General features: G+C 37.8%; 8 protein-coding genes across 16 annotated transcripts in view; 7 read left to right on the top strand and 1 right to left on the bottom strand.

The window, feature by feature from the left end:
• The window catches only part of LOC139115956 (organic cation transporter protein-like), a 28,985-nt gene extending 25,009 nt beyond the window's left edge, over positions 1–3,976 (top strand). Inside the window, exons 9-10 of the mRNA XM_070678424.1 lie at positions 1–12; positions 1,305–3,976. The exon at positions 1–12 is cut by the window's left edge and continues 198 nt beyond it. Of these exons, the coding sequence (XP_070534525.1) occupies positions 1–12; positions 1,305–1,431 (139 nt within the window). The 3' untranslated portion in view covers positions 1,432–3,976. The remainder of the gene's footprint in view (positions 13–1,304) is intronic.
• Positions 3,977–15,790: 11,814 nt separating this feature from the next.
• LOC139115955 (uncharacterized) lies at positions 15,791–23,155 on the bottom strand. Its single transcript, XM_070678423.1, has 5 exons — positions 23,024–23,155; positions 19,259–21,019; positions 18,519–18,662; positions 17,516–17,661; positions 15,791–16,091 (listed from the first exon to the last, which is right to left on the bottom strand). Exons 2-5 carry the CDS (start codon positions 20,838–20,840, stop codon positions 15,951–15,953), a joined length of 2,013 nt encoding a protein of 670 aa, XP_070534524.1. The 5' UTR covers positions 20,841–21,019; positions 23,024–23,155; the 3' UTR covers positions 15,791–15,950.
• A 45-nt stretch (positions 23,156–23,200) lies between these two features.
• Positions 23,201–50,003, top strand: LOC139115954 (phosphatidylinositol 4-kinase beta-like). Of its 3 annotated transcripts, none has more exons than XM_070678422.1 (14): positions 23,201–23,335; positions 28,366–29,080; positions 31,271–31,388; positions 34,339–34,583; positions 36,003–36,181; positions 36,765–36,855; positions 37,733–37,875; positions 40,884–41,102; positions 41,677–41,829; positions 42,504–42,686; positions 43,525–43,790; positions 44,290–44,422; positions 44,958–45,078; positions 45,747–50,003. In XM_070678422.1, the coding sequence occupies exons 2-14, from the start codon at positions 28,507–28,509 to the stop codon at positions 45,926–45,928; spliced, it is 2,607 nt and encodes an 868-aa protein (XP_070534523.1). In that variant the 5' UTR covers positions 23,201–23,335; positions 28,366–28,506; the 3' UTR covers positions 45,929–50,003. The 3 variants fall into 3 exon arrangements, with proteins under 3 accessions (XP_070534523.1, XP_070534521.1, XP_070534522.1); XM_070678420.1 differs by having other exon boundaries at positions 41,674–41,829; XM_070678421.1 differs by having other exon boundaries at positions 23,215–23,335; positions 28,464–29,080; positions 41,674–41,829.
• A 2,260-nt stretch (positions 50,004–52,263) lies between these two features.
• LOC139115953 (histone-lysine N-methyltransferase EHMT2-like) lies at positions 52,264–57,462 on the top strand. Its single transcript, XM_070678419.1, has 7 exons — positions 52,264–52,642; positions 53,256–53,325; positions 53,639–53,725; positions 54,307–54,529; positions 55,262–55,470; positions 56,348–56,423; positions 57,080–57,462. Exons 1-7 carry the CDS (start codon positions 52,354–52,356, stop codon positions 57,257–57,259), a joined length of 1,134 nt encoding a protein of 377 aa, XP_070534520.1. The 5' UTR covers positions 52,264–52,353; the 3' UTR covers positions 57,260–57,462.
• A 13,053-nt stretch (positions 57,463–70,515) lies between these two features.
• LOC139115952 (monocarboxylate transporter 12-like) lies at positions 70,516–78,476 on the top strand. Of its 4 annotated transcripts, none has more exons than XM_070678414.1 (7): positions 70,517–70,734; positions 72,390–72,633; positions 73,307–73,492; positions 74,626–75,221; positions 75,796–76,000; positions 76,489–76,653; positions 78,068–78,475. In XM_070678414.1, exons 2-7 carry the CDS (start codon positions 72,426–72,428, stop codon positions 78,289–78,291), a joined length of 1,584 nt encoding a protein of 527 aa, XP_070534515.1. In that variant the 5' UTR covers positions 70,517–70,734; positions 72,390–72,425; the 3' UTR covers positions 78,292–78,475. The 4 variants fall into 4 exon arrangements, with proteins under 4 accessions (XP_070534519.1, XP_070534518.1, XP_070534515.1 ...); XM_070678415.1 differs by having other exon boundaries at positions 70,540–70,578; positions 78,068–78,476; XM_070678418.1 differs by lacking the exon at positions 72,390–72,633 and having other exon boundaries at positions 70,516–70,734; positions 78,068–78,476.
• A 5,617-nt stretch (positions 78,477–84,093) lies between these two features.
• Positions 84,094–98,520, top strand: LOC139115951 (monocarboxylate transporter 13-like). Its single transcript, XM_070678413.1, has 7 exons — positions 84,094–84,307; positions 91,062–91,305; positions 92,021–92,206; positions 93,980–94,578; positions 95,170–95,374; positions 95,821–95,985; positions 97,140–98,520. The coding sequence occupies exons 2-7, from the start codon at positions 91,098–91,100 to the stop codon at positions 97,361–97,363; spliced, it is 1,587 nt and encodes a 528-aa protein (XP_070534514.1). The 5' UTR covers positions 84,094–84,307; positions 91,062–91,097; the 3' UTR covers positions 97,364–98,520.
• Positions 98,521–100,670: 2,150 nt separating this feature from the next.
• LOC139115949 (monocarboxylate transporter 12-B-like) lies at positions 100,671–113,612 on the top strand. Of its 2 annotated transcripts, XM_070678411.1 has the most exons (7): positions 100,673–100,885; positions 105,762–106,001; positions 106,776–106,961; positions 109,924–110,519; positions 111,104–111,308; positions 111,775–111,939; positions 112,998–113,607. In XM_070678411.1, exons 2-7 carry the CDS (start codon positions 105,881–105,883, stop codon positions 113,219–113,221), a joined length of 1,497 nt encoding a protein of 498 aa, XP_070534512.1. In that variant the 5' UTR covers positions 100,673–100,885; positions 105,762–105,880; the 3' UTR covers positions 113,222–113,607. The 2 variants fall into 2 exon arrangements, with proteins under 2 accessions (XP_070534513.1, XP_070534512.1); XM_070678412.1 differs by lacking the exon at positions 106,776–106,961 and having other exon boundaries at positions 100,671–100,885; positions 112,998–113,612.
• A 15,446-nt stretch (positions 113,613–129,058) lies between these two features.
• Positions 129,059–141,555, top strand: LOC139115948 (monocarboxylate transporter 12-like). 3 transcript variants are annotated; one of them, XM_070678409.1, is made up of 6 exons: positions 129,065–129,277; positions 129,920–130,105; positions 131,337–131,890; positions 132,070–132,274; positions 139,468–139,632; positions 140,211–141,555. In XM_070678409.1, the coding sequence occupies exons 1-6, from the start codon at positions 129,118–129,120 to the stop codon at positions 140,414–140,416; spliced, it is 1,476 nt and encodes a 491-aa protein (XP_070534510.1). In that variant the 5' UTR covers positions 129,065–129,117; the 3' UTR covers positions 140,417–141,555. The 3 variants fall into 3 exon arrangements, with proteins under 3 accessions (XP_070534509.1, XP_070534510.1, XP_070534511.1); XM_070678408.1 differs by lacking the exons at positions 139,468–139,632; positions 140,211–141,555 and adding an exon at positions 134,416–135,903 and having other exon boundaries at positions 129,059–129,277; XM_070678410.1 differs by lacking the exon at positions 132,070–132,274 and having other exon boundaries at positions 129,066–129,277; positions 131,337–131,444.
• The last annotated feature ends 1,384 nt before the right edge of the window (positions 141,556–142,939 follow it).

Below are 142,939 nucleotides of genomic sequence, written 5' to 3'. Positions count from 1 at the left end.
GACTTTTGGGACGTAAGTTAGCAAAAAAACGCAAACAAACAAACAAACAAACAAAAAAACAAGAAACAAATACAAATAAACCAACAAAGTTTTGTCGTTTGCCGCTTGACCTCTTATTTCGTTCATTTGACGGTAAAGTTTATTAGTTTTGTTTTTCAACTTTTCAAAACTGCCATGGTTTGTCATTCACAATTTGAAGATGTGTATTTGGAAGATGTTTGGAATTTGTGAATATTGTAGAATACACTTAGGCCACCAATAGTTCAGTATTCCTTTAGTGAACCATAGACCTTCGAGGGCCTATCAGCAAACATATTTCATAGAAGGGCCCGTCAGTAGTTTTTAGTTCACATTTGGTATATGGATATATAACCAAAGGGAGCTTATATAGTAAGTCGGTGGCATCTGTATGTATCATAATGATGGATATATGTCCGTCCACTTCCAAAAACTCAAACATCACAGCAACCAGCGTCTTAATATTTGGTGTACAGGTGCACCCAGGGGTGGAAAAGTGAATTGTTCAAATGAACGTGTCAGTGTCAAAATATACAAATGAGGTAAACATAGGAAAAATTCTGCAAATTGCTAAAACTTTCTAACCGTATATCAGATTTGGTTGAAACTTCGTATGCAGGTCCCTTAAGGTGACTTTACTTAGATTTGCTCAAATTGTGGTGAATTTTTTTAAATGTATATGTTGGGGTCAATTTTTCCCATTTTGGTTAAAAATCCTCTTCTCTCAAACTGCTTGTCCCATTGCTTTGAAATTTAGTATTCATGATCTTAGGGCTGGCTCCAGTCAGATTTGTTCAAATTGTGGTGAAATTTTTATATTTGTATTCCTGGGGCAAATTTTCATATTTTTGGTCAAAAAGTCATTTTCTCCCAAAATTCTGGTTGGATTGCTTTAAATCTTTATATGCATGATCCTTGGGTTTGACCTCTGTCATATTTGTGTAAATGGTTGTGAAATTTTCATATCTATATATTTAGGGCAAATTTTCACTTTTTTATATCAAAAACTCATTTTCTCCGATTGACTATTCTGACTGCTTTGAAACTTGGTATGCAGGTACCCAGGGGCATCCTCAGTTGAGTGTCTTCAAAATGTCGTGATTGCACGTGTCATGTTTTAATCATCAAAGTTGTATTGATACAAGAGTTTATTTTAAATTCGTAGTCAGGAAAGCGTACTTGCTCTCCCAAAGAGTTTGCCTTGTAGTTTTTTTCACTAATATACGTTACAGACTACTTAGTGTCACACTTTAACCGCTTGTTTTGTTTTGTTTTGGCTGTACCAGAAAGACCACAAGGGAAAAGCAAGTTGATGGCCATGGAGATGATGACTCACTGCCAGATGACGACAATGATCACGTGGATATATCATCGCCGCATGCCGTGCTCATCTCAAATGACAACATGCAATGACAAAATTCGGACCGATGGTTCCGTACCTTTACATAATGATGCCAATGAAAGCAATGGTTATGAGTCGACGTCTATCCGCGAATGAGCAGGTTTTATTCAAAGAACACTCCAAGGAAACGATATTCACGTCTGCTCACAAATAAATTTCGCGTTCAAAAACTGGTATCTCATCGTGTCAGCATTGGTCTTATGTCTGTCTGTCTGTCTGTTTTGGGAGCTGCTGACCACGACAATAAGCTTACTGGATTTGAAAGCAGAGCTACCTGTTCGTTGTCTGATCAACTCGATTGACCAATTAACTTTATCTTGTAGTGGGCTGAACCTTTTACACATTGTGTCTCCTGCGTCTGACAAAAATGAGGCTGACATTTGTCACTTATTGTTACGCGATTGGAACTATTTTGGGATAATTGAATCTTCATATCTTTTAGATTTCTCAAAAGTGTTAGGTGCTGTATAACTGAATATTGCAATATTACAAATTACTCATAAAACAAGTGTATTACGTAAAAAGAAAAGCAGATGAGCTTACATTTGCAGATCAAACCGACATTAATTCACCATCCATTAGTCCCAATCGTGTTTTGTTCATTAACCTTTTGAGAACCACATTTAATTATCACATTGCTCTTAACTTCATCAAAGTCTAAACTGTAGCGGTTTCGATAATGAGCCTATGCTTTACACTTTTATTGATATGATATGACTGTACTTTAAAGGTGAAGGGCCAGCAGTCCTAACTGTAGATGATTTTTTCATTATTTTTGTTCTTAATGTCATCTACAGTTTCTTGTTCAGGTCACAAAAACAGGTTGAGATACACAGTATTTGTCTTGTCGACACAGCATGTACATGTGTGAATGTTATTGCTATTGTAGACAAGTAAACTTGTCTGGATTAAAATTCAAACGAAAACAATAACAGTGCACTGCACACGACGATAGACGCTGTCTTTGCAAGCTAAATAGCGGGTTATTTTACCATACTTCGGTGGGTGAAAAAGGAACTTGCAATTTACACACAAGCACACAAATTGTGAAAAATCATCAAAAGTTACAACTACCAGCCCTCGAAGATGCTGACATGACTTACTGGTCCCATAGCAATATCCCTGCCAATCAGATCACTGAGAACAAAAATGTGAAGGTATGGGTAGGAAGTAACAAATGTTAACTTTCTTTTTTGAGCATTTCAGTACAAACATTTGTACCATCCCACTCATCAAAATTCCGTTGTTTTGCCCCATCTGTCATGGCAGTGTTGTGAGCTTTATGCAAAGTAAGTGCTTAATTAAGTCTGAAAGACAAGAAGATTTCGAGACAGCAAGTCGTTCGACAAGCGTGTCGTACATTTCTCTTGAGCTTCTTTTCACAGTTTTTGGTCAATTGTCAATACTTTCATGAATGGAGTAAAAATAATTAATAACGACATTATAGGGAAATTGCATCGCGTAATGAAAAACTGTTCCTTTCATTACGCACATCAAAATCGTTGCCATTGTAGATTTTGTAGATTTGGAGTAAATAATGTTTTATGCAAGTGTTTGAAGGTTAATTCTTTGCATATTGGTCAAAAGTGATATCATTTACAATGCGTCTTTGCATGATAATCATTACTTTGTGTGAAGTGTCCGAAGCACTTTTCAAGTTGAGCTGGGTAAGAAGGCAAGAGAATGTGTTTTCCACTTCACAATAATGTAGGATGCGCCTCGGGGACAGATATTTGGTCCTCAAACTTGTACAATACGTTTTTTGTCCACCACTTTGTGTGGCTCATTTTGAAGTTCATGGAGTAAATGAAGTTTCTCCTACGGCTTACTTTTGTGAAAATATCCCCATAGAGTTCTTAAAGGTATACAGTCACCTGTAATCTAAATATGTCCATATATGGTCAAAGGGGCGTTCCTTGGTATTCAATATGCCCATATGAGGGCGCTATTTTTAAAAAGCGGCCACCCGTTTAAAATCTGTGATTGGTTAGATTTTCTCTTTCCATGGTAACTGTGGCAAAATTGGAAGAGGTGACGGTATGCCTTTAAGCATTTTTAATTCAGTTGGTTCTATTTTACTTTAGGCCTAATTGATATTCAACGAAATGTCCTAATTAGGCATATATCTCGATCAAAATTGACGAAACTTGCTTTGTACGTTGGAGCTACTATGGTATAACATTCATGAAAGCTATATTAGCATTTTTACATAATCGTGTTACTTGACCAAAAGCAGCAAACTTGCGGTATCTGTCAATTTACAGACAACTGCAATATATACTGAGAGAGAATCATACATGTAAAAACAAATGAATCACAAGTTTGAGTATATATAAAGTTTTTGGTGTTTTATAATATTACTGAAGACGGTAGATAACTAAAGTGTTTACATATGGATTAACTGGACAACGCCGAAATAAATCAAAAGCAACTCCGAAAATCAAAGCAACTCCCTTTAAAGCTAACGTTTTGTCCTTCCTTACACCTACTGCAGTGGTAAGAGACTGGTCAGTTTCTTCGCCCAGGACGGCGAGGGAGGTGGATTATTTTTTGCCGACGTCAAAAAAGTGGCTGTCTCCCCATACCAACTTTCGAAAACAGAGTGACCTCCACGCAACAAAGGTAAAAGGTGCTATACATATATATATATATATATATATATATATATATATATATATATATATATATATATATATATATATATATATATTGTTACGTGCAGAGAAAACGAACAAAAGGGTGAACTCAGCAGTTTCCGTTTAAACAAAATTTATTACGAAAACAAAACTAATTGCTAAGTCAGGGACAGAGTACAAGCTTTAAAAGTGTACAGACTACTTATCTCAGCTGGGACGGCAAAGCTCCAGTCTCAGAGTTGTAACAGTCAGTTGGATGAATGAACAGTCTTGCAGGCTTGAAGCTGCACAAAGTCCACAGTATAAATCCAGCGTTGGCAGTGAAGGTCTTGAAAAGTCTTGAGAATGACTACCGCTGGAGTTTAGTAACACACAAGAGACACGATCCCAAAAGTCTGACTGGAAGCTGTGCACGTCCCTTTTATAAAGGCATATAAGAACAATCTAGAACTTTTATTGACATGCTAATTACTGTTCTAAAATTATCTCCCTTACACAACTAATCAACTTTCCAGAACATTCCAAACATGACTAATTGAATTCAAGGTTGTGAGGTCATCAAGGGCAGTGACCTTGAGAATGTTCTAGACTAATTGAACTCAGGTCATGATGAGTGTGGGGGAAATGACCTACATAACACACCCCCTCTTCAAAAAAGAAAATTTTTCAAGAAAAATCTTTCTTTTACAAATGTAATCTTGAAAAGGATTTAAGTACTCAAATTTTGTTGTACTCTAAAGTAAAATTTCTTGAAAGTGAACAACAATAAACTCTAAATACGAGAGAGACAGTCTGCAATTAAATTGTCTCTGCCTTTGATATGTCTAATGTCAAGATTAAACTCCTGTAACATTAAACTCCATCTTAGCAATCTCTGATTTTTGCCTTTAAATTTCTGCAGAAAAACAAGAGGGTTGTGATCAATGTAAACCACTATTGGCTGATTTGAAGAAGTAACATAAACTTCAAAATGCTGTAAAGCTAATGTCAAAGATAAACACTCCTTTTCAATTATAGAGTAGTTTCTCTGGGATTTGCTAAATTTGCGTGAAAAATAGCAAACAGGATGATCTATACCATGACTATCCTCTTGCAATAAAACAGCACCAGCAGCCGTATCACTAGCATTTACAGCTAATTTGAATGGCAAAGTGAAATCTGGTGCAGACAACACTGGAGCACTTTGCAGTATGGCTTTAAGTGTATCAAATGCCTGTTGGCATTGCTCTGACCAAACAAACTTTACTTTCTTTTTAAGTAAGTTAGTCAAAGGCTCAGTAATTGTGGAGAAATTTGGACAGAATTTTCTGTAGTAACCAGCCATACCGAGAAAGCGCATCAGTTGTCGTTTGCAGTTTGGTATGGGAAAACTTGAAATGGCACTGATTTTGGCATCAACAGGTTTTACCTCACCCTGTCCTACAGTATGTCCGAGGTAAGTTACCCTAGCCCAACCAACTCAGATTTGGCAAGGTTGACAGTCAACATTGCTTTGCTCAGTCTCTCAAAGAACTTCCGCATGAGCTTGATGTGTTCCTCCCAGGTGTCACTATACAGGACTACGTCGTCAACGTAAGCTGCACACCCGTCTAGCCCGGATATGACGTCGTTGATCATCCGTTGGAACGTTGCCGGAGAGTTCTTCATTCCGAATGGCATCACCTTGTACTGGAACAATCCGTCTGGTGTAACAAAGGCGGATATTTCACGAGCACGATCCGTCAGAGGGACTTGCCAAAATCCCTTCAGTAGGTCAAATTTCGTCACATACTTGGCTTTTCCCACTCGGTCGATGCAGTCATCAATCCTCGGGATTGGGAAAGTGTCTGTCTTTGTTAAAGTGTTGACCTTCCTAAAGTCCGTGCACATACGATAACTGTGGTCTGATTTGGGAACAAGTATGCACGGCGAACTCCAGTTACTTTTACTGGGTTCAATAAAGTCATTGTCCAGCAGGTATTTGACTTCTTCCTGGAGATATTTCGCTTTTGTTGGATTCAGTCTGTATGGATGCTGTTTTACAGGCTTACTGTCCCCAACATCAACGTCGTGATAGATGACGTTTGTCCTCGTTGGAACATCTTGAAACAGGTGTTTATATTCATGGAGCAGTTCTTTCACCTGTGTTGTTGTTCTGGCTGGAGGTGTGCCAACTTTGTAGACTCCAGCTTCTCCAGGATTTCTGAGTTCTGAAGCTTGACCGAGCCCAGCTTTGAGTTTAGAGTATTTTCACTCAAGTCAGTTTCAGTATCACTATCTTCATAATGGTTTGAACTGACTGCACTGACAGGCTGAGTTATAGTAGGATTATCCCTATCCAAATATGGCTTAAGCATATTTATGTGACATAGCTGTTTTTGTTTTCGCCTGTCAGGTGTTATTATGATGTAATTTAAATCACTCAATTTCTTATCAATTAGGTATGGCCCAAAGTAACGAGCATGGAGTGGTTTGCCAGGAATTGGAAGTAGAACAAGAACTTTTGACCTGGTTCAAACTTCCGTTTTGAGGTGCTTTTATCATATTTGGTTTTCATTGACTGCTGAGATGACTCAGATTTTCTCTGGCTAATTCACATGCTTTAGAGAGTTTTGTACGAAAATCTGACACATATTGCAAAATATTCAGACAATCATCATCGTCTGATAGGAATTTCTCTTTAACGAGCTTAAGTGGGCCACGGACTGTATGTCCAAATACAAGCTCAAATGGGCTAAAACCAAGAGACTCTTGAATTGACTCTCTAACAGCAAAGAGCAGAAAATGAATTCCTTCATCCCACTGCTTCTCTGCTCTCTGTGTCAAAACAGTAGGTCCTAATCATGTTTTTCAAAGTTTGATGAAATCGCTCAAGAGCACCCTGACTTTCTGGATGATAGGCGGATGACCTATACTGTTTAATGCCTAGCTGATCCATTACTTGTTGAAAAATACCAGACATAAAGTTGGAGCCTTGATCGGACTGGACACATTTAGGGAGGCAAATAAAGTGAAAAATTTGACTAAAGCTCTCACTATAGTCTTTGTCTTTATATTTCTCAGTGGTATGGCTTCTGGGAACCGAGTTGATGTACACATTATTGTCAGCATGTACTCATTTCCTGATCTTGTTTTTGGTAGGGGCCCAACACAGTCTATTAGAATCCTACTAAATGGTTCTTGAAATGCAGGAATTGGCTGTAAGGGGCCTTTGGAATGGTCTGATTTGGCTTTCCTACCATTTGACATGTGTGACAAGTTTTACAGAAATGTGCTACATCCTGCCTGAGATTAGGCCAATAAAAGTGACTGAGAATTTTATGATAAGTTTTCCTGACTCCTAAGTGACCAGCCCAGGGCGTTTCATGGGCCAGGCGCAATATTTCAGCACGATAGGGCTTTGGAACCACAATTTGATGTTTTATAGCCCAATCGTCATCAACCAAAACATCTGGAGGTCTCCATTTACGCATGAGAATACCAGATTTTGTATAATAGGAAACAGAGCTATCTGAAGTTTTACCTTCATCATCTACCCTGTCAAACAAAGACAAAATATCTGGGTCTTTGTGTTGTTCTGCAATGAGATTTGATCTAGAAAATGTCTGACTTTGGTCAGCAGAAGTTTTACTGGAAGTTTCAAATCCACGAGGGATAACGGAATGATCCGTGTCAAACACCTGACTGAGAAAGGTGTCATTTAAGTCAACATCTGTGACATTATTTTTGAGAGTATTTTGATTCTCGGAAGTTTTCTTTGACATGGCTCGAGTAATGGCCCATGAAGGAAATAAATCGGGTATCTCTTGTTCAATTGGCTCTGGATCCTGATCTAAACTAGGATTATCAGTCACAAGTGGATTAGTAATGACCTTGTCCCCAGCAAGGTCGTTTCCAAGAAGAAGGTGAATCCCTTCAAAAGGCAAAAAAGGCCTAACACCTAAAGCCACAGGTCCAGAAACAAAGTCCGAAGACAAATAGACATTATGGAGAGGAACAGGAATGTAGTCACTACAATCTACCCCCTTAATAAGAACTTTAGAACCTGAAAATGACTTTTCAGAAAACGGCAGGGTATCTGCCAACAAAAGAGACTGGGAAGCCCCGGTATCTCTTAAAATTTTGACAGGGGTAGCGGAAGAAAAATCACTAGAAAGTGATATAAAACCATTATGAATAAATGGCTCGAAAATACCCATAATGCTATCTTGAGAGTAATTGCCCTCGACCTCATTAGTTGGGGATAAGAGGGGTTTAACCTCAGAAAATGTGTTCACACATTATTAGACTCTAATTGAGTTGATGAAGAAATAAAGCGGTGGGCTTAGATCCACTTTGACCACTTTGACCTTCACGTTTTCTTTTCAATTTAAAACAATCTGACATTAAATGGCCGTCTTTCTTGCAATAATTACAAGAAAGTGTACCGAACTGTTTGTCAGAAGGAGATTGAGACTTGGGATCTGATGATGTGGAAGTGTTACTTGAATTTTGTGAACTGTTGTCATTTGATTTTCTACTGTCCTTTGAGAAATTCTTGGATGAAAAGGAGGAGTTAAATTTACCTGCATTGTTTCTGTATGAAAAGGACTGGGATGGTTTGCTGAGAAATGAAGATTTGTGGGTCAATGAATAATCATCGGCCAAACGTGCAGCAACCTCTAATGTATCTGCCTTTTGTTCATTGATAAACGTCTTGATGTCACTCCGGATGCACCTTTTAAATTCCTCAATCAAAACAAGTTGTCGTAATTTGTCATAATTCTGACTGACCTTTTAGAAGAACACCAACGATCAAACGTTGTTCTTTTGTTCGAGCAAATTCGACATAAGTTTGATCTTTCACCTTCTCACAATCCCTAAATTTCTGACGGTAAGCTTCAGGCACCAATTCATAGCCCTTGAGAATAATTCCTTCACAGAATCATAATTTGAAGCCTGCTCTACTGACAACTGAATGTAAATTTCTCTGGCTTTACCCCCCCAAGCACTCTGCAAAAGCATAGACCAGGACTCCTTAGGCCAGTTCAGACTCTGAGCAATTTTCTCAAAATGAAGGAAATATTTATCAACATCCTTTTCTTGGAAAGGGGAACTAACCTGAAATGCTTAGTGATGTCAAACTTGTCTGAAGGGAAGAATTTTCCTGACTGTCCAAGCTCTAAACGTTTTATTTCTACCTGTAATCGCTGTTCTTCTAATCGCAATTCTTTTTCTCTCTGTCTTTCTTCCATTTCTAATCTTTCCTGCCTTTCTTTTCTTTCTGTCTTTCTTCCATTTGCAATTCTTTTTCTTTCATTTCCTTTTCTAATTCCAATTTCTTAAGCTCCAATCTGCCTGTATTTCTAATTCTAATTTTTTGAGTTCGAAGGAGGACTCAGGCTCATAATCTTTTAAGGCAGACTCCTCAAAATGGCCAGAATTAACTAAATGTTTGCAATCTTGAACTGTATTTCCCGCTTGCGCATAGATCTTTTGACATCTACTTTAAGGAAATTTGCCAGTGCTATGAGGTTGTCTTTTCTGAGGGAATTAAATGTGTCCTGATCGAGGTCATCCATAAATTCGTCTGGCTTGAATTCCGCCATGATTGAATTTCGCTGAGTTCACAGTGTAAAGTAGTTTTGAAAAGGTAGGCAAAATGTTGTCAAACGGCTCAAAATATTCGTATCCCGGACGAGCCCCCAATTTGTTACGTGCAGAGAAAACGAACAAAAGGGTGAACTCAGCAGTTTCCGTTTAAACAAAATTTATTACGAAACAAAACTAATTGCTAAGTCAGGGACAGAGTACAAGCTTTAAAAGTGTACAGACTACTTATCTCAGCTGGGACGGCAAAGCTCCAGTCTCAGAGTTGTAACAGTCAGTTGGATGAATGAACAGTCCTTGCAGGCTTGAAGCTGCACAAAGTCCACAGTATAAATCCAGCGTTGGCAGTGAAGGTCTTGAAAAGTCTTGAGAATGACTACCGCTGGAGTTTAGTAACACACAAGAGACACAATCCCAAAAGTCTGACTGGAAGCTGTGCACGTCCCTTTTATAAAGGCATATAAGAACAATCTAGAACTTTTATTGACATGCTAATTACTGTTCTAAAATTATCTCCCTTACACAACTAATCAACTTTCCAGAACATTCCAAACATGACTAATTGAATTCAAGGTTGTGAGGTCATCAAGGGCAGTGACCTTGAGAATGTTCTAGACTAATTGAACTCAGGTCATGATGAGTGTGGGGAAATGACCTACATAACAATATATATATATATAATTATATGCACCTTTTACTTGTGATCTAATGTAATGAAATGTAATTTTACCGGAGCATTACACACTGAAAACGGTACGTTCTGTAAAATGTTGCTCATGTCGCTTATTTTCCAATCAGTCATTGTAACCATAACTATGTTTGTTAGACATTGCCGCTAAAGCATTACAGTTGTACTAAAGCTTATAAAATGCATCACTTACGTTTTGCTCTGTATGATTTCACTTAGATTAAGTTGTACCATAATGCCACGCCGATTGCAGACTTCAGTCTTCATTGTTGATGTTACTCATATTTTGGTACAATGGTACTCTCAATAAAAATGTACAAAACCACCACAGCTAATATCACGAGCCCCCAAACGTAGTTCTAATGTTATTCCACTTTGTAGTTCGCTGAAAAGTATGGTTTCCTAATATGTTAGTGGATATGGTGGTGACTTTCCCTGTACCATGGAGCACAAATGGCATGATTTCACATTCGGCGTGGTTCTTTACATACGCCGAAATATTAAATCTCCACAGTTTTATTGTCAGAAAAGTGTAATTATAATCTTTCTTAATCTGCCTAGAGTAACTGTAACTTTTGACACTTTTCAGATTTTGTGGCACAAGCCAGTGAAGCCAATAAAGTTTGTAGATCTACCTACTAGCCACAGTACTCAACTTGGCTGTGTAATCTGCATTGTCAGTGTTGATGATCAAATTCACTACCAGACTTGGTTGACCGTGACGATAATAAAGCCATGCCGCAAACTACCACGTCGCATCCACAAACAACGCTGGGGCTTATCGCCCTGACCAAATAACTTGTTCATAAGGTCCGTCTTTTACCTTATCAGCTGCTAACGATTTATTTGCATAGGACGATAAGCCCCTGCGCTGTTGATCGGCAGAATAAATTAAATGAAGGGGATTAGGGAGGGTAATTAAGAGATATATACTGTTTTATTTGAGATACTGATCATGAGATAGCGAGTGTTAAAGTAATATTCACACACGCGACTCAGGTAAGGCTTGTACAAGGTCCCTCTATGTGATAGAGGGACCGTTGCTTGTATAGTGAAAAAAGTTAATTACATGACATTTATTAATCATATTCATAACTTCTAGATGAATAATGCCAGCAGTACCCTGTGCATGGAATTTATTTCTCATGGCCGGGCAGCGAACCATTCGCAGCCGATTTGAGGAATTTTAGCAAAAAGTGTGTCACACATAAGTATTATATTCTCTCACCTACAATTAAAATAGGAAATTATAACTTATTCGTAACGCTCCCCGTTATGATTTGAAAACTCCTGGGCCCCCTCCCCATAGTTTTCCCTTCTTCCGAATTCTTCGTCTGGAAATCTCCACACATCCCCTTTCCTCACCACTCCATCCAAAATACAACTTGAAAAATAAACAGAACATCGCCCTAAAAGAACATAAAGACATTTAGAGGGAGAAATTCTCTGAGAAAGCAATAGGTCCACTAAGCAAAGACTTCGTATCAAATGAGCTGTAAGATTGCAGTCTTTACAGATTACATGAAATATCAATCAAGGACTCGGGCTTGAACTATTAAGAGTAATTTGATAATTTAATAATTTAAAGTAAGTGAAATTGATAAACATCAGGCCCCAATTTGTCGTTATGGTATTTTTTCACTTTTGCTGAGTAAAATTGTTAAAAGAGTTGTGTTTTCTGGAATTTCATTTTTAACTATGTTGCTTTGTGAGTACAAGAAAATTTGGCTTCCAATTCATCGATTCTTTGAGGAGATAAGGACATCCCTGTGCTCATGTTCTCCCAAAACAAAACCACACTCTTCAGTGCAGACCACACACTCTCTCCTAATTTCAGTCTCGATTGAACGATACTACATGCAAATGCAGAGAGATTAAGAGAATACACAGCCAAGTCATAGCATCTCTAAATATTTTCAATATTCTTCACCTTCGAGGAGTTAAATCAATTTTATTTTCCAGAAACAAAACAATAACCTCCTGTCCATTGAAATGTGGACAGATCCTTTTGCGATGGACTCAGAGGTTCATCCAAGGTTCTTAACAGCGCCCCCACACGACATCAAAATAATATATTTTTTTTTCTGCAATGTACCCTTTACAGCGCCCTCATAAAACAATAAAACAACGTTAGTGATCATAATTCTATGCTGTTTCAGGGTTGTGTGGAAGTAAACAAAAACTAAAGGCTTGGAAGTAAGGAAAAACCAAAGGCCTCTGTTAGGGTTTCTATCATAACACCACATGATATTTATCGTGGTGATTCCCACGGTGGGATTAACACTCTCTATATTTCAAAAGGCTGTAAAAGCATCTTACGTAAAAATGCACGTCAGTAGGACCTGATAACTTTAATCAGTCTCTGAAATTGGTATCAATAATTTAAGTCTTTTAACTTTTATTTTGCACATTCAGTTTTGACTGTTTGTTTTTGAAAAGGTTAATTGTTTGGTTTTTTTTGCACATTTGCAGTGTGCTACTCATTTCTAATCTTTTTGTCATGAATTTCCTCCTTATTTCAAGCATAATTCACGCTGTTATTTCAACACACAGTAATTTCCTTATCCAGAGATTGAAATCAGAGTCTGAAGAAGAATACATGGACAGTAAAGCTGAAAAAGTGTTTTGTTTTTCACAATCATTTTGTTCCACAATGTCTTAGGCATGTAAGCATTTGTTGCAACGAGAATATTAAGCTAAACATTCAAAAGAAATGCTCAACGAACCTATGTGAATAAGCATAAACTGACTATGCCTTGCTGAAGGCATGGGGTTGTTTGAGTGAAAATCCCTCTTGTGGGTATTTTGTGTCACAAAACCATAGGCTTACACTCAGTTGAAAACAGTGCATGACAAATCTTTGAGTTTCTTCATACAGATTATGTTTATTCTCACTTGGACACACTCAGAGTACAGTGAACACAGATATATTACAGTGATGAAACATTTTTTCCAAAAATAAACACCATATTGCAAATTTGAAAAATATATGAACACATCAACATTTAGACCTCCCATAATGTACTTTGTCAGATAAAACTTTCAAATATACGGAATTTCAAAAATTGTTTGTTGGCACTAGGTGTGTCACTGTCACTCCATTTTGTGGAGTGACTGTGCGTGCATGAAAGGATTTTGTTTCGCAGAATTTTCAAACTTACAAAATACATGGGTCTTCAGCTTCCAAAATAAAAACTCTGTATTTACACTGCAGAGAGGATTTTTTAATCTTTTATAGGAGTATTTCTATAGCAATGTTACAAAATTAAAAAGTACAAACATTTATTGTAATTCATCGTCAGAAATGTACACCACAGAGAGACCCCTTCAAACTGAAATTTGATCTAAATGTTGTTTACCACATGACTGTTTCCGAGTGCATTTTCGGGACATGAGAGTCCATGTTTCACAAGTATAGTCTCTGAAGCTTACTACAGAAGGTTTCAAGTGGAAACTAACTTTGAGCAATAGTGTGCATCCTTTGCAAACTTACATGGTAGAAATACAGAATTTCAAAGAGTACATGTGCCAACAGAAAAGCCTCTAATGGTTTGTAAGGGAATACATAAACTGATATGGTAATTGAAATCTTCAAAATATATGTATGAAAGATGTATATATTACACTCATATGTACACTATCCACATTTGTCTCACAGTGAACAGGCCTCACATGATTCATGTGTGCAATAGCCTCACAATGCTTGACTTGAACAGGAAAATTCAAATTATAAATCCTTCAATGCAATTTCAAGTTCAAGTTAAAAGGCAGTTTCTTTTCTCACAGTACGGTGACACATCATCATATTTGAACATACAAAACCCAGAGTTTCCCTCCATATGGGGCCTTATCTAAATGTGGCAATGGGTCATGTTTTATGAAAATACCAACAATCTGTATTATAGAGCATTTCAAGACATAAATGCCATACAAACATAGACCATATACATGTACGTTGTAATCATAAAACATACAGTCGCTACACTTATATATAAGCATACCAAAAATTTAGATACATACAATGTGGTGATTGGTCGTACTCTGTGAAAATACCAGCATACATAGAACATATACATGTACACTATAATTATGCAGCATACTAGTCTGTGCAATTTAGATACATACCATTGCTTTTATAACTATTTTGCACTCTTGGTTTGAATTTCACACTGGCGGCATTGGTATGCAAATACATGAAAATCACATAAACAGAAAACAGCTCTTGCTTTCATATTAGTTACAGCACTAAGTTGCAATGAAGCAATGTTTGAGTAAGTTTTCTTGGCAGTGCATACAATACATACATGTGACTATGGAAATGGTACACTTGCTGTATTGCACAGTGTACTACCACAACACACGTTTCTAAAGGGGGGACCATTTGATATCCTGGGGGGGGGGGGGGTTTGGAGATTTAACAAAAATTCCATGCTAATGTCTATGAAAAACAATCAGCCAGAGGCGGCTTGACCAAAATGGTGGGAGAGTGGAAAAATGTACAATGGATCAGGTAAGAAAAATAATGCTACCTCATCAATCTTCCAGACATCCACCCCCAAATATCAAACGGTCCATCCCTAACCTCTTGGCGTCTGTGATTTGCGGGGTTGCAGGAAATTTCTGCAATCAGCCCTACACTAATACAGACACTAATACATCAATAAGCACTTTTTTGCATCTCAGTGAAACACATTTAGTAAATATAATTATTGCACGTCACACAACAGTGATAAATGTGGCACATTGTGTGCAAGTTGCATTTGTTTTGCCCCAAGATTATGAAAAAAACAAGTTCCCTTTGTACGCACTCATGGAAATATCTCAGATGCGACACGCATCACAGCGGTGTCAACAGAAAAGACTAAACTGTAATACCATAGCCTATAGAGACACAATAACACACGTCCCGTTTGAAGTACATTATGACTCAAAAATTGCATGAAATTTAGTTGTTAAAACTGCAGCATTATCCACAAGGGCCTTTTAAGATGGGCCGCCTCTGTTTTTCAAGCAAGCTATCGATTGTTTACAAACCATACAAAATAACACATTTTAGCAACATTATGCATTTTTATGGAAATCCCCCCTCCCCCACCACCACCTCCCACTGTTTCGTCAGCTGTTGAGAAAACTGAACAGACTGCATGTACTTCATTAAAACAGGTGACTACTAGCAGCGGTCAAATCTAAGTATTCTTCACATTAAAAGCACATGATGCACCGACTGATAATAGTGCATGACATTAGATCAGTGTTCCAACTATGTCATCTGAAATAATCAAAGAATTGGGACACTTTGCAAAGAATTGCGTAATTTTTCAAACCACAATCTAAACCGCAGGGAAAATGTCTGAGGTTGACAAAATATTTCAGCCGATGTGTTATTCAATGTTGCTTCTCCATTTTACACAGTCAACGGTACAAGCATAATATTGCACAACGGAGCCATAAAATCACTCCACCGCAGAGTGCTAGAATGTGAGAAAGTATCCCTCCACTTTGTTCACCATGGTAACTTACAGTGGAACTGTGTTTCCCAACACAAAGAAATGAGGACTTATAGTATATCACAGAAGGTGAATATTTTCGCAACTGTCAAAGTACTGTTGTGGCTTGCAGCGTGTTGTATTAAGGATCATCAGAGAATAGTGCAGACTTTTGATTTCTGCTGTTTGTTCAGATCCATCCGTAGCTTGGATTCAACTTCTTTTTGCAGTTCAACCTCCTGTTGTAGGTCTCGCTCTCTTTGTTTCATGGCTTCAATCTCTTTTTGGTGGTGCTATAGAGAAAGATAGACAAACAGACAGAGAGGGAGGACAATAAGTTTATGCGGCGGAATGGTGTCATCTCGTTGGAAAAAAATTTAGTCATTGTAAAGTCACCAATTAGGACTGTAATTTGCGAAAAAGGTCAAGACAGAAAGTGAAACAGAATGGGATTATTTGAAGCAAGCTATGGACACAGTAACATGTACTACAGTCCCTCTATCCATGGATAGAGGGACTGTGCATGTACTGTATAGGACGGGGAAAGAAAATGATATTGGAAAGATTTAAACGTTTTGTGCATGACAAAGGCAAAAAGACCCAGACACTGCATGGAAAAATAGACTAGCTGTGCAATCTGTGAGGAAGCTACAAACACCACAAAAAACTTCAGAGATGTGCTAGATCTAGGTGGTGATGACACAGATAACTGCAAAAGGAGTTATATCGGACGCTAATAGTGACAAACCAGCTGATACAATGAGTAGGTAAACAAACGGCAACAGCGTAAATACATAGCAGGGACCACCAGGCTCCATACACTCAAAGTCACATAAAAATTTACAGACTTTTCAGCCATTTTCAGGGACTTTTTTTAGAGCCAAACAACGATTTTGAGATCTCATATTCTGACTATACCAGTATGTATTTTCAATATCATTTTTATGATTTACAACTGATCATTTCATAATTTTAGGAAAACTGCAGATGACTTACAGTATATGTATCAATTTTCTAGCACTCTCCAGGACTAAATTTCATTTTCAATGACCTTCAATGACTTGATAGCAAGCTTTCAAATTCAAGGACTTTGCAGGAGCACATAGCTCCTGATTATGCCACAAAAAGGAAAAGCAAGAGTCAAACTTAATGGTAACAAACACTGGAACTAATGAGAACTTGGAGAGAGATAAGAAGCCTGACAATACTGAGAGAAACACTAATATAGCTGACATAGGAAGTATCTTTTCATTGATCTTGTTACAGTCTGTCTGAAAAGATGGGATGGACTCACAGGTACCCTAAAATTAAAATATACCTTGCGACACATATTTGGATTCTAAAATTTTTGTGATACTTTGCAGAACTGCTCCTTGCCAGGACAAATTTTGAAGCATGTGGAGTACCTGAAATTGTCAACATTCACATTTTTGTGATAATTTGATTATTCCCAATAGAGTAAACACAGGGTAAAGCAGCCATTTTGAATTTCAAATATTCATGAATTTTCGGTGATTCATTTCTCTAATCCCAATACTTGGAATTGCATGGCCACCCTGATTATTATCATTTATTAATGAAAAAATGGTTCAAAGCTTCCCTAAGAATTTTGAGCAAAGTTTCAAACTTCCTATTTCATGGCAAAGATTACCACAACACATTGGGTTGCCAGGACAAGATGGCATCATAGCAATCAAATACATGCATATCAACTCACCAGTCTACACCATTCTTTTATTTCATGGGCTTTCAATGGTCCTTGAACACTGCCATCTCTCCTGAGATATACCTCACCCTTGTCACTTTCATAGAGATTATCAGAAATTCCACCGTTCACTGTGATCTTGATCACTTTTAGCGGACCTGAGTAAAACAATACATGGCAAAACTGATGATGAAACAGAGATCAGTGACTATGGAATTGAAAACTGAAAACCCATGAAGCTAGCTGTAAAAACGTAAACAATTTAGTCAACAGTTCTTTCTGTCAAATGAGCTCCTATCTACAATTTAATGCTGCATTACACTGAATCCATTAGACAAATTGGCATTTGTCTGATGTTTTTGAGACAGATAAGGTAGGTCAATCAGATACACCTGCAGAACACTGGGCCACGTACTCCTTACATTAGAAACATTACAGTCGTCACAAACGTCTTCATTTCTCAAAACTTGTGCTCTATCCTGAAACCATCTTTAGATAAGAAGCTTCTTAACTCTTTGAATTCAAGTCAGCTTAGACCACTTTCCTTTGATGGATATTTAACCATCTTCAGGCTGGGTTGAATTCTGCAGGTATGCTATGGCATGCCATCAAGATGTACCCACGTCCGCTCAAAATATATCTGAAGTTCAAAATCACTGTTAGGTCTTATAATACTCTGCATCTTTGATATTCCAAGATAGGCATAAGTTGATACCAAGGTAGTGAGACTTCACAGTAACCTTGGATACACAATCGTACATGAGTCAAAATAAAATTACTATGAGTAAGGTAGTTGGAGCAGCAAAATTATTATATAAGCTTATTCAATTATACTTATTTGGAAGAAACAGGGTAAAAATTATCAAGGCACTGTTGCAGTAGGGATCATTACAACATGGTGATGACATAGTCAACCATTTTTCACCCTCAATGTCTTGTTCAGAGCCTTGCTGCTATGTCATCTTGATACATGGAAACTTATGGAATGCTATACGCTGATATTGATGCTACTGACCTGATCTCTGATTTCTGACTGGCACAAAGTCAACGGTGTACATCTCCGTGAAGACTTGTGGTTTGAAGTTCCTGATGACACTGTCTATATCTCGTCTTACTCTGTCTTCTCTGATCTGATCACAATGGACTCCTTGAACTGTGCCTAGCAACAGAAAAAACACCGAAAAAATCTTGACAATGTGTGGGAGAACTTGAAATCTAACAACTACAAATATGTAAAAGAAACAGTTGCAGGCAGTTTAGCCTGGCATTGGTTTAAGTCTGTGAATATCGCAGAAAACACCTGAGACAGCCAATCATGTAGACTGAAAGATCAGCTGTTTGACGGCGCTCTCTATGCTCCCATAGAGAGCGCCCTCAAGCGACAGATCTTTCAGTCTACCGATCAGACATCTTCATTATTTTGTCAAAAGTTATTTGACTTCTGGTGAGCATGAGTTAACAGTATTTATACATAGTAAGACACAGCTATTACATCAGAGTAGAGTCTGTGCAGTAAGGTTAAATGTAATCCTGAACTTCGGAGGGACTGTGGACATGCCAGTGACCAACTTACATATTTCTCAATCTGTGATTTTGGTGGAAAATACAAAACATATTCCAGTTGATCATATCAGAAAGTTTGAATTCCATTCTTGAAACTGAACAGCCTTTTCTTCTTGAAATAGAACAATCCAAAGGAAGTAAAAATACTGCACCACACGACATGAAAAGTCAGGCTTATCATAGTAAACATACCATCATCAGCAACACCAATCATCAGAGTTCCTCCTTCACTGTTCAGAAATGCACACACGTATTTCCCGATGTGCTCCTTGAAAATCTTCTTCAAGTATTCCCCACCACCTGCCTTGTACTCCAGATGCCTGCTCTCATTCCCTAACTTTTGTCCCACTGCGAAAGACTTCTCAGTGCTTTTCAATGGTCTTGAGTTGGCTCTCGTTGGCGGTCTCTTGTCTGGCGAGACCGACCTTTTCGGCAACACTTGTTGAGATACATGTATGTTTGGGGCCTCCATACGGGAGAGTTCAAGTTTCTTCAAGCCTACAGGATTTTCTGTCTTAGGGGGTCTGTTTTTCAGTCTTGGCAGTCTGCTAGGAGGTCTGTTTGTAGCCGTCACCACATTAGGTTTGCTTGTATTTGATGTGGCAGAAGCGTGTGAGTTGCTGGGCAAAGACTGGTCATTTTCCAATGTGTATGTTTTGTTCAGAAAAGACTCACTCTCTTCCAATGTAAAAGTGCCAGTGCTGAGTCTGTCATCGCTGTCAGAATCAGAGCTTTGCATATGTCTCTGTTGATTGCTTGCTCTAACTCTCCGTCTCTTCCTTCTCTTCTGCTGTCTTTTCGAACTCTGATCATGGTTTGCTTGGTCCCTGGTCAGTGGTGTAGATACATTTGGTATCTGTACATTGTTGTCTATGGTCTGTGGTATTGTGGCAAGTTGTGTGCTACCAGCGCCACTGGGATCTTCATCATTTTCGGAAATGGCATTTCCTCCTTCTGGTCTGTCCCGGTGTGAGCTTACACCTAATTGTTGACTGCGACTCTCCTGATGAATATCGACCTCAGTGACTTCATTCACCCTGGCATCAACTGTGTTTCCACTTTGAACTTGATTATGACCTGAGGGAGGTGAGCTTCTTGATGGAGCCTGGACTGCCACCTGGCTTGGGGAATTCCTGCTATTTGAGCCTGGTTGATCCCTGGTACTTGCGCCTGGGTGATCTCTGCTACTTGACCCTGATCGATCCCTGCTACTTGATAGACCACCTCTGGCAATTCTCTGACGAGGCTCATATGGGATACTTTGATTAACACGGCTTTCCATCTGAATGCTATGCCCCTGGACTTGCAAAGACAAATCCTGAGTTGTAGAATTTATCTCCGGTAGGTTAGTAGTATGAGCTTGGTTCTCAGTTTGAACATGAGTCAGATTTGGATGGCGGATTTGACCTTGATTTTGATTCTGGTTCTGACCTATGCTATCAATAGTTCCACTCCTCCTGTCATCTAGTTTTCTGTAGAAGTCAACTTTTAGCCTTCTGCCATCTTGAACAAGTTCGTCTACAAGTCTGACTGACTGCCCTGATAATCTATCATAGACATACCTCTGTTGGTCTCGTCTACCCAAGTTGATAAATGCAATGTAGGCTCCACTGTTCTTAGAATACCGCACTTCAAGGTCACTGTTGACGACGGTGACACCGAGAAACAGCAGCAACTGCAGTATCCGGTCTTTAACCTCAATGGGTTCAAGTTCACGGTTGATGTTGCCAAGAAACACAGCATGCTCCCAGTCTGGAGTAGGGTGGCTCGCCATTGCCACGGTGCTGAAGAGATGTGATTGGGTGTCTTAGTTCTTCAACGATGCCTGTTTGGATGACACATCATTTCAAGGCTTCTTTTTACTTCACAACAACCAGTGCTGGTTGACTACATGGCAAGGTAGCTTCTGATACTTGAGGCACAACCAAACTATTTGATCACATGGTTGATAATCTGTATGTTGGAAAAAATATACATGACAAAATACTTTATAATGGGATAAACAATCAATTATTCATCAAGAGAGTATTGCTCTGAAGGTATGAGTCTGAAAAGAAACGTGAGAATTACTGTGCTTTGCATTGAACCTTTGGCAATATGGGAACTAGATTACATGTACTGTCTAAATTGAGGAGTTGCCAACACAGTCAGGCATAATTATTGTCTAGGTTGTAATATCAGTCAATAATGAACAATTTAAATCATCTCTGTGAAAGATGAAATATTGTCTGGAAGGAGGTCATGAGCTGTCAAAACAACACTATACATCCACACACATCCCACTAAGAACACATCATTTCCAAGGGTTGTCTGTGTGAATCTGGTGTTGTTTTGAATGTCTGACCTCCTCCTATGCAATGTTTCAACTTCCCCAGAGTTAATTTCTTTGTGATTGACTGATATTTTACCAAAGACTATAATTATACCTCACTGTGTTGGCGGCAACAAACTCTATTTCGACGGTATGTCTGGTTCCCATATTGCAAACGGTTCAACGCAAACCACTGTAATCTACTTCCCCATGAAACAAGAGTAAGAGTAAGTTAATTTCCATCAGCTACTTTTGAATTTTCCTTACTTTTATGGCCAATGTATTGTTTTGATAAATTTGAAACCAAGGCTTATAAACTACCAGTACATTTGTGATGAGATTACCTTGCATCTACGTGTATCCTAATGATCAAATGTATGACAGTTTCTGGCTCTAAATTATCCATGGCTGATTCTAACATTGATGGTTAATAAGCAGTGCTTAGTGCCAGCAAATAATGTTACCATATACGGTACAAAAACTTGGGGCAAGGGGGTAGGTCTATCACTAAAAGTTTAGTCCTGGGATAATAGACAGTAGATAGGTGATGAAAACTTTGTTTGTAGTGGTTGGTTATTTTCAGCTTTACTGGTTGGTGATAGTTTGGGGCAAAGTGGCATTGTTATGGAACAAAATGGTTTTGGGGCAACATGACTCCAGCTGGGCCGAAGAGGTTTTGGCATGAGGTTGTTTTGACGCAAAGTGGTTTTTGGTGCAAAGTGGGTTGGAACCGGCCTATCTCCGGGGCAACGATAGAGATTGGAGGCATAATCAGATTCTTACATCCATGGGGCAACTAATGTTTAACAACATGCATAGTTTTGAAGAAATATCATGCAGCACAGATTGTGACAGTCTTCTGCAGGATTTTAAAATACAGCGACAGGTGACTATACTCTGACAGTGCTAAGCTCCAGGGCCAGCTTTGCGAATGAGTCTGCTTTACAGACTCTTGTCATTAACATGACCATAGACTAGAGCCATGGTGGAGAAGTTCTCCAAGTATCGGTACCAATATGCAGAGCCTAATGAAGGTAAAGGCATGGAGGTTTCTTTTTTACCATCATGGTACAAGCAAGTTCTACGTCCATCCGAGTGCATGGTCTCATGAACAGAGGAATCCTCCACATGATACAGGCGGTTTATCAAACGGCCCAGCTCTACGTGATGGTGTTGTACGTGTATGGTGAAGTTAGCTACACAAAGGAGGTAGATCTCTTTTTTACCTCCGTTGTACACCATCTTTATACGTCCAACACCCTATGGTCGGCTATGGCCCAGAGCGGCTACACCACCTCTGACAGTAGCCAACATTGCAACACCGGCTTGTGGTCCGATACAAGACGAAGGCCACTGAACGCAATCTTTCTGGGTATAGCGGCCTTCGCTATGTATCGAACAACAAGGGACTGTGCGTAGGGCTATGTATGGCCATATGATTTCAATATTCATATATCAAATCACAGGGTTGTACACAGAGTCTGAGCCCCTGTGCCATCCCCCCTTTTCCCCAATGTCGTACAAAACAGTACATCAATGAAATTCCACCGAGGCGAAACTGTTTTCTAGTACTACAGTTACCACCCACTGATGGTAACTATGGTGAAGAATCGATGCTAGCCTGGTAACAGACAAGTTTCACGTACCTTACTTCTACTGACATCGATCGTGTTGATCAACTAAACATAAAAAAATCTCTTGCCATTCATGTAGTAGCAGTTTTCTGTCATCATGCTCGCCGCTCAGCGATGGGTCCTTACGAAAATAGCAACCTAATATTTACGAGTGCGCCGCCATGGTATTTCAGTGGGTGTGTGATTCTCGTGATTTATCGTGCAGTGCGATACTTCCTTCGTCGACGGTTTCCATCATGGCGAACTTCCACACTGTGCGATAGTGTGTAATCCCCCAAGTTATAGTCGTTTTGGTTGGATGCATGTGCAAGAAATGGACTGAAGGTAAAATTTTAGCTTTTTCCAGTTCTTCACAGTACCAATCCGCTCAATTTTGAGGGGCGGTCACAGCTAATTAGCAACATTTGGGAAAGTTTTCAGGGATCACACGGGCCGATATCAGACACTGTTCGTGTTCTGGTTGCACTGGTCGTAGGTGTGGTAGAAGGATTGCGTATTTTTTGACACTGACGGGGAAAACCACTTGCAAATGCCCAAATCCAGTAAACCTGGACAGTAGATCTGTCAACGGTTTGTTCACGTTTTTAAATAAGTCATACCTCTCGTTACTTTCGTTTGTTTTTTGAAATTAATTTGCGTCTTTCAATAATGTATATCTTTTATACTGTGCACTGCGGCACTGAACCGTTGACAGGGATAGTCCATGGATAGTCGAACCCTTGTCTTGCGACCACAGCGGAGATGACGCAAATACTGTGGGATGTAGAACTGACTACTCACCTTTTTTATAAGTTTCGTTTCGGTTATTTAATCACGGCTTCCACCCACCAATTCGAGTACTCATACATGAGAAAGGCTGTATCAGTGTGTGTGAAGTGACCATTCCGAACGCCCCCCTCCCTTAATTAAAAAAGCCATGATGTGCCAGGTTTATCCCGAAAAATCTCATATGGGGCGCAGCAAATAGTACCCAGCACGAGTTATTTCAGGAGAACAAATAGGTGATGGGTTAACCATGGGTTAACTGATGGATATTCAGCCATTTACCCTTCTATCATTATATGCTAAAAAATACCAAATCATATAGTACAAGACTGTACGGTAACTTGGCTAGTAAAATGAGCCCAACTCTGCCAGTATACCGAGGATAGTTCCCATACTTATCAGGCTGTTTATCTCGATGAGTCAGGGACTGTGTGTGACCTCAACACCGGTGACCCCCTCAAGTTCCTGTCAACACCATGCCTTTAGGTTCTGTTTTAGTCGTGTTTTCAAAGCAAAATGATCAAATGATCACCAGTTAACAGACAAGACTGTCAAATATTGTGCATCATATCATTTACATGATCTTGTTAAGTACATCATGTATTTTTTGCATTTCATTATACCATCATTACTCCTCCATGGTTTGATATGTTAATGTTAGTAAGTTATGAATGCCAGAGTATTAAGGTGTGTAAAATATTTGGCAGCAAATACAAAGACAGTGACAAGTAGTTTTTCATTAGTTTGGAAGATTTTCCAGTGGAAATATAATTTACACTCATTGTGACTTTGGAACTCTTAAAAAATCAGTCAAGAGCTTCAAGTCTGGGCAAGAGTTCTTTTCCTTCAAGAGGAAATGAGTGACAATGTAAATGTACTTCTTTAGCCAAAAGGTCATCTCATTGAGGGTAGGATATTTTATCAATACACTCATTTCCTGGTACCGTGATGCACAATTATCAATAACCATAGCTTGGCAGAGACTAAAGGGAAAAAAAACTTTGAAAGCTTTCATTCACAGAGAACCAAGAGGCAAATCTGAGTCTGAATGACCCACAAACAAAAAGTTTGACAGCTGACAATGGGTGCCATTGTGACTGTCATGAATGAACCTTTGAGTGCAAAACAAAGGTAAAAGGTCAATGTGATGTTACAATTGTGATCAACTGGATGCTATTTGATTAATCAGTGAGGAAAAGTTGAACCTAATTTGCAAGTTACAGAATGATAAACTTTTTTTTTCATAACCATAGATTACATTGAAAAGTAATCAGTGAATTGTTTGATTAAAACTACTGCAACATGGGGATTCCAGAGATTGAAATATGGTAAGGTCGTTTTTCATTTGTAAAGCCCAGAATCCCATATAATTGACAATGACAAACTGGTGCTGAAATAGAAAATGCCAGTAACCTCTCTTTGTATGCCACTGGGGGACACTGGGCTAGTGGACATATTTACATTGCTTTAACAAATACTGTTGCAAAAACCGACGAATCTTTGAGTCAAAAGTCATGGCAAGGTAATTGCCGCTTATTGGCTGAGTTTTTGCTTCCCTTGAGGGCCTTCCTTCTACATGAGGGGACAAAATTTAATAGTCAAATTTAGTAACAGTTATACGTGCATGTGTTCAATGTAAATCATACAAGTTTGTATAACTGTCAGGCTGAGGTAAAAAAAATAACTCCATTGTATCGTTATAGTGTTGGGATTTTGAACAACATAACAATTACCATATTTGGTCAAATGTTCCAAGCTGTTCTGCCTTGTTATTCCATATATATATATATATATATATATATATATATATATATATATATATATATATATATATATATATATATATTATATATATATATATATATATATATAATATATATATATATATATATATATATATGGAGTGCATGGAGGTCACTCTGTTTTCGAAAGTTGGTATGGGGAGACAGCCACTTTTTGACGTCGGCAAAAAAATAATCCCCCCCCCCCCCCCCCTGTAAAATTTTCCAAACAAGAAACTAATGCCATCAAGTGTCAGACACCTGTTATAGTGCATGACAAGCATAAATATATAAACAATATGAGCATCAGTTTGATGACCACATGTGTTGTCTCTGTTGTATTAGTGATGGCCTCCACAAACTAATAAAATGTGATAAATTTTACCCCACTATTGGCAGTACATGTGGAAGACCAAGTGAGTCTCTCAGAAAGTCTTTCATTTTGTTCGGGAAATTTGAAATGGAGTGATCTTCATCAAATAATGTCAGCACAGAGATTTGGTGTTTTTGCCTAATCTTACATTGGTAAGGCTCTTGCATTCTAAATCATACAAGACTGAATAAAATGCTGCTAAAGAAGGTATTAACTCACCGATTGCCAGACGAGACCTTAAAATATTTCAAGGCTAAGCAAGCTAACCGTATCATATTTCTACTTTGTGTTTTGTACTCACACTGATGTCAAATTTTTCCAAGCCAGTCAGATATCTTACATTTCTGTGCATAGAGATGGGTAAATCTCACAAATTCAAACTCTCGCTTGTCAAAGTAACTGTAGCTGGGTGTAGTTAAATTTGACTGCATTTATTTTGGTGTGTTTTCTTAGTGACCTCTGGCAGGTACCAGTATTTATCAGTGGATTGGACACGCTGGTTTTATATCAGTAACCCAACTCAACACGGCAGTCGGTGAAAGGTTTCCAACGTTTTACGTGTGTATAGTGACAAAGGCCATAGTGACATCATCATCAGCTGAATTTAGGTCAACTGAGTTCAGTTATGGTTATGATGATGTCACTCAGGGTCATAATTAGCAAACAATGAATGATTTGGTCACTCCTTAAAACATTCTAATCTCAAATTCTTGATAAGATATGGTAATCTTTGCCAACTATAGCATAGATTAGAATTTGTAATTAACAAATTACCCTTGATGTAACATATCCAAAATGGACAAAAATTTGGCGAGTTAAAAGTTCTTTGACATATCACAATAATTTGTCCCTGCGTGTTACCAAGGTAGCCCAAGAATCAAAACATGATGACGATGAAAGAGTTCAGGAATTTTGCCAAGTTTGATAAGTGATGTTGCTGGTTAATGCTATTCCAGTACAAAGTTCACTTGTCCCATAAAATGCAAATATCAAATGATCTTTTTCCTCCTTTTTTGTCGCAATGATTTCAAATTGCCAGATACATGTGTTGTACCATTAATTGGAAAGCTAATATGGTTGTTCTGTTCAACAAAATAAAACTATCTGAGTACTTCATTCATTCATTCTGTACGTGACTCATTACATTCATAACCAAATGATCTGTAAAGCATAAAGGACGACAGTGTAACAATGCAATGACAGGTAGCAACTGTAATGTCTACCAAAAGTTTGTTGACCCTGTTACCACGCATGACATATCATTGGTCACTGCCTTGTATGTATTACCAACCAGCCCTATTCATGTGGCTATAGTGAGTGTCCTTTATGGGGCCTATGAATATTCCTCATTGTCAAGTTGATTATATGGGCAATGATCACTAATGCAATTTACATAGATACCTTCCATTGATTGTTGGCCGGAATAATAGATATGGTATTTCCATGGTATCTTATATTTCCACGGATGTTTGTTACTGTAAGCTTCTCAGCAATCAGGGTAGACTCTGTGCCACTGCTGGGCAAGTGATTTGAATAATCCAAAGATGTGACAATGTGACCTTTCAAAACTGGGATTGCCATGACCACTTGTTCTGTTTCTGAAAAAAATTCAGAGCTAATGCAACATGTGCAATATTTTTTGACATCCAAGTCACTTTGTCACAAAACATCTAAGCTGCTAACTCTACAACAACAATGGTCAGCCACTGTAACTGAGGTACTGAAAATTTGGTAAAATCTATATTCTCAATTTCAGATCCTGATAATCTCTGAGACCATAGAGGTGAAACTTAAAAGTATGACTACCCTACATGTACTGCTCTTCACAACAGATTGAAAATTAAAACACTAGCCATTAAATGGATGCTCTCAAAACTGAATGATAACATCCAAATATTCCAAAATATACTTATTACCAACAAGTAACCATCCACATTGTCAACTTTGGATTTGTTTGAAGTAAATTTTCAGGGAGAGTGACAGTACCGCTACATGTTATTAAGGTAGCATGCACCTTGGAAGTGTTTTGTTCAAACTCCCCTCAAGGATACTTTCAAGCATTTTCTTTCAAAACCAAGAATGAAAATTAGGGGCTACCGTGCAAATTTTGGAACTAGAGAAACAAATTACTCAATATTTGCCGATATTTGAAATTCAAAATGCCTGTCATCCCTGTGTTAACTCTTTAGAGAAAAAAAATGAAATTTTCGGTTTTTGAAAATCTAAGCTGGTGAAAAGTTTTCTTACACCAAGAGCTTTAAAATCAACCTGGACAAGTGGTAGATCAGACAAAAATTTTAAAAGTGTATCTGTCCCCGAGGTGCGTTCTATAAGGACAAAATAGTGTTCCAAATGTGGATATTTGTTTACAGGAGAGACTAGTGGTAAACTGATATTTCTAATCGAGATATTTCTTGTCTATCTCTGTATTTCAGATGTGGTTGCCTCTCTAGCTGGGAAAACTCCAAGGAGACCTGTGAAGCTTAATCTTTGTATATGTTTATAGACTCTCTGTGCTGTTTTGATCCTGTAGCATGGCACAAGGTCTGTTGGTGGCCTGGGAGTAATAATTTGGAATGGCTGTGAATGGTACCAACGTGGAGGTTGTGGTTGAGTGCATCAACGGGGAAGGTGAGGAGATGAAGGATTCTGTTAAGGATTTAGACGGCGTCGGTCAATGTAGGGACACCCAAGCAATGCAAAATTCAATGCAAAGTAACTGCAATGGCGAGGACGTCAGCCTCGCAGAAAATGACTCGGCGTACGCTACAGACAGTATGCGAGATCTTGATAGCCGGAGCCAAGACTTGTCCTCAACTCTGACGGAAGAATCAGCACAAACTCTAAACAGTTCCGGGGATTTCTCCGAGACAGATGATGCGACGCAGATGAATGGCTTTGTGAGGAGACAGGACCCCTCGAAAATGGACCTCTCGTTGAACCTTCAGAAAATTCATTTGAATGCGAACGGTGGTGCCGGCAATGAACAAGAGTTGTCCAATGAAAGGGCTGTTGGGAAATTCACAGATCAGGCACCCCCACCAAAACAGTCATGGTTACTGCGCTTATTTGAGTCTAAATTATTTGACATTTCCATGGCGATAACCTACTTGTATAAATCTAAAGAACAGGGTGTACAGTCTTATATAGGTAAGTAAGACGCTGCATTCAAGGCGTTATTCCTAAGAAATTCCTCTGTGTGGTTGTGTTTGGTATTGCAAGAGATGGTACATATTATGATGTGTGAGTATTAATCATACATAAATACACACTCACTTTCAGCTAGATTACTACTGTATGTGTGTTCTGTATTCACAGATGATAAAATTACTTCATGGACAAATCACTGGTAATATTGTCTTTTATCCAGTCATTTGTTATGCCAAACATTGAGTTCAGAACAAGCATTGCAAAGATGTCATTGTAGGTTTTAATCCAGGGTATCCAGCTAGTTAAATGTATATCTGGGACAAGTGCAAATAATTAATGTTTATAATTCCAGATCGCTAAATAAGTCGCCTAGTATGTCTGAACAACCCAACTCTTAAATAAGCAGATAAAAATGGTTTGTTTCAATACAGAGGATCTTGTTTTGAACAAAATGTCTGATGATTGCTCATTTAAGCCGTAGGCATTATCTCATAAAACCAATAATATTAGATTACTCTTTGATAATTGAGGAGTTAAATATGATGCACAAATATGACATCATTTGTCAGTGCTGCCAGTGATAGAGACACCTGTTTGATACAAAACCACAAACATGATGACATCATGTGTCAAAATTATCGATACATCAGTTGTACTGCAATGGTACACCACTGGACGGCGGTTGCATGTTTCAGTAGTTTGTATCATTATGATAAAATGTAAGCAAGGTGTGGCAGTAATTTGTCCCTGTTACTGCCCCTTTCAATGTCATATTGCAATCTCATCAAGGCAACCTTGATTACTTTCCACAAATTTTATTTTTGTGACCGTGAGACCTTTCCTCAGCATGACCCATGTTTAATTACATCAAGAGCTAACCTACATGTGTGATTATTTTAGCCCTTGATCAGATCATAGACCCTCGAGGGTCTATGATCAGTACTCTGCAAAAATATTTTTAGTAGGTTACTCCTAAATGGAGTATGATTTATCCTACTTTTGAGAAAACCAGCAGAAAAGAACATAGTTATTTAATGATATGAATAAACCTGCGGTAAGATTATTGTTTGCTTTTTGACTGGAGAGAGCAACATCCAGTAAGTGTGTTGTGTAGGGTCATACAGAAAAAGCTTCATCAAATCCATTGCTTGTAAGTGCTGAGTGACTTCAAGGACTTTTCTGTTTGTGTAAATCCCATCTACAAAATACATTTTACATAACATATTCCGTTCAAACATCTCCTACAGCCAGGTTCTTCTTTGCTTTAGTTTGTCCACGCTACAGGATGTTATGCAAGAACATTTCATTTCTGTGTGAGTCAGGACTTGGTTACCCAGTTGTGAGTTTTCTTCTCTCCGAAGGTTGCTTTGGCAAATATCATATTGACATGCATTTCTTTGTTAGTTGACCATAAGAATATTACAATGAAAAGACAAAAAGTTAATTGTATTTTTTTTCAAGAAGTGAATCAGTTAATATTTGCTTTTCAATGGCAATATTTCTTCATTCCATTTCTGCATAATGGGAAAATTAATAATTATGTATCTACATAGTCCATGTATTGGATCAAAGATGGTTTTGTTATTGGAAAGGAAACTATGAAGTGGGTAGTCTTAAATTTAGCTAGTCATTCATGGCTGTGGGAAGTCTGCCAAACACCTTTGGTTTGCAAAAGCTGGAAAACAACAAGCTAAATTCCACATTATCAAGTGACTGAGTGTGAAAAAATTAAGGCAAGGCCATGCTATATGTGTACTGTAAAATTGATATATATGTATGTATACCATATGGCGGTTTAGAGGTTGCACCGAAACCTGCATACATTAAATAAATGTCAGTATTTATTGACGATGTACACACATGTAAACCATGGAACAATTTCAAGTAATGGACTTTCTCTCACACTGTGGAGAAAATGCCAAAATATGATGAAATGCATTCGCCTCAAAGTAATGGAATACCCTTTTTGTTTTGTTTCCCTTTCAACATATAAAGATAAAATTGTACATTGTTTTTTCATAATCATGTTTTCTGGTTATCTCAAGTCTGAGAGTGGTTTGTTTGTGTTGTACTTAAAATGATCAAAAAAGTAAATGTGTGAATCAATGCAATCTGTGAGGCACCTGTTGAGCTTATCTGCTTTCCTATTTAAAAATAGCATGCTTATTTTTTTTTCTGTTTTGATTTCAGGGAATAAATTTTTTAGTTTTAGTGATGAAGACTTTGATTTTTACCTGCCTCAGATTTTTAACATGTACATACATATGAATGACGTCGCAGATGCCATCCATCCCTTTATCGTGGCCAGGTGAGTTTTTATTTCACATTGGTAATCCAGAAATGTATTAAGGCTCATGAACTATTTAATCACTATGGTAGATTTCTCACCACAAGATATATTTCCATCCAGTTGCACTGTTATTTCCATAACCTTTTTATTGTCATGATTTGGCCCAAACAGGCTGCCATCAATGGGGAGTGTAGACCTGTTTTACAGGAAATTGGGGGGGGGGGGGTGGTGGGAGGGGCTGGTTCAATTATGCAAACAGTGTAACTATATGTGTTGGCATGCCACCTCGAATGATTCAAACAATTTTGTAAAGACTGGATGTATGAAATTATTTGATCTGTCACCTGCAAAACGCCATTTTCACAATTACATTATATTATTTATAAATTTATCGATTGTATCATGCTGCAGTTAAATGTACATAGCATCGTAAAACTTAAAAGATTTTCTACTGAGTATGTAACAAAGGTCAGTTTCCGTGATTCTGCTTTTGTGGTACTTTCATAAACATATATGGTATGTCCACTTTTCTGTATAGACAATCTTGACAATGAGGGCTATATATGGAGAACGACCTAAAACACTGAGAATTACTTCAGATTTATCCATAATGGCAATAAATGCAATAAAAATTCAGGAAGTTTAAAGTCTGAGGAGGTATAGATGAATGATTTTTAAAAATATTCAAATGCTGTAATCTCCTATCATCAAGGCACAGGAAATGCATAGCAAACTTGAATGTTTTCCTCATTAGCTGGAGAAAATAGAAGCCATTTTCCATGTCGAAATAAGGTAATTTTAGCTGAAAGTAATAAAATAATCTCTGGCTTATACATCTCAGGTTTGAAGTGCCACAAAAATGTATACGTTGTAAATAGCTTGCACAAACGAGTGTTGTTTTTACAGTGTGAAATCCAATGAGCGTGAGACATTTTCAACAAAATGTATTTGCCTTTGACATGCTAGATATTTACAACAATACTGCATGTATCCACCTTGAATCTGAAGCTTGTACTTTTCAAAGTTTGAATGCAGATTATTTCATGCATTTGGGGATTAAAATTTGACCTAAATTTTAATGTAAAAAATGAAGTCCATAGAGTGTGGAAACATACCAGTATACAGTAAAAGTGTTCAGACAGAATGCCTCGTTTGAAAATCTCTCATATGCTTTCTGTATTTGTAAAATATTCAGAACAATAGAATCAGATCTTGTATGACAGTCCTTTGAGGTCTTTCTGTGTCACCATCATGTAACAGTGACCTACTAAATTGACCAGATTTAATAGGATTTTGATAGGGTATCTTGATTAACTTCCATATTGGTGAACGTCATCTTCAGCATATTACACTGCCTGAGATTTAGAAAATTATCCCCCAGACAAAAATTGTTATCTTTTAATATCATTGCCTGTACCAAGAACATGAACTGAACTTTTCATCAGTTATGTTAGTTTTGACTTCACACTGACTCACTGGTTGTAGTGGAAAAATACAGTATTTCTGTATCAGACATGGACTGGCTGGTAACTTGCCCTCAATTGGGCAATAGGTCAGGTCAAAGTTCAAAGTACAGCAGCAGTGATACTGCCATTGTGGTCGCATTAATCTAGTGTTGTGGCTTTGTACATTAGAGTATACTGTGCCTACCGAGTAGGTCCTGTGACGTAGTTCATGTCAGATAGATTGTTCTAAATTGTGTTGATTAATCTTTCATGCAAATTCCAGTAGTCTATATCTGTGCTATCAACCGCAATGTACATAAAGGAAATACCCCATTGTTCTCCCTAGTTAGTGACTGTCATCCCTTTAAATTTCATACGGTAACAAAATGTAGCTCATAAAGCTGTTTTTATAAATATTTTAGCCATTTCTGGATATGGTGCACTTATTGTTCTATTGTTCATCTATTCATACCCTGCAAGCCTTTGTTTTACATCAATTCAAAATCCATTGAGACAATTTGCTTTATTGTCTTGCCCCATTTGGAATTTGCCCCGTCAATGTGCCATCATTGCTGAATGGCACAAGTAGAATACAGTAAATGTGGTGTATATATTCTGAACAATTTTGCTGCAAGGCAGTGATGACTCAGTGACATTAGCAAAGACAAAAATCAACAAATGATAATCGTATCGTTGTATGTCTTTGAAAATGTACAAATTAGTAGTATGGAAAAAATAGATGGTGAAGAAAGAATGAAATTGAAATTAAGATGTGTTAGCTCTAGTTGTGTGACCAAGACATGTGAGTTTGTCGGAAGAGTAACACATGCTGCCATAGGTGTGAAGAAATCATTTTCAGATTCCCTAACCATTGCTATCAGGTCAAGATGCTTAGCATCACCATGTTGATGTATGTCCTTGCAAAGAAAGTGTGAGAATTAGGTTTAATTACCTATATGTATCAACTGTTCTTCAAATGATCAAATCTTTTCACATGTTATATCTAGGACAGGTTCTACGGTTATTTCAACCAATTTGATAGTGAAAGACAAACCTTCTTAAAAGATGTTTAAGATACCTATTAAGGTAGAATGCGCCTCGGGGACAGATATTTAGACTCTCAAACTTTTTCTATTCTCTTCTGATCTACCACTTATAGGGTTCATTTTGAAGCTCTTGGTGCAAGAAAACTTTTTACCGTCTTAGTTTTTCCAAGATCGATAATTTAATTTTTCTCCGTAGGGTTTATACTGGGATAGTGGCTATTTTGAATTTCAAATATCAGTAAATCTTGGGTAATTTGTTTCTCTTGTATCAAAATTTGGACAATGACCTCCGTTTTTATTCTTGATTTTGACACAAAATGAGTGAAAGTTTGCTTTAGGAAAGTTTGAGCAAAAGTTTAAGTCTTTCACTTTCGAGGCACATACGACCTTAAGCATAAATAGACACAGGTATAAGAAAAGTTATGTCTTGTGCACCCACTCTGTATGATGTTAGAATTTCTATGTGTTGTATTTCAGGTGTAGAGCTAGTGTAGACTTTTCCCTTCATGCTGCATGGCTGTTGAGTGCATACACCAGCAACGGTGTCACCCCAAAGGGCAGGAAACAGAGCCGGGCTGCCAAACTCAGGAAGATGATCCTGTCGGAGGAGCTGAAACCCAAGTTGAACAAGAAAGAGAATGTCAACCTACCCAGTCCTAGCAGTCCAGTGTCATCACCCACGCGGAAAACGCACCAGAGGTCAAGGTCTGATGCATCAGCAGGTAGAGAAGAATATCATGTTTTCTGTAGTTGACAGTAAGATGTTTCGTACATGTACAGTGTATATGTAAACGTGGATCACGCTAACGTTGAATATGCTTCAGAGACAGATATTTGGACTCTGAAATTTTTCAAAATTTTGCTAGTCTGCATTGTGTGTGGATTTCTTTTGAAGCTTGTGGAACAAATGAAGTTGCCACCATATTATTTTTGTGAAAATTTATCTTTTCTTCATAGAGCTAAGACATGGTATAGCTGCCACATAATACTGTACTCTGCTGGTGACCCCAGTGTTTTCATTCTTGATATTTAAAGAATGGTTTAACAGCTCCCAAGGAAAGTTTGGCAAAAGTTTAAGATTTCTGTTTCAAGGCACATATTAGAGAAATTTCAAATTTTTCGCACTTGTCACTTTATAGAGGGACCCTTAGACAAAATAAAAAGGTTGAAATTTCCTGCCATACATTAACATTCCGTGTCTGTGTTGGAATTTGCCACATCACAGCATAGAGACTCACCGGTAGCCATTCAGAGCACAATACCTGATCTTACAGATTTAATATAGATGTGAAAAAATGCCAGTTGGACTTTTCAACTCAAGTAAGACTTGCATTAGGTTGTTTACACTATACCAAATGTTGGTTCCGTACTAAACTCAATGCCTCACACCAGTAGTGAGCCAGTCTCATGGCTGTCAAAACAGGTGTAACCTCAGCAACAACAAGTTTACTGAAAAGTTTTAATGAAATGAAACACTTCTATTCGAAAGAGTTACATTAGTGTTATGTTAATCAAATTAAGAGAGAGGCAAATGTCAATCATCCAAGTTAGCTCTGGCAAATGAAATAGACACTAAACGTAAACATTCCAGTAGATATTTACTTATTTCAAGACACTTGTTTAGTCAGAGATATAGAAGGGAAGTGTTGCTGTCTCAAACATGTAACAATGGTGATTGGTCAATATGACATTTTATCTACACTGTCTGGAAGTTCAGTGTATTAATTATGAAATATTTTCTAAACCATGACAACAGCAAGATGTTTTAAGTTCTATGACTATCAGTTGTTAGGGAGTTGATCCTTGTAGAAGTGGATTCATGTACTTCATGATAAGGCCACATTTGTTATGATGTTGTTTGGTGATGAAAACAAACAAGTGGTATCAAAGTGGTTTCATAGTATTATCATACACTGATCATGAAGTGTCCCCAACATGTATTGTTGTAGATGTAAACACACCACTTGTGGCATACTTTATATTGTGTATTTATATAAAGTATGTATGATACAGTCATTATAGCAGAATTCCAAATTGCAAAAGTTTGATAGAGCTTTTAAGATGAAATATTTCACATTTTTGATGGCAGTATTTCAGACATGTAATTTACTGTTACTGTTTTCTCGTTTCACGTGATGCAGCGATAACAACCAACAGTAATGGACCACTAACATTAGTCAGGTGTGCCAGTTCGTCAAAGATCAGTATCGGTGATCTGACGTCAGGCAGAGCCTTCAGTTCTGGCTGCACATGCTTTGATAACTCAGCCAGCGTTCTCAACGATCTCGCCGGTAGACCTCAGAGGGAGTGTGTATGTAACGTAAGTAAAGCAAATGAATGAATTATGTTCAAAATACAGATTTTGCCAATGACATTTCAAAAAAAATGCGCAGATTCAAGTTTGAAACAAGGAACAATTAATATATCTGTAACTTCAATACGTGTATTTCAAAATCTAACCATCCCTGTTCAGTGCATTCGTAAGCAGTGAACTGGTGACATCTAATCGAATGGAATTTTTTGCATGACAGTTTGATCTGCTAAGTAAACCAAGTTTACACTTATTTTCAACAAAATTTTACCAGGCAGTTGTGAAGTGAAATCTGATGGGAGGAATAGGTTTGAGATTCAGTTATCATTAACGAACCATCTGTGAGATGAGGGCAGGCCTAACAAGAAATAAGTCACATAGTTATTCCTGACTCAGCTTGTTTCAGTAGGTGCGCATGTAAAATCTTTGCCAGCAATTCAGATAAGACAGTAAGATATGTATAATCATATTCATTTGCAGTAGTAAGCCTAGATGCTTCAACTTGTCAGCATGCTGACTTTAACTTGTCTTCCAGTGCCAATTGAAATGTAACTGATACAAGTAAATTTGACTATTGTCCTTGCCCCCACAGTCACCTCGATTACAGCCTGAGCTAGAATTTGTGACTGCATTGATGGCTATTGGTAAACGATTACAGGGACTTCCTACCAGGGAAGCAAGAAGTAAGTACACTAGCGCTGATTGTCAAACTTTGATGCTGAAAACAGAGACCAAGGCTGTCCACTCAGATTGCTTCTGAACTAGAGTTGATGTACAATTAAGCATTGTTAAACCTTATCCTGCCAAGTTCATATGTCACCATCAGGTCAAGTTTGTTAAGAATCAATGAGGTGTGACATGTCCCATGTGCTGCATTTTAACAAAGACTTGTATTGTATGAAGGCCCCTGAAAGTTGCTGTAAAGACAATTTTCACTCACTTACCCGCTATAAAATTCTATATATATCATGCCAAAGAGGCAAAATGCATGTAGGTTTTGACGCAATACCACTATTACATACTTGCAGATGGGAAAGTGACAGGCCTGGTAGGATAGGAGCTAGTGAATACAATTCCTCTAATTCAGCTTTCACCAATGCATGGTGGTTGTGGCTCTTAACCCTTTGAGCGCCTAAGTCAATATTTGTCACCTTTAGAAAATATACTCCAGTCAATTGTTCTCAGATTTTTGTCAAAATTTTGACAACACATTGGATCCAATAAAATGTAATGTCCATTTTGTCCAAAATTATCAGAAATTTACAGAATAATTCATAAAAATTGGTGAAAATGTTGCACTAACATTTTGGTGGGAACAATTACAGCACTCAAAGGGTTAAAACAAATGGTGCTGTGTCCTCCTGGTTACGCTGCAAGTCATAATCATAGGTATTGGCTTATCAATGGTGTTTAGTTCACTCAATTACTGACAACTTCTGAGATGTTCTGCATTTTTGTCTGTAAAACAAAGAACGCTTCCATAAACATGTATCTTGTTCAGTTTAGACTGGCAGTACTTCATTTTCCAGTGTTGATAACATAGGTATTCTGTGTTTACAGCCAACAGACTATTTGCTGAGCTGGCAATGTTAAACCTGAATCTACCGGCACGCATCTGGTTACCGTTTGACTGTTTACCTGCCAATCACCACATTGTAAGGATAACACCCAATGCAGCAGTTGTCCTCAATTCCAAGGACAAGGTGAGTCAATGGATCCATTGTATCCTACATCGTACATTTGCACCTCAAAGTTTAGAATTTCTCTTCTGGACCAGCATGGTAATCATGTACATATACAAGTACTTGCATGTTCGTTCAATGAGGTATTGAAAGTTTGTTACAAAGTTTCTCCTTTTACGAAAATTTACTGCAAGAGCATAGGGCATGAAACATTCAGAGATGATGTTCAAATTGCTTAGAGATTTTTAATATCACAAGTTTCATGGTACACCATGATGGCAAAATAATTTAAAGGTATTCCTTCCTTTTCATGCTTTCTCACTTTTTGTCCTCTGTCAAAACTTTTAGAAACTAGGCCACAGAAATCAGAGCATGATATATCAACTCATTCAATTCGTAGCATTTTTAGCTCCCATAGCCATATGTATATATGGCAATGGAAGCTATTCTTATAGGCTAGGGAAATGTCTGTATGTATGTATGTCTGTATGTCTGTGTGTCTGTATGTCTGTATGTCTGTCCGTCAACATCAAAAACTCCAAAACCGCTGTACATTTCATCTTGATATTTGGTATGTACATGGATGATGGGCTGTAGATGAGATTTTGTTCAAATGAAGTTGTCATTGCCAAAAATATGCAAATTAAGTGAAAAAATGTAAAAACAGTCAAAATTGAAAAAACTCAATAACCACTGAGCAGATTACATGAAAAATTAGCATGTAAGTACTTTGGGCTGACATGAAATGATTGTGCACATCTTGGGTCAGTATCTTGGACTTGCTATTTTTCATGAATTTTTTTGTGATTTTCTCCCATTTTTGGTCAAAAAATCTCCTGCTCTGAAACCACAAGTCCGATTGATTTGAAACTTGGTATGGAAGTGCATAGGAGTGACCTTTCCCAAATTTGGGCAAATCGTGGTGAAATTTGCATATTTTAGTTTACACGTCCATAGACTCCCATGTATGAGGCAGATCTCCATAGACTCCCATGTATAAGGCCACGAAAAATAAAAATTTAGTTTCTCATCGTATTCATATTGCAAAAAGGATGCAGTGACACAATTTTTAGTCCCCACGGATGAAGTCCAGTGAGCTTATAGATTGGGTCATGTCCGTCTGTTCGTCCATCCGTGAGTCCATCCGTTCACGCAGATATCTCGGATATTTTGACAAAATGTCATGTGACCTTGATGACCTTTGATCTCAAATATACATATTTGTCCATAACTCAGTAACCACAAGTGCTACCACCCTTCATATATGGTATGATGGGACAGCTTATGACACCACATATTGTATTCATTAATTATGCACATATCTAGTTTTGAGCGAGCCAATAGAGCTAGAGGTCTGATTTTGGTATATAGGGATAACTTAGCAAAACAATTTTTTTGACAAAATGTCACGTGACCTCGGTGACCTTTGACCTCAAATATACATATTTGTCCATAACTCAGTAACCACAAGTGCTACAGCCTTCATGTATGGTATGATGGGACACTTATGACGCCACATATTGTACCTCATTAATTATGCACATATATACTTTTGAGCGAGCCAATAGAGCTAGAGATCTGATTATTGGTATATTGGGATAACTTAGCAATACAATTTTTTTGACAAAATGTCACGTGACCTTTGTGACCTTTGACCTCAAATATACATATTTGTCCATAACTCAGTAACCACAAGTGCTACAGCCTTCATGTATGGTATGATGGGACACCTTATGACGCCACATATTGTACCTCATTAATTATGTGCATATCTAATTTTGAGCGAGCCAATAGAGCTAGAGGTCTGATTTTTGGTATATAGGGATAACTTAGCAATACAATTTTTTTGACAAAATGTCACGTGACCTCGGTGACCTTTGACCTCAAATATACATATTTTCCCATAACTCGGTAACCACAAGTGCTACACCCTTCATGTTTGGTATATGCGACACCTTATGACGCCACATACTGTACCTCAATAATTATGCGCATATCTCATTCTGAGCGAGCCAATAGAGCTGGATGTCTGATTTTTGGTATATAGGTATAACGATAGGAGAGAAATTTTTTGACCAAATGTCATGTGACCTCGATGACCTTTTACCTAAAATATATGTTTATGTCAATAAATAAGTAACCACAAGTGCTATGTCCTTTGTATTTAGTAGGATGGGAGACCTTATGACAACACACGCTTTACCTCATTAATTATGTACACATCTAATTCTGGGCAAGCGAATAGAGCTAGAGATCTGATTTTTTGGCATATAGGGATTAATTAGCAATATAATTTTTTTTTCAAAATGTCATGTGACCTCGATGACCTTTGACCTTGATTATACATATATATTCATATTTCAGTAACCACAAGTTCTATACCCTCCAATTTTGATAGGATATTAGATTTTAAGATGTCACATCTTGTATACCTCATTTATAATGCGCATATGTATTTTTTGGCTGGCCAATACTGCTAGAGGTCTGATCTTTTTTCCCGATTTAGAACCATAACTTAGACATGCCTCATGTGTTTCAAATTGGGAACAACGACATAGACCTATGTGCCCATAGATCTCAACATATACACTCCAGTGATACTTCTTAATGACCACATTTTCCTGCCCCATCAAGACTAATACTCCTATTACAAGTGGGGACTATGTCATTGTAAATGACTTGTTGAGTTGATGGTTGTATCACAGTATTCGATATATCTAATTCTGTATTTTTTCCATTTTATACTCTGAATAATTACATTAAACATATTTCACTGTCTCCAGTACATTTCATTTAAGTATTTTCACTTCATGCACTTTATCCCTTTCACACATGTTCAAATATCTGACCAGAGAACAAACACTAAATAGTCCAGGATGGGAGCTACAGTGTCATTGACGCTATTTTTTGTTTATTTTTCATTCGTTTCACAAAATTTTACATTAATTGGAAAGATTTTCAACATCTTCAGTATGTCTTTCACAATCTCTAATTCCCTCACAATTATTGTTATTCATACGTTGTCACAGGCCCCGTACTTAATTTATGTAGAGGTTCTTGATTGTGAAAACAAGCACACATCACCGCTACCAACCAAGCTTTTAGAAAACACCCTGAGGTACACCAGATCAGAAGAGAACCTGCCAGACTGTCATCTGAGTGATACGCCACCGGGCAGGTTCTCTGTCTATTCTAAAAATGACCATGATGATGATTGCTGGTCCCAAGAAGATGACGTCATTCTGCAGGTGAGATGTACAACAATGATAAGTGATATTTACATTCTTAATGTTAAGATGACATTTGAACATATCTGGTGATGAAAAATTGATATACAGTAAGTTTTAAATTTCTTTCATGATCATATACTACTCTTGTGTGAGCATTACTAATGAAATACTCTGAGGTGAGCTATCGTTCATGCATATCTGAAGTGAATTGGTCAAAACCAAGTGGCATACCATCACTGGGTGTCATTTATTGCTATTATATCATAGCAATGTATTGAAATTCTGGCATGGAATGCCAAAAAAAGGATTTTTGCACTTCCCGAGACCTCATTGGTGTCCGTGCCGTGGTATATTGCCAATATATCACTGTTCTTTTCACATCTCAACCAATCAGATTGCTGTATTTGCATCATCAATATACTGGAATGATATATATTAATATATCAGTAAATACAAACAGTAATACAATAATGACACAAGTTTTGCTCAAAGTATCTTCTGTGATAACCCACATATAATAACTTTATATAATCAATCCCAATGTGTTTTCCATGGAATTTCAATGTTAGTTTCTGTATTTTCACTACAGCAGTATCCTCAGTATCAGAAATCGATATCAAGTGACAGCATGTCACAGGTGTCACATGACAGCTCCACCAGTGATAAAGAACCAGTGTACATTGCAGCTGGTGACATCAGGAGACGGTTATCGGAACATCTCCATGAACCCAGCAAATCCTTCAAGGTTTGTGCATTTATGTATTTGTAACTCAGGGATTGAACAGAATGAACATCTCAGAAATTTATAAATATAGATGTTTTCAACTAACTGGGCTCTGGTTTTCTCTTGTCTGTGCCCTCCTAACAATGCCATATCTGGTTAATTTTTGTCACATGATTTCATAAAAGGTTTTTGTGAAATATTTTGTGAAATATAAGTTGTTGTCCTATTATAATCTTGTCTCCTTTTGTAGCTTGATATTTCTAAATATCCAGGTTCAAAGTTTATTTGAGCATTAGTGGAATTTTTTTTTTTCAGAGAGTATTTCTCATCTTCCTTTGTATTTTGTACATCGTTTGTTTCTTTCCTTCAGTTTTGTCTAGGAGATTCCTACCTTTAGTTGCTAACTAATTATAACACTAATGAATGCTGAAATTTCTTTTAAAATTGATAATTTATGTTGAACATGACCAGAGAATGTCCATTTCCTTCATGTAGTCAATAATAAATTTATAACACGAAAGTTGAGATTTTTTGGAAAACTTATAAATTTGTGTAAATCACAACCAGAGAATGTGTTTCAGAAAAAAAAAGAAAGAGACCCACTGATTGGTCTGTTTATTGACATTCTATTGGTATTCTGTAGTCTTAAACCAATCAGGTCACCTGTAAAATGTATCTGTCATTCCGACCCACAGCGAGACCCAGATGACCCATCAGCGGCGGCACTGAAAGAACCGTTCGACGAAAAGAAGAAGCGGATCCAGGAAGCATCTCCCTACGGACATTTACCGAACTGGCATTTGTTGTCAGTAATTATCAAGTGCGGTGACGACCTGAGGCAGGAACTCCTAGCATACCAGATACTCAAACAACTGCAGGTAATTGTAATCAGTTGTCTGGACTCTGCGGCATGACGTCATGTTGAATAGTTTTGTTATCATAACAACACAAGGATATACTCCTCCAAAATATCCAACTAACTAAATGAGAATAATTGTGTTGTCAGGCAGTGAGATTCCTCATTCTGTCTGTTGGATTCTTTATTCAGGTCATCATTGATAAAATAACTTGAAGTGTTGAATGATAAAAGGAAGCTTTTTTACAACACTTTGTGGGTGGATGGTTTTGAGATACTCACCCCATAATTTTGCAGTTCCTTTTCCCAGTGTTAAAGTACTGTTATTTTGTATATTCTATACACATGCAGTAAAACTGGCAGCGATTAGCATTTGTTTTTACATCTGTCAACAGAGATAAACGTTTTTGCAGCAACTATAATTACCTGCCTAGGCAAGTTTAAATTTCAAGGAATTCTTTGTAAAGTACAGGGGCAGTTGGGTTTTAAACATTTTCCTGCCAGGTTTATTTGTCACTTTCAAATCAAATTTGTTGAAAGCTGTTAAACATTAGGTATAAATATCCGTTGTGTATCACATATAACCTGTTTGAAAGGGTTCATGGTCAGAAGAGCTCTAAAATTAAACGTGATTTTCTCTGACATGCCTTCCAAGTTTTGAGATGTGTTGAAGGATGGTGCACTTACTGATTTGACTTGATAGTGATAGTGTGTGGATGTCGCAGCTGTGTGTATCATGATTATCTTTTCAGCGCTTTTGATTTTTTTTTATGTGGAGTTTGACACATGTATACTCAACACTGGTTTGAAAAAGGTTGAACATACTGGTATAATTCACAGCGTATACCTTCCCTTCACAGACTGTATGGCAGCAAGAGCATATCCCCCTATGGGTGTACCCATTCCATATCGTAGTGACGTCCAGCGACAGCGGTATGATTGAACCCATTATCAACGCGGTCTCACTCCACCAGATCAAGAAACACAGCCAGATGTCGCTGCTCAACTATTTCTTCAAAGAGTTTGGGGGAGCCACCACGGAGGAGTTCCTGACAGCGCAGAGAAATTTTGTACAGAGTTGTGCTGCGTATTGCTTGGTCTGTTACTTGTTGCAAGTCAAAGATAGGTGAGTCGTTCTTTTTTTTGTCTTGTCAGTGTTTGTTCAATTCATCCAAATTCTGTTAAACTGAACTCTAATTAGTGCATATAGGTTGCTTCAGCCACACTTCAAAAATGGTTAACCCTGGATAAAAGTCTGGGTAGGGTAGAGTGATAGGACTGAGTCTATATCCTCAAAGTATTCCAGGATAACACTGTGCAAAGTTTAAAATCCATTTTGTCAGATTGTTTGATAATTGTTTCCTGTTTTGGCTAGATGAAGACATCGAGGTTTCCGTATCATTCTTTGTTTTGATATCGTTGCATTTGAGCTACAGTATGTTTTCACATTAATATCAAACAAGTTAAGTTTCCCTGTGTCATTGAAAAAGGCTTCTTTGTTGATAATATTGGTGTATCTATCTTGAATGCAGAATTGTAAATATACAGGAATTTTAGCCATTGGTCATCTAGTATGGCAAAAAATTGATTGTTTATCATTAATAATGTTGTTATTTCCTTTGCAGGCATAATGGTAACATTTTACTGGACTCAGTGGGTCATATTATCCACATAGACTTTGGTTTTATTCTCTCCAATTCACCACGGAACTTGGGTTTTGAAAGCTCTCACTTCAAGCTAACACATGAATTTGTAGAGGTAAGTTGAGATATGTAGATTATTCATAGACCCTCTTAAAGGTGGCAGCTATAATTTGTCCATTCACTGCAATGCATGTACCAAGTGCAGGATGCGTATGTAACTGTCTTGAAGTTCCAAATGAGTGTTGTGCAGCTTTATCAGCCATGTATGTGAATTTCATGACACTGGACCCAAATTGAACTCGGTGTGAAATTTAAAGTTTCACATCTATCTTCCAGAGTTAGATACATGTAGATATTGCATATTATGTCTTTGTAGGTGTATCAGTAAGCTGGAGCAGGCCTGTAAGGTTGTAGTTAAGCCCAATAGCAGATCTATGGGAAATTTTCAGAAAGTAGCTTTTGATCAACAAGGGAATTGAGTGAGGGAGTGAGAGGGGGGTAAAGGAAGTGTTGCTTTTGAAAAATATTTGCATTTACAGTTAGGCATAGCAGCCAGTCATTTTTACTAGCCACCAACCATTATCTGCTACCCTGTCCTAATGAAAGTATACATATACATGGACTGACTAATTCAAACGTCTGTTTTCCAGGTTATGGGAGGTTTGGGCAGTGATATGTTTGAATATTTCAAGATTTTAATGCTTCAAGGTTTCATCGCTGCCAGGAAACACATGGATAAAGTTTTGTCAGTGGTTGAAATCATGCAAACAGGTGAGCTAATGTCAAATACCAAGTATTTACTATCAATGTGTGTTTCCATTATTTGTGTTCTGTTTGTACAATGCAAATTTTTGTCAGATTATGCAATAATAGCAAAAAAGCTGTAGCATTCATCCTAGTATCTAATGTCATTGTTGACAATTGTATTTCAGTCGAGACCAAAATTCATATGACAATTTTTTTTTTCAAAAAATTTTTTTTTTAATTTTTAATTTTTTCAAAAAAAAAAAATTATGTGTCTATGATGGAAAGTAAAATAAAAGGCCAAAGAACTGGCTTACAGAGACTTTTATATTTATTTTTATATTTTATATTTTATTCTCTGACCTGTTCACATCTCCACCCCATTCCCAGTAAATATGTCCACACTTACCATTAGTAACAGTGGGTTTGGGCCAAACCATGTTGGTTAAAAGGTTAAACTTTTTGTCAGGGTTAGATTGTTGGAATATGGGTGTCACCTTTCCCTGGGATTGAGAGTTTCCTCTTTCACCCTATCATCACCATGGTTTGGCCCAAATCCATTGTTTTCAATTGTGATTGTGGACCTTTTTACGGGTATCAGGGTGGACCAAGTATAAAAAGTCACATTATTACTTTTCAAATTCCTTGTGGTAACTACAATGATGCTTACAATTTTTCTTGCGTTCCTTTTACAGCCCAGCTTCCATGCTTTAAGCAAGGTGCCAGTACTGTACGTGCAATGAGGGAAAGATTCCACATGAACCTCACCGAGGAACAACTTCAGCTCATGGTGGAAAACATGGTGGAATCCAGCATGCATTCCCTGACTACCAAAATCTACGACGGATTCCAGTACCTCACCAATGGAATACTCTGAGACTGCCCACCCAACCAACCAACCAACCAGGGATCTTCTTGTAATGGGTGAAACAGAATACATCATTTTGATTCAGTAGAGGTAGTGAAAGTTTAGGCTACCTGGAAGATTTTAATGACAAAAATGGCAACCACAAGAAAACTTGTTTCCTGTAAAATGAGTACGGTGAAAGGAAAGGTGCTATAGAGGGATGAAAGAATGAAAATTCAAAATGCAGATTTACCCAGCCGCAGGTGACCAGATCTTGAAACCGTTCAACCCCAATGTCCCAGTGATGCAGTGCCTCAAACTGAGAGAGACAACTTCTGGGAGTGTGTAAGGGGTTCTGGTACTATGAGCCGTTTTGGTCCAAAGGTATATAATATACAGTAGTAAAGAAAATTAGGGAATCGGGCAAAAAGATTGAAACAGTATTAGGTATAATTTAACCGTAGTCAGAACCAGACTAAAATAGGGGGAATTACAATGTCAATGGTAGATTTGAAATCAAAATTTTTAAAATAAATTCAGAAAAATGGGAAACACTAATTTCGATTTATAAAAATCAATGCAGCATTCTATTGTTAATTTTTGCAGTTTACCAAATCAAACTCTTTTGTATAGTCTATGACATAGTGTATAGTGAGCATAGTTATAGTATGGGCATCTGTTACTGTGTAGTAAGTGGTCAATTTCTTGGTTCTTAGTCGTAATTTTTACGTTCCATCGTTATCATTTACAGTAATTTACATAGCTGTACTCCAAGAGTAGAGCTAACAGTACAAAGGAATAGGTGATCTTTCCAAAGTTTGGGCTCCAATTGTCCTTTAACATCGTGAGAATTTAGCTGTCGTTCTCACCAGCGATGTGCTGAGTGACTTCTGGTTATAGCAAAACACTCAAACCAGTCAACAATGAAAGAAAACCATATATTTATTGTCCATAATGATTTTACTCTATCTTTCCAGTGTGTGTATTGTGATCATTTATCGTCAACTCTTCGCAAAAAAAGGAAATTTCCGATTCAAAATCATATCAGCATTTTACAATTCTCTCTGTGTGCTTTTTATATGCAGATTTAAAGTAAATGTATTTGCATATTTTTATCTGAACACCTGGATTTGTTTCTCATTCGACCTTTCCGTTCTCAGTGTTCAGAAATGGTGTATTCTAGGCTGAGAAAGGAAATAGGTGGAACAGTCTGCAAAGACAATAAGCACTAACATGTGAATGAGGTTTTGTAATTCACTTTTGAAAGAGGCAATGGTTAATGCTATGGAACCTTCCAAAGTGCTGATACACATTTCATGCTCTGTAGCTTTGTAAGCACTCAATTCTAAAAATGTGCAAATTTTTCTCAATGCATCAAATTACTGCTTTTCTGCTAGTGTGCACTGTGTCATTGAGCTTCACGTCACATCAGTATTGTTTGACGTAGCTGTTAGAGATGGGTGTGTACCACCAACACCTCATCCTCAGGCAGATTTTATTAGTTGAACCAAAAAAGCACAACTCACTCAACATGGCTTGTCATCACTGCTGAATGTTGCACACAAAGTTTTCTGTGATGTGGTGATTTGCGATTACATGTGAAACCCAGTTGAACACTGAATGAACACATTCTAAGCATGTTGTAATTCTCTGTGTGCAATCTACGTTATTCCATAGCACCACTCCTCTTGATGTTTTCACAGCACATATATGTTTAAACCTCTGTACCGAACAATATGCACTTAGAGCTATCTTTTTAGGAATCTGGTTGAAGCGCCCTCAAGTGGCAAACCTTTCAGCATATTGTTATTGTTATTCTGTCTGTAATGTACAGTGTACTTTAACCATGAGCTCAAAGTGAAAAGTGCGGAAATGTTATGTTCAAGGGCAAGGCCAGTTGTTGAAGTTAGTGGGATACATACCTGTTGTAATAGTGTGTTACCGACAAAGTACAAAGGCACATTGTATGGCAGGTTGTAGTGTACTAAAGATCAGTTTTGTTACGGCGAGTCTAGGCTGATACGTATCAAATCCCTATGTGCTTTAAATTCTTTTTGTCCATGTCTGTCCTGAAAGATAGTACAGTATGCATGTTTCATTGATGAGGCAAGCTCAACTGGATGACCCAGGCAGTGTATTTGAAAAGAGACACAGAAACAACAAGCCATTGTTTGTTCCTTGTATTAGCATCATGGCCTCAACAAGACTAGGACAGTGGACTGTGTTAGATGGAGCTGTCAAATTCCACCATGTTAGGGTTACCAGGTTAGAGAAAGGTCCCCCTAGAAATGTTTCAGTTAGCTAATTGTAATTGGCTTCTCCATCCCTGTTCTCAAGTTTTTTTGTGACACATGTCACATGATCCAAACATGTACCGTATGGATACTAGACAATGTTTTTAAAGAGAAACCCACCATGTTCCATCATCGTATATGTCAGTTTTTAATTGAGTAATGAAGGGACATGGAACCTGACTGTTGTATTCATTCTGTCAAGAATACGCCCATACATTTTAGAGCTGTTGAAAATCTATTCAACCATATAGGAAGTGTTTTTACAGGAGAAGAATTGCTGGTGTAATTACGCCAGAGTGCAGGTAACATGAAATCAGCTGATCTGTTCGATGTCAGTATAGAGTCAGTACACATTATGGTTATCCAGAATCAGAATAATTGATCCTGTGTTACGTCCTAACACTGCTCAATCATGTGCAATTTTTCACCTCAGTATTGTCACTTTAGTGGTCACATGTCATAACTTCCTGAAAAAAAATGCCAACATCTTATGATTGGTAATTGTCCCCTGCCACCAAATCATAACGTGACCGACTTCCATAATACTTAGTTCATCATTAGTTGCCTTAGGCAAATGAGCACATCAACTTCCTTGCAGAGTAGGAAGACAACTTCATCCTCAACTGCGAACATCCCTCATAATGTACATAAGTTTAAGAAATTGTTTAAATTATACAATGGTTTAGATTCACACTTCAGTTTGGTACGTATGAGCAGGGTTCAACTAAACTCAGTATAGCACGCAAGGGGTAGGCAACAACTGAGTGTGTTAGGTCAGTGTCTTTCTCTACCTATACACCCTTTCGTCATACCTTTAGTATTGCTCTCCATAAACAAATCTGACCTGGCATAGATATCAGAGTTGTGAGCCTTTCACCCTCATTTCCCTGTACAGAGGTCCAACATTACCATGGTGAACAATAGGAATGTACTAAAATTCATGGTGCAATGGGGTAGAGCAGGATAGTGGACGAACAGCCTGATCTGTACCTTTTGTTCTCTTTAAGCTGTGTAAAATGAACCGTATTACATTTTATTGTCCAGGTCAATATGGAAATATTACGGAGACCTGTTTTGAGTTCTTAAAGGGACAAAGTCACTAATTTTTGACATTATTTTGGTCATTTTAGTTTCTTTTGAAAGACTGTTAATGTTGTTCTGCTCACTGAAATATGCTCAATCACCAGGTGTCACAATTCAACTCGCACCCTTTACATCGCCATAACAGGCGAATACTGTTATTATAATTTTTGGTACATACCAAAAATTAAATAATGGAAGTAATATGCATTATGTCCATGTACGGAGCTTTGTCAACCAGAGATTGAGCCAATTTCAGTGAGCAGAAAAACAAATAATTTTTCAAAAGAAACTAAAATGACCAAAATAATGTCAAAAATGAGCGACTATGTCCCTTTAAAATATGTGCAATGCACCAAGTTCAAGTATGTAGCATCATTTCAAGGAATTTCTGAATATTCTATGGTTTTATGATTCATAAACCAATTTCACCTCAATAAGTTATTTTCACGATCAAAATTCCTGTATTAAAAAAAGTCATCAATTTCATGTGTAGTAGCTCTGCAAAGCCAACAAAATATAAAAAGTGTCCCGATCAGCTTCAATATATGCTTTGTGTAAGAATTCCAAACATGTCTCTTTTTTCATAAAATTTACAGTCTTATATAGTAGCACCCATTAACAATGTTATGTACACGTAGTTAGTCAATATATCTGTAGTTTGTATTTGAATTATTTTTGTCAGAACTTTATAGAAAGTTGAAATAAATGTGTATATAGAAATTATACAACTGGCATTTTATGATTACAATTTTGTTCCTTAAATTTTTTATTCCCTTAATATTTAAATTTCTGTTATACTGGTTTTTTTGTATGAAATATATAAGATGACCATGAGTTATTACACTGACATTGGGAATGTTCATATTTGGAAAAAATAAAAAAAGGAGGTGCTCAGTCCATGACATTCAAGAGCTTCAGTTTCCCAGACATGAGTGCTAAAGGCCATAATGTAGTAAGTACCTTGAATTGAAAGATTAATACTTTTGCTCAAACTTCCTGTAAGGAAAGTCCCATAATGTATTCAGCACTTAGGTGCCCTGAATTGAAAGATTAAAATTTTGTTCAAACTTACTGTAAGGAAAGTATAAATCATTCTCTTTTGAAATCAAGAATATAAATCAGGGCCGGGAGCACTAAGTGAAATTTAGTGCCAGAGAAACAAAGTACCAAATATTTTGCCAACTCTTGAAATTGAAATCTGAGCTCGTTAAAACTTTATTTACTTTATGACTGAGCTTAAAAATGAGCCCTACAAGTGGTAGACTCTAGACTGACACTCAGAATTGGTTCCTTAATGGTAAAAAGTAAATGCTGGATATTTTCCTAATGCTGCGAAAGTAGACCAATAAACTTCAGGTATCATATGTAGAACAAACTGTTCAAAGTATATGCACAAGTTTCGGCTCAAGCGTAAGTAAATTTACCGACACAGCAAAAAACTCCCCGGAGAAGAAAGGTAATTAGCAAGGTGCCTGTGAGGGCGCCCTTTGGAGCTTTCTGCATATGATATTAAAATTGCACTTTCCACTCATATAGCAGCTGCCCGTCAGGAAAGGCAGTCATATATGGAGATCTCTCTTACAGGTGGGACAAAATCGCTGCCTTAGATGTTTTTGTCACCAACAAGAAGAATTTGATGAGGTAAATAGTGTGTGGGTATCATGTAATAAGTATCAGTAAATAGGGAAACGGGTATCAAACTATCGTGAATAATTTGATGAGAAACTGACGCAATGTTGACGCGACATTAAACACTGAACTATGCTGCCGCCCTCCCCCCCCCCTCTCTCTCTCTCTCTCTCTGGCGATGTGCACAACTTTATTATACCATCGATTAATCGCCAAGAGGATTAGATTAAGAGCATTAGATGAGGTAAATCCTGGAAGACATTCAGATGATGTTGTCAAACATACAAAGGGACAGAAATGTCAGCAAATAGCAACTCGATGAATTAGAAGACATTCGCAATTTGCAGTTTGTTATTTACTTCACTTCACTGGCCAGTTCTAGTAGCAGAGCAGTACTAGCGCACACTGTGTGACAGAATAAAAGGAAAACTGCTGCATTGTAATTTGCTCATGAAAGAAACGAAAGTCACTCATTTTCAAGTTTTTCGAAAAAGACTTATCCAAGTGACCAGTAGACTTTGCATCATGGGTAAACATGGCGCACTTTCACTGAGTCCCCACGCCTGCTAATTGACCTATGTTAAGTCGAGACTTGTACAACAATTGTTTGATAAACCCTCCCTATTCTGCGCGGATATTTTGTAGTTTTACCGTTTAAGACCCCCAGCCAACAGATCTGACAACCCAAAGTTCTACAGTGAGTGTGTGCATCAGCTTTACCTTGCAAATCACAATTTACAGTGAAACCTTTTAAAAGTTGCAATAGTGGATAGGTGGACCCAATATCTTGATCACACACAATATAATACTTTGTTACATCTACTATGGTTACATCATTAAAAAATGGTAAATTAATAATTCATCTCTCATCTCTTTCAACCAAATTTCTCATTGATACATGCTTTCAATATTGACTTATTACATTAACTACTGAGTCAGTCTTCTTTTTTTACAAATCTGAAAGACCTCATAAAAATGATATCAAGTCAACATTTGGCCAGCGCAATGTCACCATCAAAAACTTATGTCATTCACTATGGAATAAACTAACCAGTTTGATTGTGCTAAGTACCGGTAATTGTCTTACAATCTGGTTGCCTTTATGGTAAGTTTCTTAAGATTGGCTTATAAGAGTTGTCTGTGAAGTGTACATACCATGCATGAAGTTAAACCTATCATGGAAAATGTACCTTAACTGCAGATGAAATGGGCAAGATAAATAGTGAAAACTTCTGAGCAGTGAATTATGTAATATTTATACCATCCCAAAACATTTAGTTTTCCAGCCCAAAATACAATTTAAATTCAGATGTAGAACTTTTCTTTCCAAATTTACTGGAATTTTTCCTTTCATTTTACTCATCATTTCAGTTTCCATTCTCAGCACCTTTCAGGTGCAGCTGAGAGAACTAGATGATTCAAGATCATCCCTGGTGAGTCTGCTTCAAAATGGCAAACATCTGGCAAAAAATGGAGTTGTTCTTCGGCAAGGCTCATTCCAGTAAAACAAAATCAAGCTCATCAGCAAATGCAGAGAAGAACACTAAGCAGGAAGAGCTATTGCACTCGCAGCAAAAAGAAATCGCCACTCCGCAGAAAGTCAACAAAAATGGAAAATCCAAAGGAAAAAGAAAGAAAGATAAGGATGATGTAGATAAAAAGAAAAGAAGGAAGGAAAAAAAGAGTAGACGCTTGGTTTCATTAGAGTCATCAGACTCAAATAGCTCATGTACAGTCTGTATGTATTCATGACTTTTACAAATTGTTGTCATATGTGAATTTATGATTTATGACTTGTGTGTATTGGATAAATAAACAGGTATTTAGCCTGTAATTTCCATCAATGCTTTATCCTCTGATACATTGGTTCAACTTTGGGCCGACTCGCAGCGATTTCGAAGCTGTTATCCAATTGGGTGGCTGAATCTTACCAATATAATGAAAACAATACAAATAGACTCCCTAAGTGGCTGTGAATAGTGACAATTGACCAATCAGATATAACCTTGCAAACACGCTGCGAGTCAGCCGTCAACTTTTGATGACAATTACATCAACCAAGTTTGAAGAAAATAAGGGCACACTTTTAGAACACTGGGTACCATCCTCCTCTATAGTATAAAATCAGTTTATCTCTTCAAATTACTTTACCGTTTTTCTTCACATTTATTGGAGAGCAGACTTTCTGAATGGTAAAATAATTCTCAATTGTAAAGTAAATTTTACTTACCGTTTCATTTTCCCAAGCTGTTTTTGGCTAGCAGAAAAAAAACAACACAAATTATTCTGGGAAACTACAATTGTTTCCAACCATTTGTGAATGAGTTATCTCTTCCTTGATTATATTTCAGCCTTTTCAGACTATCCAGACACACCAATGCCCAAAAATAAAGATGGACACTCTGCTGAACTCAAAGAAAGGTGAGGGAAGTAGAGAGATAAATGAACGTATGTTCACAAAATCATGAAAGTATTTGATAATGTGATATTAATGATTGTTTACTTACCTGTGTTGATTTGTGTTTTTTCATTTCTTTGTTCATTCATATGAATGCAGTCTGTAGCTTTTTCACCTAGCTGTTGAAATTTCAAGAAAATGTCAGTCAAGGCAAACAAAAGTCGTATAAATATTCCTCAAATGTGTGTGAAATAAGCTTTAAGGAAAGAGTTTGCAAGAATGGCGGGATTTTGATTACTGGGCCTTGACATTATAACTTTTCACCACTGAATACAGGCCATCTATGGTAAAAGGAAGACGCAGGCTCTTGGATTCATTTTTGGAAGAGAGCACAGACAAACAAATAGACAGTGTGATCTGCAGGTAAAATTGTGATATTCCCATGCTGCGGAAAGTTGCAAATTTTATGACATTATCGCTGTATGCCAAGCCTTTTCATTTACTGATTTAACTCTGTTATCTTGTTCTCAGTACATACACTGTCAGTCACTTAATAGATGTCATTTATAATTTATCATCGCAAGACTGACTGTACATTTTGGAATTCAGATTGATGCGTTGATATCTTATCTCATGCAATATCATGCAGTTTTTCAAGATTTTCTGGATCTTCTCTGTCAAGTTCAATGCCCTATGAATTGATAAATTGTGCCTGTATGAGTTTTTGAATAGCTAAATACAAGGCATTGTCTATCCTTTTTATTTCTGATTGCATGTCAATATCTTTTCTGTAATCCTGATAATTTTTTTTTGAGCATCAATATATGTTTTGTTTTTCATTTTTTCTGGTGAACTTGGTTGCTCGAGATCTATACTTTGATAACATTGTACTTTTCCAATTGTGTCCCTAGTGCTGTTCATGTCAGAGAATAATTTTGAAAAATTGCGGCTTATCCTAGCTTATGTTGGAGATAATAACATCATATCCTTTTGTGTGATAATAGGGACATATCCCGTGACAGAGAGAGGATCCCTGTCCCTGTTGTGAATAACGTTGACACGACACCAGCACCTGACGACTTTCTGTACATCACTAACTCATGTGAGACCCAGCCTCTGTATGTCGATGCAAACATAACAAACTTAAGTGCCTGTGATTGTGAGGATGAATGTATGACTTCAAGTTGTTCATGTGCAGTCAACAGTGTGCAGTGTTGGTATGGAAAGGTAAGTTTCACAAATTGCATCATGTACTTTGTCTCTCAAAAAGTTTGAAAATTGTATAAATGAGGGCGCTGTGTAGCCAAAAGTGTAGCATGAGATAATATGGTTACTGGGAAAATTTCTAGCAAGCATATTGTTGGTGACCTGTAGACTATTCACAATGTGATCAAGATCCATCTGGGTGTGTAAACATGCATAGCAAGTTTATTTAAACAGCTGTACGATATGGAGGTCAAGTGTGTTCAATGGCTGTAGTCAATCTGTGACACAAACAGTTTCCTTTTTAAGTTTGTTGTGTGTGCAAAGAGGATGTAAATATCTCTCTTTTCAAATGGAATGGCTCTGAGAACCCCAAGAAATATCATTTAGCATTGGCTGCTTTGAAATTTTGATAAAAGTGGTAAATTTCCATAAGTAATTACCCTAATCAAGATGCAATGGTGCGGTATAATGCCAGAGATTCCATAAGATATTTGTTGCCTTTTGTCTAGTGGGAAATTTGTCTGTGTGAGATTGCAGAACAAGTTCATTTACAAACAATCACCAAATAAATGTGACCTCAGGTGTGTTATCAAGGCATTGAGGTTAACATTCTGGCATATTTTAATCTGTAATTTCATCAATGCTGCAAACTTCAAGGTGTTTTGCCCCCTGAAGAGCTGGAAAACAAATACATGATTCCAGCCAACACATATGACACATTCTTTTATTTTCTTTCCTCTGTTGCAATTTGAGGATGGAAGGCTTGTGAGTGATCTCAACATTCTGACTGGGACACCGCTGATCTTTGAATGCAACAGAAGATGTAGATGTTACGTCAGTAAATGTTTCAATCGTGTGGTCCAGAAGGGAATGCAGTACCAATTGCAGATTTACCGGACAGAGAAGACTGGATGGGGAATTCGCAGCATGGAGTTCATACCCAGAGGTTCATTTGTGTGTGAGTAAGTATGCGGAGTGTGACTGTTACATGATCCTCTGAGCAATAAGTGGGATATTCAAATTCAGAAATCAAAATTAGCATATACAAATGACTAAGCTATGTACAGCAAGTATTCAACAATATAGCTCATTAGTCTAGTTAAGATACAAAGCAGATTTAACTTTAACAGTTAAAGGTATACTGTCACCTGTTCCAATTTTGCCACAGTTACCATGGAAAGAGAAAATCTAACCAATCACAGATTTTAAGCGGGTGGCCGTTTTTTAAAAACATCGCCCTCACATGGGCATGTTGAATACTAAGGAACGCCCCTTTGACCATATATGGGCATATTTAGATTACAGGTTACTGTATACCTTTAAAGTATAAATGTATATGGAACATATTTGAACCAAGAAGCACACTTACTCAATATACTATCAACTTAGTTATAATAAACATCAAAGCATGTCACAATGTCTCACTGCTTTGCAAACAAATGCTAAATCACAATTCTAAGAAGTTTTTCAAGTCAAAATGAACTGCAGCATCTTGATGCTATCAAAAGATTAACATGGAAACTTACCAAAAATATATCTCACAATTATATGTGCTGGTTTTGTACTTGTACTGGGGTATGCTTACAAATGACACACCTTCATGAGATTAAGACACTAATTCCTTCAGTCAATAAAATTTGCAACCTTTTTGTATGTTTTCATAAGCATTGCTGTGTTTTAAGGGTCCTGAAATGAGTTCTATACATTAACGTGTACATGTTTGTTTAAAGTATGTGTAATATCAGATATGTGTACAGCGTTTTGCATTTTCAGTCAAAAAGTGGCATGATTTACTTTCAAAGATAATTACTTTCTGTTAATATGTTTGACACAACCCAGGTACGTTGGAGAATTGATAACAGATGAGCAAGCAGATTTGCGTGCCGATACATATCTGTTTGATCTTGAAAACAAGGTATGTCTTGATACTGAATTCCTGGTATTTTGAAGATACAGTATATCAACCGAATGGAAATAAAATTCAGAGTGAGGATTTCATGTCTGGTACCAAAGTCATTTTCTTCCCTTTAAACATCTAAAACTGTTCTGAGTACCAAGTTCTCTATTATTGTATTTCTACATCATGATCTACAGATTTATCCCTTCACCTGCCCAGTTCAAGTGTGTTAAAACTAGTGAAGCACATTATGTCCCATTTGGTGCACCTTAACAAAAAATTGAGCATTTGAAGGCCCCTGAAATCACAGATACATCTGTAAACATGTTTATATGGATTAAAGCTGTTGGAGCATACCAAGCAAAATTGGTGGAAATATGTATGGTTTTGGCTCAATACCGAGTTGAGCAGTTTAGTTGAGTTGGCTGATGGTGAAGTGATACTGTTTAACAGGGAAAGGCTTATAAATATGCATTTCCCATCAGAGTTAGTAAGCATGAACATTGGTTTGTTTATCATTGGGTAATGGCTTGAGCCATATTGCGTATACTCAAAAACGTGATTTCTACAATTTGAATTTTTTCCCCAAAAGTAGACAGTTGCAATTATCTTTCCTTTTGGGGAGACGTAATTGAATGGGTTGACATTCTGTTACTTTGTACATAATCTTTCAGAACTATGATGTGTTTTGCCTTGATGGTCGTTACTATGGTAATGTCAGCCGCTTCATTAACCACTCCTGCCATCCAAACATAGCTCCACTCAGAGTATTTGTTGAACATCAGGATTTGAGATGTCCCCGTGTAGCATTCTTTGCCTGTACAGATATTGCTGCATATGAACAACTGGGGTAAGTCAGGAACACAGTTCTAAACTACTCTTTGTGATACAGTATTTTAATTATCTATAGTAAAATTTGACTGGCAAAAAAAAGACTACCGGTAAAAGAGAATTGTTCATCAGTTCAACTCAACTGACATTTTGTGTTTGGTGATGTATTTACTCTAATTTTCAGTATAATATTTTTATATTTCAGTGTAGTTTGTCTTTTGTCATGACGTCAACACTATTTGGGCAGTGTTGTTTATGATCATTGATGAGTAAGACAGTCAGTTTCACTGGTAGCTTAATCATGTGTGTTTTCCTGATGGATTGTGAACCATTGGTTACCATTTGGTATATTCCTTGCACATTGGAGTTCCCTCTAGTTCTACACTCAAAACAAATGTGACATAGCAGACTTTGATAGCTAGCCAATATGTCTATTTTGCCACCAGAGTAAAAGAGTTGATTGTCACTACTCCGACATCATTTTGGTGAAACTTGCGGAAAGTGTGTGTTTCCTATAATCTTTGATGTCAGCCTTTATGGTACAAAGTTATAGTTCTGTGGATTACTTACTCTTTGTTGAATTTTATTTTTTCTGTTATATATTCCTTGTAAGAGGGTCATGTGCATTGTTAATAAAGTTAACTTTAAAATGTGGTTCTTTGTGTCTGTCCAGTCTGTGGAGTTTTCTCTATTGAGCCATATCAATAGGAAACAAAAGTGAACTTCAAGATGCCATTTCAGTGTTCTCTTTGGTACAATTTCAATTGTACACTTCGTATGGAATCAGAAATTCTTTGATGATTTGAAGCAACAGGCGTTTTGTTTTCCAGGTTCGATTATGGTGAGAACTTCTGGAAGATAAAGAAAAAATACATGACATGTCGCTGCGGGTCAGATCTGTGCAAGTACAAAAGAAGGGGTCGAAACAATCCTGTTGAAGATGATGATGTGGACTCCTCAGACTAACATTTACAACTTTCCATGTCATTCGAGGATGTTGCTGTCAATCGACCACTTTTTTGTTTGCTTCAATGGGCAGATTTCATGTTTAAAGTTATTGTGTTAAAAGTTACAAATGTTAAGTTGTCATTTTACTATTAAGAGGTGTAACAACCATTTATTTTGCATAACAAGGATGTTTTTTAACATTTGTATAGTTGTTTGATATATTTAACAAAAGACAAATCAATATATTTTCTATATATTTTAAGAAGTAATTTATAAGAGTATCAGGATAAAGGTTGGGATTTAGACACTGTATCTTTGTGCCAGTCTGTCACTCCACACCAACTTCCCAAACATTGTAGATAATGTTACATGTATATGCCTAACATAGTGCGTATTTGTCGCATAGTTGCAATGTCCAAAGCTGGAGTTGCTAAGGTCATCCAATAATTAGATCAATTTTAATAACAGGTCAAAACTTACAACACACAAGTTAATGTCAATTCGTTTTGAGATACAATCAAGTGTGGCAGCACAGTGACTATTTTATGTATATTTTCAAGTCTTGTTTGTCTTGTCATTTCATACAGTATGCTTTGTGTTTACAAATCGCATCAGTCATTTTCTCTATGCTAATGTTAGTCAGTTTGTCAGTGTCCAATATGACAATTGTGAAAAGTCACAATTAGCCCTGTAACTCTTGTGATTTAAGCACAAACTGTGTCATTGAAAATGAGTTCCTCAGGTTTAACTATAATTCTAGAATTGATCGTCAACATTTTATTTGAAATTATTTGTTTCCACGAAAGACCTCTTGTTTTCCAGTTTTGATGTATGTTTAATTTTTTAGGACTGCACCTAAAGAGGAGAGAAACTGTGTTCATTTGCATTCAAACTGTTTTTTCCATTTAGAAATTGGATACATTAAAATCAGTCAAAAAATCACATGTTCGTGAAAATCTGTTGTGAAGATTTTGTAATCTTATGGTACTATATAGAGTGGAATGCGATAATTCGAAGGTGCGTTAGGTGTTAACTGGCTTGTTCAGTGAGCCACGTATGCCAGAAAGACCGCGAGGGCGCATCACCATATGATTGGAGATCAAACTGCATATCAAACAAGTGGCTATGAGAGAGTCTTCACTCCTGGTATGTGTGGAAATCTGTTTCACTTCAGGGGCAATATCGTAAAAGCTGACGCACTGGAAACGTAATTCCTCAGTTTAGTGGGACGAGGTAAAATCCAAATTCGTTTTGCGTGCATCAGAATCGCATTAAGGATTCTGCTATAACAAAAATAAAAATTAAAAGTAAAACTGTGAAACTATATGGACTTGACAGATGTTGCAAGGGGGTGGGCTGGTATTTTTTGAAACACCGCTGCAAAAATAGTGACCCTTCAAAAGTTCTTGCTCAAAAATTAGTGACCCTCCCCATTATCCATGCATGAAAATAAGTAACCCCCCTCTTACTCACAGCATTTGTTAAAAATGACATATCATATGATGCAATAATAACAGCCACTTCAGCTTTATTAGGGAGCCATTAGTAATTACAGGGGGTGGGCCGGGGAATTCCATGTACGGCGCCTGTACTGTAAAATGTGACCCTCCCCCTATCCTTGTGTCTAAAATGTGACCCCCCCCCCTTGTCTTGCATTCTAAAATTTGACCCTCCCCAATCACTGCAGTATTCTCCCCCATGTATAACTGAAACAGAATCAGCTAATTTACATAACAATTTTATTGTTATGGAAGTTACGAACAAAAGGGTTGGTGTTTTGGAGGGCTCAGCTCGCAATTTATCACGTAAGCATTTTTGAAGAATCCTGCACTTCTTGGAGGGTCGCCATATTTTGTACAGAAGTCAGCAAGTTGTGGCTGATATAGTGCTTCACCAAAAATATCAAATCATAATACGGGTGCATGGGAGTCTGTCAGGCAAACTATTGACAATTTTCCCCTGCAAAACAAGATATATCTGTACATTTACATGTTTGATAGTATATGTAATGTACCTGCTTGAAGTGGGAAGTAAAACATGCATGTTTGCGCAGGAAATGGATTTGGGAATTTCACCAAAATGTTGATCACTATTCATAGTAGTCTATGCAGAAACTATGAATAATTTTTTGCCAATACAAAAATAGGTATATCTGTGTATTTATGTACGTTTGCTTATTGATATAAATGTATTTAATTAGACGTCAACTAGGGCGGTTTCAAATGGTTTTGTGTGCAAGAAATAGGATTTTCGAATTTCATTAAAATGTTGATTCACTAATACCTAGTAGTCTATGAGAGAACTCTATCAATTTTTGACAATATACGACAAAACTAACAATATATGTGCATTTATAGACATTTGATAATTGAGATACACTTTGCCATCTGTCCCATATATATATTTGTCCCTTGTCTTTCATCAGTTTTAACTGTTCAAGGTGTATAATGTAGGATACCAATGCATCATCTTTGCTTGTAAAGCTTGTCGATAATGTTTATGTATTTGAAAGAATCAGTGTATTTTGTCGGCAAATTTCTATGCAGGAAATAGCAAGTGGACATTCAAAGGTTTGGCCGTAAAATCATCGTCTGTTAAAATTGACCATCCCCAAAATAGGTCTATAAAAGTGACCCTCCCCCTTGGACAGTTTTCTAAAAAGTGACCCTCCAACCAATTCCTCCGACCCACCCCTGTAATTACTGGAGGCTCCCTAATCCTGAAGATTTGGCCTTTGATTGTTATTTTTATTCTGTGTACCAAATGAAATTTCTTTTTTGGATCCCTGAAACATGATATAAAAGCATAGACACTGCCTAAACATGCATATTTGCACAGTCAGCATTGTTATTTTTAAAAGTTGCATTAAATTCCAAACAAGAATCTCTTTGTCAAGCAAAATACACCCACAGGCAGCAAGACATGCAAAAAAGCTGGCAATTTTACAAGAAATTGAAGCAGATACACGACATCAAAATACTCGAAAAATGGCGAAAGATACAGCTGATGTGGTACTCTACTATGACCAAACTTAGTTCCCATTTATAATTCAAATATATGAATATTTTTTCTGTTTATTAGTATTCCATATTCTTCAATACGTGCCCATGCATGTTCAGCTTTGATGCATGAAAAAAGGTGACCTTCCCTTTAGGCTTCAATTGCGCAACATTTTATTACCCTTCAAAAACGCTTGCGCGAAAAAATGGCGACCCATCCAAAAAAAACACCGGCCCTACCCCCCCCCCCCACCATGTAATTTCTGTCCAGTCCCTAACAGTTACGAAGGAACTCGACAGTAGAGAAAGAACGACATTACAGACACAGGAAACGTATTAACGTGCACGTGTTTAGATGTGCAGACTCAACTAAATGCGGTCACTGCTCCAATATAGTGCTATTCCTGACTCTGCCCTTATCGAGACAAAATGGGACGGAAATTACGACAACCTAAAAGAAACAAGTCATCGTTGATGACAGAGTCCCCACTTGTTAATGGGTGCTTTGATTACAGGTCGTCAGAGAGGATAGAGTCCTCTTCATTAGGTCTGTGATAAAAATACTTTTGAATAATTTCGCTTGATACATGTCTGAGTTGTAGTTCAGGACATGAAAAAATCGTAATAAAATGGCCACATGGTGGCCATATTGGATCGAATCACAAAACAAATCAATGTGCATATGTATGACACAGGTCAATGTCCTTGTACCAACTTTGATTAAAATCGTTGAAATATGCCTGAGTTAAGGCTTTGTACATGAAAAAATCATAACAAAATGGCCGCACAGCAGCCATATTGGATCGTATCAAAAAAAAAATTAACATGCATATGTATGACATTGGTCAATCTCCTTGTACCAACTTTGAATAAATTTGCTTGATACATGTCTGAGTTATGGTTCTGGACATGAAAAAGCATAATAAACTGGCCACACGGCGGCCATATTGGATCGTATCACAAAACAAGTCAATGTGCATATGTATGACATTGGTCGATGTCCTTGTACCAAGTTTGAATAAAATTGGTTGAGATATGCCTGAGTTATGGCTCTGTACATGAAAAAATCGTAACAAAATGGCTGCACCGGCGGCCATATTGGATCATATCACAAAACAAATTGATGTGCATAGCTATGACATTGGTCAATGTCCTTGTACCAACTTTGAATAAAATCTGTAGAAACAAGCCTGAGTAATGGCTCTGTACATGAAAAAATCGTAATAAAATGGCCGCCTGGCGGCCATATTGGATCGTATCACAAAACAAATTGACGTGCATATCTATGACATTGGTCGATGTCCTTGTACCAATTTTGAATAAAATCGGTTGAGATATGCCTGAGTTATGGCTCTGTACATGAAAAAATCGTAACAAAATGGCCGCACGGCGGCCATATTTGATCGTATCACAAAAAGAATTGACGTGCATATCTATGACATTGGTCAATGTCCTTGTACCAACTTTGAATAAAATCAGTTGAAACATGCCTGAGTTATGGCTCTGTACATGAAAAAATCGTAATAAAATGGCCGCCTGGCAGCCATATTGGATCGTATCACTAAACAAATCGACGTGCATCTGTATGACATATGAAGTAATCCTTGTACCAAGTTTGAATGAAATCGCTTCAGGCATCTCTGAGATATCTGCGTGAACGGACGGACGGATGCACACACGCACGGACATGACCAAACCTATAAGTCCCCCCGGACGGTGTCCGTGGGGACTAAAAGAAAAAAAAAACTAATTTGAACTCTGACAGAAGAATATAAGCTATTTGGAACGTTAAGCTAAGCTGGGTTTTTATCTATATATTTATATTTAGATTTTGCGCAACGTGTACGCAGAACTCAGGTTGGGATTCTCAACATAGACAAAACAACAGTTTCTTTTTTCTGAAACCATTTTCGCTTTGTAGGGGAGGGATTGACACTTTTGCTCATTGACAAACTTTCCACAGTGATACTTTCAACCATATTCTCACCAATTCAAGAATTAAACATCAGGGGTCACCATGCAAAGTTTGACAAGAGAAAAACAAATCACCCGACATTACCCCTACTTGAAATTCAAAATTCAGCCATCCTGGGGTCAATTGCATGGAGAAAATAAAAAAACTTCATATTGAGACTGTAAGAATTTTTCGCACTCAAAGATCGATCTTCAACATGAGCCTACGCCTCTGCAGTGATAGACAAGGACAGTGTTGAAAAAGTGAGAGTCAGAATTAATATCTGTCCCCGAGGTGTATTCCACAGACCGTTATGTGTGAGTGTTGATGCAAACTTGTTAGAGCTTACCCTCTTTTATTGTGACCAGTTTCAGAACCCTATGCTATTACTATTGTAGAAGTGGTCCATTTTTAGCTCCATGGTTGAAGTCTAAATCTGTACGTGATGTGTAAAATAAAGACATTTCGGCAAGTCGTAGTGCATTAATAACTTTTTGTGTGAAACGCTTTGCCTGAGATGACTACAATACAACACGTCGTCTTCATCGATTTGTAAGCCTACAAAGCGCAGCATCAGTCATGCATGTATGAAGCATGCCATTGTCCCTTGTGGCTGGTCGAGGCCTTGTATTCGGAGTGAACTCGCTGGTGGTGCATTTGCACATGCGTAGAGTGAGCATGATCGACAGCAAGAATACAATTCAATACAATAAAATTGAATATAACCTTTATTGTCCCGATTTGGGCAATTAGAATTGCCAGTGACAAAAACAACTTACAACAAAAACAACAACATTATTATTATTATTATTATTATTATTATTATTATTACAAGTTTAGGGGCTATAAGTATTATATAGAAATCTAATAACAGTTCATTGAAGTTGTGTGGGAATTCTGACAAAGAGGTGTTGTATATTTTAATTTTGTCAATAGGGGCGACTTCCAATTGTTTTACGTGCAGCGCAGAATTGTGCATCATACTGTACGGAGAGAAGGGGATATCGTTAAGCCAAGGGGTAATTAAATGCTTGTCGGAAAAGTGACACCAAGCAGTTTACGCGATACCAGCAGGCCTAGACTTTTAATTTTTGTGCGAACTTTACGGATACACGTTCAATCGGTTCAATTTAATTTTGTTTTTAGTTTTCTTCCATCAAAAGTCACTACTATGAAAAATATTTCCAATGTAAATTAAAAATCTCTCTCTCTCTCTCTCTCTCTCTCTCTCTCTCTCTCTCTCTCTCTCTCTCTCTCTCTCTCTCTCTCTCTCTCTGCAGTGAAATCGCTATGCTGCGACCACCGAACGAATACAGTAGGGGTAATATTAAAAGTTCATTTTATAAATCTAACTTAATTGCTTAAGTTAGGTCTCAGAACCCCCCACCCCAAACCCCAACTCTAATAACTGACCTAAAATTGAAAAACATCTCAGACACGTATCCTGTACTAATTCTTTCATAAACGTACCAATGTACAATGGATTCATTCTGATGTATAATTTCATATTCAGACTTATTTCGTAAGCGTCATATTGGCATTGCAGAATAAACATTGTTTCTGCATTTCGCATGTTTCGCCCTGGCAGTGTAGTCTGGCAGAGACCCTGCGATTCGCGTTCTTCTCTGTCGGAACAAGCGCGCGCCCTTCAGAGACGCAACGCGAATCCCAGAGCATGCGCAATTGAGAGTGCGTGGCGTGACAGTAGAACGTCTCCGATCTCGCGCTATCGTGTCGTTGTGAGCTTTAAAAATGATGGAATTTGACAGAAACTGGAATTACTGCAGAGAATACTTTTCAGGATATCACATGTGAGTGTCTAAGGTACCAAGTAAGGACGTTTAGGAAATCCTTTCAGAAGTTCAAGCCGCCTGTGGCCATTTTGTGGAGTATAAGCTTATAAGCTTACGTAACTCAGCAGCGTATACAGTATTTCTACTGACACTGTACATATTGCCGGAACATATGCTATAGAATTTTGCGTTTAACGTCGTTCAATCATTCAGATGGAAATGCCGCCCTAAACAGGGTGACAGACTTTGGAATGCTAACTCTGTATAACAGTGACGTAATTTAATAAGAAGATATTTGTATTCGAGCACGGCTACACTACAGTCCATGATTCGAGAACTCTCATCATGGACCGTGGTTGTATTCAACAATCGAGAGGGCTAAGGTGAGTCGAACTTTTTCCTATGTCCATGTAGCACTTGTGCAAAAATATGCGAATCCACAGGCCTTTGGCGAATCAATAAATGCGTTTTTCACCAAGCTGAAAGGTTGAAAGATGCGTCCGTCACTTTGGGACGAGCTAGATAAATGCATGCAGTCAAACCCAGCTGCGCACAGAAATTTGCCGTATGATAATATGACTTTGTTCTGGAAATTACGAAGACAACCGGCCGTGCAGTGGAACTTTGCAACAAAGTTTCTATATCTGAACTGGCATACTTGAATGACAGACACAGGAAACGATGGCCAATAAAAACGCATTCTCGTCGCATTTTGATAATAATGTATCAATCACAATGACACAGAAATTATGCCTCCTCCCGAGAGAAGGGCCATGGTTTATTTTTAGCCCTGCTACACTATGTCTTAGTGCTGAAAAGACCATGTTGTTGTCAGGTCGTCATGGCGACTTTTAAAATTTGCATACAACTCTGAGAGTTAAACGGGTTGTTAATAGCTCACAAAACTTTTGAGTCCCACTGTCGTCCATTATACCTGTTTCCTTGGGTATTAAAGGTGTGCAAGTATACACATCAAAAGACTAAAAATTCACTTCATAGGCAGAATCTTGTAAAATAGCCCTTTCTTCTCTAGTTCACGAAAAAAAATAATTATTAATTAATTATTAATATTATAAATTAAAATTAATTAATTTGAGATACTAGTAGAATTAATTTTAGCACATAAAATTAATTTGAAGGCATAAACATAATTCGATGCGTAATGAGTTAGTACTGTACTATATAACACTTATTTGGGATGACTGCATGAAACAAAATTAAAAATACTTCAAAAATTATTTCTGGTCTATGTAAAATTAATTCTAACACACTAAAATTAACGGTAAACATAATTTTGACCAGAATGGCCCCAATATATATTATGTTTACTATTCATCCTAGAATGAAGGCAAAGAATTTACAATTATTTTTATTATAGAACAAATTTCTAAGTCGTTACTTAGAAATCCATAAAATAAATAAAAAACAGTGAATTATGTTTTAGCATAGACCCTCTCGAGGGTCTATGGTTTGAAATAAAAAAAAACTGTGGTTAGGCCAGAGAAAAAAAATCTTGTTCATCGGATTTTTTGGACCAAGTCCCAGGAGCGGCGAGTGAAATTTTTTTAATTTTTTTTTTAGGCCGAAGGTAAACGCGGTTCTCTGGCATTTTTGCACAGATGCAGACAAGGCAAGATAATTGTTTCCCTTTTAACCAGAAATATCTCAGACAAGAAACACTGATACTGGTAACTGAATTCAATACTATATTTCCCAACAATAACATAGGCCATTACATTCACCATTAGTGTTTGCACAACATATTCTGAGTATTTCAACATTCTCTCAGAATAAAACTGAAATGTACAGCAAATCACTGAAATCCAACAATTCAGTATTGTCCTTTAATATTCTCCTGGTGGGACCTAGCATCTGAGTTTTTTTCATTTTACTTTGGCCCCATGTTTTGGCCTTTTTACCACTGTCTTTACACATTTTACACAATGGTCTAACAACACTGTACTGTGATCGGAGTGAAGTTATATAGTCATCATTCAGATCGTACTTTAACATCGACGCAATCGTGTGTTTTGTCATCGCCATAAATTTTTATACTTTCATTGCAATTTTCATTCAATCGGATGCACCCTCCATCTGCTGTCACGATCTTGTTGAACAAATCGCCGAACGTAATATCAGGACAAACACTGAATAGCGTCTTTGGAACTAACAGTTGGCCATCACGTCGAATGTTGGCGATCAAATTAATACTCATGATGTGACATGTACTAACCTTTACAAAACGAGGAAATTTCTGGCCAAATCGACCCACTTTGCGTCGTGATTCGCCAAATCCAGACGTCACAACACAGTCGCTCGTGAGCTATTCAGCTCTGGGACTATTCGCCCCATAGACGAATGTGGGTTTACTCTCGCTTATGTACACTCGTCTATGGGGCGAATAGTCCCAGAGCTGAATAGCTCACGAGCGACTGTTGTCACAACAACGTGTTGGAAGTCCAAACACGTCGGAAGTCTCATTCAAAATCCCGTGCCGGCGCAAACCCGACAAAGTGTAGGGCGCCACCAGCGGCAGTACTAAAAATATTTGTAATGCGGAAGTAAGAATTTGCCGCGATCAAAAAAAAAAAAAAAAAAAAAAAAAATCCAAATATGCCAAAGTAGAAGCGGCGATTCCGATGAACAATTTATTTTTTCTTCCTGGCCTTACCAAAATTTTTTACCAAGGCAACATAAAACAAAAATTAACATGGAGTTCATGCTGTGATAAATACACTTAGGAGAGCATTTGCATAGTAACTGGGATTACTTTTAATGGAATTTGGAAAAAAATTGAAATTTTAAAATGCAAATAGGTTACTATGGAAACAGGGCAGTAAAAATGGATATCATATTTTGTCTTTCTAACCCAAAATAACCCTTTGGTTAATATTTCTGTTGATTACTGGATTTTTACACTGGATATTTGGTCTTCTAACCCAAAATATCCCTTTGATATTACACATTCTATTGATTCCTGGATTTTAGATGGAATCTTTAAAAAAATGGTAATTTTTACTCCTGAATGGTTGCCATGGAAACATCTCACATTACAATGAGTGTGATATTTTTTGGTATGCTAACCAGACATACCCTTATGATCAAATTTTTACATCAATCAATCCTTCTTTAATAGGAATTAGGGAAAAAGTAACATTTTCAATCCCAAAATAGTTACCATGGCAACTCGAAACATTAAAATAAGTCTGGTTTTTGTGTTCTCTGACCCGAACTCCCCCACTAGATAATTTTCATATAAATCAAAGTAACTTTTCATGGAATATTAGAAAAACTGAAATTTTCAACCCCTAAAATGGTTACCATGGAAACATGGGGCAGTGAAATCGATATCATATTTGGTCTTTTCGACCCAAAATACCCTTATGGTGAAAATTTCACGGAAATTGAACCTATTATTATTCGCGTTATTATTTCTATATTATACTTATATTAATTATATTAATTATTAAACTTTATTAAAAGAGGGTAATCGGAGTTACAAATCAAATTGTAATTTCCATCAGAGCCCTCATGAAAAGAGAGGCAAAATACACAAACAAATCATCTAATAAACAAAAACGTATGGAATAGACGAATAGAAGATGTCGAAGACCGCAGAACAATGTACAACCACGAAAACAAATAAGACCGCAGAACAATGTACAAACACGAATTGACAGCTCTTTAAAAATTTTAGCCAAGCAAATAAAAACAACGGGCGCAAAAATAAAATTCCCCAAAGATTGATAAAACGTACTGGAAATAGTGAACTTGCGATACATGAACAGAGAAACGGAACTATTTAACTGTATTTCAAGATCCAATTGCTGTCTTTATAAATATTTTTATTTGATCTTTTGGTCTTTTAAAAACGACGACCAGACGGAAGCGGATCGAACTCATCAGTGACGTAATGGGTGTTTAAATGTAGCATTCAAGATACAATTAGCGGCGTTACGTGTAATGTGTTTCTCAAACAATTCAGAAAGGCTGGTCTGTTGTTCTCTAATAATTTTGCTGCAAAATATTGACTATGTTACATATACGTTTTTGGTCCTTTTCATTCAAGTTACCATACCAGCAAAACAAAGAAATTGTTAAAATACTTTCGATAAATGACCCATAAAACAATCTCATAAAAGAATCTCTCACACAGGGTGATCAGGAAAATCAGTCGAGATTAATCTACTACATCTCTTGCATGAAATATTTCACAGATTTTTATCAAGTCTACCATCGGTCCCCAAAAAGTGACAATACCGCTTTTCCTAGAAATTGTTGTCATGATGATAGTGTATCACTGGAGAACACGGCCGCCAAGCAAGCTCACCCATAGTTCAGTAGTACGCGGTTCGGTCGTATCCCTCAAGCGGCAATCAGTGGTATTGTTGACACTTTCGTTGTTGTCGTCGGTGTGCATCTGGGATATCGTCTTCTGACAACGGTAACGTCAAAACCGTAGACGGTGGTATTCCACTCATCCACCTATGATGGTAATGGTCAAACATCAAATACACATTATGAACACTATATGATGAAATGTATGATGAGATGTTTTGTCAGCAACGTGAAGTGCAGCGCTAAATTAAAAATGGAGATTGTTTGAAGGTAGTGTTTTCTCCAAAACGGAGTTATCATGTTGCATCAGACTTCAGAATTCAACTTGGGGACACATGTTCGGACTTTCAATTTTTCGCACTTTAGACAATGAATGCCAAAGGAACCGCCCGGTAGATGCGTTAAAATAATCTGATTGCTCTATTCATTGATATGGTTGTAACCATCTTAACATTGTCTTTCCCTCTCCTAGATTTTGTAAAGAGGAGTGTTTTTTGGTTTAATTTTCTGCTCTATTTTTTAAAGAACGGTGTGTTTTTGGTAAAAAAAAAGCTATGGAGGGGTATGGAATTTTGCATATATACGCTTTAATAGCCAACATGTGAGTGCCACCGCCTGGAGACTCCGTGCTAGAGCCAATGCCTGCAATGTCCTAGACTAGGTCTGTGATTTTGTAAAAAAATAAAGTCATATCGGCTAGTTATTGCGCATATCGAGTGTTACTTTTCCTGCAAAACGCGCTGGCCTGGATGACGGCAATGCGCGATCGTATTCTGGATTTACCAAGTTGTATAATAAAAAGGACGATCTCTGCGCAAGTGTAGATCGAGTAAACGCGATAGGCAAATAAGTTTCAACGAGAATCTTGACTCCCGAGGCAGCTTTACGACATGTATTACATCACGTTCAAATAATAGGTTTATTCACATACTTGTGTCAAGTCTATTATTGCCCCCCCCCCCCCCGATAGGCCCTGTCATTTCTTTCAGGGGATTGTCTTGCATTCAAGTTGATTGCAAATGATCAATTTGGAGAAAGGGCTGCCATATTACTATTCATAGAACAGACCTGGCCTTTATTAGGAAAAAGAGAAAAACTGACACTGAATTATTTGCATGGCTAAACCACGAAGACTAGAGAGAAAATTATTTGATCCGTACCGAGAGCGGACGGTTAAGTGGGTAAAGCTCCAGTGACTGTCCCTGTAGGAGAGGAAACAATAGCAAGGTCATGTGATAACTCGAATGATGACGTAATAGTTTGTCGTTTCCTATGCCATCAGCTGGATGGAAGCGACGGTTGTAATATGTGTAAGTAATCTCGTCTTTTTTGCTTCATAGGAGTGATGAATGGTTCCTTCACTGAAAGAATACCCATCGATCACTACTCATCAGGCGCCGTGTCTTTCCAGGAGTGAAAAGAAGCTATATTTGGCTGTGAATACAGGCAAATACGCCAGCTAGAATGTAAGTTCCTTCAACAGTGTATGGTTCATTCGCAACGCTCATTGTCTACTTTTCAGGGTCATGTGTCACGTCTATCGATTGGCATCATCACCGTTAGGGATTGTGGATAATTAAAGCATGCGCACGGTAAACGAAACCATGGAGGTAGCAGTACCTCCATGACGAAACTAAGTGCTTTTGGCCTGAACCCCTTAAACGACAGTTCGGAAATGCGAAAATCCAACCGAGTCTCATTCAGTATCATACCTGCAATCGGTAATTACGAGGCTATGAATATATGGTGTTTTCAATCGGTCGGGTTCGATCCCACAACATACAGCATCCAGTCACCTAGTTTAGAAGCAACAGACAGAAATACTCGGCCAAATCACGTCCCTTTGTGGAGGGACCATGGCCAAATCACCATTCATGCATACGCTTCCGCCACACTGGCTTACTCCCTCTAAAATCAATCTTTGTTCAGCGCCAACTCGACAATAAGGAATAACGTAATGTATCCAAAGTGGTTGTTACGTTATTTTACACCATGTACTGCATCACGTAATATGTCAAAAGAATGGTGTAGTCACCATCCCGTGGGTGGAGGGACGGTGGTGTAGTGCAGGTGCCGTACTGGCCTGGTACACGCCAAACAGTATAGTGCGATATTTTCATGATTTTGCGATACAGTAAAACGTGGAGCGAGAAAACATGTACTGCGATTTTTGCGCATGGTAATCGAAATAGGGTACCGGCATAGGGTACCTGCTTTACAATAGGGCTAGATGATGAAGCTTATTTTCGTTCTCATTTGCGGCAACCCTTTAAATACTGCAGTATTTGCACACTAACACTGCAGTGCTTGAGGAAGAAAACCATTGGGCGCTGTCGCCGTCTGTTGAGTAGCCATGACACATGTTCGCACACGTGTGTACACACATGGTGTGTGCGGTCGTTGAACAAAAATCAATCTATTATTCTGCTTAAAGAACGAACTTTACCAACGAACTCACCATGTTTTCCCTAGCATATATGAAACTAGAGATCGGTCTGTTCTACCCAGTTAATTATGGTTTGTACTGTATTTTTGCCACGAACACTGGATCATTACTTGCTTGCTCATTCATACGCAATAGCTTGCGCAGGCGCTATACTAGCGATGACGCCCAGGTGTTCACGGTTCAAAACAGAGGGCCCACACATCTGGTTGTTGTTGTTGTTGTTGTTGTTGTTGATTTTGTTGCTGTTGTTGTTGATGATGTTGTCGTTGTTTGTATTGTTGTTTATGCTAATATTAGTTGTCTTGTTGTGGTTTTATGGTTTCAACAGTAATGTTCTAGATTTCATGAGAAACACTGAGAGCGGGACATATATCATTACATGTATTACTGTCCCCGATCGTGTGACTCGATTACTGTCTCCCAACGCACACTGTCTTCCTAGTGTAAAAAGTAGGATATATATATATATATATATATATATATATATATATATATATATATATATATATATATATATATATATATATATATATATATGTGTGTGTGTGTGTCTGTGTGTCTGTGTTTGTCTGTGTGTGTGTGTGTGTGTGTGTGTGTGTGTGAGTGTGTGTGTGTATGTGTGTATGTATGTATAATGTTTTTCAATTGTCGTTTTTCATGAATTTCTTTCTGTAGATTGCCATTTAACGTAAGAGAGTCGAATACTTTGCAATGACCGCCACGGGTTTGAAAGATGAGGCGTCGAAAAACAAGCCGAAACTCGCTAGAGATTGGCCGAGCCCTCCCGACGGTGGATGGGGATGGTTCATTGTCTTTGCTACCTTTCTAACCACCACTATATCGGCCGGAAATTTGTTTTCATTCAGTGTTTTCTTTGCCGCATATCTGGATGCATACAACGAATCCAAGGCAGCCACAGGTTAGTTGAAATGTTTGGCGCACCTGGAAAATGATGGGCCAGTCGTCACAATCCTCGGTAGAGATCAGTCACGATGCTTGTCCGGTCAGCCTGACCTCATTTTAAAATAATTGAAAGGATGATATACAAACATACCACTTGAATAATGTTAAATTTCTCTTCAGCCGAGCGTCGATCCAGTCTTATGAAATTTGACTTCTCAAAAGAGTTGTCTCAGACTCATATCAATTTTTTTGTGATCAAAAACACAATAGGAACTAATTTGGGATAATGGATCTTCAAACTTTTCAAATTTCTCAAAAGTGTTAGGTGCCCTGTAGCTGAATGTTGGAATATTGCAAATTACTCATAAAAACAAATGTGTAGCTTGAAAAGAAAAGTGGATGAGGTTAAATTTGCAGATAAAATCGACATTACTTCACTATCCAATTATCCCAAATCAGTTCCAATCGTGTTTTAGTGTTCTGACGCAAGTACTTGTTGTCAGGTAGTTGCTATCTGGTAGAGCAGTGCTGGTCGACTTTTACGTTCGCATAACGCTGGGGGAATTCACGGAAACTTTAAATGCGTTTCCCTCAACAGTGTGTGGAAGCTGTACTAAAACCAACCGAAAGATATAAATCAAATTCGTATGATTGTGACGTCACAGTGGCATTTTTTCCTTCTTTTATAGCGTGGATTGGATCTCTGGCCGTTTTCACATTTACCATGCTTGGTCCACTTAGCTTAGCCCTGTCAAGAAAATTCGGACACCGTACTTCTCTCATGGCGGGTGGCATCGTGGCGTCCGTTGGCCACATGTCAAGCTCGTTCACTACAAATATATACCAGTTGTATTTCACGTATGGCATTCTCATAGGTGAGGACTGTATATGTTATAAAGAAAATCATTCTTTGGTTGTGTATTTCATGAATAATAGTAACAATAGACTACAAGTGGTTGCAAAGTTGTATTCTCGTCTAAAGATTGCCTACGAAGGCTATAAAACTGTGGAAAGAAGTCATTAAATATAGTTTCAAATAAATTTATATTTCAGGCATGCATCGGTAGTCCCGCGTCCACAGACTACCAACTTTTCCGTGGGGCTACCAAAGTCCATGAAATGGTAGCCAACTCGGACTACCAAAGCCTGGGACATGAAATTCAGTCAGTACTTGGCGTGGCATGCCCGGTCTTTCACTTTTGGACGAGCTAAATGCAGTCAAACTCAGATGGAAACAGTAAGGCCGGACTCAGTGATTTTGTTTTGCAAATTACAAAGAGACCTTGCGATGGAACTTTGAAAAAAAAGTATGATGGCCAATGAAAACGTATTCCCATTGCATTTTGATCAAACTGTATCAATCACAAACTCCTCCCATGGTATATTTTTAGCCCTGCTGAGGCGGTGGTCACTGCCATGACGACTATCAAAATTGGCATGCAACTCTGAGAATGAAACGGGTTGTCAATACAAACTTTTTAGTGTCACTGTGGTCAATGTACCTGTTTCCTTGGGTAATTAAGTGTGCAAGTATTCACATCAAATGACTAACAAATTCACTTCACGGGCAGAATATTGAAAAAATAGCTTTTTCTTGTCTTGTTAATGAAACAAATCCCTAAACTAAAATATGCATGGGCTACCAGCCATTATCAGTGGACTAACAACTTCAGAAAATGGTAGCCCAAGTGGACTACCAGGGAAAAAGTTAATTTCGAGCCCTGCTGCCCCACCCCGCCCCAGCCAACGTCTTATGGACAAACTCGCTTGCGGCTGTCTCGTTGAGTAGTTCTTTTTCGTGCTATTGCAATTTCCGCTTCAAGTAAAATTACGTATCTTTATATGACGGATGAATACAATTGCTGTTGTAGTCTATAGCTGGCGTACTCGAATGTCACGGTCTCATAGATTAATCATTATAGAATCATAGAATTCCGTACTTGTGTGCATGGAAAAACGAAGAAGGCGATTTTGTTCCTCAATCTGTTTTTTATGTTATTCCCACCAGGTTGTGGTTTCGGCATCACTCACCTCTCCGCAATAGAGATGGTGGGGATATATTTCAGGAAGAAGCTTTCAATTGCCATGGGACTGGCTCTGGCAGGCGGTGGGATGGGCCAGTTTGTCATGTCTATCGGTAGCCAAGCTCTCATAGACACCTACGGGTGGCGAGGACTTCACATGGTCTTATCAGCATTTTGTTTACATATCTGCGTAGCAGGCGCCCTCTTCAGACCGTTACAAGCGAAAAGAGAGTACTCACAGGTGCTGGAGTTCACCGACGAGAATTTACAAATGACGCACGAACAATGTAACGCCAATCAGGATGAGTGCAATGACCAGAACGGAGAAAGTAAATATTCGAAAACAAAACTCACGCCGGACAAGGACAATGGTACATCGAAGTACAAAAAGGTCCTCACCGAAGATAAAAACTCGGTCTCTTCAAGTATCGGAAAACAAGGACGTGCAGTATGCAATAGCATAACTTCATTTTTCAAATCGCTGTATGACTTTTCCCTGTTCAAGGAACCTGTCTTTATAATTCTGTTATTTTTAATGGTTTTTCAAGGGTTCGGAGTGGTGACAGTGACGACTCACATAGTAAGTTTAGTCTTTTTCTAGCTCTGTTTTACCGAGAGCAGTGTTGTTACATTGCGAACTATCGAAAACAAAGTTTTGAATGAGAAGAACATCGCTGTTATTGAACGTCAATACGGTTACGGTCGCGCATTGACTCTCAGCTTTTCACCGGCGTATACATACTTGCTCGTTGATAACATATTTCCTACACTTTGCAAAAGAATCAATGCATTTTTGTCATCACAACTATATCATCAGGCAAAAATCAATGAAAATATGAATAGTACAGTTTCTTGATTGGTCCTTGAATACACTCCACTCGGCAGTTACAAGCTAAAGGTCAGGCTACCGAGATTAACTTGAACCGGCACACGTCAAAAGTTAGCAACAAATTATAAGCTAATGGCTAATTCTTATGATCGGTATACTTTTTGGAGAAATACAGATAAAGGTATTTGTTTTGTCTAAAAATATAAAATTCGTTGAAAAATGAAAACATGGAATTACTTTTGAATAACGATGAAGGAGTTTTCAGGGTACTTAGACCTTCATCGACATGGAATGTACTGTATCTCTCCTTCGAATGTCTTAGCAGGTTAGACGAGCAAGGGACATCGGCATTTCTGCCACAAAAGCAGCCTTCATTCCAGCAGCGATCGGTTTAGGGCAGTTGATCGGACGACCAACGATAGGGGGCATTGGCAATCTACCTAAAGTGAAACCCAATGTCCTGTACGCTTTGTGTTTCGCAATATGCAGTGTTAGCGTAACCCTGTCGCTGTTCTTGAATTATATTGCAGGTAATAAATGTTTAAAACATCTTGTGCTAATTTTGATTTACGATCTCATTATGCTACAAATTATAATTATTACGCAGTTTGCATTCGTCGTTCACCAACGCTACTAAGGGAATATGTATTCCGTATAAATCTCGCCCAGCCGACTGTCCTCATACTTGTTCATGTCCAGCAGGCCAGGGGATGTAAAAAGGTGACCGAGGATGTTTTCTGACAAAATTGAGATAAGTCTACCGGTGAGACGCCCAAGCGTTACCCTTGCTTTTCGGGTAATTAATCGATGTGGTTAAATTTAAAACTGGCATTAACATATTCGATCATCAAGACATGAAAATTATTTTGAAAGTTTAGCGCTACGGACCTGCATTGACACTCAACCTATCATGAATGTACAAGCTCATTTATCCAAGAAAATCTCGCAAGAAACACACAGTAAGCGATGTAATACACGACAGCTGTCTTATCTTTCGCTTTTTTACTTGGCTTGTCAGCTCTCACAGGATTAATGGTCGTTTTTGGTGGCTGTATGGGTGGCTACATGGTCCTCTTAAGTGTCAATATTGCGTATTACCTTGGACGCGCTAGAATCGGATATGCAATGTCGGTAACATTCCAATTTAGTGGAACTACTGCTCTTATCGTCGGGCCCCTCACAGGTGAGACAATTTCCTTATATAATTGTGTTGATCACCAAATAATGAGATATATGTACCGGTAATATCTTTTGGGAAACTGAGATCATGCAGTCGTTACAACACGCGATCATGCAGTCGTTACAATTTTCAGTCACAGCGGAGCGTGCCGTGTATTTAGAAAAGAAGGATCGGCTGTGCTTTCTTGTGCACATCTGGAGTATGATTTAAACAATTAACCCCCCTCCCAGTGTGCAAGTCGCGTTAAAGGGGAAGTTCACCAAGGATGATTTTTACATATGTGCTAGCTTTGTGGTCACTTACTCCGGAAAAGCTATTTTTGCCATTTATAACTCGCAAGATTTTATACAAAACCGATAGAAATAGTACAGGAAGTTGCCCATGTAATTTGAATCATGGGAAAAAGCACCAAGCTTTGAGCTTGCATAATGTGATATGGAAGGGACCATTTTCTCCATGGGTCTGGCATGGTCCACTCACTCATGCTTAAACCAGGCTGTGCGTATTTACATAACTTTTGTTTATACTGAGTATCCTTGCATAAACGATGATTCATTTATAATAAACTGTCCACTGTCAGATTTTGTGTCGCTGTTTACTACTGTGTTACTGTGAGTGGACAATGTGGGGGCCATACCCATCGGGAGATGGTCCCTTCCATATCACATTATGCAAGCTCCAAGCTTGGAGCTTTTTTCCCATGATTAAAATTACATGGGCAACTTCCTGTACTATTTTTCTGGTTTTTGTACAAAATCTTGCGAGTTGTAAATGGTGAAAATAGTTTTTCCTGGGTAAATGACCACAGAGCTACCACATATGTAAAAATCATCCTTGGTGAACTTCCTCTTTAAACGTAGTGGATTGCACCAAAGTTGGGATGTGGGAGAGGTGAAGGGTATGACTGCTCATTATGAGTCAGCACATTGTGTCTAAGAACAACAAATACCGCTAATTGGTCAATATTGTTGCACTTCCATTTATTTGGAGTAAAAGTCTCAACATTAGTAGGCAAAATTACGTTTTGTCTATGTTATCATCATAATTTTTTCAAATGTATTACCAGGCAAAGAAAAGACAGAAAATCGCTCGCCTGGGTAAGTGATGGTACAAGGGTGCTCATATGACAGTAATCGCAGAACCGTTCATCATAAAGTTTCACAGCGAAAAAGTACAGTAGCGTTTTGTCGATAACGTTTTCTCGATACACAATCACTTTAGACCACAGCAAAGATCTCAGTGCTCTGGTCCGTCTAATCGTATTGCACAGCACTCGATATTGATATTATTCACCTTACCTTAGTGAAACAAAAACCGATCCTCACACAGGTACTAATACCACTATGCCACGAGCACAGCTCACTTCAACCGACGTTTCTTAGCAGATTATCTAATATTTTCATCGCTTCTCTAACAGGACTCATGCGGGACCATTTTGGCATCTACGACCAGGCCTTTATATTATCGGCTTGTGCTTACGGTGCGGCGACACTGCTTGCCTTGGTGGCGCTACCACTTGCCCATAAAATGGTCAAAGCAAGACGACGACGTTCCCAGCAAGCATTGGATGACGCTAAGTTAGCTAAGGAAACCGAGGAAGAGTTAGCTGGCCACCTAGATGAAATGGATGACCTTGTTTAATACTTATGGACACAGCTCTAGAACTAGCGAAGAAATATTCAGTACTTCACAGGCGGCTTACAATCGAATTGTTGATAGTCAGCGAAGTGGCGTTATTTACAAATTTAATGGGAAATAACAGTAACGTTCGATAATATCTAATAATATTTGTTCTGCGAAACAACTCTTTCTCTTTCATCTTGAAGTACATTGCATACAACGAAACAGTCTCACAAAAACTACACACAGTGTGCGGTACTTTTCGACCAATCGATGAATTCCAGACCTAGTCCGGAATAAATTTCCATTGTAACAATAAAACGAACATTTTGATTTTGAAGTGAAACAGTCGTAAAGAAAGTTCAGTGACTGTTCTTACACAAGTAACCTAACAACTATGAAAAGTTTGGCTGTGTTAAGGGAGAGTTCAGTAATTACAGCGGATGGGCCAGGGGATCGGGGGAGGGTAACCTTTTAGAAAATTGTCCAAGGGGGAGGGTCACTTTTTATAAATCTATCTTGGGGAGGGTCACTTTTAACAGAAAATGATTTTAAGGCCAAACCTTTGATTGTCCATGTTATGTTTCCTGAATAGGAAATTGCCGACGAAATACATTGATTCTTTTGAATACGTACACATTATCGACAGGCTTCACAAGCAAAGGAGATGAAGCAGTTTGTCACATGAAACATCTTGAACAGTTATAACTCATGAAAGACAGGAGTCAAAAACATATGGGACAGGTAACAAAGTGATATAAATTATCAATTGTGTACAAATGCACAGATATTGTTATATGTTTTATATTCGAAAAAAATGTTCATAGTTCTCTAATAGACTACCATGTATAGTGAATCATTATACACAGATTCACCTATTTTTGTATTAAAAACAAAGTTATTCATACACCTATGGCCACTTTACTGTTGAGAAAGCCTGTCTGGTGCAAGCAGAAATTATGTTTGTATAAAAGAAACAAAGTGGTGGTCGGTGTAATAAATGTAAAGTTCACTATCGGCACACAGCAGTTAGGATTGAGGTAACGTTCTACTAAAATGTCTCGCCTGCCCAATTCCCAGTAACACCACCGCACTGTAGATCTAGAGACACTGTAAGTCTGCACTCAGACAATGAACATCAATATCAACCGAACGGTTACAAATATCATCAGGGTAAACCCTTCAGTGAGGACATAGCAGGCTTGATTTATAAGAGAATGTGGTGGCAATCCGGCATCTGGCGAGGTACCACGAGGAGCTTACTAAGAAACAAGCAAGTGTTTTACCAATTATCATGTTGCTTCAGACTTCAGAAAGCATCTTGGGGACAGATGTTCGGACTTTCATTTTTTTGCACTTTAGACGATGAATTCCAAAGGAACCACCCAGTAGATGTGTTAAAATAATCTTATTGCTCCGGCGCCTTTGATATGGTTGTAACTATCTTAAAATTGTCTCCCCTTTTCCTGGATTTCGTCAAGAAGGGTGTTTTGTTTGTTTAATTTTCTCTTCTATGTTTCAAAGAATGGTTTGTTTTTGGTGAAAAAAGACAAGCTATGGATGCGCATGAAATTTTGCACACGCTTTAGCCATTACGTGAGGGCAACCGCCTGTAGACTCCTGGGAGTAACCGTGCTAGAGCCGATGCCTGTAACACCCTAGACTAGGTTCAAGTCTGTGATTTTGTAAAAAAATAAAGTCATATCAGCAAGTTATTGCGCATAAGTGTTACTTTTCCTGCGAAACGCGCTGGCCTGGATGACCGCAATGCGCGCTCGTACTCTCTATTCACCAAGTTGTGTAATAAAATCATGATTTGCGCATGTGTAGATCGAGTAAACGCGATAGGTAAATAAGTTTCAGTGAGAATCTTGATTCTAACTACAACTCTACGACATGTATAATACATCACATTCAAATAATAGGTTTATTCACATACTTGTGTCAAGTCAATCGTTTCCCTAACGGGCTCTGTCATTTCTTTCGGGGGATTGGCTCAGAGGGGAGCCAGGAAAAACAAATAACCGAACAAATAAATGAATTAATAAAAAATAAACAAACATACAAACAAGCATACAAATACATAAATAAATCATAAACACACTGACAAACATAAACAAGTAGACACAAAAACAAACAAACATACAATATCATAGAACCTTGAATAAATAACATACATGTTGTTATGTTGCATGAGCTAGCTGTTCAATCAAACATATCAATCTTTTCGCAATATGCTGTTGTCTCTAACACTCACACACATACATTATATACATACACTCACATAAACATACAAAACAATTGAACAAACAAATGTATAAACACATGCACATATATAAACATAATATTAATAATATATCATTCATGTATATATATATATATATATATATATATATATGTATATATGTATATATACTTATAAAATGTATATATATTATATTGATATATATATGCATGTGTGTATACATCTATTCGTTTATTCGTTTGTATGTTGTTATTTATTCAACGTTCTATGATTTGGTATGTTTTGTTTGTTTGTCTGTTTATTTGTTTATGTTTGTCCGTGTGTTTATGATTTATTTATGTATTTGTATGCTTGTTTGTATGTTTGTTTTGTTAGCTACTATAGACTATAGTCTATAGAAGCTATTGGGATGGGTATCCGTCCGGCGTCCGTCGTCAGTCTGTATGTATGTATGTATGTATGTATGTATGTATGTATGTATGTATGTATGTATGTATGTATGTATGTCCGTTTGTGAGGCGTCCGTCCACTCAAATATCTTGAGAACCGCAGTACTTACTGATTTGATATTTGTTGTGTAGATGAAAAATACGATTTTGAGAACTATTTTTGTTAATTTTTGATATTGTTGAAAATAGGCAAATTAATGCCAAAAAAGGTGTTTTTGGTAAAAAATCTTCTTCTTCATAACCGCTGGTCAGACAGCTTTGTTATTTGGTATACAGGTCCCTAGGGGTAACCCAACTTGGACTTGTTCAAATTGTGATGAAATATGCAAATCTGTATTTTTAAGGAATTTTTTTTGTCATTTTTGGTCAAAATTTGACTTACATTGTATGTAATTCTTGTACTGTATAAACCCTATCAATTCACCCAGAAAAAAATAATTAATATGATTTTAAATAATTGAATTAATTAGGAAATCATCAAAGCCAAAATAATTTTAGTGTAGAATTATCAGAAAGTTCAACTTTTTTTGACAGTTCATAGTGAAACCATCTTGGAGGATTAAAACATGTAAAGGCAACTTTCCTGAATCCCAACTTTGACATATTCTGAACCGTCATTTATTGTGCCCTGTATGTTATCTAAAAGAAATTGCTCAAAATAGTCAATAGAGATAGAGATAGAGAAAGTTCTAATTTCCATTTATGGTTGACTTGGTAAGGATAAAATAAAATTACTTTTTGAGGAAAAAAATAGAGTGGTCAATTAAAAGAGTGGTCAAAGTGATAGGGTTTTTATGGTAAAGCTGGGCTGTATAAAGATTCCTCATGTGCTATTTATAACAATTATGCAATCTGTGTAAACAGTGCAATGAAAGTGTAACATGATTCCTTATAATGCTTTTGATGACCTTGAACTTCTTAAGTTTCAAACCTTTGTCTCTTCAGTGTGCTTTCTCTGAGTATGTACAGTCTCAACTTATTAAACAGAACTCACAATGTTAATCAAAGATATCCACCTTCTTCATCAATACATGTATCACAAAAGGTTATTCTCTACATAACTCAACAGAGCTCTGTCAACTGTTGAGTTGCTTGTTCTTTCAAAACCGCTGGTCAGACAGCTTTAATATTTAGTTTACTTGTCCGTAGGATGACCTTAGTGAGATGATTTCATACAGTCAGGAAATACTTAATTTTGTATCCATGTCTATAGTAGCTTCAGGGACTTTGGCCCTATGTTTGATTTATTTATTCGTTTGTTTGTTCGTTTGTTTTTCCTTGTGTCCTGTGATTGGGTTGCATTGAAATTAAATGATCGATTTGGAGAAGAGGCTGCCATATTTTTTGGATAAAAGGGTGACATTAATATTCACAAAACAGATCTGTCAAATCAATTAGGAAATGAAAAAAACTGACAGTGCATTGCATTACTAAACCCGAAGACTAGAGAGACCAGATATGAACTGTAAATGCTCACGTGTTTCATTATATATTGCAGTTATGTGTAAATTTTAACCTTTGAGACATGTTTGCAACTTCATTGAAAGTATCATGATCAACATAATGAACAATATTCACCACAAATTAACTCTATACGTCAATAAGTATTCAAATATGTAATTAGCTGAAATAAAAATAATTAATTTCTTTGACGGCTGTCATTGTATCACCACTTTATATAGCAAGTCTAATTGCCTTTGGTCAAGTCTTTCAAACTATATATTCAAAACTTTGAAAGCTCATTAGATATGCAAACTATAAATTAGCTGAAAAACTTAAGTGCGAAATGACTTCCTACATTGGTATAACCTGGTATAATCATCAATGTACATAGCATGTTATACCAACTTTGATCAAATAAATCCAAGAATATATCCCTAATAAGGAAAGTTCATTAAGTACACAAATTAGGAATCGGCTGAAGCAAAAATGCCTAATGCCTTTCAATAATGTTAGCCTACATAATAGTATCTTTAATGTACATAGCAAGTTTCATCAATTTTGGTCATGTAAATTCAAATATATATCCCAAATGTCAAAAATTCAATAAATATGCAAATTTGGAGCTGAATGAAGTAAAAATGCTGAATGACTTTCAATAATGTCGTATCATAGTACCTTTAATGTACATAGCAAGTTTCGTCAACTTTGGTCTAGTCAATACAGATAAATATCCCTGATTATGAAAGTTCATTAAATATGCAAATAAGGAATTGGCTAAAGTTCAAATGCTTAATGACTTTCAATAATGTTCTATCATAGTATCTTTAATGTACATAGCCAGTTTCATCAACTTTGGTCTCGTCAATTCAGACAAATACCCCTAATTAGGAAAGTTCATAAAATATGCAAATTAGGAATTGGCTGATGTAAAAATGCTTAATGACATTTAATAATGTTCTATCACAGTATCTTTAATGTACATAGCAAGTTTCATCAATTTTGATCATGTACCTTTAAATATACATCCTTAATTTCAAAAGGTCATTAAATATGCAAATTAGGATTTGGATGAAGTAAAAATGCTTAATGACTTTCAATTAGGTTAAATCATAGTATCTTTAATATGGATACCAAGTTTCGTCAATTTTAATCAGGTAAATTCAGATATATACTCCTGATTAGGAAATTTCATTAAACATGCAAATTAGTAATTATCTTTCATGTCACCCCTTAATATCTTTCAAAGCTGATATATCTTGGTGTGATTAACATTTGTAGCGAATCTCATCAAAGTGTGTGCAGTCTTTGTCAATATATATCAGTTTTTTCTAAAATCATTAATTATGCAAATGAGCAAAAAGTAAGCAAGCCACACCCACCAAAAACTAATCAGTTCTTGCCATTTGCAAACTGAATCTATGTACCAGATTTGATTCTGATCTGATGAGCCGTTTTTGAGATATTGAGTACACAGACAGACAGACAGACAGACAGACAGACGGACAGACAGACAGACAGATACACAGACAGACAAACATCGCTGCGACATATGCTCACGTGTGTCAACACGTGAGCAAAAAATCATTTGATTCGCACTGTGGGAGGACGGTTGAGTGGGAAAAGGTACAATGACTGTCCCTTTAGGAGGAGCAACAATGGCGAGGTCATGTTATCACTCGAATGATGACGTTGTAGGTGTCGTTTCGTAAGCCATCAGCTGGATAGAAGCACTGTAACATGAGTAAGTAATCTCGTCCTGTTTGCTTCATAGGAATGATGAACGGTTGCTACACTGAAAGAATACCCATCGATCGCTAGTCCTCATCAGGCGCCGTGCTTCCCCACGAGTGAAAAGAAGCTATATTTGGCTGTGGATACAGGCAAATGCGCCAGCTAGAATGTAAGTTCCTTCGACAGTGTATGGTTCATTCGCAACGCTCATTCTCTACTTTTTACAGGGTCAAGTGTGGTAACTGGTCGTTTCTGCCCATGTCGTTTCTGCCTCTCAATTTTCGCCCCAAGTCATTTCGGCACCGCAACCTAAGACGTTTCGGCATCCCTGTTTCAATTTTTTTCAAACTATTTAGTTATTGACCGACCCGTCATATTCGTAAGCGTGACCACAGTCGCTTGGTGGGCTGTTCAGCTTTGGGACTATTCGCCCCATAGACGAGTGTACAGAAGCAAGAAACAACCCGCTTCTGTACACTCGTCTATGGGGCGAATAGTCCCAGAGCTGAATAGCCCACCAAGGGACTGTGGCGTGACCTTAGCGTTCTGACCAGTACTTTTATGTGCATTTTGTGTGACTCTTGCCGTGCTGTTTCGGCACCGCTATCAAACATTTTCCGTGTCGGCGGCTATTGCTATCGACATCACAAAGATTAAAGCATGAACTACGTGAATGTTTAGGGAGCGTTCAGTTATTATGGCCGGGGGTGGGCCGGCAAATTCTTCCTGCGCACCAGTCAAAATAAGTGAACCCCCCTACCCATTGTACAAAAAAATTGATGACCCCCCTTTCAAGATGACAAAAATTTCATGACACCCCCTCCCCCTCACATTGCTTGAGTAAATTAGCTGCACACACAAACACCTCAGGGGTATGGAGCGATAGAATCCCCCAAAAAAGAGCTTAGATTTTTTCAAATGACCTTCCTTACAAACTCAAAAGGTATTAATGCTCAGATTTCCCACTCTGACTTGCTATAATTTTGAAATTACCCCTCAAAGGGGTTGGACAGAAATTACTGGTGGATCGCAATATTTTTGCGCAAGCGTGCGTGTACATATTTTGATATTTGGATTTAATTAAAAATCAGCTGTTGATGATGTTGATTCACTACACATGGTATACATATATTTTCTCATACATGTATGAGGAATCTATGTAATACTTTCTCAATGCAAAACTATATCTATGCATTTATAGATATTTGGTAATTTACATAAATGTACTTAAATGAAATAGGGTTGTTACAACTGGCATGTGGACAAAAAGTTTGACCTTAGAATTTCACCAAAAATGTTCATCCACTATACATGGGAGTCAATGATAAAATTGTGAATAATTTTTTTTCAATGATAAACTTGGTATACTTGTGCATATACAGACGTTCAATAATTAACATAAGTGTACTTGATTAGAATATGATGGTTAAAGGTGTATATTATGTGTACAAGAAATCTGATTATGGAATTTCACTGAAAATGTTCATCCACTATACATGGGAGTCTACGAGGAAAGTATGAATAATTTTTTTCCAATACAAAAATAGGTAAACCCACGTATTTATGTACTCTCGATTATTGATATCAATGTACTTGATTAGATTAGGGTGGGAACAAATGGATGTGTTCGCCAGAAATTGGATTTTGCAATTATACCAAAATGTAGATGCACTGTACATGGGAGTCTATGAGGAAAATATGAATAATTATTTCCAATACAAAACTATCAAAATCTGTGTATTTATAGACGTTTGATAATTCATTTTAAAGTACTTAGATAGCCTAGGGTGGTTAAAGGTTGATATGTGTGCAAGAAATTAGATTTTGGAATTTCACCGAAATGCTGATTCACTATACACTGGAGTCTATGAAAAACTTGAAACTAAGAATAATTTTTTTACAATGCTAAACTAAATTAATTTGTGCTTTTATAGGTATTTGATAATTGATACAAATGTAATTGATTCAAATTGGGGTATTTAAAAGTTCAGATGTGGACAACAATTATGATATTGGAATTTCACCTAAAAGTATTATTTAACTTTTCGTGGTACTAGTAGTCTCAGTACAGGTAACTGTTAATAATTTCCCTGACAAAACTTGCTATATCTCTAATATGTAAGTAATAGGAATTGTTCATTGCCCTCAGTGCAGTGAGCTTGATTTACAATAAGACAAGCCTCAGAGTTGTCAAGTCAAGATGTTCATGTGACAGATAATTGTACTTTTGTTCAGATTTACTGGTGAATAACTTCAGAGAATGAAATCATGCAACGAATCATTTTTATCTCCCAGAATGTTACTGAACACTGACACTTCTTTTTGACGGGACGGATACTTATGAAAATTAAGTGACCCCCCCCCCTCTGAGCTGTTTGAAAAATACATGACCCCCCCCCTTTGCAGTTTTCAAATTTGAGGTGAAACCCCCCCCCCCGGATTTTGCCGGCCCATCCCTGGACATAATAACTGAACGCTCCCTTAATAGCAGTATCTATACTTTTTTGCTCACGTGTTGACACACGTGGACATATGTCGCAGCGATGTGTGTCTGTCTGTGTGTCTGTCCGTCTGTCTGTCTGTGTACTCAATATCTCAAAAACGGCTCATCAGATCAGAATAAAATCTGGCACATAGATTCAGTTTGCAAATGGCAAGAACTGATTAGTTTTTGGTGGGTGTGGCTTGCTTACTTTTTGCTCATTTGCATAATTAATGATTTTAGAAAAAACTGATATATATTGACAACGACAGCACATAATTTGATGAGATTCGCTGCAAATGTTGATCACACCAAGATATATCAGCTTTGAAAGATATTAAGGGGTGACGTGAAAGATAATTACTAATTTGCATGTTTAATGAAATTTCCTAATTAAGAGTATATATCTAAATTTACTCGATCAAAATTGACGAAACTTGGTATGCATATTGAAGATACTATGATTTAACCTTATTGAAAGTCATTAAGCATTTTTACTTCATGCAAATCCTAATTTGCATATTTAATGAATTTTTGAAATTAAGGATATCTATTTGAAGTTACATGACCAAAATTGATGAAACTTGCCATGTACATTAAAGATACTATGATAGAACATTATTAAATGTCATTCAGCATTTTTACATCAGCCACTTCCTAATTTGCATATTTTATGAACTTTCCTAATTAGGGGTATTTATTTGAATTAACGAGACCAAAGTTGATGAAACTGGCTATGTACATTAAAGATACTATGATAGAACATTATTGAAAATCATTAAGCATTTGAACTTTAGCCAATTCCTTATTTGCATATTTAATAAACTTTCATAATCAGGGATATTTATCTGTATTGACTGAACAAAAGTCGACAAAACTTGCTATGTACATTAAAGATGCTACGATACGACATTATTGAAAGTCATTAAGCATTTTTACTTCATCCAGCTCCTAATTTGCATATTTAATGAATTTTTGAAATTAGGGATATATATTTGAATTTAAATGACCAAAATTGATGAAACTTGCTATGTACATTAAAGATACTATTATGTAAGCTAACATTATTGAAAGGCATTAAGCATTTTTGCTTCAGCCAATTCCTAATGTGTGTATTTAATTGACGTTCCTAATTAGGGATATATTCTTGGATTTATTTGATCAAAGTTGGCATAACATGCTATGACATTGATGATTATACCAGGTTATACCAATATTGGAAGTCATTTCGCACTTAAGTTTTCATGTCAGCTAATTAATAGTTTGCATATCTAATGAGCTTTCAAAGTTTTGAATATATAGTTTGAAGGACTTGACCACAGACAATTATAGCAGTCAAAGAAATTAATTATTTTTATTTCAGTTAATTACATATTTTAATACTTAATGACCTATAGAGTTAATCTGTGGTGAATATTGTTTATTATGTTGATCATAATACTTTCAATGAAGTTGCAAACATGTGGCAAATGTTCAAATTTATACATAACTGCAATATATAATGAAACACGTGAGCATTTACAGTTCATATCTGGTTAGTAATTTGATTTATAACATTACGGTCAAGCACTAGTACCTACAGGTAGCCTAGCCTTGAGCGGTGCTGAAACTTCTTGGTCGCGGTGCCAAAACAACTTGGGGTCGGAAATTGGGAGGCCGAAATGACTTGGTGCCGAAACGTCCAGAAACCGTCAAGTGTCACGTCTATCGATTGGCATCGTCACCGTTAGGGACTGTGGATAATTAAAGCTTCGCACGGAAAACGAAACTAAGTGCTTTTGGCCTGAACCCCCTCCGACCCTTCCTAAACGAAAGTTTGGAAGTGCGAAAATCTAACCATACCTCATTCAGTATCATACCTACAATCGGTAATTACGTGGCTATGAATATACAGTGTTTTCAATCGGTTTGGTTCGATCCCACAACATACAGCATCCAGTCACCTAGTTGAGAAGCAACAGACAAAAATACTCGGCCAAATCACGTCCCTCATGTGGAGGGACCATGGCCAAATCACGCTTCATGCATACGCTCTCACCACACTGGCATACCCCTTTTAAAATCAATTTTTTGTTCAGTGCCAACTCGATAACAACGCAGCTATAGTATCCAAACTTGATTGTTACGTTATTTTACACCATGTGTAAAATATTAACCACTTGTATGTCAAAAGAATGACGTAGCGCAGGTGCCATACTAGCCTGGTACACGCCAAACAGTATAGAGGTATATTTTGCGATACAGTAAAACGTGGAGCGAGATGTTGATATGAAAACATGTAGTGCGATTTTTGCGCATGATAATCGAAATACAGCCAACCCCACCCCCTAAACGAGGAAGTTACTTTTGCCTTGCGCGTGTTTTAATTATTCACGGCACCTCACCACGATCACGGTTACAGTGAGCACAGGGAACAGATGAAAGGACCCTGGGGTGGGGAGGAGGTTTTTTGTGCAACGGTTTACCTTATTTGATTTTATTAATTTTGACTGTGATATTCAAATAAAGAGTTCAACTCCACACCGTCTGACTGCTTTATAATATTACCGACAAGTCCTTATCTCCTCTTCAACATGTGTATACACCACTGTAATTGCTCCGAAAACATTGCCAACTTGCTAATCCGCTGTCCGTATCAGTGGATTAAGTGATTGAGTCAACACCACAGCCGTCAAACACGTAGTGAAATATTTTAATGCGTGTGGGACGGCTGTCATACGGTGTGGAGTTGAACTCTTTATTTGAAATATCACAGTCAAAATTAATAAAATTTCTTGTAGCAATAAAGGAAACAGTCAGACGGTTTGGAGTTGAACTCTTTATTTGAAATATCTCAGTCAAAATTAATATAATCAAATAAGGTAAACCGTTGCACCAAAAAACCTCTCTCCCCACCCCATGGGACTGATTTCTTTCCCCTATGCAGTGAGTGACTGTGCTTCTATATAAATTTCACCTCATTTTTGTAGAAAAAGATGTGGCGTCGAGCAATAAACATATTATGGTCGGCCCCTTCACTATCCAACCACCAAATCGTGGAGATTTCTTTAATTGTGATGTTCCATTAATCCTTGAATAACGCAATTAGAATTGCCGTACGTGCTGACATAGTGACAATTTAGTTTATAAAGGAAAATGTATCTGCTTTACAATAGGGCTAGATCAAGCTATTTTTCGTTCTCATTTGTGGCAACCCTTTAGTAAATTCTTCAGTAAACACACTGAAACGGGATCGACATTGCAATGGTTGAGGAAGAAAACCAATGGGCGCTGTCACCGTCTGTTGAGAAGTCTTCGTACATGGCCATGACACATGCTCGCACACGTGTGTACACACATGGTGTGTGCGGTCGTTGACCAAAAATCAATCTATTATTCTGCTTAAAGAACGAACTCTACCAACAAACTCACCATGTGTGCCCTAGCATATATAAAACTAGAGAGATCGGTCTGTTCTCCTGACAAGTTAATTATGGTTTGTGCTGTATTTTGCCAAGAACACCGGATACTGTGACTTGCTTGCTCATCGATACGCAATAGCTTGAGCAGGCGCGATGACGCCCAAGTGTTCATGGTTCAAAACAGGTGGCCCAGAGATCGGGTAATTGTTGTTGTTGTTTGTATTGTTGTTTATGTTTATATTAGTTGTCATAAGAAAGACAAAGAGCGGGACATAATATCATTACATGTATTTGAGATATCCCAACGTACACTGTCTTTCTAGTGTAAATAGGATATATATATATATATATATATATATATATATATATATATATATATATATATATATATATATATATATATATATATATATATATATATATATATATATATATATATATATAGCTTGAGCAGGCGCGATGACGCCCAAGTGTTCATGGTTCAAAACAGGTGGCCCAGAGATCGGGTAATTGTTGTTGTTGTTTGTATTGTTGTTTATGTTTATATTAGTTGTCATGAGAAACACAAAGAGCGGGACATAATATCATTACATGTATTTGAGATATCCCAACGTACACTGTCTTTCTAGTGTAAATATAGGATATATATATATATATATATATATATATTATATATATATATATATATATATATATATATATATATATATATATATATATATATATATATATATATATATATATATATATATATCTTGATGGACCAGTTCAAACGAAATATGAGCACACTGTCCTTAACGGTATTTTTCGCGGGACATAATATCATTACATGTATTTGAGATATCCCAACGTACACTGTCTTTCTAGTGTAAATATAGGATATATATATATATATATATATATATATATATATATATATATATATATATATATATATATATATATATATATATAATATATCTTGATGGACCAGTTCAAACGAAATATGAGCACACTGTCCTTAACGGTATTTTTCGTTTTTCATCTATTTCTTTCTGTAGATTGCCATTTAACGTAAGAGAGTCGAACTCTTTGCAATGACCGCCACGGGTTTGAAAGATGAGGCGTCGAAAAACAAGCCGAACCTCGCTAGAGATTGGCCGAGTCCTCCCGACGGTGGATGGGGATGGTTCATTGTCTTTGCTACCTTTCTAACCACCACTATATCGGCCGGAAATTTGTATTCATTCAGTGTTTTCTTTGCCGCATATCTGGATGCATACAACGAATCCAAGGCAGCCACAGGTTAGTTGAACTGTTTGGTGCACCTTGAAAAAGGATGGGCCAGTCGTCACAATCCTCGGTAGAGATTACCACTACTAGTAGTCACGGTGCTTGTCAGCCTGAAAATATGTAGAACGCCCTCATGTGAAAATAATTGGAAGGACGACATACAAACACCAATCATGTTTAATTTCACTTTAGCCGAGTCGATCCAGTCTTACGTGTACGAAATTTTACTTCCAAAAAAATTGTCTCAGACTTATATCATTTTTTGTGATCAAAAACACGATTGGAACTAATTTGGGATAATTTGATCTTCATACTTTCAAATTTATCAAAACTGTTGGGGGCCTTACAGCTGAATGTTGCAATATTACAAATTACTCATAAAAGCAAATGTGTAATTTGAAAAGAGAAGTTGATGAGGTTATATTTGCAAACTACTCCAAGAGTAAATCTGTGGATACTGGGTCAAACAAGAGTAAATAAATAAATACATTAATACATTTTAGTAAAAATATATATATTGTTTTACACTTGTTGTTAAGTTGTTGCTATCTGGTAGAGCAGTGCTGGTAGACTGGTACGTTCGCCTAACACTGGGGGGGGGGGATTCATGGAAACTTAAGCGTGTTTCCTACTACAATGTGTACAAGCTATGCTAAAACCAATCAAAATCTATACAGAAAATTCGTATGATTGTGACGTCACAGTGGCCTTGTTTCCTTTTTTACAGCGTGGATTGGATCTCTGGCCATTTTCACGTTTACCATGCTTGGTCCACTTAGCTTAGCCCTGTCAAGAAAATTCGGACACCGTACTTCTGTCATGGCCGGTGGCATCATGGCGTCCATTGGTCATATGTCAAGCTCATTCACTACAAATATCTACCAGTTGTATTTCACTTATGGCATTCTCATAGGTGAGACCAATGTCCTTTTTAGACAATATTTCTTTGGTTGTGTATTTCATGAATAACAGCCACAACAGACTGCCAGTGGTTTTAAAATTTGTTTTCATCTGAGATTCCCGGCGAACGCGACAAAACAATGGAAAGAAGTGATTCAATATAGTCGCAAATAAATTTATATTTTAGGCATGCATTCTAACCGATCACAGCACAAGGTATCACGAGCAATATTCATCTAGAAGTTATGAATATGATCAATAAATGTCATGTATTAAAGTGAACTTGTTTCATTATACAAGCCTTACATGTGTCTAGTGTGTGCCTATTACTTTACCCTAGCTATCTCCGTATAGTATTTCAAAGAAAACAGTCCATATCTGTTAATTTCCCTCCCTAATCCCCTTCATTAATTTTTCTGCCGATCACCAACGTAGGGACTCATCGCCCTGATCAAACAACTCGTCAGCAGCCCATAAGGTAGTAGAAGACGACGACTACCTTATGAACTGCGAGAGTGATAACAGATATGGACTGTTTTTCTTTGAAATACTAGACAGAGATAGCTAGGGTAAAGTAATAGGCACACTCTAGACACAGGTAACGCTTGTATAATGAAAACAAGTTTACTTGAATGCATGACATTTATTGATCATATTCATAACTTCTAGATGAATATTTCTCGCGATACCCTGTGATCACAGTTATGAGAAAAGAGTTAGCTATTAAAACAGAAAGGTTAGCCTAGGGGCTATTATTCTCTCCTCCTTCCACACTATTCTGCCCCCCCCCCCCCGCGTCTAATTGACCAAACTTACTTGCGACTGTGTTGTTGAGTGGTTGTGCTTCGTGCCATTATAATTTCCACTTCAAGTATGACTCCAAGATCCTTGTATGACAGATGAATACAATATGGATGTAGTATAGTCTATAGCTGGCGTACTCGAATGTCACGGTCACATAGATTAATATTTATATCTATTATTTATATCTATATAGAATTCCGTATTTGTGTTTATAGAAACACGAAGAGAGCGATTACTTGGCTCAATCACAGAGAAACATGGACAGAGTGGCAACACTTGCATGCCTTTTGTTCCATGGTCGTCTCGGTAGACTATTGGCTTTATATATTAAAATGAGCTTCAAAGGTGTTAAACTTTTTGGAGGCTTTGTTTGTATTGTGGTTGATAATTACACGAGATTATGCGAAAAATACAACGAGATGGCATCGTACTGCCAGTCGCGTAGCAACCATAGTTACTTTGTGAGCTCTCAGGCCAGAAACACTGCTTCACGCCAATCAATACATAACACGCCAGCAGTTTCATAAACATGTCCTTCCTTGACGCACGTGTAAAAGAGGGTATGACTGACCGTAAACCATTAAGTAAAACCAGACAGTATCGATCAAAGACTTTCAAATTTGGTTCAAACACACTCATTATATATTCATAAAAATATGAGAGGAATTTTTAAAACGGTAAAACTCACTTTCCTGAAGCTCAAAACACTCCTGTTTTCGCCAGCACATCAATTCCGATCAGCACCACACGACAACAACAACACAAACTTTGTCGTAAATACTTTCGCTTAACAATTGGTGAAAATCCGAAAATTACCGAAGGGTGCATGGTCGGCACTCTTCGGAAAAGAGAGCCAAGAGCTTCGTGAGGCGAGGCAAACATGGATTGCTTACGTAACCGCTTCACGCCCTAAACAATAGCCGTTTACTCTGTCTATGTTTCTCTGTGGCTCAATCTACTCCTTTTTGTTATTCCTCACCAGGTTGTGGTTTCGGCATCACTCATCTCTCCGCCATAGAGATGATGGGGATATATTTCAGGAAGAGGCTTTCAGTTGCCATGGGACTGGCTCTGGCAGGCGCTGGAATGGGCCAATTTATTATGTCTATCGGTGGCCAAGCTCTCATAGACACCTACGGGTGGCGAGGACTTCACATGGTCTTGTCAGCATTTTGTTTACATATCTGCGTAGCAGGCGCCCTCTTCAGGCCATTACAAGCGAAAAAAGAGTACTCACAGGTGCCGGAGGTCACCGACGAGAATTTACAAATGTCACATGGACAATGTAACGCCAATCAGGATGAGTGTAATGACCAGAACGGAGAAAGTAAATATTCGAAAACAAAACTCACGCCGGACAAGGACAATGATATATCGAAGTACAAAAAGGTCCACACCGAAGATAAAAACTCGGTCTCTTCAAGTATCGGAAAACAAGGACGTGCAGCATGCAATTATAGCATAACTTCATTTTTCGATTCGCTGTATGACTTTTCCCTGTTCAAGGAGCCTGTGTTTATAATTCTATTATTTGTAATGGTTTTACAAGGGTTCGGAGCGGTGACATTGACGACTCACATAGTAAGTTTAATCCTTTCCTAGTTCTGTTTTACCGAGAGCAGTGTTGTTACATCACGAACTATCAAAAACAAAGTCTTAAGTAAAAGAACGGCGCTGTTATTGAATGTCAACACGGTCACTATACAGTCTCAGTCGCGAATAGACTCTCAGCTTTTCACCGGCATACACATACTTGCTCGTTGACAACATATTTCCTACTTCTTGCAAAAAAATCAGTGCATTTTAGTCATCACAACTATATCATCAGGCATAAATCAATGAAAATATGAATAGTACAGTTTCTTGATTGGTCCTTGGATACACTCCACTCGGCAGTTACAAACCAGAGGTCGGGCTACAGAGATTAACTAGAACCCGCCGAAACACGTCAAAATTTAGCAACAAATTATAAACTCATGGCTGATTCTTATGATCGGTATACTTTTTTTGAGAAATACAGATAAAGGTATTTGTTTTATCTAAAAATATAAAATTGTTAGAAAAATTATGAAAACATGGAATTACTTTTGAATAACGATGAAGGCAGTTTCAGGGTATTCAGACCTTCATGACACTGTATGTACTGTATCTCTCCTTCGAATGTCTTTGCAGGTTAGACGAGCAAGGGACATCGGCATTTCAGCCACAAAAGCAGCCTTCATTCCAGCAGCGATCGGTTTAGGGCAGTTGATCGGACGACCAACGATAGGGGGCATTGGCAATCTACCTAAAGTGAAACCCAATGTCCTGTACGCTTTGTGTTTCGCAATATGTAGTGTTAGCGTGACCCTGTCACTGTTCTTGAATTCTATTGCAGGTAATAAATGTTTAAAACATTGCTACAAATTACAATTATTACGCACTTTGCATTCGTCGTTCACCAACGCTACTAAGGGAGTATGTATTCCGTGTAAATCTCGCCCAGCTGACTGTCCTCATAGCTGTTCATGTCCAGCTGGGGATGTAAAAAGGTGACCGAGGATGTTTCCTGACAAAATCGAGATAAGTCCACTGTTGAGACGCCCAAGCGTTACCCTTGCTTTTCGGGTAATTAATCAATAACGTGGTGAAATTTGAAACTGGCATTAATATATCTGATCATCAAGATATGAAAATTATTTTGAAAGTTTAGCGCTACGGACCTGCATTGACACTCTGCCCATCATGATTGTACAAGATCATTTATCCAAGTTTCGCAAGAAACACACAGTAAGCGATGAAATACATGACAGCTGTCTTATCTTTCGATTTTTTACGTGTCAGCTCTCATAGGATTAATGGTAGTTTTCGGTGGCTGTATGGGTGGCTATATGGTCCTCTTAAGTGTCAATATTGCTTATTACCTTGGACGCGCTAGAATCGGATATGCAATATCAGTAACATATCAATTTAGTGGAACTACGGCTCTTATCGTCGGGCCCCTCACAGGTGAGATAATTTCCTGATATAATTGTGTAGATCACCAAAAAATGAGATATATGTACCGGTAATATCTTATTTGAAACTGAGATTCAACGTTGCTTTCAAAATACTATTAGAAATTAGAGACCATAATGAGTTGCCAATCCATTCTCGAGGATCCGCTGACAGTTTGAGGATGATGAATTGCCTAACTCATTGCGCAGTGTATATCAAATCGATATACTTCAATTTGTTTACTAATTTGGCAATGTAGTTTTATATAATGAATGTCTCCCGGCACTATGATATGTATAGACTGGCCCCAGTCGCTTGGCTTTCTCTCGGCAGCAGTTAATGGCTTGCCAACCCCAGGGAGGGCGCCCTCGAGCGATGTATTCAGTCTAGGTGCCCACAGACTTGGAGCAAGTTTACCAACTCTAAACTAACTCTGTGGTCTTCATTCATCATGCAGTCGTTGCAATTTTCAGTCACAGCGGAGCGTGCCAGGTATTTAGAAAAGAAGGGTCGGCTGTGCTTTTTTGTGCACATCTGCATGGAGTATGTTTTAAAAATATTACCCCACCCAGTTAAAGTCGCCTTAAACGAAACGTAGTGGGTTGCCAAAAAGTTTTGATGTGGGAGGGGTGAAGGATATGACTGCTCATTATGAGTCAGCACATTGTGTCTAAGAACAACAAATATCGCTAATTGGGATCGCTTTGGTCAATATTGTTGCACTTCATTTATTTGGAGTAAAAAAATCTCAACATGATTAGGCAAAATTACGTTATGTCTATGTCATCGTAATTTTTCAAGTGTACTACCAGGCAAGGAAACTTAAAGACAGATAATCGCACGCCTGGGTAAGTGTGATGGCACTAGAGTGCTCATATGACAGTAATCGCAGAACCGTTCATCATAAAGTTGCACATCGAAGGAGTACAGTAACGTTTTGTCGATAAAGTGTTGTCGATATACAGTCACTCTGGACCGCAGCAAAGATCTCAGCGCCGGGTTTGTCTAAGCCTACTGCACAGCACTAGATATTGATATTACTGACCTTACGTTAGTGAAACAAAAACCGATCCTCACACGGACTTCTACCACTATGCCACGGGCAGAGCTCACATCACCCGATGTTTCTTAGCAGATTATCTAATATATCCTCGCTTCTCTCACAGGACTAATGCGGGACCATTTTGGCATCTACGACCAGGCCTTTATATTATCGGCTTGTGCTTACGGTGCGGCGACACTGCTTGCCTTTGTGGCGCTACCACTTGCCTATAAAATGGTCAAGGCAAGACGACGACGCTCCCAGCAAGCATTGGATGACGCTAAGGTAGCCGAGGAAACTGAGGAAGAGTTTACTGGCCACCCAGAGGAAATCGAGGACCGTGTTTAATAGTTATGGACACAGCGCTCGAACTGGCGAAGAAATGTTCAGTACTTCACAGGCGGCTTCCAATCGAATTGTTGATAATCAGCGAAGTGGCGTTATTTACGAATTTAAAGAGACATAACAGTAACTAATAATATTTGTTCTGCGAAACAACTCTTACACATTCGTCTTGAAATACATTACATACAAAGAAATAGTCTCACAAAAACTACACATTGTGTATGGTACTTTTCGGCCAATCGATGAATTCCAGACCTCAAGCGGAATAAATTTCCGTTGTCAACAATAATAGCGAACATTATACGGCTACAGGCTGTCTCGACATGATTTTGAAATGAAACAGTCGTAAAGAAAGTTCAGTGACTGTCGCTCATTTCTTACACAAAGTAACCTAACAATTATTAAAGGTTTGGCTGTGTTAAGGGAGAATTCAGTAATTACAGCGGATGGGCCAGGGGATCGGGGGAGGGTAACCCTTTAGAAAACTGTCCAAGGGGGAGGGTCACTTTTTATAAATCTATCTTGGGGAGGGTCACTTTTAACAAAAAATGATTTTAAGGCCAAACCTTTGATTGTTCATGTGTTGTTTCCTGAATAGGAAATTGCCGACGAAATACATTGGTTCTTTCAAATTGAATACGCACACATTATCGACAAGCTTCGCAAGCAAAGGAGATGAAGCAGTTTGCCACATTAAACATCTTGAACAGTTAAAACTCATGAAAGACAAGAGTCAAAAACGTATTGGACAGGTGACAAAGTGTATATAAATTATCAAATGTCTATAAATGCACAGATGTTGTTATATGTTTTATATTCGAAAAAAAAAATGTTCATAGTTCTCTCATACACTACCATGTATAGTGAATCATCATTTCGATGAAATTCATAAATCCAATTTCTTGCTCACACATGCATTTGTAACAACCCTAGTATAATCAAGTACATTAATATCAATAATCAAGAGTAAATAAATACACAGATTTACCTATTGTTGTATATGAAAAAAATGTTTATAGTTCCCTCATAAGATACCACGTATAGCGAATCCACATTAAGGTAAATTTCCAATATCCGTTTTATTACACACATGTCCATTTACAGCCAACCCAGTCTAATCAAGTACATTGATCAATCTGATTAAAATCAAATGTGGAATACGGCGACGTCCTCTTAATGCGTACGCGGTATTCTCTCGCTGTCGCCTCTCACTACTAGTGAGAGTCGACCACTACTAGTGAGAGTCGACAGCGAGAGAATACCGCGTACGCATAAGAAGACGTCGCCGTACTCTACATCTGATTTTAATCAGATTGGTACATTGATATGAATAATCAAGAGTACATAAATGCAAAGATTTACCTATTTTTGTATTGAAACCAAATTATTCATACATCCATGGCATCTTTACTGTTGAGAAAGCCTGTCTGGTGCAAGTCAGAAATTCTGTCTGTATAAAAGAAACAAAGTGGCGGTCGGTGTAATAAATGCAAAGTTTACTATCGGTACACCGCTTTGAGGTAACGTTCTACTTATATGTCTCGCCTGCCCACCTCGCGGTTACACCACTGCACTGTAGATCTAGAGACACTGTAAGTCTGCACTGAGACAATGAACATCAATAACAACCGAAAGGTTGCAAATATCTTCAGGGTAAACCCTTGAGTGAGGACGTAGCCGAAGCTTGATTTATAAGAGAATGTGGACGCAAACCGGCATCTGGCGAGGTATCACGAGGAGCTTACTAAGAAACAAGCAAGCATTTTCAGACTTCAGAATGCATCTTGGGACAAATGTTCGGACTTACATTTTTTCGCACTTTAGACGATCAATGCCAAAGGAACCGCCCAGTAGATTTGTTAAAATAATCTGATTGCTCTATACACCATTGATATGGTTGTAACTATCTTAAAATTGTCTTTCCCGTTCCGGGTTTTTTTAGTTTAATTTTCTCTTGTATGTTTCAAAGAATGGTTTGTTTTTGGTGAAAAAAAGACAAGTTTTAGATGCGTATGAAATTTTGCATACGCTTTAGCCATGATTTTAGTGCCACCGTCTGGAGACTGCTGGGAGTAACCGTGCTAGGGCCAATGCCTGCAACGCCCTAGACTAGGTTCAAGTCTGTGATTTTGTAAAAAAATAAAGTCATATCGGCAAGTTATTGCGCATATTGAGCATTACTTTTCCTGCGAAACGCGCTGGCCTGGATGACCGCAATGTGCGATCTTATTCTGGATTTACCAAGTTGTATAATGAAATCACGATTTGCGCATGTGTAGATCGAGTAAACGCGATAGGTAAATATATTTCAGTCAGAATCTTGATTCTCGCGACAACTCTACGACGTGTATAATACATCGCATTCAAATAATAGGTTTATTCGCATACTTGTATCTAGCCAATCGTTGCCCTAACGGGCTCTGTCATTTCTTTCGGAGGATTGGCTACAGGGGAGCCAGGACAAACAAGCGGATAAAAAAAACAAACAAACAAGTATACAAATACATAAATAAATCATAAACACACACTGTCACAGACAAACATAAACAAATAGACAAAAAACAAACAAACAAACATACAATATCATAGAACGTTGAATAAATAACAAACATACATGTTGAATATGTTGCATGAGCTAGCTGTTCAGTCAATCATATCAACTTTGTCTCGATATGTTGTTGTCTCTAACACTTACACACATACATTATATACATACAAAAAATAAACAAATGTATAAACACATGCGCATATATAAATATAATCTAAATATAATATATAATTTCTTCATATATAATATATTATATTTATATATATGCTTGTGTGTATACATTTGTTTGTTTATTCGTTTGTATGTTTTTATAAAGTCAACGTTCTATGATATTGTGTGTTTGTTTGTTTGCCAATTTGTTTACATTTGTCTTTGCGTGTATGATTTATTTATGTATTTGTATGCTTGTTTGTATTTTTTGTTTATATATTTATTCGTTTTTTTGTTTGTTTGTTTTCCTTGTTCTCCTGTGATTGGCTTGCATCGAGTGTAAATGATCGATTTGGAGAAAAGGCTGCCATATTTTTTGGATGAAAGGGTACCATTAATATTCACAAAAGAGACCTGGCAAATCAATTAGGAAATGTTAAAAGAACTGACAATGCATTGCAATACTAAAACACGAAGACTAGCGAGAAAACTATTTGATCCGCACCAAGGGAGGACGGTTAAAGTCGGAAAAGGTACAGTGACTTTCCTTGTAGAAGGGGCAACAATGGCAAGGTCATGTTATCACTCGAATGGTGACGTAATACATGTAGGTGTGCAGGTGTCGTAATTTCATAAGCCATCAGCTGGATAGAGGCACTGTAACATGAGTAAGTAATCTCGTCCTTTTTGCTTCATAGGAATGATGAACGGTTCCTACGCTGAAAGACTACCCATCGATTGCTAGTCCTCATTAGGCACCGTGTCTTTCCAGGAGTGAAAAGAAGCTATATTTGGCTGTAGATACAGTCAAATGCGCCAGCCAGAATGTAAGTTCTTTCATAGATAGTGTATGGTTCATTCGCAACGCCCATTGTCTACTTTTTACAGGGTCAAGTGTGGTAAATGGTCGTTTCGGCACTAAGTCGTTTCAACCCATGACGTTTCGGCATCCCTGTATCAATTTCTTTCAAACTATTTAGTTATTGACTGACCCGTCATATTCGTAAGCGTGACCTTAGCGTTCTGACCAGTACTTTTATGTGCATTTTGTTTGACCTTTGGCGAGCTGTTTCTGCACCGCTATCAAACTTTTGATAGCTATTGCTATCGATAAACTTATGTCACAGATTCGAAAATGATATGAAGTTTTTTCTTACGGTCTCTTACCGTGTTCTCACAAAGATTAAAGCAATGTACGTGAATGTTTAATAGTTGACACTATACTTTTAGTAATTTGATTTGTAACATTAAGCGCCAGCACGGTAGCCTTGAGCTGTGCAGCACTGTAGCCTTGAGCTGTGCCGAACGTCTTTGGTCGCGGTACCAAAACGAAAAATACTCGGCCAAATCACGTCCCTTTGTGGAGGGACCATGGCTAAATCACGCTTCATGCATACTCCCTCTAAACTCAATCTTTCTTCAGCGCCAACTCGACAATAACGTAGAGTATCCCAAATGGTTGTTACGTTATTTTACACCATGCACTGAACCACATGTATGTCAAAAGAATGGTGTAGCGCAGGTGCAGTACTATCCTGGTACACGCCAAACAGTATAGAGCTATATTTCGCGATACAGTAAAAGTGGAGCGAGATGTTGATATGAAAACATGTTGTGCGATTTTTGCGCATGATAATCGAAATACAGCCAACCCCACCCCTAAGGGAGCGTTCAGTTATTATGGCCGGGGGTGGGCCGGCAAATTCTTCCTGCGCATCAGTCAAAATAAGTGAACCCCCTACCCATTGTACCAAAAAATTGATGACCCCCCTTTCAAGATGACAAAAATTTCATGACCCCCTCCCCCCACATTGCATGAGTAAATTAGCTGCACACACAAATACCTCAGGGGTATGGAGCGATAGAATCCCCCAAAAAAGAGCTTAGATTTTTTTCAAATGACCTTCCTTACAAACTCAAAAGGTGTTAATGCTCAGATTTCCAATTCTGACTTGCTATAATTTTGAAATTACCCCTCAAAGGGGTTGGACAGAAATTACTGGTTGATCGCAATATTTTTGTGCAAGCGTGTGTGTACATATTTTGATATTTGGATTTAATTAAAAATCAGCTGTTGATAATGTTGATTCACATGGTATACATATATTTTTCACATACATGTATGAGGAATCTATGTAATACTTTCTCAATGCAAAACTATATCTATGCATTTATAGATATTTGATAATTTACATAAATGTACTTAAATGAAATAGGGTTGTTACAACTGGCATGTGGACAAAAAGTTTGACCTTAGAATTTCACCAAAAATGTTCATCCACTATACATGGGAGTCAATGATAAAATTGTGAATAATTGTTTTTCCAATGAAAAACTTGGTATACTTGTACATATACAGACGTTCAATAATTAACATAATTGTACTTGATTAGAATATGATGGTTAAAGGTGCATATTATGTGTACTAGAAATCTGATTATGGAATTTCACTGAAAATGTTCATCCACTATACATGGGAGTCTATGAGGAAAGTATGAATAATTTTTTTCCAATACAAAAATAGGTAAACCCATGTATTTATGCACTCTCAATTATTGATATCAATGCACTTGATTAGATTAGGGTGGGAACAAATGGATGTGTTCGCCAGAAATTGGATTTTGGAATTATACCAAAATGTAGATTCACTGTACATGGGAGTCTATGAGGAAAATATGAATAATTTTTTTCCAATACAAAACTATCAAAATCTGTGTATTTATAGACATTTGATAATTCATTTTAAAGTACTTAGTTAGCCTAGGATGGTTAAAGGTTGATATGTGTGCAAGAAATTAGATTTTGGAATTTCACCGAAATGCTGATTCACTATACACTGGAGTCTATGAGAAAACTAAGAATAATTTTTTTACAATGCTAAACTAAATTAATTTGTGCTTTTATAGGTGTTTGATAATTGATACAAATGAACTTGCTTCAAATAGGGTATTTAAAGTTCAGATGTGGACAACAATTCTGATATTGGAATTTCACCTAAAAGTATTATTTAACTTTTCATGGTACTAGTAGTCTCAGTACAGGTAACTGTTAAATAATTTCCCTGACAAAACTTGCTATATCTCTAATATGTAAGTAATAGGAATTGTTCATTGCCCTCAGTGCAGTGAGCTTGATTTACAATAAGACAAGCCTCAGAGTTGTCAAGTCAAGATGTTCATGTGACAGATAATTATACTTTGTTCAGATTAGAATAACTTCAGAGAATGAAATGCAACGAATCATTTTTATCTCCCAGAATATTTCTGAACACTGAAACTTCTTTTTGACGGGACGGATACTTATGAAAATTAAGTGACCCCCCCCCCCCTCTGAGCTGTTTGAAAAATACATGACCCCCCTTTGCAGTTTTCAAATTTGAGGTGACCCCCCCCCCCCTGGATTTTGCCGGCCCACCCCCGGCCATAATAACTGAACGCTCCCTAAACGAGGAAGTTACGTTTGCCTTGCGCGTGTTTTAATTCTCGACGGCCCCTCACCACGATCACGGTTACAGTCCTGAGTGACTGTGCTTCTATATATATGTTACCTCCTTTTTTAAAAAATATGTTGCGTCGAGCAATAGACGTATTATTGTCGGCCCCTTCACTATCAAACCACCAAATCGTGGTGATTTCTTTTATTGTGATGAATAGGGCAATTAGAATTGCCGTACCTGCTGACATAGTGACAATTTAGTTTATAAAGGAAAATATATCTGTTTTACAATAGGGCTAGATGAAGCTATTTTTCGTTCTCATTTGTGGAAACCTTTCAGTGTGCAAATTCTTTAGTATTAGCACACTGAAACTGGATCGCCATTGCAATGGTTGAGGAAGAAAACCAATGGGCGCTGTCACCGTCTGTTGAGAAGTCTACGTACATGGCCATAACATATGTACGCACACGTGTATACACACGTGATGTGAGCGGTCATTGACCAAAAATTAATTTTATTATGCTTAAAGAACGAACGTTACTAACAAACTCACCATGTTTGCCCTAGCATATTTTAAACTAGAGATCGGTATGTTCTCCTGACAAGTTAATTATAGTTTGTGCTGTATTTTTGCAAAGAACATCGGATACTGTAACTTGTTTCTCATTGATACGAAGTAGCTTGAGCAGGCGCAAATCGAGCGATGACGCCGAAGTTTTTAAGATTCAAAACAGGGGGGCCAGAGATCTGGTAGTTGTTGTTATTGTTTGTATTGTTGTTTATGTCTATATTAGTTGTGTTGTTGTGGTTTTATAGTTTCAACAGTAATGTACTAGATGTCATGAGAAACACAGAGAGCGGGACATAATATCATTACATGTATTTGACCCAATAACTGTACCGGATCGTGTGACCCGATTACTCTCTTCCAAAGTATACTGTCTTCCTAGTGTAAGTATAGGACATACACACACACACAAACACACACACATCGAAGTATACAGATGTCCTCGTGGGAAATTACAGTGCTCGATGCTAAGCAGAGCGTTATAAGTAAACAAATTACTTCAAGTACAGAGTAATGAAATCTATTACTTAAGTTTCCTGCATCCTGCAATCCTCAGATAGAAGTGAAAGGGTTACTAGCTTGACACTCTTACATATATGATTGGGACGAACCATTATATTTATAGGTGGTGTTAAAATTTGATAAATAATATTTGTTTTGGTGGCGACATTTTGAAACTAACTCAGAGCGTTATTTAACAGTGTGGATTTGTCAGCATTGATAATGTGCAGCTTTTCTGTGCAAAGATTACATCGCTTGCTTATGCTAGAGTAGCTCGATGCTTTGTCAATGATTGACCGCGAAATGAGCGAGCAAGGGCCAAGTCTTTGACATTTCGTGAAAATGAAAACGCTATACAGTATACAGCGTTTTTCATTTTAGCTCACATTTGTATATCTATAAATACCATAAAAAGCTTATATGGTGAGTCGGTGGCGTCTGTATGTCTGTATGTATATATGTATGTGCGGATGTACGTCCGTCCGATGCAAAAGCTCCCAAACCGCCGCACCTATCATCTTAGTATTTCGTGTACAGGTAGACCCAGGGGTTGAGATCAATCTGATTAAAATCAGATGTAGAGTACGGCGACGTCTCTGTACTTGCGCGGTTTTCTCTTGCTGTCGCCTCTAGTGAGAGGCGACAGCAAGAGAAAACCGCGCAAGTACAGAGACGTCGTCGTACTCTACATCTGATTTTAATCAGATTGGGGTTGAGATGTGACGTTGTTCAAACGAACATGTCAATGTCAAAAATATTCAAATGAGATAAGAAAAAAGGGAACTCCTGCAAATGTGCGGGAGTAGTGGAATTAACTGAAACAGCCTACACATCTGAGTCAGAGCTTCTATGACCTTTAACCTATTTGTATGCAATGTACTTATTATACAGTGTACGAGTGGTGGCAGTGACTGAAACAGCCTACTCTACTGAACTTGAGTCATTTCCTGTCATCGTTCATGAACTGATACATATCGGCAGACCTGCTGAAACCATGGACTGTGTAGAAACACTCCTCTGCTAAGCCTGTTCCTAAAGTTGACCTCCAGTACCTTAAGTTTCAGACCTTATTTACTTTAGTAATTTTGTCATTCTTGTTTTTTCTGGTTTAAATATTTCTTGATGGACCAGTTCAAACCAAATATGAGCTCACTGTCCTTAACGGTATTTTTCGTTTTTCATCAATTTCTCTCCGTAGATTGCCATTTAATGTAAGAGAATCGAACACTTTGCAATGACCGCCACGGGTTTGGAGGATGAGGCGTCGAAAAACAAGCCGGACCTCGCTAGAGATTGGCCGAGCCCTCCCGACGGTGGATGGGGATGGTTCATTGTCTTTGCTACCTTTCTGACCACCACTATATCGGCCGGAAATTTGTATTCATTGTTTTCTTTGCCGCATATCTGGATGCATTCAACGAATCCAAGGCAGCCACAGGTTAGTTGAACTGTTTGGCGCACCTGGAAAATGATGGGCCAGTCGTCACAATCCTCGGTAGAGGTCAGTCACGATGCTGGTCAGCCCGAAAATATGTAGAACGCCCTTATTTCAAAATAATTGGAAGGATGATATACAAACACTCCACTTAAATAATGTTAAATTTCACTTCAGCCCAGCGTCGATCCAGTCTTATGAAATTTGACTTCTCAAAAGAGTTGTCTCAAACTCATATCAAATTTTATTGTGATCAAAAACACGATTGGAACTAATTTGGGATAATTGGTTCTTCATACTTATAAAATTTCTCAAAAGTGTTAGGTGCCCTGTAGCTGAATGTTGCAATATTACAAATAACTCATAAAAACAAATGTGTAAGTTGATGAGGAAACATTTGCTGATTAAATCGACATTACTTCACTATCCAATTATCCCAAATTAATTTCCAATCGTGTTTCAATGTTCTGACCCAAATAGCACTACTCGAAGAGTAACTCGGTCAAACAAGAATAATTAAACAAATACATTAATAAATTTTAGCAATAATATATATATATATATATATATATATCTTTTTACACTTGTTGTCAAGTTGTTGCTTTCTGGTTGAGCAGTGCTCGTCGACTGGTATGTTCGCATTACACTGGGGGAATTCATGGAAATTTTAACCGTGTTTCCCACAACAGTGTGTGGAAGCTGTACTAAAACCAACCAAAAGTTAAAGAAAATTTGTATGACTGTGACGTCACAGTGGCTTTGTTTCCATTTTTACAGCGTGGATTGGATCTCTGGCCATTTTCACGTTTACCATGCTTGGTCCACTTAGCTTAGCCCTGTCAAGAAAATTCGGACACCGTACTTCTCTCATGGCGGGTGGCATCGTGGCGTCCATTGGCCACATGTCAAGCTCGTTCACTACAAATATCTACCAGTTGTATTTCACGTATGGCATTCTCATAGGTGAGGCCAGTATATGTTATAAAGAAAATCATTCTTTGGTTGTGTATTTCATGAATAATAGTAACAATAGACTACAAGTGGTTGCAAAGTTGTATTCTCGTCTAAAGATTGCCTACGAAGGCTATAAAACTGTGGAAAGAAGTCATTAAATATAGTTTCAAATAAATTTATATTTCAGGCATGCATCATAAGCAAGCTCAGATGATCACAATCGTCTGAGGTCTAAGATAGATTACCAGAGAGCAATTCATTTTGCATTCCTTCTTGTCCCTCCCATAAAAATTATAAAAAAGGGCTAGGTATTAAAACAGAATAGGTTTGCCGAGGTGCTATCATTCTCTCAACCTTCCACACTATTCTGCCCCCACCACATCCCCAGCCAGCGTCTTATGGACAAACTAGCTTGCGGCTGTCTTGTTGAGTAGTTCTGTTTCGTGCTATTGCAATTTCCACTTCAAGTAAAATCCCGTATCCTTATATGACGGATGAATACAATTGCTTTAGTAGTCTATAGCTGGCGTACTCCTTTGTTAGGGACTGGACACAAATTACAGGGGGGGGGTGGGCCGGTGTTTTTTGGGGGAGGGTCGCCATTTTTCGCGCAAGCATTTTTGAAGGGTCATAAAATTTTGTGCAAGCCTATGGGGGAGGGTCACCTTTTTTCATGCATCAAAGCTGAAATTGCATGTGCACGTTATGGAATACTGAAAAAAGAAAAAATACCTCCTGGCACTTTCATTTTCTGCCATTACCATTTTCGGCGCGCCCTTCGGGCGCAAATTTCAGGTATAATAAAACAATGTATTGATGATCCAAGCAGCCACATTGATTAAGTTGTCATGATTTCTACTTATTCAACACTATTGTGCATAACTGTCCCCTATAGTGACTCTTTCAATAACAATTTGGGAGATTACTTATTTGACATCATTCTCCCATTGACAATACATTGGGTATAGGTCGGTGTCAAACGTTCATGTCGCTGTATGTACATTTTTTAATTTTTTGAGGACATTGACAGAATACAAACTGTTCAGAATAGTGCATAGTGTCATCAATAACAACTGGAAGCTTCAGTCGAACAACTTTTGAATAACAATTTAGGATCAGATAACCTATGAGTTATTTGTAGTTTCCTCATAGCCTACAATGTATAGTGAATCAACATTTTGGTGAAATTCCAAAATCAAATTTCTTGCACAACCATGGACTTGAAACCACTCTATCTAATCATGAATATTAATACTAATAATTAGGTGTACATAAATGCACAGGTTTACCAAGTTTTGTATTGGAAAAAAATTATTCATAGTTTTCATCATAGACTGCCATGTATAGTGAATGGACATTTCAGTGAAATTCCAAAATCAAATTTCTTGCACACCCATTGACTTGAAACTACTCTAGTCTAATCATGAACATTAATACCAATAATCAAGTGTACATAAATGCACAGATTTTCCTATTTTTGTATTGGAAAAAAATTATTCATAGTTTCATCATAGACTGCCATGTATAGTGAATCGACATTTAAGTGATATGCCAAAATCAAATTTCTTGCACAACCATTGACTTGAAACCACTCTGGTCTAATCATGAACATTAGTACCAATAATTGAGTGTACATAAATGCACAGATTTACCTATTTTTGTATTGGAAAAAAATTATTCATAGGGTTTCACCATAGACTGCCATGTATAGTGAATCAACATTTCGGTGAAATTCCAAAATCAAATTTCTTGCACACACATGGACTTGTAACCACTCTAGTCTAATCAAGAACATAAATATCAATAATCAAGCATACATAAATACACAGATTTGCCAAGTTTTGTATTTAAAAAAAATTATTCATAGTTTCTTCATAGACTACAATGTATAATGGATCCACATTTCATGCGAAATTCCAAAAACAAAGTTATTGTACACAGATGCACGTGTTACCACCCTCTTCTAATCAAGCACAATTATGTCAATTATTCAGGGTCATATATACACAAATAGTGCATATTTTTAATTATGAAAATTTTTTTTTACAGTTTTGTCATAGACTCCCATGTATAGTGGATCAACATTTTATGCGAAATTCCAAAAACAAAGTTATTGTACACAGATGCACATTTTACCACCCTCTTCTAATCAAGCACAATTATGTCAATTATTCAGGGTCCATATATGCACAAATAGTGCAAATTTTTAATTCTGAAAATTTTTTGACAGTTTTGTCATAGACTCCCATGTATAGTTTTGTCATAGACTCCCATGTATAGTGGATCAACATTTTGACAGAAATTCCAAAATCAAATATCTTGTTCACATGTGCACTTGTAAACAACCCATGCTAATCAAGTATATCTATATCAGTTATTAAACATCTGTATATGAACAGATATAGCTAGTTTTATACTGGAAAATACACGTTCGTAGTTTTCTTATAGTCGACTACATGTATAGTGAATCAACATTATCGATAAAATCTAAAAATTACATTTTTTGTACAGGCATGCACTTTTTACCTGCCACTTCAAGCAAAGTACATTTACATGAATAACACACACATATGATTTGATATTTTTGGACAACGCGTTATATCGGCCACATTTTGCCTTCCTTTCGGGAGGGCGACTTAAAAAGTATAGCAAGTCAGAAGGGGGTCTTTAACACATTGCGGGTTTTTTTGGGGGGGTATTGAGTAACAGGGGAGGGTCACTTATTTTCATGCACGGATAAGGGGGAGGGTCACTAATTTTTGTGCATGAACTTTTGAAGGGTCACTATTTTTTACGCAGCGGTTTTTCGAAAAACACCGGCCCACCACCCCCCCCCCTGTAATTTATGTCCAGTCCCTTACGGTCGCATAGATTAATCATGATATAATTATAGAATCCCGTATTTGTGTGCATGGAAACACGAAGAAAGCGATTGCTTTGATCAATCCGCTATGTTTGTTATTCCAACCAGGTTGTGGTTTCGGCATCACTCATCTCTCCGCAATAGAGATGGTGGGGATATATTTCAGGAAGAAGCTTTCAGTCGCCATGGGACTGGCTCTGGCAGGCGGTGGGATGGGCCAGTTTGTCATGTCTATTGGTAGTCAAGCTCTCATAGACACCTACGGGTGGCGAGGACTTCACATGGTCTTATCAGCGTTTTGTTTACATATCTGTGTAGCAGGCGCCCTCTTCAGACCGTTACAAGCGACAAGAGAGTACTCACAGGTGCCGGAGGTCACCGACGAGAATTTACAAATGTCACATGGACAGTGTAACGCCAATCAGGATGAGTGCAATGACCAGAACGGAGAAAGTAAATATTCGAAAACAAAACTCACGCCGGACAAGGACAATGATATATCGAAGTACAAAGACGTCCACACCGAAGATAGAAACTCGGTCTCTTCAAGTATCGGAAAACAAGGACGTGCAGTATGCAATAGCATAACTTCATTTTTCAAATCGTTGTATGACTTTTCCCTATTCAAGGAACCTGATTTTATAATTCTGTTATTTGTAATGGTTTTACAAGGGTTCGGAGCGGTGACAATGACGACTCACATAGTAAGTTTAGTCTTTTTCTTGTTCTGTTTTACCGAGAGCAGTCTTGTTACATCGCGAACTATCGAAAACAAAGTTTTGAATGAGAAGAACATCGCTGTTATTGAACGTCAACACGGTCACGGTCGCGCATTGACTCTCAGCTTTTCTCCGCGCGTATACATACTTGCTCGTTGACAACATATTTCCTACTCTTTGCAAAATAATCAATGCATTTTTGTCATCACAACTATATCACCAGGCATAAATCAATGAAAATATGAATAGTAATACAGTACAGTTTCTTGATTGGTCCTTGAATACACCCGACTCGGCAGTTACAAGATGGAGGTCGGGCTACCGAGATTAACTAGAACCGACACACGTCAAAATTTAGCAACAAATTATGAGCTCATGGCTGATTCTTTTGATCGGTATACTTTTTGGAGAAATATAGATAAAGGTATTTGTTTTATCTAAAAATATAAATTTCGTAGAAAAATGAAAACATGGAATTACTTTTGAATAACGATGAAGGCAGTTTCAGGGGTACTTGGGCCTTCATCGACACTGTATGTACTGTATCTCTCCTTCGAATGTCTTTGCAGGTTAGACGAGCAAGGGACATCGGCATTTCAGCCACAAAAGCAGCCTTCATTCCAGCAGCGATCGGTTTAGGGCAGTTGATCGGACGACCAACGATAGGGGGCATTGGCAATCTACCTAAAGTGAAACCCAATGTCCTGTACGCTTTGTGTTTCGCAATATGCAGTGTTAGCGTAACCCTGTCACTGTTCTTGAATTCTATTGTAGGTAATAAATATTTAGAACATCTTGTGCTAATTTTGATTTACGATCTCATTGTGCTACAAATTATAATTATTACGCAGTTTCCATTCGTCGTTCACCAACGCTACTAAGGGAGTATGTATTCCTTGTAAATCTCGCCCAGCTGTCCTCATAGCTGTTAAGATCCAGCAGGAGATGTAAAAAGGTGACCGAGGAAGTTTCGTGACAAAATCGAGATAAGTTCACTGTTGAGACGCCTAAGCTTTATCCTTGCTTTTTGGGTAATTAATCGATTACGTGATAAAATTTGAAACTGGCATATATATTTGATCATCAAGTTATGAAACTCTAGCGCTACTAGTGACCTGCATAGACACTCTACGTATAATGAATGTCACCTAAAAAAAATCTGGCAAGAATTTACACACAGTAAGTGATGTAATACATGACATAGCTGTCTTATCTTTCGCTTTTTTACTTGTCTTGTCAGCTCTCACAGGATTGATGGTGGTTTTTGGTGGATGTATGGGTGGTTATATGGTCCTCGTTAGTGTAAATATTGCGTATTACCTTGGACACGCTAGAATCGGATATGCAATGTCAATAACCTTCCAATTTAGTGGAACTACGGCTCTTATCGTCGGGCCCCTCACAGGTGAGACAATTAACTTATATAATTGTATTGATACCCAAATAATGAGATCTATGTAATATCTTATTGGAAACTGAGATTCAATGGTGCTTTCAACATACCACTAGACGTTACAGACCATAATGAGTCGTCGATCCATTCTCAAGGATCCACAGACAATTTGATGATGATGAATTGCTCAACGCACTGCGCAGCATACATTAACAGTATACCACTAAAGCGACGGTCTGCTGAAGTTTATCACTCCAATTTACTCTGTTTTGAGAGTTGTATGCCTACTAGACTAAAAGATCAGACTCTCGAGGGCGCTCTTTACTAGAAACTAACTCTGGGATCTTCATTCATCATGCAACCGTTACAATTTTCACTCACAGCCGAGCGTGCCGTGTATTTGGAAATGAAGGGTTGGCTGTGCTTTTTTGTGCACATCTGGAGTATGATTTAAAAATCCCCCTCCCTCCCCAGTGTGCAAGTCGCGGTAAACGTAGTGGATTGCACCAAAGTTGGGATGTGGGAGGGGTGAAGCTTAAGGGTATGACTGCTCATTATGAGTAAGCACATTGTGAGTATGAACAACAAATATCGCTAATTGGGATCGCTTTGGTCAATATTGTTGCACTTCCATTTATTCGGAGTAAAAGTCTCAACATTAGTAGGCAAAATTACGTTTTGTCCATGTTATCATCATAATTTTTCAAATGTATTACCAGGCAAAGAAAAGACAGGAAATCGCACGCCTGGGTAAGTGTGATGGTACCAGGGTGCTCATATGACAGTAATCGCAGAACCGTTCATCATAAAGTTGCACAGCGAAAGAGTACAGTAGCGTTTTGTCGATAATTTTTTTCGATATACAGTCACTCTGGACCGCAGCAAAAATCTCAGTGCCGGGTCTCCGTCTGAGCCTACTGCACAGCACTCGATATTGATATTATTCGCCTTACCTTCGTGAAACAAAAACCGATCCTCACACGAACTTCTACCACTATGCCACGAGCACAGCTCACTTCACCCGATGTTTCTTAGCAGATTATCTAATATTTTCCTTGCATCTCTCACAGGACTAATGCGGGACCATTTTGGCATCTACGATCAGGCCTTTATATTATCGGCTTGCGCTTACGGTGCGGCGACACTGCTTGCCTTTGTGGCGCTACCACTTGTCCATAAGATGGTCAAAGCAAGACGACGACGTTCCCAGCAAGCATTGGATGACGCTAAGGTAGCCGAGGAAACTGAGGAAGAATTAACTGGCCACCCAGAGGAAATGGAGGACAGTGTTTAATACTTATGGACATAGCGCTGGCGAAGAAATGTGCAGTACTTCACAGGCGGCTTACAATCGAATTGTTGATAGTCAGCGAAGTGGCGTTATTTACAAATTTAAAGAGAAATAACAGTAATCTTCGATAATATCTAATAATATTTGTTCTGCGAAACAACTCTTTCTCTTTCATCTTGAAGTACATTGCATACAAAGAAATAGTCTCACAAAAACTACACATTGTGTACGGTACTATTCGGCCAATCGATGAATTCCAGACCTCAAGCGGAATAAATTTCCGTTGTCAACAATATTATAGCGAACATTATATGGCTACAGGCTGTCTCGACATGATTTTGAAATGAAACAGTCGTAAAGAAAGTTCAGTGACTGTCGCTCATTTCTTACTCAAAGTAAGGTAAGGGAGCGTTTAGGTTTTTACGGCCTGGGGGGGGGGGCGGCAAAATCTTGTCGCCGGTGTTCAAAAAATATAGACCCCGCCTGCATTTTCGTGAAAAAAAGATGACCCCCCTTTGTCAGACGAAAAAAATTTGATGACCCCCCCACCCCCCCGCTGAAAAATAACCAAAACCCATATGTCAAATTTACCCGCATGGTTTGGATTTGAACTACGGTACGCGGCGCACTTTATTCGTGTAGCAGAGATGCCAGTGCACAAACTTCTCAGCCACATCCATGCAAAAGTCTGTTACTTAGGACGACTGTAAGGCAATTTTTAACTTCATTTCCATAGACAACTTATGTCCATGGACATTGTATAAAGTAAACTTTATTGGAATGGTTCGCCAAAGGCAGCCCTCCGGTTAAGAGGGTCATGGGCCATTACGTAAAGTCATTTATTGTAGTGGGCCGCCGAAGGCGGCCCGCTGGTAAAGAGGGTCGATCATGGCCATCGCATGAAGTAAACCTAATTGGAGTGGGCCGCCAAAGGCGTCTGCCCGTTAAGAGGGTCATGGGTAATACATAATGTATATTTATTGTAGTGGGCCGCCGAAGGCGGCCCGCCGGTAAAGTGGGTCGATCATGGCCATGGCATAAAGTGAACTTTATTGTTGGTATTATGTTTTTGAAAATGTGGTGACCCCCCCTTTCCTACCAGTGAAAAAGCGATGACCCCCCCCCCTTTCCGGATTCCAAAATTATGATGAACCCCCCCCCCCTGGATTTTGCGCCCCCCCCCGGCCGTAAAAACTGAACGGTCCCTAACAACTATGAAAATTTTGGCTGTGTTAAGGGAGAGTTCAGTAATTGCAGCGGATGGGCCAGGGGATCGGGGGAGGGTAACCTTTTAGAAAACTGTCCAAGGGGGAGGGTCACTTTTTATAAATCTATCTTGGGGAGGGTAACTTTTAACAGAAAATGATTTTAAGGCCAAACCCTTGATTGTTCATGTGTTGTTTCCTGAATAGGACATTGCCGACGAAATACATTGGTTCTTTCAAATTGAATATGCACACATTATCGACAAGCTTCGCAAGCAAAGGAGATGAAGCAGTTTGCCACATTAAACATCTTGAACAGTTAAAACTCATGAAAGACAAGAGTCAAAAACGTATTGGACAGGTGACAAAGTGTATATAAATTATCAAATGTCTATAAATGCACAGATGTTGTTATATGTTTTATATTCGAAAAAAAAAATGTTCATAGTTCTCTCATACACTACCATGTATAGTGAATCATCATTTCGATGAAATTCATAAATCCAATTTCTTGCTCACACATGCATTTGTAACAACCCTAGTATAATCAAGTACATTAATATCAATAATCAAGAGTAAATAAATACACAGATTTACCTATTGTTGTATATGAAAAAAAATGTTTATAGTTTCCTCATAAACTACCATGTATAGCGAATCCACATTAAGGTAAAATTCCAAAATCCGTTTTATTGCACACATGTCCATTTGTAGCTAACCCAGTCTAATCAAGTACATTGATCAATCTGATTAAAATCAAATGAAGAATACGGCGACGTCCTCTTATGCGTACGCGGTATTCTCTCGCTGTCGACTCTCAGTAGTAGTGAGAGTCGACAGCGAGAGAATACCGCGTACGCATAAGAAGACGTCGCCGTACTCTACATCTGATTTTAATCAGATTGGTACATTGATATGAATAATCAAGAGTACATAAATGCAAAGATTTACCTATTTTGTATTGAAACCAAATTATTCATACATCCATTGTATCTTTACTGTTGAGAAAGCCTGTCTGGTGCAAGTCAGAAATTCTGTCTGTATAAAAGAAACAAAGTGGCGGTCGGTGTAATAAATGCAAAGTTTACAATCGGTACACCGCTGTTCGGATTGAGGTAACGTTCTACTTATATGTCTCGCCTGCCCACCTCGCGGTTACACCACTGCACTGTAGATCTAGAGACACTGTAAGTCTGCACTGAGACAATGAACATCAATAACAACCGAACGGTTGCAAATATCTTCAGGGTAAACCCTTCAGTGAGGACGTAGCCGAAGCTTGATTTATAAGAGAATGTGGTGGCAAACCGGCATCTGGCGAGGTACCACGAGGAGCTTACTAAGAAACAAGCAAGCGTTTTCAGACTTCAGAATGCATCTTGGGGCAGATGTTCGGACTTACATTTTTTCGCACTTAGACGATCAATGCCAAAGGAACCGCCCAATAAAAGTGGTTAAAATAATCTGATTGCTCTATACACCATTGATATGGTATATAACTATCGTAAGATTGTCTTTCTCTTTCCTTGATTTTGTAAATAGGGTTTTTGTTTGGTTTAATTTTCTCTTCTATGTTTCAAAGAATGGTGTTTTTTGTGAAAAACAAGCTATGGATGCGTATGAAATTTTGCATACGCTATAGCCATCATGTGAGTGCCATCGTCTGGAGACTGCGGGGAGTAACCGTGCTAGAGCCGATGCCTGTAACGCCCTAGACTAGGTTCAAGTCTGTGATTTTGTAAAAAAAAAATAAAGTAACATCGGCAAGTTATTCGCGCATAAGGGTTACTTTACATGCGAAACGCGCTGGTCTGGATGACCACAATGCGCGATCGTACTCTCGATTCACCAATTTGTCACGATTTGCGCATGTGTAGATCGAGTAAACGCGATAGGTAAATAAGTTTCAATCAGAATCTTGATTCTCGCTACAACTCTACGACGTGTATAATACATCACATTCAAATAATAGGTTTATTCGCATACTTGTATCAAGTCAATCGTTGCCCTAACAGGCTCTGTCATTTCTTTCGAGGGATTGGCTCACAGGGGAGCCAGGACAAACAAGCAAATAAAAAAATAAACAAATATACAACAAGCATACAAACAAGCATTCAAATACATAAATAAATCATAAACACACAGACACATAAATAAATAGACAAACATACAATATCATAGAACGTTGAATAAATAACAAACATACATGTTGAATATGTTGCATGAGCTAGCTGTTCAGTCAATCATATCAATCTTTTCTGGATATGCTGCTGTCTCTAACACTTACGCACATACATTATATATACAAACACACACACAAAACATACAAAAAAATGAACAAACAAAAGTGCAAAACACATGCACATATATAAATATAATATATATATATATATATATATAATTTATTAATATATATAATGTATATATATTATATTTATATATATGCTCGTGTATATACATTTGTTTGTGTATTCGTTTGTATGTTTGTTATTTATTCAACGTTCTATGATATTGTATACTTGTTTGTTGTTTGTCTATTTCTTTATGTTTGTGTGTTAGGATTTATTTATGTATTTGTATGCTTTTTTGCATGTTTGTTTATTTTTTATTTATTTATTTATTCGTTTGTTTGTTTGTTTGTTTTCCTTGTTCCCCTTTGATCGGCTTGCATTGAATGTAAATGATCGATTTGGAGAAAATGCTGCCATATTTTTTGGATGAAAGGGTACCATTAATATTCACAAAAGAGACCTGCCAAATTAAGGAGGAACTGAGAAAAAAACTGACACTAAAATCCGAAGACTAGCGAGAAAATCATTTGATCCGCACCGAGGGAGGACGGTTGAGTGGGAAAAGGTACAGTGACTTTCCTTGTAGAAGGGGCAACAATGGCAAAGTCATGTTATCACTCGAATGATGACGTTGTAGGTGTCGTTTCGTAAGCCATCAGCTGGATAGAAGCACTGTAACATGAGTAAGTAATCTCGTCCTGTTTGCTTCATAGGAATGTGAACGGTTCCTACACTGAAAGACTACCCATCGATCGCTAGTCCTCATCAGGCGCCGTGTCTTTCCAGGAGTGAAAAGAAGCTATATTTGGTTGTGGATACAGGCAAATGCGCCAGCTAGAATGTAAGTTCTTTCATAGACAGTGTATGGTTCATTCGCAACGCCCATTGTCTACTTTTTACTGGGTCAAGTGTGGTAACTGGTCGTTTCGGCAATAAGTCTTTTCATCCCAAGACGTTTAGGCATGCCTGTATCAATTTTTTTCAAACTATTTAGTTATTGACTGACCCGTCATATTCGTACGCGTGACCTTAGCGTTCTGACTAGTACTTTTATGAGCATTTTGTTTGACTTTTGCCGTGCTATTTCGGCACCGCTATCAAACTTTTGCAGTGTGGGCGGCTATTGCTATCGATAAACTTATGTCACAGATTCGAAAATGATATGAAATTTTTTAGCTCACATTTAGTTATACCAATGTGAGTTTATCGTATAAGCTGAAGTCAATGGCGTCTGTATGTATGTGTGTATGTATGTGTTTTTGTATGTATGTACGTACGTAGAGTATGTCCGTCAACATAAAAAACACGCAAACCGCCGCACATTTCAGCTTGGTATATAGATGGGATTTTGTTCAAATGAAGTCTGCATTGCCAAAATTATGCAAATGAGTTTACAACTTGTGAAAATGGTCCAGAATTAATATCTCGAGAACTGCTGTTTTGATTGATTTGAAAATTTGTGTGCAAGTACCTTAGGTGAACTTATACAGTTTTATGAATATTGTGAAGATATCCTCAATTATGTATTTTTGCTGAATTTTTTGTAAAAAAGTTGTAGACCTTATTTGCTTTTGTCATTCTTGTTTTTCCTGGTTTAAATATTTCTCGAATGGACCAATTCAAACTGAATGTGAGCACACTGTCCTTGGCGGTATTTTTTCTTACGGTCTCTGACCGTGTTCTCACAAAGATTAAAGCATATACGTTAATGTTTAATAGTGAACACTATACTTTTTAGTAATTTGATTTGTAACATTACGCGCGGTAGCCTTGAGCGGTGCCGAAACGTCTTTGGTCGCGGTACCAAAACGACTTGGGGCCTGAAATTGGGAGGCCGAAACGTCTTGGGCCGAAACGACTTGGTGCCGAAACGTCAAGAAACCGTCAAGTGTCACGTCTATCGATTGGCATCGTCACGGTTAGGGACTGTGGATCATTAAAGCAAGCGCACGGTAAACGAAACTAAGTACTTTTAGCCTGAAACCAGCCCACCTCCTAAACGAAAGTTTGGAAGTGTGAAAATCCAACCGTACCTCATTCAGTATCATACCTACAATCGGTAATTACGTGGCTATAAATATAAGGGGGTGTACGGTGTTTTCAATCGGTCGGGTTCGATTCCACAACAAACAGCATCCAGTCACCGTGTGGAGAAGCAACAGACAGAAATACTCGGCCAAATCACGTCCCCTTGTGGAGGGATCATGGCCAAATCACGCTTCGTGCATACGCTCCCACCATACTGGCATACTCCCTCTAAAATCAATCTTCGTTCAGCGCCAACTCGACAATAACGTAGTGTATCCAAAATGGTTGTGACGTTATTTGACGCCATGCTATGAACCACATGTATGTCAAAAGCATGGTGTAGCGCAGGTGCAGTACTAGCCTGGTACACCCCAAACAGTATAGAGGTAATTATTTTGCGATACAGTAAAACGTGGAGCGAGATGTTGATATGAAAACATGTAGTGCGATTTTTGCGCATGATAATCGAAATACAGCCAACTCCCCCTAAACGAGGAAGTTACGTTTGCCTTGCGCGTGTTTTAATTCTCTACGGCCCCTCCGAGTCACCACGATCACGGTTACAGTCCTGAGTGACTGTGCTTCTATATAAATGTTACCTCTTTTTGTAAAAAAAAAAGATGTGGCGTCGAGCAATAGACGTATTATTGTCGGCCTCTCCACTATCAAACCACCAAATCGTGGTGATTTCTTTAATTTCGATGTTCCATTAATCCATGACTAGCGCCGTTAGAATTGCCGTACGTGCTGACATAGTGACAATTTAGTTTATAAAGGAAAATGTGTCTGTTTTACAATAGGGCTAGATGAAGCTATTTTTCGTTCTCATTTGTGGAAACCTTTCAGTGTGCAAATTCTTTAGTATTAGCACACTGAAATTAACTGGATCGCCATTGCAATGGTTGACGAAGAAAACCAATGGGCGCTGTCACCGTCTGTTGAGAAGTCTACGTTCATGGCCATAACATATGTTCGCTCACGTGTGTACACACATGATGTGTGCGGTCGTTGACCAAAAATCAATATATTATTCTGCTTAAAGAACGAACTTTACCAACAAAGTCACCATGTTTGCCCTAGCATATATTAAACATCTATTGTCTGGTCATGAGGGCTATAGCGCCCGTCTATTACCCCGAGGGGCCGTGTTTACCAGAAACATAGCGATGTGTTTCTGGTAACACACGGCCACGAGGGGTAATAGACGACCACTATAGCCCGAATAAAGACCAGGGCTATAGGTGTTTTATAACACACCATGCCCACATGCTCATGTTGTATTATTATACAGTTTTTAATGTGTTTTGATATTTTGCACCGCGACAATCCATTGTGACAAGTTTACTGAGTGAAGTACAGCGGTTTCAGTTGTACGTGGTACCACTTTCTATCAAAAAATATTCTAACCATACCTAGCGACATCCTTAGTTGCACTTTAATCTTTTCCGTCGATGAGCTGTTCAAGTTCCTACGCTGTTTGAATGTTGGAAAATGTTGGAAAATCTGTTTTAGAGAATTTGTCGTCACCTATCCCGGACGCATAGCACGTACGTCACCCGCCATTGTTGCAAAGCTGCAGACGACACTCCGCCCGTGACGGTCACGTAACCGGGCGCTTTTCTAAATTTGGTCAGGGCTATTTACTAGGGAAATAGTTTTTTCAAAAAATACCCTATGACGTCACTTTTCAGATCGGTGGGGACTAGACGTATCTATTTTCTCGTCACGGGACGTATTCTGGCGAATCGCGACACGGAATGAGCATGTGGTGTGTTATAAATTAAACTAGAGATCGGTCTGTCCTCATGACAAGTTAATTAGGGTTTGTGCTGTATTTTTGCAAAGAACACCGGATACTGTGACTTGTTTCCTCGTTGATACGCAATAGCTTGAGCAGGCGCAAATCGAGCGATGACACCGAAGTGTTCAAGGTTCAAAACAGGGGGCCCAGAGATCTGGTTGCTGTTGTTATTGTTTGTATTGTTGTTTATGTCTATATTTAGTTGTGTTGTTGTGGTTTTATGGTTTCAACCGTAATGTACTAGATTTCATGAGAAAGACAGAGAGCAGGACATAATATCATTACATGTATTTGACCCAATAACTGTACCGGATCGTGTCACCCGATTACTCTCTCCCAACGTACACTGTCTTCCTAGTGTAAGTATAGGACACACACACACACACACACACACACACACATATATATCGAAGTATACAGATGTTCTCGTGGGACATTACAGTGCTCGATGCTAAGCAGAGCGTTATAAATATACAAATTACTTCAAGTACAGACTGAGTAATGAAATCTATTACTTAAGTTTCTGCAGATGGAAGTGAAAGGGTTACCAGCTTGACACTCTTATATATATGATGGGGACGAACCATTGTATTTGTAGGTGGTGTTAACATTTGATAAATAATATTTGTTTTGGTGGCGACATTTTGAAACCTACTCAGAGCATTTGTGTGTAACAGTGTGGATTTGTCAGCATTGATAATGTGCAGCTTTTCTGATATACAGAGATTACATCGCTTGCTTATGCTAGAGTAGCTCGATGCTTTGTCAATGATTGACCACGAAATGAGCGAGCAAGGGCCAAGTGTTAGACATTTCGTGAAAATGAAAAAAGCTATACAGTTTACAGCGTTTTTCATTTTAACTCACATTTGGTATGTCTATAAATACCATAAGGAGCTTATATGGTGAGTCTGTGGTGTCTGTATGTCTGTCTGTCTGTCTGTCTGTCTGTCTGTCTCTCCTCTGTCTGTCTGTCTGTCTGTCTGAATGTATGTATGTATGTATGTATGTATGTATGTATGTATGTATGTATGTATGTATGTATGTATGTATGTATGTATGTATGTATGTATGTATGTATGTAGTTACACTGCAAATTCTTCTGGCGTGAAATATAACCACTTAGTTTGTATGTGGCTTGCGGGTGAACCAGTGTGTATATGTTTGAAATATTTCGGTTTGCCCGAAATCCACTAAGATATTTTGGTTTGAAGTTAAACCACCACAAAGAGTATGAATGGCATGTATTCTACGAATACATAGGTGGCTTATTATCAAGCCCGTCATGGCAAAGTTTAAGCCGAATGGCTTCTTTTTAAGCCCGTCACAATATAATTTTATTGGTTTAAATTTGAGCCACTGGCATCGTTGGTTTGTTTACATACCGACAAAGTCATTGGCTCATCTTTAAGCCAACCACAAGTGGCAACTTTGTGAACATGGTTTAAGTTTAAACCATTCAAGCACTTGGAATTAATCGGCCTGTTTTCAAGCCATTGTCATGACAGTCACTGGTTAATATCTAAACCAGAATTGTAGATCACGTCACTACATTGATAGCAGCCATGGACGGTGCGCATCCATGCATGCATTCAGTGCGACAGATTGATTAGCTTTAATTTTGTAGTACGATACAATTTTGTGAAGTTTTCAATTGGACAGAAGACATGGACTTGCTTCAAGTATGTGGGTACATAGATATCAAAACAATAAATCGAAGGTGGAATTAATTGACAATATTGAAATAGCGTTGATCGCAAATGATGTCATTTTTCTTTTCATTAACATGCAAAAATAAATGTAGGGCCTAAGCTTATACGTCAGATTGTCCGCATTTTCCGATAGAACAACAAAAGTAAAAGCCACAATAATTTATGGCTCAGACTTACATTGCAACAACAAACTTTGGTCGAATTTCAGGCAGCGATGTCGCTCGCGTACAGCTGAGCTTATAGTAACAAATCTGAAATCGCGATCAACGCTATTGTTGGCATATCCTGAATTTCTTCCAAGCCACAGCCTTGATCCCGGGACAATTCCCATGTATTTTATTAATAAGGACATGTTTGAAATGGATGTTCGATGCCCCTGAATTGTGCCAAAAATATGTAAGCCATGGATGCTAGCACAGCTGATGATATTGTGAGACGCGAGCGTGAGTTAATAATTAGAGGTTATAAACGGCAAGCGAGGGTATTTGGTTGCGAATATAAGACCTCTGGGGTGAAAATTAGCATTTTTGGCGGGAAATAATCATCGAGCGAAGCGAATTCCAAATTCAATTACGTAGTAGAATAAACAAAATTTTAAAAGGAATCGATCGGCCATACTAGTAAATTATACTTGTTTGTTGACATTTATATGTAATGAAGTGTTACGCGATATTTACTGTCACCGATCGTACGCGACTGATATATGTTTATATATTTATACTGAGCTCGCATTGACGCAAGTTTGTATATCCTCACCTTGGTATTCTGTGCTTGGAGTTTCATGGTAGCTCTGCATTTTACAATTGCAATTTTTTCTTCGTCTGGCGGTATAGAGTGTTCGTTAGTCTTCCCGACGAAATTGTTATTTAAAGTATTTACAAGTGCCGAACAGGACTGTAAATTTCTCCCGTTGACAAATTCCCGTGAAATAACATTATTCGCTAACACACTTGTTGATACTGGTACTTCTGAGATGGCGACAATTGCGCACAAGTCACCCATCAAAGTGATTCTTCATTGTGCACGTTTGTTTGAATTTAAATATGAATCAGTTCATACACTGTTGATAGGATGATAGATACGCACATGCATTCTGTATTGAAAATATTGTCCTCCAAGTACCCTACTTGTAGTGAAAATAGTTTCATTAACCATATTCTGCACGAATAATGTTGTCCTATGATCTTTGTAGTTGACATGTTGTCATTTGGCATGATGACAACTATCTCCGTAGATGTCTACCGGTGAATGGTGAAAATTATCTCGCACTTGCATGAAACGTGGACTTAGCTTCATGAATAGTTCGTATTTTATTTTGATTTGAACCATTTACCAAGCTTATTCACCTATTTAAAGTTTCGGTGGAAATGATGTAAAATTTGTTGATCCATGATGAACTATCCATTACTAACAAACGTGTGTGTTTATTAATGAGCAGATTGACTTAAATTAAAAGTGTCAAGGGAATTCGATTATGACATAAACTCATAGTACTTTCCATTTTTAGTTTAGGTAGTCTAAGAAGCAATGTACACCAATTGCATGCGTTAACTGCCTGTGCAAATAATTTAAGAAAAAGTTACATTCGGTTTCATCGGTTTTGCATGAGATAAAGCAATTTAATTGTAGAAGAATTTCAGGTATGTGTTTTTATGAATATTTTGTAGCTCTCCCAGCTGTTCACATCATAACTCGTCTTTTAAAGGTATACTGTCACCTGTTCCAATTTTGCCACAGTTACCATGGAAAGAGAAAATCTAGCCAATCACAGATTTTAAGCGGGTGGCCGCTTTTTAAAAACAGCGCCCTCACATGGGCATTTTGAATAACAAGGAACGCCCCTTTGACCATATATGGGCATATTTATATTACAGGTGACTGTATACCTCGTCTTTTAAAGTCACTTGCAAAACATGCATAACTAGTAGCGTGTAAACAAGTTCTGTTTGACCCTAGATCTTGTTTTCCTGTAAAGCTATGTTACTTTGTATATGTAGCGTGACAATTCAAGGTTCAAAGTACAAACGACTGTCTTTAACGAGATCAAAATATGTGTACAGTCATGTACATGACTACTAATCAGGAATAAGTAACTAATTTTACATGCTGTACTGAAGTTACTTGAATATGCATAGGAGAGAGAGAGAGAGAGAGAGAGAGAGAGAGAGAGAGAGAGAGAGAGAGAGAGAGAGAGAGAGAGAGAGAGAGAGAGAGCTTGTGTGTTTGTGTAGTTGGTGTATGAGCCTCACGTAGTTATTGTTTCCCTTACTGAATAATTAATGGCAGACTGGAGACAGAATCAGTATATCACACTTCTTATTATTCAACCCTGTCATTGTATTATTGACGTTTAGAAAGGGGTGGCGCCTCTCATATGACCTCATGGTGAATATTTATGTACATAGCATAGGGTCACGATTCTAACCTCTCGATGTTTTGGACGTATGTTAGTATGCTACAGAGATATTTTATCTCAGACAAAGGTTAATGAACCTAGCGGTCATCGACACCAGTAAAATGGTTAATTAAAACAACAAGAATTCAATTATAAGTCGATATGCATACAAACCATATTTTAGGCAAACGCACAATACGCTAATTCCATTTTACGAGGGTGTTTCACGGAAGTCAGGACGAAAGCAAGAACATATGTCACAGAGATGTTTGAATATTAATAGTATAATATGTTAATTGTGACAGTGACATTTTAAGATCGAATAGTAAAGGGTGAACGGAACGTTACTACTGCCATGAAGAAGGAGAAACGCTTAGTAGACACGCTTAGTAACATGGTGGAGAATCCGGGTACAGAGCAAACTGCACGAAGACGGAGAACTGGTAACCGACAACGATGACGACAAGAAGACTGAATACGACGAAATGATCTTTGGAATTCGATTGGCTGTGTAACACTGTAATATGAACCAATGCGAAATATCTATGAAGAAATCTACTGCAGAAAATCAACTGAATCAATCAACATACACCGAAGAACGAAGAACAATTAAGCAAGCCGCGAAAATCACCGACCTCTTCAGTGAGCGGCCCGTGAGCATCGTAATGAAGTTTGAAGCATCACGGACTCTGCGAACTTTAGTTACCAATGAACTTTCGATGAAATCAAAATATGATCTAATAATGAACATTCAATTTGGTTCGTATTACGATATTTAAATGTTTTGTTTAATTATTTTACGGTGATATGGTATTTTGACGTCGACGTCAATGTTTTTATTTGGTGAAATATGGTATAGAGATTAATGATATGTAAGAAAGGAATTTTTATTTTAGACGTTAAGCTCATTGTAATGGGATAATTGTAACTCGATGAAGAATTGTCTTTCTTACGGTTATATTTCTCAAAATCTTACATCCAATCAAGAAAGAGTTGACTTCACTTCAGACTCCTTTTGATCATACAGCTAGCGGATAAGCAACAATCGCTGACAAAACGACTGAGAAATTCATAATTTAATTCATCACGGTATGGATTTACATGGCTGATTGAGAGTGTGCATTGCAGCCGGCGCAGTGTAACTCACAACGCATGATGTACTCCTACCAGTTGATTTAATTAGATGCATTTTTGTACAAGCCGACTGGTGTCATATGGTATTACGAACAGAAATTAACCTCCGTTTCATGTTAACTACTTCTTTTATTTACCATTTACGCTACTTATTTGTTTGTGAAATCATTCTAAGATTTGAATCGCACTTTAGTAATTGATACACTGCCTGTGTAAACAATACTTAAAAAAATAGAAAAATGTCTTGTTTTATTTTTTTTATGTAGAAGACGAGTTTTCAAGAGTTTTTAAGAGTTTTACGAGAATTTTAGATAGTCACGATGAGTAAAGGTGACTTTTGTGTATGAAGTTGTGGGGAAACTTCATATCGTAGAAATGATTTTATGTAAGTTATTGTGACGATGCATTTGTTGGAGCATCGGTATAACGAAACAGAGATATTTTTGGATTTGAGCATTATTTATACACAAAGTGAATGCATATTACGATGCTGTGATTCAAGTTGCCTATTCTTATTACAAACTAAGCTCACAAAATTGTTTTGTGATACTGTTCTATTCTTTGTTTCTTTAGAAGTTCAACAAAAAGGAAGAGAAACGGATAAATGAGAATTTATGATAATTATGCCCCCTGAAGGGAGCCACACGAGGTGAAAAGGACGGGAATATTTAAGCCGTCAATCTCTGAAACTGATATGAGAAATCGGCGATTATCCCACTCTACCTCAAATAATGACGAATATGCGTAATTAGGTTGTAAGAAAATATTTAAGTTGAATATAAGGAATCAATGATATTGTAATAATTTGAAGACGATGTGATGATGACGAAGTTCAAGGAAAATGAAACAAATGTGTACGTTTTCTTCAGAGTTGCGAGGATGGCCATGTATATGCCATTTAAAACTCGATGTAAACAAGGAATTACCTTTGATATGTAAGTTTTCGTTTCTTAAGACTTTACGAATTGTTGTAAATGTACGACTGTTTGCTTTCTTTACACTTTAATAATTTAAATAGCTTATGGATAACAATGCGGGACGCATTGCTTGAAAGACGGAGAGTGTTACAGAGATATTTTATCTCAGACAAAGGTTAATGAACCTAGCGGTCATCGACACCAGTAAAATGGTTAATTAAAACAACAAGAATTCAATTATAAGTCGATATGCATACAAACCATATTTTAGGCAAACGCACAATACGCTAATTCCATTTTACGAGGGTGTTTACGGAAGTCAGGACGAAAGCAAGAACATATGTCACAGAGATGTTTGAATATTAATAGTATAATATGTTAATTGTGACAGTGACGTTTATGATTGGATGTATCATTTTATCTTTAATTCATGTCTATCGTATGATCCAAGCCACGCCTTAAAGATAACGTTTAAAATCCCATCCTTAAACATACAACGAAGAGTCTGGGTTGCTAAAGGAGATTGGAACATTGAGAGAGGAACACGGCGGACCCAAGACATTTAGACTATGGGAGAAGCGTATCTTGGGCGATGGCAACTGTCAAGCTTGTCTACAGAGAAATAAAGTCTATGTAGTACCAACGAACTCTAAACGTCTCGTGTAGTCAATACACTGAAGATCCCCAGGTACCTCTCAGCAGCCAAGGCGAGTTCAACATATAAACTCCCCATGAAAGAACGAATAGTAAAAGGGTGAACGGAACGTTACTACTGCCATGAAGAAGGAGAAACGCTTAGTAGACACGCTTAGTAACAAGTATGCTGCTCGAGAATATGAAAGCTTTTTCACCTGTATTCCATTTCGACGATTGGAAGCAGGTCTGTTAACGTTTCTATCACGTTAACTTGTTCCCGCATCAGAGAAGAGGCTGATTGTGTCGCCTTTCAAGAACTCTAAACCTTGTTGATTTCCTCATGAGGTCATCGGGGATATTGTAAACTGCGTCAGCCACTACATCTTCATGGGATAAATTGACCATTTGGTATGTACATCTGTTTTCAACAAGGCAAGTCAGAGTTTCGAAATTCTTGGTTGATTAATTGAGTGTAACTGTTCACGCCATGAACTACTTACTGCATCTGATATCGAACAACACTTCACATACCATCGTAGAGGACATTCCAAAGTTCATATTTCTACACAGATTTGATTAAAGTGGGGCTACTTCTGAACATTAATCTCTATTGATGATGTCAGCATATTTCGTGCGAATATACGTTGTTTTCAATCGGGTTAGGACTCACAGCCTACGGTATCCAGTCACCTAGCGGAGAAGCAACAGATAAAACCGCTCAGCCAAGTCCCCACTGTCAAAAAGAGTGGTTCAATATCCGAACTAAGTTGTTTCATTTTCTGACTGAGACCCCTTGACACGTTGTAGAGCTCAGAAGCACTCGCGCTCGTACACTCACTATCACACATCGGACAAAACGTTATCGAAGCAATGAATACATCGCTTAAACAATCGAACGTCACACGTGTAAACGATCTGATTAAAACCGGGTGCAGATATGGCGACGTTGCACTTCTGCTTGTTCTTTGCTGCTCTCGTTGACTGTCGGTCAATTCACTCAACGCATGCGTATGTCATCTTTTACACCTTATTTTAATAGGATTGACGTATACCCTTTCTGCGACGAGCTGAAACAGAGGTGATAAGAGATAGTTTAGGTTTATATGAGAACTGGTAGTATGCCGTGCTAATAAAACTTTCGCAATCATGTGTGCTATTTTTGTCCGTGTGAATATATAACCAAAAGAAAGATAACGGAAGGTCTTCATACTCTCACTAGTGGAACAACTATTCTGAGGGCTGTAAATATTGAGCGGCAGATAATCATGACTTTTACTAATAATTAAATAAACGAAGGCACGTGAAATAAAAAATCTACGATAATATTTCGAATGTTTATACATGAGAAATGGAGCACAACATAAGGATTGCAAATGATCTGAAAAGACTGCCATATACCTATGGCGGAGACCCAATATCACTGAGCAGACATTTCTAATATGTAATATTTGCATCAGAGGCCTAACTTTGCTAAACGTTTTACTGCAATATATTATTCACGTGTTAAATATTTCGGCCTGATCTCACGCCGATTCAAATATACAATCATTACTTTCCCTATTCATCAAAAACTTAATCTCCTTTGATATTTAAGATGGCTTGAATATCTTAATATTCGGCAGGACATCCAGATACACGGAATATATTATTTCGCCAAAAATGGCATGTTACCGAAAAATGCTTTTTATAGTCTTTTATTTTACATGGTGAATCTATTGTGAAGTGTTTTCTAAGTTTTTCCAAACTTGTTTTATCCTAGTCACACAGCTTTTTAAAAGAAATGGAAGCGGCAATTGGAGATCATCCAGACGGTGGATGGGGTTGGGTGATAGTCTTTGCATCTTTCCTGGGATTTTTCATCAGTGCAGGATTGTTGAATTCCTTCTCGGTGATCTATGTTGCGTTTCTGGACGCATTTAAAGAATCAAAGGCTGTTACAGGTAAGCTGCCAAAAAACCGATTCATCTAATATCGCAAACCCTTCTTAAAATATGTGAATAACGCGAATTTCTTCAGGTACAGAGTAATTCTATCTGTTACTTTCTTTTACGCGTAATGCATCCTATATACAATCAGAGAGTATGGCATTATAATGTGTTTTGGTAGTGGTGAATTTCGATAAAATAATATTTGTTTTGGTGGCAAAATTTTGAAGCCAGCTGAGAGCGTTTCTTTAACAACGCAAATTGATCAGTATTAATAATGAGTAGCTGTTCTGATAGACAACGATTAAATTGCTTGATTATATTAGCAGAAGTCGATGATCTGGCAATAAATGTTGATAGGTAGGTAGATAGGTAGGCAGTTAGGTAGGTAGGTGTATATGTATGTATGTATGTAGGTAGGTAGGTATGTAACGTAGGTAGGTATTGTATGTATGTATGTATGCAGGTAGGTAGGTAGGTAGGTAGGTGGGTGTCTATGTATGTATGTAGGTAGGTAGGTCGGTATTATAAATGCATAATAAAAATCGGCATGAAAAAATCTTGTAAACCTGAGTATTGTCATGAAGACTATAATATTTTACTTTTAGATTTCTATTCAACACTCGCCATTATTCAATACGTCTTAACTATTTGCAGCATGGATTTCAGGAATATTTGATGTCGCCTTTACGTTTTCCGCAAGTTACGGAGTAGCCTTTTCAAAAAGATTTGGACACAGAAAAGCTGTTATGGCTGCTGGCGTTTTAGCATCACTGGGGATTCTTACGAGTGGATTCACAACACATGTGTACCAGTTGTTCTTCACATACGGAGTCTTAACAGGTAACATTAATTCATATTTTTAAAAGGGCACGTTTAGTTTTAGCTCAAATAGCTATGCTCTTGTTTACCTCGCGTTGCTTGAATATAGTGAAATCAATTTAAGGAATAACCCCCGCCGCAGGCAGGTATACACGACATATTGGTACAATGCGGGACAGATAGCACGAGCCGATAGGCGAGTTAGTGCTATAGTGGAGCGCATTGTACCAAAATCGAGTGTAATCATGCCGGCGGCGGGGGTTATTGCTATTATATTATATCAACTTTGGTGTCTTTGTTGTCTTATTTGGGCACTTTGGTCACTTTAATGCAGAAAACTGACGTCTTAGAGATCGAGCGTCGGAAATTCAGCACCCGAGACCGAACATTTCTATAAGTTGGAATGCGTTGCAACACACGCATACAGTATCTACTGATACCATACACCTTACGTTCAGCGTTTTATTCACTTTATACTTGTTAAAAACTACCTACTTTAGGCACAGAAAACGGGTCAAGAGCTCAAAGCAAGTGAAAAAGTAACATCTTTTTCGTAGATGAATATGAACAATAGTCCTGGCTTTTTTTGTATACTAACAATAGATTTGCCTCAACCTGTACCGTATGCGTCAACCGTCACAACCTTCTAAGGTGGCACAGAAAGGTCACATTTGCTTTTTTTGATGGATAATTTGGGTCAAATGCGCGGTTTTGAAATATTCCAGAAGTGGGATGACTGCAACTGTGATAAACAGTGTGTGCAGAGGGTGTTGCCCGATTCAGCGAGAGTTGGACGCTGACACTGCTCGTTGCACCTGATGTCAACTAGTGAACTTCACTTTCGCACTGTAATGTTGTGATCACGAGCTCTCTTTACATTGTGTGTAAAAATAAACAAAAACTGCACACTTGCAACAAAGTTTGCAGTAACTCTTTCCGACTCGTTCGTGTCATGCTAAGGTCGATTATATTACTTGGCGATGTAGTGTGGTCAAGAGATACATATTCTTCAGTAGCTATGGTAAAATGCTACATTGTACTCTGTACTCTCAAGTAGACATCAACATTTCGCACTAACTTTTGTTCACGGGGAGTGAGAGGGGGTTTTGATCTAAACGAAGGAATTTCGTTTCTGGAACTTATGCAACAATCTGAGACGGTCCCTTGGAATATCTATGGTGTCCAATCCGTGTCAAGATTTCTACTTGCTATTAATCATTGACTGTCTACAGGTTTTTTTTATAAACTCTAGGAGCCGGGATGGGTGTCGTTTATGTGACCTGTATTGAAATCGTCAGCATATATTTCAAGAAGCGATTTCCCATTGCTATTGGACTGGCCTCGGCGGGAGCCGGTGCAGGTCAGTTTGTCTTATCACTCGTCACTCAAATGATGGTGGATCAATATGGCTGGAGGGGAATGCTTCTATTTATGTCAGCGTTCACTTTACACCTATGCGTGGCAGGAGCCCTCATGCGACCTCTAAGAGCGAGACAGCTACCTACAAAGCACAGATCACCTGACAAGGATTTACAAAGGTCACAGAAGGACGATGAATGCAATAAGAAAATTTACAGCAGTGAAGAAAACCACTCAAAGGCTGAAGAATCTGCAGAATCGTATGACATGATAACAGTGAAGGACAAGACTGTCGATCGCAAACCGAAAAAAACATTTGCTCGGCGTTGTAAATCGTATTTTTTATCCATATATGACGTCACTTTGTTTCAAGAACCCGTTTTCATAACAATTTGTATTATTGGCGTTGGACAAGTGTTTGGAATCAATTCAGCTTCAATTCATCTTGTAAGTATTAAGCAGACAAACGAATCTGCGTATAATCCTGCGAAATATTTCCTTAACGGTATTAACTTGCGTTTTTAATTCCTTCACAAACAAGGATTCATATTTGCAGTATGAAATCTACCTAATATCGAAAATCAGTTATGTTGTAACATTACTTCTTATGATGTGCTTTCCTCTAGGTAAGACGTGCTCGTGACTTTGGTATATCATACAATTTTGGCTCGTACATACCAGCCGTCATGGGATTGGTGCAGCTGATTGCACGACCGTGTTTCGGCGCTGCAGGCCACATACGATGTCTTGGTCCGTCTGTAACTTTTGCAGTCGCCATATTTGCCTGTGGGATTTCGCTAATTATCAGTATTTACGCGATATCCTTTACATGTAAGTATTCGTATGCCCTTAAATTCTAACCAAATGTAAGTATCATGGTCTCTCGGATTACTGGCCGAACTGCTTTGTCGACAGAATACATGCAGCGTCAATGACATATTGTCCAATATAAATGAATAACTATAGGAAAACAGTGACAAACTATTTATCCATTGGCCTGTTACAGTGGTTTGCTTTGAAGCATTGGCATTAGGGACGGACCATTAGATCTTGGGAGGGGGGTGGTCAAAAACAGAAAAAAAAATTTCAGAGCAGAAAGTTAGGAGAAAAAATCTTCAAACTAGTTTGCAAAATAAAAACAATATAAATAAGAAGACAAATGCGTAAAAAAAAATCTGCAAAAGTCTTTAAAATCTTGATTTTTTTTTAGTTTTTACCGACAGGAAGCAATTTTCTGTATTTTTTAGTACATCCTCCAGGCACTTTTTAATTTTAATTTATACATTTAGAGTGACTGTATCCCTTATACTGGAAGTTGTGATTATCTTATCTTTTTAGGACTTTTGTATTCTGATCACTTGAAAATTGTAAAATTATAGAGCCTGCTTTCTACTTGTTTCCTGCGTACAAACCAAGCAGGTACACTAGGTAAAACATTGAAACTATGGTATGGTTGTCAAGACAGAAAGTTTATTTGCCTTTTAAGATCAAGGTAAACAGATGCAGGCCACATCAGGTTCATTTTTTTCACAGCATTTTATCGCAATGATGAATGCAAGAATGGGTGAAAAAGTAGTAACAGGTCAATAATGATAAAACAACATATCAAGTCATATATTTTGCTTCTAAAAAAGGCATTTTCAATTCTTTTTTTCTCAAAAAACAGCCTCAAAAAACAACAGCAACACATTTTTTAACATTCAACAATACACTACGTAGAATGCCATCTATCCAACAAATCCCAACACAAAAACACACAAAAGTGTTGAAACTTTGAAAGTTCCTCGATAGCAAATACTGAATAAATCTGCATGAATAATCGTTTGTGTGTAGAAATGCTGAATGACAATTATCTGAAGAATTTTTCCACCACATAAACAAATCCTTAAGGGACTTATGTAGCAAATTTCAAAGAAATTGGACAAGCCCTTTCAGAGAATACAGATTTTTTGACCATGAATGGCATAAATTGCCCTAAAAAGACAAATATTGAAATTTCACCATATCTATACACATCCAATCAATTTGGACATGCTGCTACAAAGAAATAGATGTTTTGATCAAAAAAGGGCAACAATTGCTCTAAAAACACAAATATGCAAATTTCACTTTATTTTGCAAACAGCTTCTCAGCTTGTCAAAATCAATTGTAAATCATGAGATATGCATGATGTTTGGTGGGGTGAATGTAGGCATTTCACCACGCAGTAGAAAGGGAAGCCAGGAAACCAAAATAGTCAATTTTCAAAACTATAGGAAGCTACTGAGGAGCAAGAAGACCATGTTTCAGAGGAAGATGTGTAATCTGAAAAAAAATGCTCCCCAAGTGCCACCAAATAACACCATTTTAATCTCAATTTTTTTAAAACTCCAACGGCAGGAGGGGGACACCCCCTCCTCACCTCCCCCCGCAAAAATGCTCCCCAAGTGCCACCAAATAACACCATTTTAATCTCAATTTTTTTATAAAGCTCCAACGGCAGGAGGGGGGACACCCACCTCCTGAATTCCCCCCGCAAAAATACTCCCCAAGTGCCACCAAATAACACCATTTTAATCTCTATTTTTCAAAAGCTCCAATGGCAGGAGGGGGACACCCCCGTCCTTACCTCCCCCCCCCCCGCAAAGATACTCCCCAAGTGCCACCAAATAACACTTAATAAGGGGGCGCTGTGCAGTGGCTGACCCCGGCTCATCAGTTCGTCTCCGGTTTTTGTTGTATTCTTTTGGTGTTCGAGGTCGTGTTTGTTCCTGTCACTTTACCTGGACGATTTTAAGTATGGCAGGAAAGTGCATCTTATTCATCGTTGTGATTTGTCCTCTGCTTGACTGCGTTTTGACGACTTTTTATGTCACGGAACCCGAACTTACCAACGCTGCCATTGTTCTCAGGTATAGTCGTGAATTTCTACTCACATTCCAAAACACCATACCAGACACTAATTTGAATATTGACTTCAACCCATCTTCAGCACCAGTCCAAAACAATGGCGATATATCATGTCAAAATAAGAAAAGTAGGAAGAAGAGAGGATCAAGAGGAGGGATCAGAGCAAGACTCCGAAAACGTGGTAGCAGATATCCACTTCCAACCATCACGTTTTCCAATGTAAGATCACTTCAAAATAAGATGGATGAGCTAACGGCCCTTGTAAGATTCGACGGGGATTTTCGTCGTAATAATCTACTGTGTTTTTCAGAAACGTGGCTCACAGAGGAAGCTGACAATATTTCTTTGCCCGGCTATTCCCTTGTTCGTGCAGACAGAAACCCAAACAAAGCAAAAAAGCGGTGCGGTGGAGGATTGTGTGCTTTTGTTAGCAACAGGTGGGCTACCCAGTTCAATATTCACGAACAAGTGTGCACCCACGACTACGAGCTGTTGTCGGTGTCATTTCGACCCTTTTACTTGCCCCGGGAGTTCAGTAAACTAACTGTTATCATGGTTTATGTACCAGGACCCAACTTCAAGATAGCTGGAGAGAAGATTTCCGAAGTCTATAGCGAAGTAATCACGCGATCCCCTGACAATCCTGTCTTCATAGTAGGTGATTTCAATCGATGTGACATGACTTCTCATCTCCCTAATTTGTATCAGTATGTTACAGTTCCCACACGTCTTGGCAGAACTATCGACATGTGTTATCGAAATATTCCCGATGCATATCGCTCCATTGGCAGACCAGCTCTCGGGCGTTCAGATCATAATGTGGTACATCTGCTCCCGAAATATCGTCAAAAGCTGAAAACTGAAAAACCACAAGTCAAAACCATACAGGTTTGGTCTCCGGAAAGCATTGGCGATCTTCAAAACTGCTTTGAGATAACAGACTGGGACATTTTTAAAACATCTTGCGTTGAACCCCAAGAATTGGTTGATACTGTTTCCTGTTATATGAAGTTTTGCGAAAACATTGTGGTAAAAACCAAATCAGTACGTGTTTTCCCGAATAACAAGCCTTGGGTAACAAAAGAAATGAAAATGTTTCTAAATGAAAAGAAATTAGCATTCCTACAAGGGGACAGAAGTAAATATAAGGAAAAAGAAAAGGAATTTAGACAGCAGGCTAGAATTGCGAAATATAAGTACAGAATGAAAGTTGAAGAAAAATTGAAAACAAATAATTGTAAAGCTGCATGGGATGGGTTGAAAGTTATGATGGGTAAAAAACAAAACACTAGCCTAAATTCATTCCCTCGTGATCTACTTGCCTTCCCCGATGAATTAAACAAATTTTATGCTCGTTTTGATGTAAGAGATTTCACCAATGAATGTGTAACATTGTGTCAGAGTTTGAAGCCTGTCTCTGATCAGATTGAGGTCTCCCAAAGCGATGTTGAAGGTAGCTTTTTAAAATTAAACAGTAACAAAGCAGCAGCTCCCGATAAAATTACAGGAAGGGTTTTGAAAAATTGTGCTTGACAACTCGGTCCCATTTTTTCCTACATTTTCCAGATGTTATTAAATCTTCATGTTGTCCCCCGTCACGGTACATGGAAGACATCTACAATTATTCCAGTTCCAAAGAAGCCCAACCCAAAGCAGCTGAATGACTATCGTCCCATTGCCTTAACATCAATTCTGAGCAAGTTTATGGAAAGTATTGTGCGGAAGCATTTGCTTTGTAATGTGGCTGATAAGTTAGATCCGTTTCAGTTTGCGTATAGAGGGGTTGAAGACGCATCTATCACTCTTTTTAATTTACTTTCTCAACATTTAGAATCCGCAAATGCATACATTCGTATTCTTTTTATAGACTTTTCAAGCGCTTTCAACACCATTGAACCATATGTTCTCCTTAGACGTCTTATCAATATGAATGTCGATGCCAACATAATTCTCTGGATCAGTGATTTTCTTAGAGAAAAACCACAACGGGTATGTGTAAATGGCTACATGTCAGAGGAAATTGTACTGAATGTTGGTGCACCACAAGGTTGCGTGTTATCACCTACTCTATTTTCTATTTACACAGATCACATAAGTGCAATACTGCAATATCTTGTTTGTTCAAATTTGCTGATGACATGGCTCTTGTTGGGCTACTCAAAAAGGAAGATTCTCTTTCTGAATATTTCCATAATGTTGAAATTTTAGAGAACTGGTGCATAGATAGCTATTTAGATATGAATATTAGTAAAACAAAAGAGCTTGTCATTGGTTGTAAAGTTTGCCCGGATTTTACTCCTGTCACAATCAACGATGAATCTGTTGAAGTCGTTTCATGTTTCAAATACTTAGGTTCATTTCTAGATGAAAAACTCACATTTGATGAAAATACTGACTATATAGCGAAAAAGTCCCAACAAAGATTATACCTTCTCAACCTCAGGAAACTCAAATCGTTCAATGTGAGTCAAAATATTTTACAAATAGTGTACAGATCCCTCATTGAGAGTGTTTTAACCTATAATATCATTTTGTGGTATGGAAATTTGACTGTCAGAAACAGAAGTAAGCTTTCTCGTATTGTGAGGATGGCAGAAAAATTATTGGCTGTCGTCAAAATTCCCTTGTAAACCTTTACCAGCTGGCAGTGAAAAGGAAAGCGCAGAATATTGTCAATGATTCTGATCACCCTCTCCATGGTTACTTCCAGAAACTCCCGCCAGGGAGACGTTTTCGGGTTCCTCGTGCAAAGAAAAACCTCTTCAAAAAGTAATTTCTTCCATCAGCAGTTTCAATTTTAAACTCAAACTCGATGTAGTTGTTTTAAACCTCCAGTTGGTCCTTTGCTGCTTCAATCTATGTTTCAATTTTTGTATCTATGTCGCTACCTTGTGTGTTTTTAAGCATTTCAATGTGTAATAGCGTCCCTTTTTATAGAATGCTTTTGCTAGTTGTACTATTTTAATTTGTATATGATGTGCCTGAAGGCAACTTTCTACATTTATTGTGGATAATAAAGTAATTGAATTGAATTGAATTGAACACCATTTTAATCACTATTTTTTTAAAGCTCCAACGGCAGGAGGGGGGGACACTCCCCTCCTGACCTCCCCCCGCAAAAATACTCCCCAAGTGCCACCAAATAACACCATTTTTATCTCTATTTTTCAAAAGCTCCAATGGCAGGAGGGGGGGACACCCACCTCCTGACCTCCCCCCGCAAAAATACTCCCCAAGTGCCACCGAATTACACCATTTTAATCTCTATTTTTCAAAAGCTCCAACGGCAGGAGGGGGGACCTGACCTCCCCCGTGACCGCTTGCACGGCCGCTTGTGGTGCTCCGCACCACATCTTTGCCCTCTTTATCTTCAGACAGCGACGAACTAAAAAAATAATTATAAATCTGAAAATTTACTCTGAAAAAAAAATTGCACAGCTAATCTTAATTTGAAAAACAAATTTAGAAAGGTACAATCGTAAAAAAAAAAAATTCACAATTTCATTGTGACCACCCCCTTGAAAATTTAGAAAGGTCTAATGGTCCATCCCTTAAGCGAAGTAGACATATTGTGTAAATTGTGGTGTTGCCAACACTGCCAGGTGTAATTATCAGCTGAGCAGTAATTCAAGTCGATCACAGTGAAATCAACTCAGCCAAAGTTGAAACATTGTCTTGCAGCAGGTCAGATGTAGTCAAAACAACTACACATGAAAGCAAGTGATAAGACTTGGACAGTGCTGGGCCATATGTGGTGGTGTTGTTTAGACTATGTCTGACGTCCTGCTGGACAATATTTCAACTTTTGCAGAGTCGATTTTTTATGATCAACTCATGTTACCACTTAGCTGTTAATTGTACCCTACAGTCTTGGCAACACCTCGATTTAGACATTATGTCAACTTCGCTTAAGGTAGTACGCTACCATTCTATATAGGAGAGCGCCCTCTTTTGTCCAGAAGATGTACATGTTCCTTTTAGACTACCTAACCTGGTGAGCGTGAATAACAGGACAAATGGCAAAAAATCATGCTAGTGACCTATAATATTTCTTTCAGAAGTTTTTATGAATCAAAACAACCGAAATTATATTTTTGCACTGAAAAATCGACAGTTATTTTTATTTTGAAAGATGAGTAGAGAATAATTAACAATTGTAGCTCTGACATAATATCAGTAAGCTAGACGGTCAAATCTCAGGCCTAACAAAATTCACCTTTTTTCATCACTTTTTGCTGTTTAGTAAGAAAATTTGCGTGGTGACCCAAACTTTTTTTGCTTCTAAATCAAAGAACACTGTCTGTTTGATAGATATTGTTGTACTTTTTAACATTTTGAAAATTATGTGCATTTATATGAAGTTTATATTTTTAAAAAAGACTACTTTTACAGTTAAATGATAAATTTAGGGTCTAATATTTAATTTTTAAGACAAGACATCGCAAATTTTATTTGATTGTCCTAATTCAGCTGTCCTGGCAATGCAAAAATGTGGTATGCACACTGGGATCTGTTAATCGTTCACGATAAAATAAAGATTCTGCTGGTAAGTGCAAATTTCGCAAAATGGGAGATTTAGTGGTTTTCTGTCAATTTTGGCGTGTGTTTTTTCAAAAATTTTGCATGGGTACCCCATATTTTTTTCATATCTTTGCAAAGTACACAAAAAGATTATTTCAGAAGTTAACTTCAAGAATGTCCCAACATTTTTTGGAATGGAAGCGTACTTCCTTAATGCCAATGCTTCAAAGCAAACCACTGTAAGATAAGAGAATTGCATATGTAGTGCCATTGTTGTGCTATTTTGCCAACATTTAGGCCTGTTAGATGTATGTAAATTACGATAGAAAAAAAAACACCGAGCGTATTATCAGCGATTTCAGTTGACATTATTATAAACCATCATTAAAGAGTTGTAATCTAAAACGTGCATTCATCCCTTCTATTCGAATAACCAATGACTGGCCACCTGTTTAAGATTTCAAGTTTTCATCACGTCATTATAACCACATAATATATTTCGTTGCTCCTTATCCAGTTTCCCTAGAAGGTCCATTCTTCTGTTGGTGTAAGAAAAGAACATTGCATTGCGTTATTAACAAGTCTTGGTTTTTTTCTTGTGTTCATAATGTAGCTCAAGTCATCTTGCTTGCCATTTACGGTACGTGTTCGGGAGGATACTTTGTGTTCAGGGCAATCGTGATAAAGCACTTCCTTGGAGACGAGAAAGTAGGGCAAGCAACAAGTTTACTCATCCAAGTCCTTGGAATTATTTCTTTCTTCGCCGCGCCTTTGGGAGGTAATGTTTGCAGACAGGTGGTACGATATAATACACGATGAAACATGTTATGAACTCATTTGAAGATCGCTTTAAGTAGTCCTTGTGTTAGAAACTTATCTAGGTTAACTTTCTTTTAAATATTTGCCTAAATTTTGTTGCAAAGGCACAAGCATTCTTCAAGTTCAATCGATGCTTCATGTAAATCGCCTTCTTTATACTATTTTAACACATTTGCTCAAGGTAGTTTGCCACCCGACAGAGAAAGACTTACACTTTTGCTCATTACGTCAGACGATAAAAACCATTCAAACTATCGAACCTGCAGAAAATATCTTTCTTAGAAACCAAAATATTGAAATAGAATTATATTCAAATTTCCGTTGCAGTGCAATTTGTCGTATAAAATGATATTCTTATATTTCAAAAAATACGGAAAAAGGGCCCGGTCCTTAGCTTTAAAAAGATTGGTTACCCTTCCTCCGAGCAATCTGACTTTTGCAAACAACTGTACACCAGTATGTTAATGTCAATTAGAACAATACATGTAATTTCTGTACTTATACATGTTACACATGTACACACTTTTCTCCCCGTAGGTTGGATGCGCGATTCTTCAGGTATATACGATGGATTTTTTTGGCTATCGGGATCATGGTTGTTACTTGCATCCGTGTTAGCAGCTTTCCTTCCAATGATAAATCGTCTTGGAAAACTGAAATGTCGTCAGGGAAAATCGAAAGCGGAAGACAATGACGTAGAAACGAAATCCGAATCCACCGATTCAATACTCAGTACTCCCTAAAGCCCCAACAGCTGAGAATTTTGTGCATTATTTTCATTATATTATTTTCAAAACCAAAGTTGGTTCGTGTTAATGTGCAAACTGAAGGATGTGTATATAAGTATCACTGCTCGTCGATTTTGACAATGCGTACACGTATTTGCAGGTTAAATAATAAACAGGTGCCGCACTCAAAAAATGGCGCTCCCACAGACAAGTACAACAAATGCAGTATTTCCTGCACATTCACATCGTGATCATCCAAGAAACAAGCATTTTGCCATTTACTTGAATGCACCACGCACGATGACAGACATTTTGTCGTCGTAATTTTTATTTTCTCTGTCACATGATTAGTTTTTGTAAAATGGCAAAAAAAATAATATGATGTTAAAACCTTTGGATTTGCATGCCAGTTTTGACACGCATGACAGTGTGATACACTTTTTAAATCTTTAATGGGTCTTATTCAAACAAAACTCTTGCAAAACTGAGGACATTTTGAGATCGGTTTATTACACATTCGCATCTATTGGGGCTTTAAACTCGATTCAAAAGACATGAATTGGTAACATCAAATTTAAGTAACCAAAGTTCTGCGGCTTACCAAGCTTTTTTTTTTACATTTGTAAAATCCTTACAAGAGCACAGATTACCATTCGTAAACAGTGATGTTGCCAACGAAACAAAAGTTCTTCTTTCTATTAAAGACTTCACTTTCTGCACCAGTTGACGTTCAGAAAAGCTTTTAAGGTGTTGTTAGAAATTTGCCCGCAAAAGCGAGCTGTGATAACATTTGACTTTTCCTTATTATCTAAAGCAGATAATGACAATTTTTCAAAACTAAAAAGTGTATGATTTACTATGGCATAAGCAATTAATTTTCTCATTGATAATAAGAGACGTGGATCTTGGCATTAGTCGCACAACAAGCAAAAACCAACGGTATTCAATAACTATACATTATTTCCAAGTTTGTTATATTAATTATAAATAATTGAAATCACAAACATATTGTGAATGTATTAATTTCTATGATTGTGTTCAAATATGACATTTTGTCTCGTAATTACTTTCGAATACTTATTAACTGTAATACTGTAATGCACCGCCTGGTGGCCATATATGGATCGATTTCACAATAAATTGACTTTAATATGTATGTCGTACCATGCTGTCTTTGTGCCGAGTTTCAACAAATGTAGGGTAGGCATGTCTTAGTATTGGCTTGAGACACCTGTGCAGCACATGGAGAGTTTTGCGTCATTTTCCCTATATTTCGACATCTTGTCCATCAGCACCAAAGTGAAGAAATTCTTTCTCCATATAACTTCCAGTGAAGATGAAGTCTACAATATCTAAGGGTGTCTAATATCGTGAACTTGTAACGCAGATGGAGGGGTCGATGTCTGCCTTGTGTTCGCCATGGCTGGTTGTGGTGGTAACAGTGCATCATGGGGTTGGCTGTTACTTTATTGACCTGACTTGGTTGTGCTACTGCATTGACCTGACTTGGTTGTGCTGGATGGTCGGGAATGCTAGTGTCGTTTAGGATCATCTAGAAGGCTGCTGTCAACTGATCAGTGTTGTCACTTGGCCAGGACAAATCTGGAATTTGATCTGGTGATGTGTTTGCCTGTTGCTCGCTCGGGCACTTTATTGAGACTAATAGGCATTGTGAAGGCTACTTATTACTGATTTGAAGATTCCTAACTGACCTGTTAAAAGTTTAAGACAAACAATGTGTTTTTCCTCTAGACGTATAAGAGCTCTGTAGCTGCCACATTAATGTTTTGTAAGAATGTCAATTGGATTTTTTTCACTCCGGCAGCGGACTTTAATATAGAGTGAGTGCAGGTTAGAGTGAAAATCTTGAGTAGTCCTCGGAAAGTCAGCCGAAATACGTAAACAAACCAGAGATTTTGTTCACAAAAGGATTTAGGGAATGAGCAATCATCAGAGTTCAGGCAAGGTATAGGTCATTTTATTGCAAAACGCTCACTTTGCTTAATTTTATCGTTCAAAGTCCCGACCCAAGATCGGTTGTAGTCATAATTCATTTGCCCATTCTCCCTACGCAGCTATCCGCGGTATGGTTGACCTTTGGATGACCCGCATAGATACAGCCCACCCAGTCTGGTTCCCTGACCTCCCCTTTCGTTAGCATACCGCAGCCAGCGGTAGACAGGGGCAGGGAACCAGATCACAGCCACAGATAGTTGCGTTTACAGCTATCAACGAAGTTGCAGTTTATGGCCTGGACACACGGTCCCTCCGCGATGCAATGCGTTATTCAGATGTGCTAAGATTAATGATCCACTTCAACGATGCTGCGCTCTCGTTTGTTGCTAGTTAGATATGCTATTCATTTCGGCAGATTTTTAAACTGGATAGCATTACTGTAAAAAGAGGGCTGTAATATGGGTATAGAGGAGGCATACTGCCATTTTGTGCAAAATAGGGAATATTACCGACACTTCCAGAACAATTCACCACACTCACGCGTTTCACATGAAAACAGAACACAAATTATCGCGTTCACCC

The sequence above is a fragment of the Ptychodera flava genome, chromosome 17, assembly GCF_041260155.1.
Source record: "Ptychodera flava strain L36383 chromosome 17, AS_Pfla_20210202, whole genome shotgun sequence".
Taxonomy (NCBI): Eukaryota; Metazoa; Hemichordata; class Enteropneusta; family Ptychoderidae; genus Ptychodera; species Ptychodera flava.
Note: the sequence above shows the minus strand (reverse complement) of the source record. Positions and strands in the feature narration are given on the sequence as shown.

Coding starts and splice junctions, on each gene's coding strand:
- LOC139115955 (XM_070678423.1), bottom strand. CDS start 20,840: ATGGCGAGCCACCCTACTCCAGACTGGGAGCATGCTGTGTTTCTTGGC. Junction 18,663..19,258: donor GATTGGTGTTGCTGATGATG/GTATGTTTACTA, acceptor TTCTGTTGCTAG/GCACAGTTCAAGGAGTCCAT. Junction 17,662..18,518: donor AGTCAGAAATCAGAGATCAG/GTCAGTAGCATC, acceptor TGTTTTACTCAG/GTCCGCTAAAAGTGATCAAG.
- LOC139115954 (XM_070678420.1), top strand. CDS start 28,507: ATGGCTGTGAATGGTACCAACGTGGAGGTTGTGGTTGAGTGCATCAAC. Junction 34,584..36,002: donor AAGGTCTGATGCATCAGCAG/GTAGAGAAGAAT, acceptor CACGTGATGCAG/CGATAACAACCAACAGTAAT. Junction 37,876..40,883: donor TCCTCAATTCCAAGGACAAG/GTGAGTCAATGG, acceptor ACGTTGTCACAG/GCCCCGTACTTAATTTATGT.
- LOC139115953 (XM_070678419.1), top strand. CDS start 52,354: ATGGCAAACATCTGGCAAAAAATGGAGTTGTTCTTCGGCAAGGCTCAT. Junction 52,643..53,255: donor AAATAGCTCATGTACAGTCT/GTATGTATTCAT, acceptor ATTATATTTCAG/CCTTTTCAGACTATCCAGAC. Junction 56,424..57,079: donor TGTTTGATCTTGAAAACAAG/GTATGTCTTGAT, acceptor ATAATCTTTCAG/AACTATGATGTGTTTTGCCT.
- LOC139115952 (XM_070678415.1), top strand. CDS start 72,426: ATGACCGCCACGGGTTTGAAAGATGAGGCGTCGAAAAACAAGCCGAAA. Junction 75,222..75,795: donor TGACAGTGACGACTCACATA/GTAAGTTTAGTC, acceptor ATGTCTTAGCAG/GTTAGACGAGCAAGGGACAT. Junction 76,001..76,488: donor GTTCTTGAATTATATTGCAG/GTAATAAATGTT, acceptor TTGGCTTGTCAG/CTCTCACAGGATTAATGGTC.
- LOC139115951 (XM_070678413.1), top strand. CDS start 91,098: ATGACCGCCACGGGTTTGAAAGATGAGGCGTCGAAAAACAAGCCGAAC. Junction 95,375..95,820: donor GTTCTTGAATTCTATTGCAG/GTAATAAATGTT, acceptor TTTACGTGTCAG/CTCTCATAGGATTAATGGTA. Junction 95,986..97,139: donor TATCGTCGGGCCCCTCACAG/GTGAGATAATTT, acceptor CTTCTCTCACAG/GACTAATGCGGGACCATTTT.
- LOC139115949 (XM_070678411.1), top strand. CDS start 105,881: ATGGGGATGGTTCATTGTCTTTGCTACCTTTCTGACCACCACTATATC. Junction 106,962..109,923: donor CACGTATGGCATTCTCATAG/GTGAGGCCAGTA, acceptor TATTCCAACCAG/GTTGTGGTTTCGGCATCACT. Junction 111,309..111,774: donor GTTCTTGAATTCTATTGTAG/GTAATAAATATT, acceptor TTGTCTTGTCAG/CTCTCACAGGATTGATGGTG.
- LOC139115948 (XM_070678408.1), top strand. CDS start 129,118: ATGGAAGCGGCAATTGGAGATCATCCAGACGGTGGATGGGGTTGGGTG. Junction 129,278..129,919: donor AGAATCAAAGGCTGTTACAG/GTAAGCTGCCAA, acceptor AACTATTTGCAG/CATGGATTTCAGGAATATTT. Junction 132,275..134,415: donor TTACGCGATATCCTTTACAT/GTAAGTATTCGT, acceptor ACCCATCTTCAG/CACCAGTCCAAAACAATGGC.